This window comes from Artibeus jamaicensis, unplaced genomic scaffold, assembly GCF_021234435.1.
Source record: "Artibeus jamaicensis isolate MK-2021 breed Jamaican fruit bat unplaced genomic scaffold, CSHL_Jam_final contig_889, whole genome shotgun sequence".
Lineage (NCBI taxonomy): Eukaryota > Metazoa > Chordata > Mammalia > Chiroptera > Phyllostomidae > Artibeus > Artibeus jamaicensis.
The window spans coordinates 5,530,585-5,641,798 of NW_026522005.1; the positions used below are offsets into that span (position 1 = coordinate 5,530,585).

The following is a 111,214-nucleotide window of genomic DNA, read 5'->3' on the forward strand; positions in this document are numbered from 1 at the left end:
ACAAATTTGATAAATCTGATATTGATTTATAAATATGTATTTATTGATAAATCTGATAAATACATATTTTTTAAATCTCATGTTGGTACTCCTTTTTATATGGAAACTCATCTAAAAATAGTAAATCTGCCCTGGCTGGTGTGGTTCAGTGGATTGAACACCTGCCTGAGAACCAAAGGGTCAAGAGTTCAATTCCCAGTCGGAGCACATGCCTGGGTTTTAGGCCAGGTCCCCAGTGGGGGCGTGTGGGAGGCAACCAACATTGATGTTTCTCTCCCTCTCTTTCGCCCTCCCTTCCCCTCTCTCTAAAAATAAGAAAATAAAATCTTTATAAAAAAATATAATAGTAAATCTATGAAAGCCACTGTTACTTGTAAAATTCAACTTATTTTTTTTTAAAAAGCCCATACACAATCAAAACATTTCAAAAAATATTGGAGGAGGATTACAGTGATGACTACAAGGATACCCAAATCTTTTAAGATAAGAAGCTATTATAGATAATGATAAAAAGATAAGGTCTATCCAGTTCTGAACATATACTGACTTTCTTGTGCAAAATCAGCTCTAATGAACCAGAGCACGCTCCTAGATTCTACACAGACCTTTCTTGTGGAGCTGTTCCCTGCCTCAGTGATCAGCACCACTTTGTCCACTAGTCCGGTATGGATCTGAGAATCATTCTTGACTCCTCCCCTACTGCCCCCTCAAATTTATTCTTCCTGAGCTACCAGAGTGATTTTTATAAAATGCAAAATTTTGCATACTGCTAAATGTAAAATGCCCTTAAATTTTAAACCCTTAAACTCCTGCTAAAAATCCTTAAGTGGTTCCCCATTGGCCTGAGGATAAACTCCTAACTGCCTCATTAGATTTTAAAGGCCACCCTCCCCCCACTTTCCTCCTTAGCCCAGCCTCCTTTTACCCTCCTCACCTCTCCTGTTATATTCCGCCCTCCCAACGACACTTGTTAAATTACTCTGTTTTCCCCTAGATACTGGACTGTGTCTTTGATGGCTAGGCCTGGAATGCTCTTTGGCCCTTTCTTCCCTGGAGAGTTCCTCCTGCTCCACCAGGTCTCTGATTACATTATTTCCACCCAGGTAATATCCCAGATTCCCCTCCCACAGGCTCTCATAACACCACACTGTAAACCCAACACAGACCTTGTCACGGTATTGTAATTTCCCCACTGCACCACCAGACTAAGCTATTAACCTGTGCCCAAAAGGAAGCTGAAGCAGAAAGAGCCTGAGCTTTCTAGTCAGAGACCTGGTTTCCAAACCTCATTCCCGCATTTCTAAGTTATGTGCACTGCAGCAAGTTACTTAACCTCTCCAGGTCTCAGTTTCCCACCTCTAAGGAAAGACAGTCATGATCAAGATTGATGAGACAAGGTGTGTAAAGCATTTGCATGTCCGCAGGCACTTAGCGGATGCTCAGTAAGTAGTACTTACAAATGGTGACAGTTCCCCAAAATCTCTCTCCTAGAGCGGACACCTTATCACTACCAGATAGAGGTAGATGAAGAAAAATATTATTTTTTCCTAGACCCCAAAAGATCCTCATTAGCTGTATATACTTAAGGTTATTTAGCTGTTTGTCATGACTCAGTTTCTCAGTCTGAACATGATACATGCAATTACTCTCATTACAGGATAGGTATGAAAGTATTGACCAAATACAGCATTTTATTTTTTCTAAGACTTTATTTATTTATTTTTAGAGAAAGGGAAAGGGAAGGAAAAAGAGGGAGAAAATCATCAATGTTTAGTTGCCTCTCATGCACCCCCTATTGGGATCTGGCCTGCAACCCGGGCATGTGCCCTGACTGGGAATTGAACCAGCGACCTTTTGGTTTGCAGAATAATGCCCAACCCACTTAGCCACACCAGTCAAGGCCCACAGAGGATTTTTAGGGCAGTGAAAATACTCTATATGATATAATGATGGATACATGTCATTATATATCTGTCTAAACACATAGAATGTACAACACCGAGAGTGAGCCCTGAGCTAAACTATTGACTTTGGGTGATTATGATGTGTCAATGTAAGGTCATCCTTGATTTTTTTTTAAAAAAGCACCATTGTGGTAAGTTGTATTGATAATGAGGGAAAACAAGGTATATGGGAAATTTCTATCTCCTTCTCAATTTTGTCATAAACCTATAACTGTTCTAAAAATAGTCTTTTAAAAAGCAATCTTTAAACAAAGAATAAGATGCACTTTATACAAAGAAGCATTTAGGAAACCACATGTTCTTGAAAATTACATGTATAGTAGCAGAAATGAAAACTCATTAGAAGGGTTGGAAGAGAAAATTAAGGAAATCATCCACAAAGTAAGAGAAAAAGAGAACAGAATGCTCCCTTCAGCAGTGTATATATTAAAATGGAATGACACAGAGGTCAGCGTGGCCCCTCACAAGGACAACGCGCAAATTCAGGAAGCCTTCTGTATCTGAAGAACGAGGAGGAGGACGAGAAGGGAAAGTAACCAGGGCTGGTGAGGATGAGGGGATGTGGAGGACTTGAACCCCTGTGCACTGCTGGCAGGAATGTAGGATGGCGCAGCCACTGTGAAAGCAATCTGGCAGTTCCTCCAAAACTTAAACATAGAGTTACCACAGGGCTTAGCAATTCTACCTCTGAGTATATACTGAAAAGAATTGAAAGCTGGAATTCAAACAGATATTTTTACATCTGTATTAATAGCAGCTTATTCACAATAGCCAAAAGGTAGAAACAACCAAAATATTTATTGATAGATGAAGGAACAAACAAAATGTTGTATATACATACAGTGGAATATTATTCGGCCTTTAAAAAGGCAGATTCTGACACACACTGCAACATGAATGAAACTGGAAGATATGATGGTAAGCAGAATAGGCTGGTCACAAAAGGACACATACCGTATGATCTCACTTGTATGAAGTGCAGATGTTACCGAACAGGGGTCGGGGGGGTGGCCATATTTGGCCCACAGAGGGATGCCAAAAACTGTTACATAAAACAGGGGCCCTTCCAAAGGGCTATATACTAATACCTACTGGGCTCGTCTGTGTGCTGCCAGAGGAAAAACATCTTTCAATGCCAGAGATTTGTGAAAAGGAAAGAAAAGGTTTATTTAAAGCTGTACAGACTTAAAGTAGTGATCCAATGTCCCCATAAAAATATCAAAGTCCTTTAGGATAGCCACAGACGCCCACAGCACTTCCTTCTCCCCCTGCCCTAATTCGAGGTACCATATCTCAGGAAAAGAAGCACACGTCTGTATTTCAGGCCGCTGGCACCATCAGCTATGTCACCGTCCAGGCAGGATCTTCAATTAATCCAAAGTCATGTGGCACCTTTTCAAGACTTACTGACAAAGAGTTCTTTCACCCTTCTTCCAGGCAAAGTCTCTCCTGCTTCCCAGGCCACGCAGCCAAGGGGAGCACCCCAAAGCCTCATGGGCCTCTTCTGCCAGAACTGCAGGAGTCAGCACTCTGACCAAAAGCCTGTGGCTTTCTTCTTCACCTAGCTGCAGAGGTCCCCATTCTGGCAAAGTGCATGGTTCTCTTTCACCTGAGCAAGAGGGGGTCCTAACTTTGCCCAAACTGCATGGCTCTCTCCTCAATGGCTGCTGTGTCTGCGTTTAAATCCCCATGCCAGTCCTCCTTTGCAGCCCCATTTCTGACTCCTCCTACAATCATTTATACCTGCCAGGATTCTCATACCTTCCCAGCTTTAGTGGGCTGCCATAGTGAGTCTGGGCAGGTGTGGCCTCATAGTGTGGAGCCAATTAACTCCAAGCTCTCACACAGGTGCTGTAACTCAGGGGACCAGCCCCCCCAGTTACACCCTGGGTAGAAGCCACTCCCTTCTCCCCCACTCAAAACTTGGCCACAGCTATTTAACATATCTATGAAACCAGTTAAAGGTTATAGATATGTTAAATGACCATTCCAGAGATTAGCTGAGAAACTGTTGCTATGCAAAACAACTCTCAATGGCCCTGCTCCATTTGTCCCTTCCCCCACCTGACACCTGGGGGGGTTGGGGGTGAGGACATCTTAATATTTCCTGGACACCCTGAGCTCTGGACCCCATTCCAAATTCTTTTCTGGGTCCCCCCTCTTGGCTGCGCCCTGTTACACAGAGAGTAGTCAAACCCACAGAGACAGAAAGCAGCATAGAAGTTTCCAAGGCCTGGAGGTGGGACATAACGGGGAGCTGCTGTTTGGAGGCTAGAGAGCTCCAGTCTCGGATGATGAGGAAGCCCAGAAGTAGACAGTGGTGAGGCCTGCGCAACCCTGTGAGTACACTTCATTCCACTTGCTGTGACCGTACACTGAAATGGTTTAAATGGCAATTCTTCTTTTACGTATATTTTTCCCCAATTTTTTAAACTGGTAATTAATTTAAGCATATAACTTAGAGACAAAGAAGCAAATACAAAAAAAAAAACCCTCTAAGATTTGCAAGTATTTTCTTCTGAAAATGAGAACATGGTGGAGAGAGGAAAGCTATTTAAAACGAGCTTTGTAATGCTCTTAAAATCTTGTGTCTGTAAAACTTTCGTAATACTATGAACAAGTAACAATCAAAATAAGTTCACAATAATTTTAAGTCCCTCAATTTCATAGATAACCAAATCATGGAGAGGGTAGGACCCTTGGCCAAGATAACCCAAAGCAGGAAGCGGCAGGTTAAGGAGTCGAACCAACATGTTCTAAATCGAAGTTCAGTCAGCATGGGCACATTGCACCTGCCAGTAGCATCTTCCCGAATATCCTAAAATAAACTTCTGGGAGTCCTGCCTTAAGCCTTCTTAAATTACTTTTCTTCATGTTTTATTAAATGTCTAATAATACTACAGATTTTTCCATTTCGCCCAGCATTATTTGTTTAAAATGAGCTTTTTTTAATAATCCAAGCACATTTTTGAAGCAACTTCCTTTTCTTCTCTATCTGCATAGTTCAAACTAAACAGGATTTTTGCATCCTGCACTTAATATTGCTCCCTAAATGGTTGGAGAGTCTTCACTGTTGATGAACGAGACACTGCCCTTTATTTCTCATGTGGGGTATCTTGCAAAATCTAAAAACAACCACAGTAACCTTTATGGCAACAAACACATTTCCACTTAAACATTTTCATTTCAACTCAAGTCACAAGCTTAATATTAATTTTAATGTTAACTTTTCCATTAGAAATATGATATCATTATAAAGAGCAGCTGGACTAAGCAATGATATATAATTTACCACGTTCCAGACTTCCAACTAAAACCCCATGTGGACGCCGCTTCCAACAATGCTCCATTAGTTGTCAGTTGAACATGTGCTAATGGGCAGCTACAAAATAATTTTTTAAAGAACTGTAAGGACCTGTCATAAGTATATCCTCCGAGACTGAAAAAGTGCCTTTTCCCAGAATAACGTGCTTGATAACTCATCAGTCTCAAAACTCTACATAAGATTTATTACACATTTAAGGTATCACCCTTTATCACAATAGTGTAGATTACTGTGTATGGTTTCTAATCTTATGACTGTCTCACCCGGTTCATGCGCTGCCTGAGGACAAGGCAGCACAGGACCACACATGTAATAAATGCCCATTGTGCACTTGTAATAATGAAGTAATGAACCAGAGTAGGGAATCATGGAGTGTTAACCCAAAACACTAATCCAAAAGAACATGAGCACCCCTATGTTCACTGCAGCATTATTTACAATCACCAAGATATGGAAACGGCCCAAGTGTCCATCAGTAGATGAGTGGATAAAACAACTATGAGACATTTGCACAATGGAATTCTACTAGGAAATTTAAAAAAAGAGAGAAAATTTTACTCTTTGTGTAAAAAAAGAAAGAAAATTTTACTCTTTTACTCTTTCCTCTGCTAGGAAATTTAAAAAAGAAAGAAAATTTTTACTCATTGTGACAGTATGAATGGACCTGAAGAACATTATGCTCAGTGAAATAAAGCAGAGAAAAACAAATACCATATGATTTCACTCATATGTGGAGTCTAATGAACAAACTGGACTAACAAGGGGAATGGGGACAGACTCATGGATGGAGAGCAGGATATCAGCTAATGTGGGGACGTTAGCGGGTAGAGGAATTGAGCAAAAGGGAAAAAGGACTCATGGGCATGGACAACAGTGTGGTGCTTCTAAAAGTGGGAAAGGGTGGCTAAGGGGACTAAATGGTGATGGAAAAAATACAATAGAAATAATAAAAAAGAAAATACTATTGAATATTCAAGTGTACACTATGTCAGACACTTCATGCACATTTGCTCACAGCAGTCCCACTAGACAGATAAGGAGCAAGGAGGTTAAGTGATGTACCCAAGGTCACACGGCTGGTCAGTGTTAACACCAGGATTCTAAAAGAGGTGACTGGAGATCAGAGCTTGTGCTTTGATGAAGCCCAGAGATAAATGTTAACTGATTTACATGTGATTGCACGGCTGGCTGCTGAAAGGGTCAGGCCTAAATTCACATTGGCTGATTTCCCAGGGCAGTAGCTCATTGTCAGACCCATTAGTGCATATTTTAAGTTAAAAAATGAGTTTCTGTCTGATGATGCTCTTGACAGTAATTCCTCACTTTTTATATAGTGAAATTTGAAAGGAGTGTACATGTAAATTAATTCTACAAAATTGTCTCTCTAAAACATCTTTAGAATTTAAAAAATCAGCTTTGAATCTCTCATTTCTTAAATAAAATAACAGAGGCTCAAGATGAAGAGACTAATGCAAGACTGCCACAGCCTGGAAAAACCAGGGAGCTGAGACCTGGTCACCTGCCTCCTGGGGCAGGGCTGTCCTCTAACCAACACCCAAGTTCCTTGGGTTAAAAGAGGTCTCTGTCTCCCATGTTTTATAGACCCGTATTCCAGATATATCCTTCTGGAACTTTCTTTTTCTACAATCACTTTCATTTGTGTTTACAAATACTCCCAGTCTCTGATTTATTCAGTCCTTACCCATTACTCTCTACACCAGATCCTCACATTAGCTAGTCACCAGTCGCAACTTGCTCAGTAGAGAGCTCTGGCCCCTGCCCCCATTGTGGAAGTAACAGTGCTGAAGTTTTCCTCTTCCACCGGGAAAGGCCAGAGACTGCCATGGCCTCCATCATGCCTGCCATGGCAGCAGCCATGGCAGCTCCAATGCCAAGTCCAATCTTACAGACCCACGGAGGCTCTGTGCAGCATGGCAAATGGATTTCCCATCAGCTGCCCAAAAAAGTCAAGTGACACAATGAAAATGGGACAGACTTTGACCGATGAGAGTCATAAGGCAGGAAGAAACCAATGGATGAATCCATTCCATTATCTTTCTTCCCTACAGTGAACTGCTTTAAGGTACAGGGGTTCCAAACAGCCTATCTGGAGACATCCTGGGTGATGAAAATGCCAGCTGTGTCTTCTTCTGAAGCTGTGGCCAGTGCAATAAGGTTGCACCCTCTCTCTTCCTCACACTCCTTCCTCCCTTATTCTTGCTGTCCTAGAATTGCATTCCCCAATAAAACATTTGCATGAATGCTTTGTCTTAGGCTGTTTTCCACCCAGCTCATATGACAAAAGATTAAATTTTGGAGGAATAAGTCTCTTATCAATCAAAAATATTGTTTCACAAACTCGGCTGGCAATTGTCCTTTCCCTTTGAAAGTTAGATGTTAGCTCCCCTCTTTGATAATGTAGAAGGGAAAAGGTTTAATTTATGGAATAAAGACTCAGGAAAACAGCTGGACGACCTTGGAACTGAGAAACACCAGCCCAAATGTACTAACCATAGTTTTTATTTTCTATACATTGTGATTCTTGGACATATTGGAGGCCTTGCACACTCAGGAGTAACTGCCCCTCCCAGGGGTAGCTAATTCCTAGAGATAGCAAACAACTTGCCCATGAGCATGCCTTTATATGCAAGCCAACCAGTTGAATGCCCATGCCCACAACCGCCTTCTTTATCAAACTCTCATACACGGAGCCAATATTCTTATTGCCCTAGGTCACTCCGGAGTCAGGTACTGCATAAGCAGGGACCATCTGTATAGTCCAGAGCCTGCATAAATTATTCAAACCAGCCAATTCTAAAGTGTTTAACACGCCCTACCTTACCTTTCCTAAAGAGACCACACTTCCCCCTCCTCCCGCCACCTGACCTACCGTGGTGCTTCTGTGCAGGGTCCTGTCTGGAATACGGTGCCTCCTAGCTTTAGAGATTTGTGAGTATAAACTTTTTCCTTCATGAACTTTTCTACGTTTGCATGTTTTCCCACACCTGATTAAAACAATCCCAGGTACATTTTTCAAGACACCTTCCGAACAGCACCCTTCCTCAGAGCTGGCTTTCAGTTCTCCAGTGCTCTGCCTCTTGGTTTCTAAGTTTTAAATATTTCAACCTCTCCGTTTCCTCAGTCCTAGGGGATAGTAGGTTCTACATCCAGAGTTCTTTCACTTTTTCAAGTAAAAACTCTTTCTACCTAGTCAATAACACTTTATCTTAAATTCTCTCTGTTATACTAACTATTGTGTTTTCTGCCTCTTGACTAGACCCTGATGAATACACCATTTTATGGTCAATCCTGGCACTTGGGTTTGCATCACAGTTTAATAATTTATCAATAGCTCATGAGATATTGCCAAGGTAAGGGGGAGGTGTGTGCACAATAAACCCAGCCAGTAAAAATTCTGGGAAACCAAAGAGATTCAGATCAACTTACAAGGTGTCATTCTCAAGAAAATAATGCAAAATTTCTCACACTTTCCAACTCCTCATCTTCTGCAGCAACAACACTTAAAATCTTCACCTTTTATTACTGTACTGGAGACATAGCCAAGTATCTGTTGTCAATAAATGTCATGATACATACCTCATCTTATGAAAATCAAGAAGGTTTCGAAGCATGTGTCTGTGTCAGTTTGGGTCTCTAACAAAATACCACAAACTGGGTGGCTTACTGCCCACAGTTCTGGAGGCTAGACGTCTGCAATCAGGGTGCCAGCCTGGTGGGGTTCTGGTGAGAGCCCTGTCCTTGGTTGCAGACTGCTGACTTCTCTTGTATCTTGACAGAAAGAAAAGAGAGTGAGCTCGCCCTTTAGCCTCTTCTATGAGGACACTAATCCCATCATGAGGGCCCCACCTCCTAACACTATTCCCTTGGGGGTTAGGCTTCACCGTGTGAACTTTCAAAGGATGTAAATATTCAGTCCAAAACAACATATACAAGAGAGAATAAGATCTTGCCCTGTGAAAGACTTTTCAATGACATCCTTATCTTCCTAGCACATAAAAATCACTCACTTATGCCAGCTATTGCTGTAATGATGGGCAGTGGGACATACTCTGGAGTAGGTGGTAAAATACTTGCATTCCAATGTAGCTATAGGACTTCATACTAAATTGGTGACCTTGGAAAAAGCATTAATGTCTCTCAGCCTGTTTCTTTATCGGTCAAATGGGATTGTTAATAGTCCTTATTCTCCCTGCCTTACAGGATTACTCAATTCACTAAATATATGTAGATCAACTATAGGGAAGACCTTGTGGCGGGTACTCCAGGATACATATAAAGATATATTAACATGGTCCCTGCCCCCAAGGAGTTTGTCATCCCGCGTTTTTCTACACATTCAACAAATAGTTATGGCGCACCTCCTCTCAGGCACTGTGCTAGGAAATAAGAATACAGAGGTGTCTACAATGCAGTTATTTCCTTCAATGGTCTTACAACCTGTTAGAGGGATTAAAGAGGGGGCACGTGTAACTAGAACAAGAAATGGAGTGTGCAATGAAAGGTTGAAAGTAATCAGTGTGACAGTTAAGAAATAGCAGGCCTACACCTAGCTGAGAGGGTCAGGAGAGGCTGTGGGCTGTGGTGCTGTTTGAACTGACCACAAGCAAAACCCCCAAAATAGAAATCAGAAAGAACGAATGAATACCACATTAGGTAAGCAATGCTTGGAGATCCCTATGGGATAATTATAATAGCAACTGAGAGGGCTGATGAGGATGCACTGGTGAATAAGGCAGGTATGGCCTCTGATTTCAAGGAGACTAGTTGGGAATAGGAGAATATTTTAAAGTTTCCCTTATGGTCTCTGTTTTAATATATACTGTAGCAATAGAAAAGCAGAAGTTTGGACCACAGATACAGAAGACAGACAATAGACATTAAAAAGATGGTTTTGATATTCACAGGCCTCCGAAGGAGGTGGCCTGCCATGCCACACCGTGGAGGCCACGCAGGGAAGCACCAGGTCTGCAAGAGGCAAAGAGAGAGATGGAAGTCATGGGCAGGAGCCTCTGTTGTGGTTTCTGCGGCAAGGAAAGGTGAGGCAGGGTAGGCAGGTCCAGGATTGGCTAGTTTGAATGATTTCAGTGGGCCCTGGGCATTTAGGGGTTGTCCCTCCATGTGTAGTACCTGGCCCCAGGGTGGTTATGACAGGGGGCTGGTGGGAGTGCCTGATAAGGAAGGTGGTGGGGGTATGAGCTCCGGATTGGTGGGTTTGCATTTGAAAGATGCACTCACAGGTGAGTTTCCTAGGTCCAGGAATTAACTAACCCTGGGAGAGAAAGTCCCTCCAGAGTCAGCAAGGCCCCAGATGTCAAAGCATCAGAACACAGAAAGTAAAACTCACAGCTGATACCATCTCCTTAAGAGCAGGGGACTTTATTTAGTTTTATATCCCTGGCACACACCACAGTCCTCTGTGCATCCGAAGGAGGGACTCAGTAAGTGTTGAATGACCAGGTTAATGTATCTTCTCTTTAACTCTTCAACTCCGTAAGATTTGGGTGACTTGAACACATCCTTGTGCATCAGCTCAGTGGCCACTTTCTTAGGGTGGCCCTCTTCTGATTCCTCAGACTGAGTTGGGTAAGCGCCCCTGTGGGACAATGCAACACATCCCCCAACCCCCCTCAGTAAAGGAGGCCTGGCAGCAGCCAGCCTTCAGAGGCTGCCTGGGAGAGATTGTAAATAAGAGTTAAATAAGTGATCCTTTTAAAATTTAAAGATATTATGAAAACCCAAAATGAAAAGTGGTTACTTCTTTTGTGGCAAAGCTACTTTATTTCATAATTAGTATTCTTTCAATTTCAAGAGGCAGAAATTTAACTCAAACTAGCTTAAGAAAAAAAAGAGAATTGATTAATAGTGTGAATGGAACTGTCTTTGGGCATGGATGGTCTAAGGGGTCAAAGGATCATCAGAACTCTCTCCATCTTTATTAGATTCTCACGTCTGTTTCTCTCTGTGCATGATCTCATCTTTTTTTTTCTTTCTTTTTTTAACTGAAAATAGACCATGATTGGGAGCAATGTCCTCAAGCAGCTCCAGCTTACTTTATACTTAAAGGTCTTGACCCAGGAAGGAGAGAAACCTTTTCCCCTCCCCCTAGAATCTCTGTGAAGTTTCAAAGAGAAATTGATTAATCTTTATATCAATCAGGATCCAGTCAGAAGACAGATAACACTGGTTCAAATAACACTGGTTATTTGAACAAGGAAAATTTAACATAAACAATTATTAACTAAAACAGTAAAAGATAGTTTACTTAAAGTTAACTCTCATTTTTTTAAAAAATGGAAGTTATTAAACAAAAAAAGGGACTCTAATGGGTCCAGAAATAGCAGGTACAAAACAGCAGCTACTAAATTGAGGCTTAGGACAAATGAACAAGAAAGGACTGAGGATTAAGGAAGCTGCAAGCTGACATTCAGGCCTCTTCGAAAGGGGTGTGCCTTGCACGGAGACCAGAAGCCTGCTGGTGGTAAACTAACTTGCCATAGGGCATCATCCAGGGCTAGTTGATAGAAGCAGCTGGCCAATGTGGGAGGGTGTGGACAGGCTGTTAGTATGTGGAAGCAACCACCTGTTGCCGGAGGGGGAGGTGGGTGCCTATGGGGAGAGCACGGCCTGAGGGAAGACCTGGAATCCTCCTGTGCAGCTTCCAGGTTACCACTCTCATTAATAATAATAATGAAGAAGCAGAACCTGGAAGGGAAATATCTTCCTGAACCTATTGGCTTGCAGAGCCACACCATTGTTCTCTGTTGATGAAGTTTAACATTCCAGCTCCAAGATCACAAAGCAAGGCTAAGGAGGGTGGGTTTGGAGCTGAGAGACAGTAGGTTAGGCACCCATCCTGCATGGATCACATGCACAGCCCTGAGCCAATCACAGTGACCAGGGGAAGGAAGACTCTCTTTGGCTCGGTTGGGGCCAGGGTCCTGTGCTCCTGCCTGTGTCCCAGTGAAACAAATGGCAGGGGGGAGCAGCCCAACCCCTTCACTAGGATGGCTTTTCCAAAGAAAAAGGTGGGTTCTTCTGCCAGAATAAAGCAAAGAGTGCTAGGCAAAGAAAATGACACATAGCCTCTGCATGTTTTATATCGACCTTAAAATGTCTAGTTCCATTTGTGGGCATTTGTACAGAAAAGAAAAAATGAAGACCTTTTTTAAAGACTGATAACTACATTTTCATTCATTCAAGAGACATTTATGAAGCATCTACTACGAAAGGACATCATCCTTCCTCATCCTGAACTACTGGCATCTAAAGACACATCAGAATTGAAAGGTCTAAAAAAAGAACTGGCAATTGGGGGAAAAAAAGGTTGAGACAAGAATATGGTACCTCTATTTACAGATTAAATTTTCTAAGTAATATGCCTATGACTTTGCAGCAAAGTTTTAAAATACTACTCATGGTCAAATTGGAACAAGGCAGTACGACCCAGTGGTTCAGAGTGCAGGTGATAGAGCAAGATGCCTGCGTTCAAATCAGATCCACTATGATGTGACACAGGGCAAGTAACTAGTAACTTGTGCCAAAGTTTGCATAAATGTAAAATTCGATTAACAATAATACTTATCTTATGGGATTGTTGGGGGGACTAAATAAGCTAACATCTATGAAGCTCTTAGCCCAGTACCTGGCTCAGAGCAAGGACTATGTGACTATTAGCTTTATTATGAATTGGCTACTATTACATATCAAGTTATGAGACTTTCTCTCCATTAACTAATTTGAAGTCCCCTTATCTCCAATATAAGAAAAAACTTTTTGAAAACATCTGTCTAGCTGCTACATATATTTTAGCATGGACAAAAAAAGGCCATTCTATAGACATAATTTTATTTTCACTACCTTATTATTTGAAGTAGCCTCTTTATAAAATACTTGATGTATTCCATGAGACCAAATAGAAAAAATAAACAAAAATGTGTTTACATGTTATTCTGTAGGATACAGAAGAAAATACAAACCTTTCTTTGCCACCTATATTTAAATGTTGATAAAAATACATAAAAAGACAAAATCTTCCCTGAAAATTGATTTGTATATATAGTTTGTCAAAAGAATATTTTTTCATGGAATACTTTTAGAATTTCTTTTTCATTTTCACTTTGGAAAAGAAGTTGCCTCTGTAAATCTAATGGTTTTAAATGGTACTAGAATATTCCAAACAAGAAACACGCTCCTTCTCTGGCTGAGTCAGAGCCACCCTTCCTTAATGAGGACTCTGGCACTGACTGTGAACCACTGAAGCCTTCCTATCGGGATGCATTCTGCAATATTGGTGATAGGGTGAAGTCTGAGACATCAAGCATGGCAGTAACTCCTCATGGGTGAATGTCAGAAAGTCAAGGAGGAGTGGTCACGAAAAGAAGAAACCACTTTTCTTTTCCTTTCAGGGATAGGGCTGCATTTCCTAATAATTCTTACAACAGTCAGACTTCTGGGACTATCTGGAGTACCTAAAACCAGAAGAAAACAAGTGGAAACACGAGAAAACACCTCACAAAGTCCATCCATTTGGAATTTATCCTAAATCACCATACACACACATACACACAGTTTCTTGGTCAGTTTGGGCTGCTATAACAGTGTACCATAGACTGGGTGGCTTCCATAACAAACATTTATTTCTCACGCTTTTGGAAGCTGGCAAGACCAAGGTCAATCGAGGCACCAGCAGACTGGTACCTGGTGAAAGAAAGTTCTTGCCCTGTGTCCTCACAGGGACGACCTTCTCTGGAACCTCTTTCGTAAGGGCACTTGTTCCATTTGTGAGGGCTCCACTCTCATGATCTAGTCACCTCCCCAAAGCTCCATATGCTAATGCATCACATTGGGGGTTAGGGTTTTAACATATGAATTTGGGGGGGACACAAACATTCATTTTGCTGTACATATTCACATGCACACACGCACAAACAAAATGTCCCTAAACTGGAATTACCAAGGAAATAACTTGATTAAAGAAGTATTTCTTGGATTAAGTAAACCGTGATATGATATAGTAAGAGAATGTATGTGTGTAACAGAAATTACATATTTCGATGCCAATATAGTCCTGATTCCTACAAATAAAAGCTTAAGAAATACAACACAGAACTGGCATTTTTCAATTTACTATATAATCACACATAAAATGGCATCAAGTTCAGGATTTTATTAATGAAAAACATTCAGTGACAGTGACATTTCATTACTAAACACACATTCCCAAAGGTGCAAACAATACATGTGGGACAGAGATGCATCATCCCCTTCGTGGAGGTTTAAGATAGGTTAGCATGTTTCCGCAGATTTGGACCATTATTAGACTTAGAAATTATAGTCCACCCCTCCAGTCGTGGGTCTTTCAGAATTCAGGCTTCAGTTCCTCAGTTGACACAAATGTTAATTAATCTGAGCGTTACACACTAGGGGATCTTTTCTTCTGAGAGCTTTGCCTCCCTGTACAGTAGCTGGGCTCTGTCTACGTAGACACATGCTTCATTACCCAGGATGGTGTACTAACACCTGGATGGTGTACTAACTGGGCCTCATTAGTGAAACGGTAGGTATTAAAAATTCCTTCCCTGTAGGAAATACGTTTGGGGGATATTGGAATATTAAAAATAAGTGTTTCCAGAAAAATGCAATCTCCATTAATAATTTTATAGCATCTAAGAAAATAAATGCACAGACTAGAATAATCTTTGGCTTTGAGGAAAGAATACCAATATTTTAGTAGCTCCATTAAGTATTCAGAAGAGCACTTTCGGATCTCCTTGTTATTTTTCTATAACCTCTTCTGTGCTATATTTCTCTTAATTAACAAAGAAATCAGTGTCTCTAAAGATTTTTCCTTATTTCCACTTTTAATGAGTTGTCATTTGTACCTCTTTTAAGGCTAGGCACTTTGATTCTTTATGACTTAGATAATTTTTGAATACCAAAGAGCCCACAGTTTCTCTTTTTTTATTATAGATTCATTATAAAATTAAGCCATATGGAAATTTTACATATTTGTTGTATATTAATTGTATAAGATGTATATTTATACTACGTGTTAAATTATAATCATGTGTTATATATTTATATAATATGCATATTATATTTTATACTTAGATAATGTTTTAATAGATAATTCTTATAGAACTAATTAGAACCTTAAGAAAGACATTTATTAATGTTTTAATAGATAATTCTTATAGAACTAATTAGAACCTTAAGAAAGACATTTATTAGCATTTTAACATGACTTTCCCCCTATGAGTGTCAATAAAATTAATACTACAAGAATATTTAAACCACTGGCAAATCACTTCTGAGCACTCAAAGTTGATAGCAAACATTTTATTTTGGAACTAGAAGGCCCTGTTGTTAGTTCCTGAGCCTCTAATTTCAATGTTACTTAAGACATTACTGGAATACACAGACACTCTTTTCTTAAGAACTTCCAGAGAAAGTTGTAGTATTTCTGCAGAAGTGCATTGGAGACTCTCACAACTAAAGACCGTGCATTCCTGGCAACAGAAGCAAATGGACACTGATAAAAGGATAAATGGTTGGTAAGACTAACAACTGTACTTGAGCTGTGAGGATATATAACTGCAAAATCAGCTACACACGCAAAAAAAATTGTCATTATGAGACTCTTTGACTGACTTAGTGTTTTAGTAAATATTTATGAATAATTTGAGTGAATAAATGAATGCAAAAAATGCATATGATGTGCTAGGCACTGCACACCACACATCCTGGGTTTATGGCAAACAAGGAAATCATGGTTCTTACCTCATGAGACTTACGGTCTAGCAGAGGAGAAAAACATAAAACATAGGATCACATAAATAAACATCTAATTGAATTTTAATGAAAATATTGCTGATGAGTTGGTCTCATTATCATTCCAGTCTTTTCCCTCCCTCTCTGTGTCCCCAAATGAAGACTAAAACAACCAAGAAATAATTTTTCATGTGTAAAAGGTAGAAATAATTTCTTCTCTGGAAACCTACCTCCTGTGATATGAGCCCATTTCCTTCTTCCTTAGGTAGTAACAAAAAGTGGTTGCATTGTACCGACTCCACCTTTCACATTCAGTTAGGTCCCGTGGCTTATTGATTTTATCATGCAAATGTATCTTATATTCATCTGCTCTTCTCCATTTCCATATCCAAAAGCATGGCACTAGTTCTCTGGTCCTCTTGACCACATTGTGTGAATAGACTCCCAGAATCACAAACAGTATAGGAGAATATGAAAGTGGGGAGAGGCTCTGGAGATCATTCTTCAAATGAGGAAACTGAGGCTCAGAAAGGTCTCACTCAGGACTCCGCAGTTCTGACTAGCCACAGACATGCCACCAGTTTTTCTTTAGAGCAGCCATGGAAGTCACTGACATTTTCCTGCTCACAGTCATACCCATCCCCTTTTTCCTTGTTAGAAAGTCCCCCTTCCCATAATAGGAGCCAAAAATGACAAATACTTGGTTTCCTCAGCATGGCCAGATTATGGTCACTGAGATGTAAAGGGAAGTCTGCTGCCTGGTGTCTCAGAAATAGTTTGCTTTTGACAAAAAGAGTAGTCCAGGAGAGCCACTCCTCACCCCCAGCCACTTTCTTCCTGTCTTTGGGGCTGAAGAACAGCAGGCTGAGGATAGAAAGCCATCATCCAGGATGAAGAATCAGAAGAAAGGAAAGCCCTTGAGACCCTCTTCTATCAGCTAATCTTGGGACCAGCTTCTTGTAGACCTCTCATTATGAGAGAGTGTTTGAAATCTTCCCTGTTTATAACTTTATGTCACATATTCTGCTATTTGCCTAGTGCACGTTGAATGGACTACTGCCTTGCTTATTTCTTTACCTTCCACTAACCCCACGAAGCTCCACAACAGCAACCGATGGGTCTATGTTTTTCATTTCCCATACTCCCAATTCCTAGAATAGATTTTGGCACACGGTCAGCCCTTGAAAAATATTTGTTGAATAAATGCCCTCAAATTGTGATTGGCTCTCTACTTCTATGAAATCAAGTTGAAATTAATCAAAGGATTAATCTGGCATTCAAGGCCTTTCATGATCTGGCCCCAATTTATCTTTCCAGCCTTGTCCTCCTCCACACATGCCACAGCTTAGGAAACCGGGACTATTCCTGTCCTCCCAAACACTCCCTGTGTTCTACTGGCTTACAGTGTCCCTCCCACAGAATATACTCCTGTTCCTACAGCTCAAGACATTCTCTCATTCGTCAAGCTCCAGCTGTTCTCCCATAGAACTTTCTCTCATACTTCCCTAGTACAAATATTTTTTCTATATTCTCTTCTCTTTTGTGCCATTTATCACTTTTAAACATTTATGATGACTGAATACTCATCTCTATTAGATGACAAACTCTCCTTGAGGATAGGAAAGTCACCCTCCCAAGAAATAAATACAATGCTTTGGCCCAGTGAGTACCTAGTAAATTTTTCTTTGTAAGTAATGAAATAAATAACATTAAAGTGAGCCCATTTTAAAAATAATTTGGACCCAGGCACCAGTACTGACTCTCTGTCAAAAAAAAAAAAAAAAAAGCCAAGGTCTGAATGAGTTGCAGGAGGGGAAAGCAAGAAGGGAGAGGAGCTTGTTGGAAGTGTCAGGAGCAAATACAAGAGCTCTTTCTCTTTCTCATGATGTGCAAAGTCCTTAATGGAAGATGATCCCAATCAACAGAGCCAGGCAGCTCATTTATATAATGGGATCAAGCTGAAATAGTGGTCTTCCTCTGAGAAGTCATGGGAAAGGCTGCTACACAAGAATAACCAGGACTCCACAAGTCTATCTGCTGGTGTTCATAAACACGTTCCCCATCAACAAACCACAGGAGAGCTCTAGAGAGCAGCCTGCTTGAGCCTGGATGCTGAGGAGCGACAGTGGGGCTAGCGCTGCTGCTGCTGCTGCTGCTGCTGCTGCTGCTGCTGCTGCTGCTGCTGCTGGCCACTGAGCAGATACCGCAGCGAGGGGTCTGAAGGTGCCGAGTGCTCTGGGAGCTTGGGTCTGGGTAGGAACTCGATGTTAAGAGAGTGAGAGCTGGGAGGTGGGCAGGACTCACCAAGGAGCTGCAAACCAAAACAAGAAATCTAGGCAGCAAAAGGAAAGAAAGGGTGAGCTTGAGCCAAGATATCGAGCCAAGTGGAACTGGAGGAAATGTCATCATTGGTAAAGGAGGACTTGGAGAAGAAACTGTTTAAGCCGCTCTCGCAGAATCTGTATGAGTTTATCGAAATAGAGTTCTCGGTCCAGGACAGATATTACCTCTGTGTGTCAGGTAATATGTTCTTTCTCTTATCATTTCTAAAGGCAAATAACCCCAGTGGCTTGGGTGGTAGAGGGACATGCTTTGCATTTATTTTCCTATACGATAATAGCATGTGTATCTTCTCATGATAGAACTTTAACTACGCCAAGTTTCAGAATTTGGGTTCTACAGAATTCTTAAGTGCTAAAATGGAAGACAGAAAGGACTATTGTGTTATTTTGGCTAATTGTTCAGAAACAAAACTGGGTATGTACTTTCCCTTATTTGATTATTTTGTCTCTGATCTTTGATGTAATTCATTTGCATAACTTGCAGGTTTACTGTGAAAGAGCTCATTTGTGAAAATTCAGCAGAGAATTCTGTACATTTTTAAATACATTGGAAAATTGAGTTGTATAACTCCATTTCCAACTAGTCTGGACAACTAGGGTTCTCCTTTTGCATGCTAGGAAAGAAAAGATATCTCAGATTTTCTTCTGAGGGCTTACTTTGAATAGAGAATGATCTTTTAAAAACTCTTTTACAGGAAGTATGTTAACAGGAGTAATACTTCAGTAGGAGAATTTAGTTGATGAAGATGGAACTTTAATAGAATTTTCTCTAAACTACTTAACAAAAATTGGTTTTTCCCTCATGGTTTTAAAATGTATGAAAATTGTCCAGAGGTAGAAATAGGCTTTTACATATAATTATGATTTTCCTAACCAGTAATTTTTGTGCTGAATTTACACAGAAATACTTGTACAACTATTGAATTTAATATACAGCTTTCCATTTTTTTCCCACGCATGCCATTTAATGTTGTTGAGGGGCTTAGGAGGAAAGAGCTTAGAAACTCTAAGTGTCCACTGTGGACTTTCCTTTATAAGACACACACCTCATCATTTTTGGAAAACAACTTGTTAAAATCCCCTTCCTGGTAATTGGCTTAGAAGGACTTTCTAAAGATGTCAAAAGGAAGTACTGTAAGGGAAGTAAAACATCTTATAAAAAGTGTTAAGAATTCTTTAAAATTCTATCAACCCTAATAAGTATAATATTTACTCAATAATAAAAACAGTGGTATATATACATCTAGAATTTTACGTACCGTATTTTGCTATGTATAAATACAAAGTGTGGAGACTTGGCACTTCAGCCAGGTAAAAAGTCTAACTGGCCCAGGAAAAGAATTCAAAGTATGGAAAAATTCAAATGAAAATTTTAGAAACTATGTTGTATCCTAACCATCAAATCTTAAATTATTTTGACTTAGTACATTAGAGAAGATGCTTATTCCAACATTAACATTTAATAATTTTATACCTATTGAGATCCTACTTTATAAAGCTAATTACACATTATGTAACATTAGAATACAAGTATTTTTAAGAAAAACTTATAAGAAATGGAATAACCAGGATAATGTATATATCTAATTTACCAAATATATCTTAATGCCTCCCTCCAACTATATAATAACTAAACTTGTTCTAATAAAAAAATCTCCTAGAATTAAAAGTTTGGATATGGATGTGATTTTTTTTCTCCCCAGCATCCATGAGTTCTGAGAAAGACACTGTGAGCTGGTATCACCTGCTGTCTTTTTTCATAAATGACAGGTGTCTTTTTCAATAGGATTGGAGAGTCCAGGGGTTGGTTAGCATTGTTAACATGTATGAGGGCAACTCCAAAAAGGTTCAATGTTATCTTCTGGGAAATGACTAAGTAAAGCAAGTGATCACTGTCATTAGTAAAATTTAATGGTTCTGTCACATGAGAAGCAAGGGAAAACAAGGCTTTCTCAGATGTGAGGAAGAGAAGACAATATTGTGATATTCCTAATAAAAGTTAGGATTGTAAGTAATATTAGTTCACTAAGTTTCACAACTCTTCTCTATATCACATCCATCAATTTGAAAGCACTTTTCCCCAAATGTGATATCAACATCTCTTTATGATTATCTCAAATACATTTAGACAGAACAGTAACTTAAGATAAAATCAATGTGAAGCTCAACAGTCCTAAGCCTTTGACCATGCTTTACGGAGAAACTTTCCATTGATGGGAATGGAACAGGTCGTGTCACAATAGTTGAGGCGGGTAACTCCAGATTTGAATGTTGGCCACCTCCGGGGACTAGAGAGACACATAGTTACCATTTTCTTTTATATCCTACAACCTAGCAGTCCCCAATTTTTAAGAATCATATGTCTAGAGTAGTCAAATCCCATCGTGAATTTTTCAAATTAAAGAAGATGTTTAAATAAGTTAAACTTTCTATTTATCTGAACAGAGTCTGTTGCTTGCAGGAGTCTCATAACCAGATGATTGTGATTTGCTGTTATTTTGACACATTACCTGGTCGGGGTCAAAAATCAGATGTTATAGACTCAGTCACCCTCTCTGTAGTTTGCTAGGACTTGCCATGTGGGTTTCTTGGCATCTTAGTACCCTCCCCCCCCTCGGGGTTCACATGGTCATTTCTCCTCGGGGTCAGCTTCCCCTCAGCTAGAACATCATTACACCTGGCTGTTGAAAGCAGCAGCTTCTTATGAAGGAGGGAGGAGCTCTGTTATGTGTGGGCACTTGAAAAGGGATAAGTCGTTTGTGCAAAGACGAGAGCGTAATTGAATTAAAGAAATTCTAAAGGACTTGAAATGGCACATAAAACATTAGCCATAATTAAATGGAATGTAGCAGGACATGGTGGAGTGAATGTTGGAAGGTTTGGAATCAGAAAGAACAGGTGTGAAACCTGACTCTGCTTTGCCTCCCTACCAGCTGTGAAATTTGGGGTAAAATAATTAACCTCTATGGCCTCAGCACTGACATCTCTGAAATGGCAATAGTCACACCTGCATCACACATAGTGCTCACCTGTTAAGTCTTAAGTCACAAATGTGAGAAATTATATTCCAATAAAATAAAAGGTAGGGTTATTGTTTTAATATATAGGACAATGTACTTACTGTGAAAACATATGCTGAAATATATTTGTATAAATAGTACATTTTGTAGATGAATATTTGTAATAAAAGTCAAATATACAGTATATGTATAAAAGTACATATATTTAATATATAATAAAGAAATATATTAAATTACATATTTTTTAAATACTAATTATTATATACATGTTCAGAGAGATTATTTTAAGTATTTTCATGTATTTAGAAAGACATTTTCCATTCATAGAATTAAATTGAAAGTAAATGGCATCTGTTAGAATTATGAAAGCACTATATCTAAATTTTCCATATGTGTTGCATTTTGATGCCAGAACAAAACTACTTCTCTGTGAACCAGAGAATCTAACAATTTTGTCAAATCATTTACAATAAAAATGTTAACAATAAGACTATTTTAAAAAGAAGTTAATATGTTAATAAGAAACAAAATGCTAGAGACTGGGTAGCTTATAAACAACATTTATTCCTTACAGTTCTGAAGGCTGGGAAGTCCAAGGTCATGGCATTGGCAGATTCTGTGTCTGGTGAGGCCTTATGTCCTCATCCACAGTAGTCTTATCCTTATGACCTTGCATGGCAGAGGGTCAAGGGGTCTCTCTGAGGTCTTCTTATAAGTGCATGAACGCCATTCATGAAGGCCCTCCCTCCCAAAAGCCCCACCTCATAATACGGTACCTTGGGGTTAGGATTTCAACATACGAATTTGGCTGGGGGACACAAACATCCAATCTATGGTACCCAGTATAGCCCCAGAATTGGTTTTATAAAAATATTTCTCCTGGCTGGCGTAGCTCAGTGGATTGAGTACGGGCCTGCGAACCAGAGTATCTGCGAACGCAGAGAAATATATTGATATTTCTCTCCTACTCTTTCTTCTTCCCTTTCCCTCTCTCAAAAAATAAATAAATAAAATATTTTTTAAAAATATATATTTTTAGCCCTGGCCAGTTTGCTCAGTTGGTTGGAGTGTCCTCCCATGAACCAAAAGTTGTGGGTTTGATTCCGGTGGGGAAAGTACCTGGGCTGCAGTTCAATCCCGGTCCCCCCAGGAGCAGATGGATCTCTCTCTCTCTCTCAACCTCTTTCTCTCCCTAATAAACATAACCTTGAGTGAGGATTAAAAAACATTTCTAGAGAAACTATGATATAAAAATCATTTTTTGATGAAATCAATAATAGCATTCTCAATGACCTCAAACATCATCAATGCACTGAAACTTCTTCACGGAAGCTTCTTGTCATTGTTAACCCACAGCATTTTTCCTTATTGTTTAATTTCAATGATGAACAATACTAGGGCTGTAAACTAACAGTCATTTATTTATTGGAAGCGTTGCTGTGCAGCTTCCTCCGGAGCCACTGCTTCCTCTATTCTGCCAAATCACATTTGTTCAGTTGGCTGGCCTTCTTTCCATTTAGCCTCATAAATAACAGTGACTATTTTACCATTGTAGTAGAGACAGTTATTAATGACAGTGTTAATTCTGAAATCAAGAGTAAAAATAAATGGTGGACATGACTTAAGATTGTAATTTTGAAAGTGCTAACTAAAATATTGAAACTGGAGCAGGTTCATTTTGAATTTCCCTGAGCCTATAGATATTATTCACTAAACAATAATTATTCAGTGTCATCTGTGATGTTACTGAAACCAACTAACAGTTCGACTGTATAAACACATTTCTGTTTTAAGACGATGCGATAAGTTTCCACTTTCCCACTCCATTAATGTGGATATGGCCATTTAATTTTGGCTGGCAGCACAGCTGAAGTGTAGGAATTAGGGACTGGGGCCAGTCCAGCCTGAGCAGACTTCTCTGACTCTTGGCTAACGATGATCTCCGAGCCTCGTCGGCTCCAGAGGAGGCTATTTCGCCAAATGAAGGAGGCCAGACTGCCTCTGCGCTGCATCACTGTACCAAAAGATTAACACGTGCAGCATGCTCCAGCTTTCTTAGTTAATGTTAGTGGACGAGGACCATTAATGTAAGAAAACTTGATAACTGAGAGATCCTTCTTTCTTAACATCTCTTTCTCCATTCCCTCCCTCCAACCCATCCTTTACAAAATGGCCGAAACCACCCCCCAAAAAACAAACAAACAAACAAACAAACAAACAAAAGACCTGTCTAAAATGTAAAGCTTCTCCTATCCATTCACTTAAAGTGCTTCAGTGACAGCCCTCCTCCCAAACACTCCCACACACCCAGCTCTCAGGATGACATTGAAAGTCCTTCACCCAGCATTCCAGACCGCCTTGCCCCTTCCCTCCTCCTCCTTTGTACCACCTGGTCGCCCTCACGCTTCAAGCCAACAATACCAAACACTGTGTGACTCAAAAGTGTCAAGTATTTCATGCTTCTGTACACACGCTGTTCCAGAATTTTCACCCCTTTCTTCATTCTAACTCCCACCGCCTTTTACAACTCAGAAGACCCCCTTCAAGAAGCTGTCCCCAACCCCCATGATGTCCTTTCTCCATGTTCCTAATCACCCTGCCCTTGCCATATTCACAGTACTGTGATCGTGGTGAGGGGGTGGCGTTTAAACATAATTTTTCTTTTTGTTTTGAAATAATTCCAAACTTACTAAATAATTGCAACAATAATAGCACAAATAACTTTTTCCCACCAAATAAATAACTTTTTGGTGGAAACAGTTGAGAGTAAACTGCCAACATGATGCCCCAGTGCCAACACTGAACCTTAAGTTATAATTGCAACAGGCATTGACACTCTCCTATATAATCACAACACAACCATCAGAATGAGGAAGTTAACACTGATTCAGTACTATCAACCAATCCACTAGCCCTATTCAAGTTTTTTTAAAGTTTATATTAATTTCAGGTGTACTCCATAGGCCTATACATTTATATAATTTCTAAAGTGATGAGATCATGTGTTTTCTTCATGGAGCCCCCACTCTGTAATCTTGGTGAGAGCAGGAATGAATGGTGCCTTGTGGGAATTCTTCACTCCAATGCTTAGCACAGGCATTTATTCAAAAGGGCTCTCAAACATTTATCAAATAAATGAATCAGTGGGTCTATAATCAATCAGCTGGTTATCATAATATATAGACGAGGCAGTGGAATTTGCTTCAAATTCCGTTTCCATGCAATATTCTATTCCCTCTCCCATTCCCCTCCTCTCCCACCCCCTAACTAGTGAGGCAGCTAGGCAGAACCAGAACATCAGCCTTTGGGGCAGAGGTAGAGCCTTTGCCTGGACAGACACAACTGCCTTTTTGGTCCACAAACGAACCTTTTTTAGTGCTGGGGACATGTGCATAGGCAGAAACCCATCAATTTTTGCACACTATTTCAGAACTCTGAGCCATGTTTTTGACCTCTGGTTAAGATCTTCCGTTCTAGGTCCCCTCTGGGACATGGCTCTCGACACTCCCTTGGTCCTTAAATATGCAATCCCTCCTCTTCCAAACTCTTAGAACTTGAAATCTAAATCATAGCCTTTAGTCTCTTCTTATTTCTACACTGAATCCTACCCAACCCAGGAACTGGCGGACAGTATGCACCCAGTGTTTGTGCGTAAAGGAATCCTCTGCAAGCTGCCTTCTGCCTTTACCATTCTAGAGAAACTGCCCACAGGGAAGAAATCAGTGATCTCCCCAAAGTCAGATTCAGGGCCTGGATTGCACTCTTGCTTCACCCAGCAAAGTGGCTTCACAGGATTGTCTTCAGATCTTCAAAATTCTCGTCCTCCTGATATTCATAGCATTGCACTGTTTCTTTTCTGACAGCCTCTTCTCAGACTGCTTTGCTGGCAAGTTTTTCTTCTCTATTCTGTCTCACCTTTTTCTTCTGCTCTTTTGCCTGCTCCCCTAGTCTTGCAAACCTGTCCACACAGAAAAATACCAGGTCCATATCTCCATTCTTACACTATCAAGTTCCATCTCTTTCCCTTCTGAGATGGGTTGTTATTCCCTTCACCCAGCTTGCCCTCCTGACTTTCCTATTTTGGTTTCCGTCTAGTGTTATTTCTACCCAGTGTCATCAAGAAGTGGCTTCAGAGATTTGCCACTTCTATTTCCACAGCCCACGTCCTATGCTTAGATTACAACACTAGTCCCTTACACAAAATGAAACACTTTAACAATTCCTATAAACCAGGGACTACCCTCCACATCACTTCCCTATCCCTGTGTTTATGCTGTAACAGAATGCTTTATACAGTCTTAACTAGGAAGGCATGCCAGAGTAGCATTTTCCAGAACCAAATGGGTCTTCCCTAAAGACAGATTCCAATTTCATTCTTAGAAGACAGAACCAGCTTACATCTAAGTGACAGCATCCATCTTGAAAGAAAGTTTAAGATACCTGATTCCAGCTGCCAGCTCTCCACACCTATACATCTTTATATTTTTTATGAAACTTATGTCTGTTAGTTTTGTCTCCTCAACAAAACCATATATTTCTAGAGGATAAGGACCATGTCTAGTACTTGTACCCATTGTGGCATCCATAATAATTCTACGGGGCACATAGCAGATAATAAATACTCCTTTATCAAATCATCAATAATTTTCAATTCAGGAGTTCTAACATTAAATGTAGATTCTTCTGATGTTTTCATGTGAGGCCAAAGACAATGATTTTAATGTTAGGAAATAATTTCCTAATTTTGTTCACATAAAATAAGCAGTGATTTTCCCATACTTTTTAAAGAACAGTGCTAAAATTTTTTGTCTTGATGACACATTTTGAACACTAGAATTCTGGAGACAATCTGGAGAAGACTGAAAATCTCAAACAATACCAATCGGGTGCATCTGGGATGCAAGCTTTTCTACATCAAAAATCTCATGGTAACTTGAAAAGAAAGCCTGTTGGTGCTCACTCTGTAACACTGTGTTGCTGTGTGAGTAGAACTGTTCACTTCCCTGACCTCACTTACTTACATTGTCATAAATTAAAATTCCAAATTGTTCTGGTAAACATTTTGGCACTGACTATATGCTAACGCTAAGCCTCTTATTTTCTGCCCTGAGTTGATCCCCATTCCCCACCACAAAGCATAGCTAAAAGCACATGGCTCAGTGTTCTATCTGACAGACATTACTGTGGCTGAATGTAACCACAACTGTAGCAAAGGTAAAGACATTGAGCAAATCCAGGGGCATACTTGCGAAGGTTCAGATACATCAGGGTTCATAAAGGGGATGCAGATATAATGTAGGTTCAAACTCATTGCATGAAAAGGGTTACATAAATACTGAAAACTATGGTGCTGAATAATTTATCATCTTCTAGGAGTTTATGTAAACTGTTTTTCTATCCTACAGTGACCAAAAATGAAGAAGTAAAAATAATTATGGTGAAACACTACAGAATAGGCTTAGATGAAAAATATGAAGTAACCAAAAAGTGGTCTTTGAATGATCTGCAGATGATTGATGGAAAAGAAGCAGATACCGTAAGTGTTACACTTTGTAAGGGACACGTGGGGTCAATAGGCTGGCAATCTTTAAGCTCAATATCCTACTTCATACGTTCTTGGCATGCAATTTAAGTGTTAAAATGACACAGTGTTCTTAAGTGGTCGAGTTTAATCTACTGGGATGATGTACAGGTCGTTTTTTGTTGTTGTTCTGTTTTTATCAGTTTAAATTTGAATTTTGTCTATTAAATTTAAAGGAGTCTTTCCCAAGGCTTCTTAACAGGTTGAACACTCTCTCCTGGTCAATCTGGACACTTTAAATACATGGCACTTCCACCGCCACTCTCTCTCTCCACCCCAATTCCTCCATAAGATTTGGGGATTCCTTCCCTCAGTTTCTTCAAATTTTACTATCAGCCCCTTGATCCACCAGAAGGATCAATAATTCTTGGAAATCCTACAGCCTTAAAATGAAAAGATTGCGGGGGGAAAGGATGTCTGCTCCAGTCTCTCCACTTGACCCTGTGCCGGGTGGTTTTCCCAGTCTCCCTGACCTCTTCTGCTGCTGGAGAGCTCATTCCCACATGAGGCTGGAGGCCAGTCCATTCTGTTTTTGAAATGCCATGCTTTACTTTTTATTTTTTTAATTTTATTAAGTTTGTTGAGGTGACATTGGTTAATAAGGTGATATAGGTTTCAGCCATACTTCATTATTTTTTAAGTTTTCTACTTATGTTTAACCAAAATATCCACCCATCAGTCCTACTTTGGCCATTTGTAGCAAATTCAGAACAACTTCAATCCTTCTTTCATAGAGCAGCCTTTGCAATAGTTGAGGGTGATTGTACTGTCTCCTCAAGTTTCCTCTTTTCTAGGTTAAATGTTCCCATTTTGTTCTTTAAATAACTTTTATATGCTGATCACATAAGCTGATAGCTATGTCAGGATAATAAACACCAAGAGGCAGTAGCGTTGGTGCTGCTGTTTTTCATGACATTGCTTCAACACCCTTTACTACACTATTTTCTCTTCTGTAATCCTCCTGTTTTCTCAGAATTACGTGCAATATTTTAGACTTAGAGTGACTAATTTGTATTTCCCTTGCTCTGGATTCCTTATTTCTATTAAACACTTAACTGAAACCTCAGGTCTTTGTGTATAAATTGCCATTTAATCTCACCTGCCATACACTCTACTTACATATAATAAAACCTAAATAAAAGTCCTTGGTGATCTGGCTTCTTTACCAGTGGTCATCCCCACCTTAAACTTCACTGTGCTTAACTACTGACTCTTGAGGCTTAGAACGCCCAATCACCTCTATCTCTCACCCCATTCTGAGACTCTCCATTGGGTAAAGTCTTACTCATGTCTCCCTTCCCCAAGGCCCCCTTAAATTGTGGATATAAATGAATTACAGTCATAATCCCACACACTGCAAGTGTTGGCTTTTTCTGACTCTTCTTGGGATGGAAAGCTTCTAAAAAAAAACAACCTGGGACCTTGATTATTTCACTGTAGCCTTCAACCTGACATATATTAGACACTCAATAAATATTTGTATTATTGTTGGAAGTAGAATTTAAACTTATTTATTCTTAATCCTACTAAATACTATATTCTCAATCTGGCTTATTCTTCCACCTATCCACTCTTCTAATAGTATGATTTTTAAAATAGTCACTATAATGTGATGCAGATTTAAAAACCATAACATTTAGGACTTCATTCAAGTCAGTAATAAAAATGATGAAGCAGGCAGGGGAGGTGTATACCTCTAGGTAACGGGTAGGATATCATTACTACTACTGTTACTACTAACATTAGTACTGCTACCTGCTACCATGGCACACTCAGTAAGCTTTTATCAGGTGCCAGGAACCACAGGAAGCTTTTCCACACATAATTTCACCTAGTCATCACAAAATCCACATGATTTAAATTCCATTATTATTCCTGACTTATAGATAAGGAAAATGAGACTTAAAGACATTAACTGACTTGCCCAAGGTCACAAAGCTATTAAGTGGTAGAGCTAGACTTTACCCAGAAATCTATTAATTTGCCTTCTTTGGATTGCTTGTTTAACATCTCTGCAAATTCATATATATTCATTCATTCATTCACTGAGAATTCAAGCCTTGCCAGGTCCTGAGGCCACAGTGGAGAATTAGGCACACGTAAGCCTTTAATTCTGCATTATTTACATAATTATTTAGTCTCAACACCCAAGTGTTGTCCCTAAGTTCTTTACTGAAATCAATATATGCTATCTGCTATTTTCTTGACTTATCACCTAAGAATCCTTTTTTAAAATTTGGTGTGTTTGGCATGATACTCAGTAAACACATGCAGGATTTCATTGCTTTCTTTTTTAATGACTCATATAGCATTTTTCTAATAATACATCCTACATAACTGTTAGGAAATAATTAGGAAGTATTTCCTAAAATTTACTGCATATTAATATGCTGAAATATTATACACACACACACCATGTTTCCAAAAGAATACCTCAGAACACAATTGTTCACCATTTAGTAAGTTTTAAAGAAGCCTGACAAATACAAAACTTTTCTATAATATTCTCAGTTTGTATATTTAATCTGTCCTATTATTAAAATTGAAATCTGAACCTTAAATTTTAGTACAAAAAATACACAGAGTTATGTGTAAGTATATGTATATATGAAATAAACCAGTACTTTAAAAATAATTATCTCTGTGTGATAAGATTACACATTTTTAGATTATTATTTTCTTTATACTCTTATGTACTTACCAAATTTTCTTTGCTGCCTTAAATTTTATCAGGAATCAGTGTCAAGTTCACTTCCCTGTAGTTTCAAGAATTACCATCCCCATCTCTTTTTTTTTTGCATTCTTCATTTTTTTGAAGTTCTCAAATAGTAATGCAGTTATAAGTATTTCTTCAAGTTTGTTCAGTGTCTGGAGATGCACTCAGCAAGCCTGTCCGCTCACAGTCATTGCTAACACACAGCCCTGCTCTACTCTCTCCTCGCCGTTCTGGTCTTACCAACCGTGTTGATTCTTCTCTTTCCTCTTGGAAGATCATTATCTTTGATAGTGGACTAGATACCTCAAAAGTTGAATATTTCTATTTTGCTCATTATTTAGGACCTAAAATAATAGATCGCCAGAAGAAAACCTATAATACCCAAAGGGTAGTTTTTTTAAAGATTTCTTTTCTGTGGATGAAGTAAAAATATCCCAGTTGTTCCTTGAATTTCATTTCTACTTTCCCTTTGAATTGAATCTTCAGGAATCAGCAATTACATATATTTATATGTGTGTGTGTGTGTGTGTATATATATGTATACATAATTGAGAATATATTTGTGTGTGTGTGTGTGTGTTCTCAATAGCAGTGATGTAGTTTTAAATAGAGCAATTTCGAGCTGGAAAGCTGTCAACTTTTAAAAGGAATGGAATTGAAATTAAAATCAATTTATAAAGGAGATATCAAAATGTCTGGGGATTTGGAGATTGACATGATACAATGGGAGAGAAAATGATGCAGCAAAAAAATGGGGTTGGGTTGACTGAGATCTTGGTTCTGTCCTGGCTCTGCCAAAAATTTCCTGTGTGGCCTGGACTTCACCTCTCTGGAAACTATTATCCCAACGATAAACAAGAGATCACTGAATGATGTCTGAGATCCCCTTTTAGCTCTAGGAGTCTATCAGGACAGACAGAGGGAGGGGAAAGGGTGAGAGAGAGGAAGGGAGGGATAGAGAGAAGGAAGGAGAAAGGAATTCTGTTTTTAAAATGTGGTGTATTTGGCACCAAGCAGAAAGAAGAAATATTTTTTCCTCTGAAAGTCTGTATGTAGGTTTATTCTCTTCTTTTATCCCTACCCACTCTCTCAAATTCAGGAAGGAAGGAAGGAAGGAAGGAAGGAAGGAAGGAAGGAAGGAAGGAAGGAAGGAAGGAAGGAAGGAAGGAAGGAAGGAAGGAAGGAAGGAAGGAACTTGTATTCTATGTGCATGCCTTCTCAGGCTTCAATTATTAGGCTAAAGGAAACTATCAATCCTTTCCAAGTATCTCAGAAGGATGAAGGATATTTTCTACATGAGGAAGAGCAAATGTTTCAATGAGGGAACTATATATGGAGGGTGATTAACATTTAGTGACAGAATGGGTGTGATTTCCTTTTACTGAGATGCCCTGCAGAAGTGCCTTTCAAGCTGCAATTATGATAGCAAGGGAAAATTTTACAAGGTGTGACTAGGGGAACGCTGCACTTAAAATCACATCACCCTTATATATTTTTTTCTTTTTTAATCCTCACTTGAGAACATGCTTATTGATGAGAGAGAGAGAAACATTGATGTGAGAGAGAATCATTGAGCAGTTGCCTCTTGCATGTGCCCCAACTGGAGACCAAACCTGCAATCCAGGCGCGTGACCTGACCAAGAAGCAAACCTGTGACCTCTCAGTTTATGGGACAATGAGCCACAGCAACCAGAGCCCTTGTACATTCTTTTTAGAAGGGTTGTTTCATTTTTAAATTTTGTTAATAATATAAAGCAAGGTGGCAGTAACACTACCATCACAATTTGTGGAAGCAAATTTGGGAAAGGGAACTATCTTCATTTTTTTAACCTCCATATTACGCAGTTTCTATAATTAATCTCATGATAAACTTCATAGAAACCCTGTCAAAATAAAGAAGAGAAAAGACAGGGTCAGATCACATAAATACTTTGTCCGTGGTTATATCAGAGATTCAAAATGGTTGTTTAACCTCAAAACCCATCTTCTTTTTCTGGCCTGGTACAAGAGTTTTCCTATTTGAAAGATACCTCCATTGTTTGTGCATAATGCTTACACACCACCTGGTAACAAATTATGCACACTCCTACTTGGCCTTTCTGCCTCCGTGTCAGTTACAGGGCCATGTTTACCTCCACTTCTCTTTTTACAGAACTACTTCAGATCAGCTCAACACACACTCATTGGGAACCTAGTAGTTACCATGAACACAAAGTAAATAACTCAAACCCTCTGCCCTCAAGGAGAGTTAGGATTTGGCAGAGAATGAATGTGAAAGCATTTTGTAAACTGAAAAGCACTTTGTAAGTGCAAGGCATTGTTGTTACTGTTATTAGTAACAGTGTCAGAGATTATTTTAACATGCAAGACTTAGATCAGGTTTGATGTTTTTTTTTTCTCAAAACATCTACACCAGGAGTATAACAAAAGCCTAGAGCAGTCCAATAAGAGGCAGTCATGAATAATTTTTCAGTTTCAGTCCAATAATCTAATGGTCCTTGTTATTAACTTCAAAGGTACCTCCTTGCTGTTAACTTGATGTGTATGCAGTATGCCAAAAGCTAATTAGCCATCCTGTACTTCCCCCCCTTCTGCCTTTGAAGTAGCACAGCACCAAGTTCCCAGTAGAAAAAAAGGAGAAATCTATTCTCCCCTCCTTTACCCATCTTCTCCAATTCACTACCCTGGGAAGAGTTGATAATTGCACATTCTGAGACATGGTTTACTTGCATAATTGAAAAATTACAGATCCTATAAAAATAATTTTTATTGTTTTTTTTAGAAGCAATGTGTTTGAAGCAGGTAGCTTTTGAAAGTTCATGTGTAGGTTTTAGAAATATGTTTGGTACTAATACTTTATAATCAAAAAGCACATATAAAGGAATCTGAGAGAATCCAGAAAATCCAGTTACTTTCCTGACTACAAACAAAAGCATGTCTCTCTTTCTCTTCTAGGACAACCCATTTTTTGATCTGCACTTCAAGAAAGTGTACCGTTTGGAAGCATATAGTTGTGCTTCTAAATATGCCTTTGCTCGAACTATAAATAAGCTGAATCATGCATATCTTAAGAAGGACTTACAGATTGTGAACTTTGACTCGACTTACATTAACGATGATTCTGTGTGGTCCTCCAACAACAAGGATTGCTTGGTTCTCATGAGAATATGCTTTTATGCCTTCAATCTGCTGTGCCTGTCCCTGTGTCCCCTGCCACTGTGAAGATGCAGACCCTTTTTTTCATCAGTATCCTATAAAATGGTTCCCTAAGTAAATATTGGTAATCATGATTTTGTTTTTTCTTTCTTCATTAGTGACTGTTATTTATATGAAAATAAAACAATGCTTTGTGAATTGCAGTAAAATGTGTTTTAATAAAATCATTCGACATTTGGAACTTTTGCCTATGTGTTCCTTGGTAACTTTGGAAGGAGTCGAATGGTTTTGCTTAAATTGGTATTCTCAATGACTATCTTAAAAGGCCTAAACTTATGAAAGGACAGCCCATGTTCATGGATAAGACGATATTATTAAGATGTCAGTATGACACAAAGTCATCCACGGATTTATTGCTGTCCCCATCAAAATTCCAGTGCCTTTTTCTTTTTTGCAGAAATGGAAAAGCCAATCCTCACATTCATTTGAATTCCAAGGGTGCCCAAATAGCCAAACAATCTTGGAAAAGAGGTACAGAGTTGAAGGATTCACATCTCCAATTTCAAAACTGACTGCAAACCTACAGTAATAAGAACAGTATGGTAGTGTCATAAGGGTAGACATATGAAGCAATGGAATAGAACTAAGAGTTCAGAAATAAACCTATCATCTACAGGCAACCGATTTTTGACAAGGATGCCAATCTTATGCAAAGAGGAAAGAATAATTCTTTCTATAATGGTCCTGGCACAACCAGATATCTTTGTGCAGAAGACTACAACGGGACCCCTATCTTACAGCACACACAAAAATCAACTCAAATGAATTAAAAACTTGAATATAAAATCAGAAACTATAAAAATTCTAGAATATTTTGCCTGTGGCAATTACTATGTTGATATTTTATGGTGATTTTCTATTACTGTCATTTTCTTTTATGATTTGAGAAAGTATCACATAACTGATAAGGAGCTAACATCCAAAATATATAAAGAACTTATATGACTCAATAGCAGAAAAACAAATAATCCAATTAAAAATGGGCAGAAGATCTGAAGAGACATCTTTCCCAAGAAGACATACAGGTGGACAACAGGTACATGAAAAAATACTCAACATCATTAACCATCAGGGAAGTGCAAATCAAAACAACACTGACATATTACCTCACATTTGTTAAAATGTCCATTACCAGAAAAACAAGGGGTAACAATTTTGGGGAAAGATATGGAGGAAAGGGGTTCTTTGTACACTGGTGGTGGGAATGGAAATTGGTGCAGCTAATGTGGAACACACAGAGACTCTTCAAAGAATTAAAGATGGAATTGCCATATGATCCAGCAATTCCATTGCTGGGTATGTAACTGAAGAAAACAAAAACAGTAACTTGAAAAGATGTATGCACCCCATGTTCATTGCAGCATTATTTACAACAGCCAAAATGTGGAAACAACCTAAGTGTCCATCAGTGGATAAACAGAGAAATTATAGTATATATAGTATTCCATTTCTCACATGTATGCCACTTAATAGCAGAAAGTAAGCTATCGAATTATATATAATAAAATATTATTCATCCATAAAAAGGAATGAAATCTATTCATTTGAAACAATATAGTTGGACCTCAAGGACATTATTCTAAGGGAAGTAAGTCAGATAGAGAAAGAGAAATATTATCTGTCTTATATGTGGATTCTACAAAACAAACAAACAAACAAAAAAAGCTCATAGACATAAAGAACAGATTGGTAGTTGCCAAAGGGTAAAAAAGGTAAAAAGAAAAATAATAGGGAGACGGGGAGGAGGGGGGCTGGGAAGGGAGAAATTGACAAAAGAAAACTGTACTTGAAAAATAATTAAATAAATTTTTTAAAATGTGGGAAAAAAAGAACTTATACTAATATCTTAAGATGTGATTAAAATTGAAAAATGTAAATAAAATGAATAGATCAATAAAAAATAAATAAATAAATAAAATCTCAAAAAATAATAGGATAAATAATAAAATAAAATGAGATCAGCTTTCTAAGCCAGGCAAAGGGAAAGGAAACAAAGAAGAAAAATGTTTAGTGTGCATATTTTGTATGATTTCCTGCCTTAATCGACTTTTTTCATTTATATGACCTGAGACTCATTCTGGATAAAAGGATTTATCCTGTACCTATCTCCAGAGAATACAGTGAAATACTAAGAATATAGTGAAATACTAAGAATACAGTGAAATACTAAAAGCCAGGGCAGATACTAGGCACATATAAGTCCTATTGCGAGCATATTAACAGTGAGACAGGCAATAGCAGCTCCAAGAGTGCCCTCAGAGAGCACACAATAAATGTTAGTTCTTAAAATTAGCAGGTATAATAGTAGTCTGATTCTGTCACAAATCAGTGGAATGTCTATCTAGTCACTAAAAGAAAAAGAGTGTCAATATCATGAAAGATAAAGAAAGACTGAGTGTATTAGTTTGCTGGGGTTGCCAATCAAGTACCGATAAACTGAGAGGCTTAAGCAAAAAAATGGATTGTCTCATAGTTCTGGAGCCGGGACGTCCCAGACCAAGATATCAGCATTTGTTCCGTGAGGGCTGCGAGGGAAGAACCTGTTCCAGGCATCTCTCCTCGGCTCGTGGACGGCCGTCTTCTCCTCATCTTCCTTCTGTTATGCATCTGTGTCCAAATCTGTCTCTGTGAGGACAAGAGTCATACTGAATTAGAGCCCACTCTCCTGACCTCATTTTAACTTGATTACCTCTATAAAGACCCTAACTACAAATTAGGTCACATTCTGAAATAGTGGGGGTTAGTACTTCAAAATATAAATTTTAGGGAGCACATGTTAACCCATAACACTGAAGAACAAGTTGAAGAGGCTTAAGGGGACATAACAAATTCAATGTGGGAGCCTGGATTGGTCCCTAAAACAGAAAAAAAAGGACATTGGTGCAATAACTGAAAAAAATCTGAGTAAGATCTGTAATTTAGCTTGTGCTGTTACACTAAAGTTAATTTTTTCATGTTAACCATTGTACCATGGGAATGAAGGACATTAGTACCGGGAGAAGCTGGCCAGGAGGGTGTGGGAGCTCTCTGTGCTGCCTTTGTGCTTACTCTGTGAGACTCATTTTTCAAAATAAAAGGTTTTAAATACCTGTTTGAGTTGATTTTATGAAGTAGCTGAAAATGAGGACTATCATATACCGACAACATCCAAGTGGGGAAAGATGAGTTAGTTGTATCTCAGTCCCTGAAAGCAAGTCACTTAGCTGTCTAGGTGTGTTGAAAACGAAAATGCCCTCTAGTTGAGGACAACAAGTAAAAACATCTTTTTTTTTTTTTTTTTTTGTCAAAGCAGGTAGTTTAAATGACAGTAGGCTAGAAAAATCTTATATATCTTGTAACCTTGCACTGTCCTCTCCAACTAATAAAAACCTATCTGTATAGCTCATGTGTTTGCTTCTCAGGTAAAAAGTTCAGATTGTGCCCTGGCTGTATAGCTCAATGGATTGAGCCTGGGCCTGTGAAGCAAAGGGTTGCTGGTTCAATTCCCAGTCAGGGCACATGCCTGGGTTGCAGGCCAGGTCCCCAGTGGGGGACACATGAGAGGCAACCACACATTGATGTTTCTCTCCCACTCTTTCTCCTTCCCTTTCCCCTCTAAAAATAAATAAGATTTTTTTTAAAGTTCAGATTGTGGTTAACGAAAGTGACCATTTCCTATATTGGATTGATGTTTTCAGAGTAAGATTGAAGACAGTATCTTATTCACCTTTGAATTATACACAGGAAGCATACAAGATATGTGTATTTATTTTCTTGACCTGTAATCCTAATTAAGGAAATCTGACTTTTTAGGTACCGACTGACAACCAGAGCACATTTGCTTATTTTATGTTTCTCCTCTCTTCCCTTTGCCTTCTCTGTGTTTTCTTCCCCATTTTTTAAGTTTAATTCCTCTGCAAGAAAAATTGTCTTTATTTCTCTTTACTCTTCCCTTATATATGTTTTTCTTTTACTCCTCTCTTACCTTAACTACTGCAAGTCCTTTGAAATTCCTGAGGCCTAACTGCCAAGACTGACAGAGTAACCCATATAGGCATTCGGGGTGTATCACGCAGAGAACCACATCTAAAGGGGAAAAACTTCTTTTTTCTTAAAGATTTTATTTATGATTTACTTTTAGAGATGGGGGAGGGAGAAAGAAAGAGAGGAGAGAAACATCAATGTGTGAGAGATACATCAATCTGTTGCCTCTCACATGCTCCCAACTGGGCACCTGGCCTGCAACCCAACCAACTGCCTGACTGGGAATCAAATTGGTGACTTTTCGGTTCATAGGTCAGCACTCAATCCACTGAGCCACACCAGCCAGGGTGGAGAATAATTTCTTTATAGACATAAGTAAATTTAGATAACAATTTGTAGGTGAAATCTCTAATTTCAGGCTTCCTAGCTGCCTTCTGGGATAGTGGGGAACAGCTCCCTCCCTTATAACCCTCACCTGCACTCATGGAGAATACTGTGAACCTTCTCACTCTAGCGATTGTCCACGCTCCCTCTTAATGCTGTTCTGAGCATGTCTTTATATCATCTGGCCACATAACAAACAACCGTGAGTCTGAGTGGTTTAAAAAACAAGTATGTGGCTTTGGCTCATGCATCTTTAGGCTGACTAGAATATGGTTGAACTAAGCTGAGACTGGCTGTGCTGGGCTCCCAGCTTCAGGTTGAGTTCAGGTTTGCTTCATATCTCTCTTCCTCCTTGGACCAACAATGATCCAGACTCTTTCTTCTTATGATCAAAGATAGGAACAAAAAGGGCAAGCCCGATTGTGAAAGCACATTTCAAACTTCTCACATCATGTCCACTAGCAACCCATTGGTCAAAGCAAGTCACTGGGCTAAGTTCAAGGTCTAAGGGCAGGGAATACACTCTATGCACCACAAGGTCATGTCAAGAATGTGAATAAAAATATAGAGGAGCAATAGAAACCAATAACTCAATCTAACAAACTCCTCAGGTTGGTTCTCTTGTATACCTGCTACTCTCAGAAGCCTGAGTCATGCTGAATTTGTTTCCTCACCTATATGGGGGGTGTTGGTGAGGATGGCTGGTAGCAAAGAATGCATTTGGCAGGCTTAGGTTCTGGAAATCCCCCTTAGGGAGAGTTATTCAGGTTGTACAATAACATACTACCTGAAATTTTATTTCATTTTTTAAATAAAAAAACAAAAAGGTATGCTTCATTCAAATTCATACCAAGGCATTGCATGGCCAAGGAAACAGTAGCCCATTGGGTAGGTATGTCCAATGCTCATCAGTTCTCACTCCAAGGTCCTTAAAGTCATGATGAAAGCTGGTTTGTCTTTGGTTTCCTCGTGGCACGTATTACAGTACCTGCTCAAATAGGTATTTTATAAATATAAAAGTGAGATTTTTTTGGAAGGCTAGATTTATTTTTTGTAACAAGGAGACCTGGGGGGGGGGGGAAGAGAAAAAAATGTACTTGAAAAGTAACTAAATAAAATTTAAAAAAAAAGAAAAAAAACAAGAAAAAAAAAAACAAGGAGACCTAAAATTTAAAGGTATTTCTTTGATTAATAGTTGTCATAGTTTCCATTAGCAGATGATACTCTTTTTTTAAAAAAATGTTTAAGAAAGTAGCAAATAAGTGCACGATCTTGCAAGTCCATTGACTCATTACCCTTAAAGCTGGCTGGTTGTGGGAGAAGCTGGAATCTAATTTTTAAACATTTTATTTCTTTATTTTTAGCGAGAAGAGAAGGGAGAGAGAAAGACAGGGACAGAAACCTCAAAGTGTGGTTGCCTCTCCTGTGGCCCTTACTGAGGACCTGGCCTACAACCCAGGCACGTGCCCTGACTGGGAATCCAATCAGTGACTTTTTGGTTTGCAGGCCAGGGCTCAATCCACTGAGCCACACCAGCCAGGGCAGAAGCTGGAAACTTTTACTCCTTAGGTAAGTGGAGCCAAGTCCTGCTAAAAGAGAACTGATGGACACATTGGCCACTTGTTTCCACAACCTTTGACAGCAGCTTATTCTCGATGTGAGAGCAGCTGTTTTTCCCTTTCAGGAGAGTCTGAGACAGGAAATTATGAATTAACAGAATTATTTCCCAGATACTGTAAGGGTTCTAAAGAAGACAAACTTTTTTATCATATGTAATATTTTTAATCGTTGAATTCCCTACCCAAAAATTCTATTCAAAGAACAAAGAATCACTAAGCATAAAGGGATTGCAGGGCTGGGGAGGAGGGAGTGGGGAGTTACTGTTTCATGGGAGCGGAGTTTCAGTTTTGCAGGATGGAAAGAGTCATGGAGATGGGTGGTGGAGGTGGTTGCACAACAATGTGAATGTGCTTAGTACCCCGAACGTGCACTTAAAAGTAGGTAAGATGGTAAATTTTACATGTATTTCACAATAATAAAAAAATGAAAAAAGTAACCGAAGGTTCAAGGCATGTACGGGAGGCAACCAATTGATATTTCTGTCTCACACCAATGTTTCCTCCCAGTTTCCCCCTTTCTCCCTAAAACCAATAAAAATAGTTTTAAAATAAAGAAAATAACTGAGAATGTTTAGGAAATGAACAATCCATTGTCTTTCAAATTTTTTCTTACCCTCAAACAAATAACCAAATAAATAAAAACCATAAGCTGTCCTGAAAATTAACAATGACAAGAATATTAAGCCACATAATAATACTTGTAAGTTTCCACCACTGCCGATATTGACAAGTTGTATTTATGTTTTGATGTCAAGAGAAAAAATAAATTGTGTAGACATCAATAATTTCAGAAATAAATCTTTTATTTCACCATGTTGATGGAAATTTGTTCCAGGTAAACTAACTTTTATTGATGGGTAGTCCTAATATCACGTTTTTGTATGTTGTTCTAATATAATCATTCCAGGCTGGAAAATTTACTGCAGACTACTTCTACTGAATTTCTCCTAACAATGGTGCTTTTCTATTTCATGGTTTGACTCCATTTTGCTTACTACTGACTTTAAATATTTTGCCTGAAAGACTGAAGATGCTGTGGAAAGATAGGTAACAAACTATTACAGAAGTACCAAGTATTATATACATGCAACAGTTATGGGGACTCATTCCATTCCTCTCCTAGAAATCCCTGATCCTGCAAGGCCCTCATTAATGGCAAAAGTTAATTATCTATACTTCCTGTCACAAAGCAATAACAGCGATAAGAACAGCTCTATCTTCGTCCAGTTTAAGAGCTACTTAGCAGAAAGTTACTTAGTGACTGTTGTTTAAACACATTACTTAGTGCATGTGAAAACATATCTTCCCACTGAATTTTACTCATACAAATGGTGAAAATTGTATGACTCTTTTGGATAAAGGAAAATATACATTAAAGCAGAGTATTTACCATTAGATCTGATTTTCAGCAAAAATAAATGTGGTCAGGCCTGTGTAGTCATTTATGTTTGTCTTGATTTGTTTACACCTCTAGGTGCAGGTCTAGGCTTGTGGTGGCATTGCTTCTAAATTCCCCAAGTGCAGAGAGTAGAAAACCCTATGGCCAGTGCTTTGACCGAAGTGTACTAACAAAGTCATGCTGAGAATCATTAACCTCTACTTCAAGCCAAAATACGTAGACTTTTGTCCACAGTGGGCAATTCCCAGAAGAGATACAGAATTAGGTGAGAGGTGATCTCTGTACTTAGGAGAAAATCTCTCTGAATGTTAATAGGGAGCTTAGCACTGTACCTATTGTTGTAATATTGCCCCACAATATGTATCTGCATAAAGAAAGCTTTGAAATGCAAATGTGATTTTGCAAGGCAACCTTTGCCTTCCTTGTATCTGTACATCTTATTGCATTACTTCTCTATGTAGGATGTGCATCTATTATCTAATTAATATTTATCGAATTACTAGTGATACAGGTAATTACTACCCTCATTTAGTGGCTCCATAACCTTCCTTCTATAAACCTGAAAATAAATGAAAGCACTAAACATATTCAGCATCTGTTTCTAATAGAGCCTAAAACAATTGCTCCATGTGCGTAACAGTAGAAGCTCTTCTCTCATCTTCCCACTCTTAAAGACACTTATAAAGTAAGATTCTGGAAAGTAGGACACTGTGACACTCACTGCTCCAGAAAAAAGTACTTGGTGTCCCTTGTGTTGATACTAATGGTCTGAAAAGCTGTTCACTCTTCAGACGGGAATGTGCATAACTGATTACAAGAAAACCATGCTCAGAAGTAGAAAAGAGAAAAATCAAAGTAACTGATATAATAAAGTCCCCCAAACTAGGAATAAGGAAAAAATAAAATCATATGAACCCCAATAAGTTTCTGAAACATATTAAGAGCTCTTGCGCCATACTCAAATTAAAATCAGTCAGGCTTAAATTAGGGGACAGTTTGGACCACAGTAAAGTGGACTGTGTGAAAGCCTTCTTCTGGGAGATCTGTGGAATTTCTTGCTAAACAAAGGTCACAAAGCCAGGTGCCCGAGCTTCCCCCTGGGGCTCCATCAGGCAGGGTCCTGGACGTAGTTGTACACTCTGTCCTTCCCTCCCCAGGGCTTTCGAGCTGAGGAAGGGGGACTCGCCTTCATCCTGCAAAATGTGTGAAATGAGAGCAGGTTACTCTGAGTGCTCCGGGGTCATTAAGTCTCCCCAAGCTTCACACTCTGGTTCATCAGTGCGCAGTAGAGAGTGACTTCTCTGAGGAAACAATCAACTTCAGTGATCCTGCCAGTATTGTTAAATCGTCAGTACTCACTACCTTTGGCCATTTGGATGAGGCTTTTCTCTTGGAGACTAATAACAATGAAAAAATTATTTCAGGCTAGCCAAATATGAGATTGCCTTATATATATTAATATATGCAGCCTTCTGTTTATGAAAGGGAAGCAGGACCTCAGGGCCTGAGTGACTACTGTACATTGTTTAAGAACATAAATTTACACAATTTAATCTTCTAGACTAACCTGCATGTACTAATAGCTGCCATTTATTGAATGCTTGCTATGTGCTAAGCAGTGGCCAGGGGCTTTATAAGGAACAGCAAATTGCAGAAGGTCCCCAAAAGATGGGAACTATTATTTTGAATTTACAGAGGCTCAAAAGAGTTAAGTAACTTGCCCTGTGCTTATTGAACCAGTAAGGACCAGATTTGAACACAGGTCTGCATGACCCCAGTAACCATGTACTTTCCACAGTTTTATGTTGCTTCCCAAGTCTAATTTGGGAACATCTATGCAAATGAGTGTAACAGAAAGATATTCATTGAAATAGTACTATGTGCCGTTATGTAGCTAAATAATTAATCTGTGCCTCTGTTTTTTAGTCTTTAAAATTAGGACAATAAAGATTCCTGCCTCACAGTGTTGTTGTATTGTGAGTAATAAATAGTTAATACATGAAAGATGCTTAGACTAGTACATAGAACATATAAGGAACATATAAGTGCTTTGGAATAACTCTAGGAACTGGGAATACATTACTGAACAAAAGAGACAGAAGTCCTTGCCTTCATAAAGCTTCATTCTAGAAAAAGAGAAAGAGCACATAAATAATCCAACAAATAAACATATGTTAGGATGTAATATCATACAGTATGTCAGAATGTAATAAGAACCATGGAGAAAAACAGAGCAAAACAGGAATATAAATAATTCTACTTGGGGGTACTATTTTAAATAGGGCAATTATGGAAGACCTCACTGAAGTAACACTTGAGCAAAGGTTTAAAGGGATGCAGCTGTACACCACACAGATACTTAATAAAAAATAATTCCAAGCAGAGGGAAAAGAAAATGCAAAGATCTAGTTTGCATCTTCCTTTTCTTCCTAGATCTTCCTTTTCAAAGAATCAGAAAAGTCTAAGGAACTAGAGTAGAGTGACCAGAGCAGGTAGTAGAAGATGAAGTCCTGGTGGGTGGGATAGAGCTGACTGTATAATGTCTTGTGGGTTATTGGTAGAACATTGGTTTTTGCTCTGAAACCACTAGATGGTTTTGACCAAAGTGTAACATGATTGGACTTGGGTTTCAGAAAGTACCCCTCTGGCAGCTACGATAAAAATAGACTGTAAAAAGGGTAGCAAAACAGACTAATAGGAAGCTAAGAGAGACCATTGAGACTGCAATAATTCAGAAAAGACATAATATTGGTAGTATTCAAAGAGAGAGTAGCAATGGAGATGGTGAGAAGGGGTCAGATTCTGCACATCTGACCCCTATTGGCTCCATTTAAAGATAGAGAGGAGTCAAGGATTGGCCTGAGCGGCTAAAAAGAGATACCATCAACTCAAATATACAGAACTCAGGTAGAAATTTTTTGTGTATCCTGTTATATCCTTCCAGCCTCCTCTTTTACTCTTAGGTGTTGTGATGAGCTCTGTACAGGCATCAGCTAGCTTCTCTCAAGAGCAATATGACATCACCTTGCCTCTCTCACTCCCTGACCACTGCATGGGGTACCTGCAGAAACAAGCCTTCCACATACATGTGCAACTAGAAGCATGTAGTGAAACTTTGACCAACGGTAGACAAGAGCTAATGAATAAATGCTTTTCTCCTTTTTTCTTCACTCTGGTACAGAATTGGGAGATAAATTTCATAAGGCTCCTCAAAAGGTATCAGAGGATCAGTCAACCAATGATCCATGGCTTGGGTCAACTGAACAATGCATCCTTGTATTGGCTTTTCCTTCTTTTCTCTTTCATTTCCCCTGAGCCCCTTATTCTATTCCCTGAACTCAAATTCTCAGATAAAGTACCTTTGTCTTGAACTCTGCTTTCAAGGGAACCCTGGTCACCAAACCTGGCTCTAGAGAGCAAACCCTCAGTATGGGATTTTGAAAGCTGAGCCTACAAACCAATCACAAGACAACAGGGAGACCCTGCTCGTTTTAAATGTTTGGTGGTAAGTTGCAAGTGGTGATTATCCCTGACATACATTAGCATCACAGTTATTCAATTGTAGCAGATTGGAATGAGGGGCAGACAGAATATGATTCACTGGATTGTACTGAGAATCATGGTAGCAATGATAATTATAAGGCTGACTTTTGTTAACTGCTTTGGGGATCTTAAGAAAATGATAGTCACAGTCAGCCAACAGTGAAATCATGGCACGTCGCGAAAGAACACTTCTATGGCAATGTAGTCACTGAGAAGACTGTGCTAAAAATCAGCCCCAATATATAATCATAAGGGCGGCAGAGATGCAAAGGAGTCTGAATGCACAGCCTAGAAACATCACTCATTGTCAAAGCCAGTGCCCTACAAGGAAAATGACAGGACCTTGAGATCTACAATATGGATATTTGTGTGGGCATGCCTTAGAGCTTAATCCCCCAGGTTTTAGTCATCCTCTGTGCCAACAGTCTCCTTTGTCTGGAAATGATGCAAAGAAAATATCTGAGGCAAGTGTCTCCTTATATGACTTTATTTTCCTCAATATCCAACCCCATTACTCTCACTGACTTAAGCCAGTAAGCAGCACAACCTGTGTGGGGGATTGCAATCCCTGCTCTAGAAAGAACTAGACCAGGGTTCCTCAATCTCAGCGCTACTGACATTTTGGGCAGGATAATTCCTTGTTGTGGAGGGTTCTCCTGTGTATTATAGTTTGTCTAGCAGCATTCCTGTCATCTACCCACATGCTCGTACAATAGAACCGTCCCAGGAACGAGAATCAAAAATGTCTCCAGAGATTACCAAGTGTCCCCTTGGGGTGAAAATCACCCCCAGGTGAGAAGCACTGAATGAGACTTAAAGGACTTTCAGAACTGGCTAACATGTACCTACAGGAACTAGGGGATTATGTGTGAGAGTGCATTTTTAGAATGTGAAAACAGAGGAATCAGGTTATAAGGCTGGACAGGGGTGAATTTACGACATGGGGCCGTTTACCTGTGACTTTTGGATTGAATGTTTTGGCAAGAACATCTGGAATCAGTCCTAATACACAGCCTTGGTAGCTCCCTAAAGCTTGGATATGATGATGGCCTGTGCTAAATGAGATGTTAGAACAATTCTGAATGAACATTGATAAAGAAATCAAAAGACTCTGGGAAGCAGGAATGTCAGAATGCATTTATTATGTGAGACTAAAGAGTCACCATTAGAATATGTTTCCCCAGATAAGCTACTGCACATTGCTTTGTTTCAGCCTCTACTTGGGGGGAGGGGAGGGGAAAGAGGAGAATTTAATTTTTGGATACATAAGTTTGAGATGCTTAACAGACATCCAAGTGGAAACGTTGGGGAGGCAGTGGATACTCAAATTGGAGTCCAGGTAAGAAGTCCAGGCTTCTGAAATGCCACTCACATCCCACCTTTGAAGAGGGATATAAACATGAACTTTTTTTTTTAAAAGGAGACAAAAGCACATGCAGTTGTGACACAGAGTTTTCACAGTGTTTTGAGATCAAGCAGGAAGGACCTAAGGGGTCTTTGTAAAAATAAGATTGAATATAGATTCTGCTCTTAAAAGGGAAGTTATTCAATGAAATTAAAAAGCATTCCAAGTAGCATTGACTGAACATATTGATAACAGTACCAAACATGTCCCTATTTCTAATTTTTCCAATAAATTATATCTTTAGATAAATGCTGAAAGACGCTTTACAAGCTCATTTGTCTCTACCTAGTGAATCCACCCCTGACAGAGTGAGTTATCAATACTTACAACCTCTTTTGCATTCCCATGGAACTTAGTCTATTTTTTCTTCTACCTCGGTCGTTGGGTTTACCTCACCAGACTGTAATTTATCGACCTATTTAATTCTGTCTCTCTGATGAGAGTGTGCCCTCTTCTGAGTGGAATCTCTGTCTTTGTAGCTGCAGCACTTAACACAGTGCTTGGCACAGAAGTGGCACGGTTTGTCATGAATGGATCCCTGCAGAACCCTTGCAAAGGATTGCTTTGTGCAGGAGCGAAGAAATCGCTCCTTTTAATTCTCAGCCCACTTCTGTCCTGTGCGTAATTTTGGTCACTTACTTTGTTTTATTTTATATGTATCCGTGTGTATCTTGTTTAGCCCTACCATCTGTGAACTTCTTCAGGGTAGGATTCATGCCTGAATCACCTCTGCACCTCCCTCGGCATAAAACAGTTGCCGAGAATATAGAGTGAAAGCATCAAGTGCCTTGCAACCAGCAACATCGGTATCATCTGTGCTTCTCAAACTTAACTGTGCATAGGCGTCATTTCGTTAATACTTAATCGGATCTCTTCTTAAATAAGTTGCTTAAAATATCTGAATAAATAACTCCTGTAGAAAAAGTAATATCATACCGCACCAAATCCTCAGGTCCAAGGTCAGTCTCTGAGCCAAGGAAGTCCCGCCTCTGCCTGTCCTCGACACGCCCCTCCGGCAAGACATGGCCCCGCCTCTTCACGCTCATCACCGCCCCCTCTTTCTCTACCGGTTCGACTTCCGGCGTGGCTGTTTGTCACGTGCCCGGATATGGGAAGTCGTGGCTGAACGGCCGCTTCCCGTTCGCTGCTGTATTGTGGGCTGCTTCTTACTAGTGTTGGCACTCCCGCCCCGTCGCGTCTAGGTTTTGGAGACCTGCCTCGGCACAGCCGGGCTCGGTCCGGCCTTGCGGTAAGCCTTGGACTGCGGCTGCCCAGTAGCCCCGGCGGAGGCGGACAGTCCAGCGGACAGGCGGGCTCCAAGGTCTAAGGCCGACTCTTCAGCCCGGTGCTGGCTCGGAGCCCGGGTCCGGTACCTCTCGCTCCAGTCAGGCTTCCCTTCCTTTCCCCGCCCCTGGGTAAGGCGCAGAGTCCGTTCTGAGCACCCCCAGCTTCTTGCTGCGCTGGGGGCACGGAGAAAGCAATCCTCACACTTCTCTTAAGGGATCCGCCCATAGGAACCATATTTCATTTGGACAAACTACCCTGATCGTTAGCCCTCAGGACTGGAGGGAGTGACAATGCCTTCCCCTTTTTGTCCAATTACATCCCCCCCAATCTCTTAAGTACTTTTTCCTGGGTCCGAGCATATTTTTCTCCCCCGAAAGACAGTGCTCCTGGCGCTGAGATGTCTCCATAGCGCACGGGGCCCAATCCACGCGGACACTCACATTAACAAGCCGTTTGTCATGCATTGTAATGGTCCGGCTAGATTTAAGGAAACAAGAACCAACAGAGAGTAAGCAGTGTCTGACTGCCTCTGGAAGGCGGTCACACATGGATTCTTAAATCTGGAAAATAGCTTTAGGATCTCTAGTGATGTATTATTCACTGTCTTAACAGAAAAGGGCCTTGTAAAGACTGATCACTTGACCCTTGTAATGTAAATGCCATGGAGACCCTGGTGGTCTCTTCTTGAACGCATCTGTCATTGTCACCGCTACAGCGCCTCGAATTTAGTAGACATCAGTATTGAATGAGGGTCACAGAGTACCTTTCATGATGTCTAACTCCTTTATGAGGTATGGCCAGTCCTCTCTTTTTACCACTTACCATATACTCACTTACTGCTTTTAATCAAAGAGGAACTGTGATGTGAGCATTGGCCACTAATAATCATTCATCTGACCTGTAGCCTCTTCAGGCTACCTCAAGAGATATTTTTTGAGTACCTACTAAGAAAACACAATATCACACCAAAACGTGCCTTTCTCCCTGCTCCTCTCTCTGTCTCTTCCAAGAGATCCCCAAGCTTACCATCTCAGGAAGCAATCTGCAGCGAGTGCTTGATTGGTTAATAAATACAGTTAAGTGCTATAGCAGTTGAGAGATCAATTTGAATTAATATCCTTATTGAATTGACTTTATGTAAACTATGAAGTATAATCAGGGTTTGGATAGATGATATTCCCTGCATGGAAAAGCACCTAAGCAAAGATTCGAAGTCTAGAATGAACAACAGGGCTTGGAGTGGAAGGTTTGTATGTGGGAGCCGTAGTAAAATGTTGAACAAGGGTATGTTGTGATGAAAGCTGTGTTTTAATATGACTTGTTTGTTGAGGGTTTTGGGGGTGTGGAAACTTGCAAAAAGATAATCAGATACTGTACTGTTACATAAATATTGTTGGTATGAACCTGGTTTAGTGTGTTGATGGTGGGAACAAAACGGAAGGATAAATTATATGTAGACGAGGGGAAATCAACAGAGTGTGGTAGCAGATTTCATGTTGACAATAGAAGAGGAGAATCAAATATGACATTTTGAACCAAGTGTGAGAGTTGGAAAGGGGGAACTAAGCTTAGGGAAGTAGTTGTGCTATCATTTTGGTTAATTTATTAGATGCCTACTATGTCCTCACCAAGTTCTGTAATACAACGATGAGAGAGACACCATTCTTGTCTATCAGGAGCTACTTTCGGTGGGGCAGAGATTACAACTAGCTAGAAAATAGGTTTTAAAGTGCTGTGTTAGCAGAGTAGAGAGGAAGTATTAGAGATAGAAAGGGATTACTCTTTATGTGTGACTACTTCACAGATTTTGAGGGATAAGTTGGACTTTCCCAGAGAGACAAGCATTCCAGAAAAACGGAAATTGCATTAACAAACACAGAGATAGAAAAGTAAGCTGGCCAGTATCCCATGTGGCTTGGGGATAGGGTGGAGTAGAGCTTTTAATACAGTGTGTAGGCCCTAGAACATATTAAAGAATTGGTCACAAGGACATGCAGTAATAGGCGTAATGGAGGTTCAGATGTACAGAAATGGAAAAGAAAGCAGTTGGTGAAAGTTGTACTTCATGGCTTCTATATCCTCTGTAGAGTAGATGGAGGAGTCATTTGCTGAGAGGGAGGAGGCTGGCACTGGGGCTGGGAGTTGGAGAAGAGAAATAAGGATTTACAACCACACTGATGCGGAATAGGAAGAGGCATCATCAGAGGAAGTGTTAAAGATTGCTGAACAACATTGAAAGTCTAGATGTTTGTAAGTGGCACGTAGTAGCCCAAGAGAAGTGGACCAAAAACCACAGTTTATGGAGATTTATAAACAGGGCGAACTGGCCTGCAGAGTAAGATAATCGAAGGGGTAGTGTGGGTGTAGAGAAATGAACACTGCTTCCAGGCCAGGGTGGAAAAGAAGCTCAGAGAGGTCAGATGGACAAAGAAAACAGAAAACAGGGAGGTCAGAAGACTGGAGGCTGAGATGAGGTGAAAGGGGCAAATCTGATTTTTGTGAGAAAAGCAATTTTTTGAGTTGGAGCAAAGATACAATTTTCACAGATTGAGTAAAATAGAGGAGACACCTAGTTTACAAAAGTGTCTCTTAACAAAAATTTTGTATTGCAGAAATTCATTCTAAGTCATTTATTTAAAACTCATAATTCATTCATCTTTTCCATAGAAATGGTGTTAGAAGTTAATTTCCTAAGCAAGCTCATATATATGAAATACATTTGCATTGGAAAATAGTAATATATATAACACTATATATATTCAAAAAATAAAATTGAGATTTTAAAAATATTTAACTTAAGCTGATATTTTAGAAAGATGTTGAATTATATGCAAAAAAAGGAGATAAGTGGAAACCTATTTCTTATAACGGCCCTATTGAGATAGAATTTATATACCATAAAATTCACCCTTTTCCAGTGTATAATTCAGTGTTTTTAGTATATGCCACTACTATCTAATTCAAGGATGCTTTCATCACACAAAAAAGAAACCCATACCCATTAGCAGTCACTCCCCATTCCTCAGTGATCTAGCCCCTGGCAACCACAAATCATTCCGTCTATGGATTTGTCCACTTCACATTTTATATAAGTGGAATCATAAAGTATGTGGCCCTTTGTACCTGGCTTCCTTCACTTAGTATGTTTTTAGGATTTATCAACATTTTAGCATCTACATTGTATCATCACTACATTGATCCTTTTTATAGCTGAATAATATTACACTGTATGGATAATATATCAGTTTGTTATATCATCAGTTAATGGATATTAGAGTTGTTTCCACTTTTTGACTATTGTGATGCTGCTGTGACCATGTGCAAGTTTTTGTGTGGACATAAGTTTTCAGTTCTCTTGAGTATAAACCTAGGAGTGGAATTGCTGGATCATATGTTAACTCCATATTCAACTTTTTGAGAAATTGCTAAACTATTTTCCAAAGTGGTTAACCATTTTAAAACCACAGTATGAAAGTTCCTTTTTCTCCACATCTTTACCAACAATTGTCTTTAGTTTTAGCCATCCTAGTGGGTGTAAAGTATCTCATTGTGGGTTTGGTTTGCATTTCTGTAATGTTAGTGAGGTAGAGCATCATTCCCGTGGTTAAAATCCTTTGCTCTGCCCTGGCTGGTGTGTCTCAGTGGATTGAGTGCCAGCCTGTGAACCCAGCCAGCTGGATCACTGATTCGATTCCTAGTCAGGGCACATGCCTGGGTTGTGGGCCAGATCTCCAGTAGGAGGTGCACAAGAGGCAACCACACATTGATGTTTCTCTCCCTCTCTCCCTACCTTCCCATCTCTCTAAAAATAAATAAAATCTAGGGGCAGCGTGGGGAAAAAAATCTAAAAAAAAATTTTTTAAATCATTTGCTCAGTCTTTAATTGCGTTATTTGTCCTTTTCTTGTTAAGTTGTAATTGAGTGGTAAAAGCTCTTTATATAGAAAATGTATATTTAGGCCCTGGCTGGTGTAGCTCAGTGGATTGAGCTCGGGCTTGCAAACCAGACCATTGCGGTTCGATTCCCAGTCAGGGCACATTCCTGGGTTGTAGGCCGGTTCCCCGCAGGCCGGTTCCCCCGCAGGCCAGTTCCCAGCAGGGGACTCACAAAAGGCAACCATACATTGATGTTTCTCTCCCTCTCTCCTTCCCTTCCCCTCTAAAGATAAATAAATAAAATCTGTAAAAAAAAATGTATATTTAAACATTGAGCATGGGTTTTGAATTTTTCTTAAATCTTTTTTTGTATTGTAATATTTGATGAGCACTCCAAAGATTTTAGTTTGACGACACCACCAGCTCTCTAGTTTCTTTTCCAAATATACTGCTATTTATATTATTGATGTAAGTGTATTAATGCATGAAATCATTTTTCCTGGGATTATTAGCCATGAATAAGGTAATCTTTAATCATAAGTGGAAACATGTAAGAGAATAATTTTGAGAATGAGTTTAATATCTACAGTCCCAATCTTTTCAGCTGAGTGAAGATGACAGCAATCAAACATGCATTACAGAGAGACATTTTTACACCAAATGATGAGCGCCTGCTGAGTATTGTCAATGTCTGCAAAGCAGGAAAAAAGAAAAAGAATTGTTTTTTATGTGCCACAGGTGGGTATTTACTAAGAAAAAGTTCTTGTTTGGCATTATTTTATTCCTTAATGAACTTTTCCTCCTTGTTTTAAAACATATAATTGGAAAAACTGTTGGGCCAGCAAATACATTTTTTAATTGTTTTATATTAAATGTTGAATAGATATAAAAGAATTTCTATCTCACATATAAGGCATAATTGGGTTTTAATGTACTGTTAATATTTTCAATGTAGTAGGTGTGAAATAGTATTTTGTGGTGGTTTTAAATTGCATTTCATTAATTATGAGATTGAGCTTCATTTTACAAATAGCTGGTTAGCTTTTTTGTCTAAGAAATTTTGCCTCTTAAGACCTTTTGCTCATTTTTCTATTGTGTTGGTTGTCCTTTTACTAATTTTTAAAAAATTCTTTAGATAATCTGGATACTAATCTTTTGTTGTTTCTATGTATCCCAGTTTGTGGCTTGTGCTTTCAATTTTTATGATGTTTTAAAATGAAATTTATTATTTTTTTGTCATGATCATATTTTATATATTTATTTATATATATATTTACTGTTATTCAGTTACATTTGTCCCACCTTTTTCCCTATTGCTCTCCCCTGCCCGGTCAAATTAATCAGTCTTATATTTTATGGCTTCCCCTTTTTGTGTTTTACCTAGGATATCCTTTTCTAACCTGGATAATAAAAGTATTCACCTTTGTTATCTTCTGAAAGTTTTACAATTTTACCTTCCACATTTTAGTCTTTAATTTAGCTGTGTCCATGTTTGTAGTGATGTGAGTGTATCTGTTTCTGAGTTCTTTCTTATATCTAGTTTTTATTTTGTCTTGTTTTAGTTCTTTATTCTTTCACCTAAGCTTTAGAATCCACTTGTCAGGTTCCAGATTCTGTTGAGATTTTGACTGGAATCGTTTTGAATCTGTAGTTCGCTTTGGAGAGAACTTGCATTTTGAATTGAGTGTTGTCCATCAACATGGTGCAATTCTCCATTTATCTGGGTCCTTTTAATCTCTTTCAGTAAGGTTTACGGTTTTAAGAGCTTTGTGCATGTGTTGTATTTTTACCTAGGTATTTTGTTATTCCTAGGTTTTTTGATACTATCATAATTAATAATAACTCATCAGCAGAAATACGTTTTTTAAGACTTTATTTTTTAGAGCACGTTTAAGTTTACAACAAAATTGAGAGGGAGATAGAGATTTCCCATGTACCCCATCCTTGCCCCAGCACATACATAGCCTCTCCCTTTACTAATACCACTCACAACAGTGGTACATTTGTTACCAAGAATGAATGTTGTTACCTACATTGACTCATCACAGTCACCCAAAGTCCATAGGGTTCACACTTGGTATTGTACTTTCTATGGTTTTGGATAATGTATAATGATATGTATCCATCATTAAAGTATTATACAGAGTATTTTTGCTTCCCTAAAAGTCCTCTGTGCGTTCTGCCTGTTCATCTCTCCTTCATCCCTGGCCATCACTGGTCTTTTTACTGTCTCCAGAGTATTGCCTTTTCCAGAATGTCATAGTGGGAATCACACAGTATATTGCCTTCTCACATTGGTTTCTTTCACTTAGTAACTGGTAATTAAGGGTCCCCCGTGTCTTATTCTGGCTTGATACTTCATTTCTTTTTAGTCCGAATAACACCATTCTCTGGGTATACCACAGTTTATGCACTCACTACTGAAGGACATCTTGGTTGCTTCCAAGTTTTGGCAATTATGAATAAAGAAGCTATAAACATCTATGTACAGTATTTGGAACAGACATAGGTGTTCACCTCCTTTGAGCAGATACAAAGGAGCACAGTGGCTAGATTGTGTGGTTGGAGTATGTTCAGTTTTGTAAGAAACCTAGAAACTTTTCCAAAGTGGCTGTACCATTTGCATTTCCACCAGGAATGCATGAGCGATCCTGTTGCTTCACATCCTTGTTAGCATTTAATGGTGTCAGTGTTCAGATTTTGGCCACACTGCTAGGCGTATAGTTATCTTACTGTTGTTTTAATTCGTGGAGCTGCTTTTCATATACTTTTTTGTGATCCGTGTCTCCTCTTTGGTGAAATGTCTGTCAAGGTCTTTGGCCCATTTTTTAAGCAGATATTTTTTTCTTATTATTGAGTTTTAAGTGTTTTATTTCGCAAGGAATCTGCCACTGACCCTCTAGTATGATTTAGAATCTTTCATTAGTATTCTGAACATTCCTAACTCATAGCATTTGTTACAAAATATTGCTCCTTTTTTAGTATTGTGTACAGCCACCTGACAACTATATTTGCAATGAGTGATGAATGAATGAAAAGTGAGCAAGTGAATAATATTTCTAATGAAAGTGTGTTTCATTCAACAGTGACAACTGAACGCCCCGTGCAGGTGAAGGTGGTCAAAGTGAAGAAATCTGATAAAGGAGATTTCTACAAAAGGCAGATTGCTTGGGCCCTTCGAGACCTTGCTGTGGTAGATGCCAAGGATGCTATTAAAGTATGTTTATTTAATTTCTTTCAACCTGTGTTCAAAAGTATCTTTCATTTTATAGCATAATATTGTCTTTTTTTTAATGGAAGGTCAGCTTTTTTAAAGATTTTATTTTTATTTATATTTAGAGAGAGAGGAAGGGAAGGAGAGAAACATCAATGTGTTTGCCCCCTCTTGTGCCCCCAAGTGGGGACTTGACCTGCAACCCAGGCATGTGCCCTGACTGGGAATCGAATCAGGGACACTTTGGTTCGCAGCCCGCGCTCAATCCACTGAGCTACGCCATCCAGGGCTATAATATTGTCTTTTAAAATGACCTAAGCTTGTTGTTTTGTGACCCTCTGGTCCACCAACTAACCAAGAATTCATCTAAACTGTATCATTTAACCTTCAATCTTCCCACTCCTGATTCTTACACTACTGGAAAAAAGTACATACGTATGTTTGTTTCATTATTTTTGCTTTCTTGAGGGATAGTTATGTTTATGCACAAGCTACATAAACTACAACAAAACAATCTTGACTCTGTACATTTCTGTACTTAAGTCAGGTATATTTAGTATGAAATCTGTAAATTTGTACATATTTTAAAGTGGTATGTTGTGAGTGGCTTTTTAAAAATCATTGTTCCAGTAAAAACTAGTTTAAAGTCTCTCTTAGTCCTCACCTCACGTCGATTAACCAGCTCAGGCAACCAAGCTGGCCTTTTGACGCTGTGGTCTGATGACTGTGGTGCAGGTAAACGAAATGATAGTGACTTACACACCTTATTTTAATGAATTTAAAGAATAAGCTATAGGGATGTAAATCTTACACCTTTCATTTTAGCCATATCCAAACTCCAAGAAAGTTGACCAAAATGGTAATCATGTTGAAGGATTCCTGACAATTCAGCTCTTTTCACAGCGATACCTTTTTCAAAGAAATTAAGTAGAGCTCCTCTATTAGGTGCTTTCCCCTCCTCATCCTCTCTAGGCCCCTCCCTCATCTTCCTCCACAGCCCAAAGGCACCTCCAGAGTTCCAGGGAGTGCTGGGAACCACAGCCACTGGTACTGTTGATGAAGCTACTTGCCTCTAATATTAGAGGCTTATATTAAAGGTCATTACAGGTGCCCTTTGATTTCAGGTCTGGTGCATTTATTAAAAAGGCACAAAGACATACAAACCACCTTTGTAGAGCAATCTGATAACATAAAGTTCTGGTTTTACTCTGATTTGTGCAAACCTGTTAGAGGAACTGAAAGCTGGACAAAATGACAGGTGGCTGAGTCAGGTGCAGAATTTTTAAATGAAGCAAAAACAGCTTTAGGAGAGCCCTGTGTATCTGTAGAATTCACATTTCTTTCAAATATAGAAAATATTTTTTCTTTAAATATTTTAAGCAAACTGGGCCTTTGCTTTTATCCCTAGGGATCACCCAATTTTTAGAAAAATGTGGAACCAGTGTTTGGTACATGCTTTGAGTGTATGCGTGTGTATGTATGAAGATGTGGAAAGAAAATTAAAATGGGATTTTTAAATTTTTTAAATAAATTATTTAAAAAATAATTTCTGTTATCATGGGGGCCGATCAAGAGTATCAACCTTCTGGAAGGTTTTTGTTTAAGAGAAAATATTTGAAGGGCTTTTTAGAAACACACCTTTATTTAAAGCCTTTTTCCTTCAGTAATTTTGCACTTCATAACCCCATTGAGTTGCATAATTTGCCCACTTGGCTAAATGCTTATCTGAATGCTTTCTCACAGATGATGCCTTATTGCTGACGTGCTTAATGGATTTTTTTCCATTTTATGTAGGCACCCTGATGTGTGTATGCTATATATGGATATCAAACATAAAATTTTTATACACAGCCTGACATTAGCCATTTAGTATCACACATTGATTTGTGTGAGTGTTGCCACTAGAGCACTCAGCTTGGTTTATGGCATTATGGGAAATATTCCCAGGAAGGGACCGTTTCCCATCAAGTTTCATATTAGTTGCCAATACTCTTAGATTTTTTGGTAAGTAATAAGGCAACTACCTTTTCATTGTAAATGTAGGTTTTTAATCTTTTGCCACTCAATTTAGCTCGTTGAGCTATAAATTAAACAAATTAATAGTTCTGTGCTACTATGATATATATGATTGTACCACATACAGGTCAAATCCTGATTTATAAAGTATCCCAAGTGTTCACAGCCAAAGTCTGATATAACTTCCCCTTGCCTTTATCAAGGGAATTAGTGTCAAATCATACTTATGAATTATGATAATAATTCATTATCAAAGAAGAAATGTAATTCTAAAACCCCATAAGCAATTTAAAAAGAAAAATTAGGTCCACATCAAAACTAGAGACCACTGTCATTGCAGATCAGGAAGCTGAGACACAGCTGTAAGTAGACATCCTGTACTTTTTGTACAGGGAGTGGGAGGGAAATGGTCAAAACACTGTTTGCTTTTTTTCTTACTCTGGCTTGCTTTGGGAGGCAAATAACATTTTTGCTATAAATTGAATTTTCTGAGCCATTCTCTGTGAGTCACTTAGCTGATTTTTAATGGTGATTTGTTTTTTTCAAGAACAGCTTCAGCTTACTTTCGTTTTATCCAAATGTACATTTTAAGATAATGAAAATGGGATATGATCCAAAACCATATCTTGTGTTTTTATTTAAGGAAAATCCTGAATTTGATTTACATTTTGAAAAAATATATAAATGGGTTGCCAGCAGCACTGCTGAAAAGAATGCATTTATTTCATGCATTTGGAAATTGAATCAGCGCTATCTCCGGAAGAAAATTGATTTTGTCAATGTCAGTTCACAGCTTTTGGAAGGTAAAGTTAAGTAAAAATGTACATGTGAAATCCAGTGTGTCTGTAACTGAATACATAATTTGACACTATTCAAAGTAATTAAAACACTTTTTGTAAAGGAATTTTAAAATAATTTTATTGAAAAAGTGATGATTGTTCCTTATAAAAAATTGATACATTGTTAAATAAATAAAAATCACATATAAACTTAATGCTCAGAGATAACATTTTGCTAGAATTCTTCTAGTCTTCTCTGTGCACATTTAAATAAAGAAATTTATGTTGTTTCCTAACATACTTTTTCATATAATGTATTGAACATTTTCTATGTTATTAAATACCCAACATTGTTTTTAATAGCACCATAGTATTCTATTGTATGGATATACTGTAGTTTAGTTATCATTTGTTTTTAATTTTCCAGTCTTTGCTTAATTTTTAAAACTCTGAGATTAATGTCTCGTGGTTGTATTTTTGTGCAGAGTGTAGGTGTAGTGGTTATAAACACCACTGTGAAGGGAGACTGCCTGAGTTCAAATCCTGGCTTTGTCACTTCCTAGCTACATGACTTTGGTTATTCTGTGTTTTAGTGTTCCTTATCTCAGAAATGGAGATAATAATATCTGTCTCGGGGCATCAAGCTCATTTTCTCTGGGGGTACATCAGCCTCATGGTTGCCTTCAAAGGGCCGAATGTAATTTCAACTCCTTAACTGTTAAGGAGTAGTTACATTTATACAGTCCTAAAATTATTTTGACCCTTTGAAGGCCACTGTGGGGCTGATGTGGATGGACCCTGGTGAAAATGAGTTTGACAGCCCTGATCTACCCCACAGGATTATTACTTAACATATGAACGTGATGAGAGCAATGCCAGACATATATTAAGTATTCAATAAATATTAGTTGCTATATTATCAGGATAAAATTCTTAGACATGAAGTTAATTAGATAACTTTGATCAGTCTGTCTTCAGGAATGTTACTAAAAATTGTTTTACAAGATAAAAGCACTACTAATTATTGAAAATATATGAAGTTTTACTCTTAAAATTTCTTTTATAAGGATATAAACATGGTAAGAAAATGGTTCTGTATGCTTTGTAGATGCAGTTTACGTTGTATTCTTTACCTCAAAGAGTGCAGTTAAGAACAGAGTTGTTGCTCTTTTTAATGGATGAAAAAACCTTGGAGTAGTCTTAAATTATATATTAGAAAGAAAACTTAGATTTGTCCTAAGTTGTATATTAACACTTAAAAATAGCTTCTATTCTTTGTGGTGGAAACATCTGAAATTGCCTGTAGTTGACCAGCCCGACCTATAAAAACAGTAGTTTCAGATGCTTCAAACTATTTTCTTAGTCACTTGCCTTTGTCTTCTCTGTGTTCATTTAGTTATTTCTTTGTTTGGTCATGGATCTTTCTCTCCTTAAATTTAGTATTCTTTCTCGTTAGTTATAAACTAGTCAGCTTGATACTGGTTTCAGGCCTAATGCTTGGAACTGGCAGGGGCAAGTCCCATCTGCCGGGCCCTGCGCTCCTCCCCCAGGGAAGCTGGGCTTATGGAGGAGCCCAGGCTTATGGAGGAGCCCTCAGGGCCCAGGGTCTTGGTGATGGGGGGTGTGGAGGAAATGACCTTCAAAACATTTAAGCTAGTTTTTCATGCCTTGAATAGTGGTTTGATTTTTTAAATGACATTCATTTATTTACTTATTTATTTTACCATTTCAGGGTTGAACATTCTGTTAAGTGGATTTAAAAGCAGGCTGTCTTGTTTCAAGTGTTATGTATCTCCAGTTGTTATTTATTGCCTAAAATGTATTTTAAACCAATGTATTTTATTAAATCAACACTATGGGAAGATACATCCCCTACCTATCTTTACCTCATTAAGACATATTACCAAAACCAATGACTATTACTGCTGTTGAGATTGAAGTGTCCAACTTTAAAAAAAAGACAATTTAATTTTTCAGGGCCTAAAACAAAGGTGAAGACATTTTCATTTTTATAAATATTAAACCATATTGAGATCAATTTTAAAAATACTGAGATCTTTAAGGATGTCATTTTGAAAATTACTTTGTGTAAATCAAATAACCATTGGTTATACCTGTGTTAATGTTTTACTGGACTTGAAACTCATGGCTGTTAATTCCCATTAAAAAAAAATAGATGTCTCTAAGCTTTGGGTGATGTTAGAAAACAAATTATCACTATTTCCTTTTATTTGTTCATTGTGAATGTTAGCAGCAGTGACTTCAGTAGTTTTTATTGGTAACAGTTGAATGTTCATGCTAATAATCGGGGCTTCTCAGCAGAATATGATTTTTAAAAGAGGACTTTGTTAGCAGTTGAAGTAAAGTTTTTATTTGGCCTTTTTCTTTTTTGTAACTAAATTTTTTAAAAAATCTTTGACTTAAATAGTTCAGTGCCAGCTTGAACTGATATACTGTGTTTTCTAATTGCTTCAGTTTTGTCCTTTTTAACAGTGTTTTATGACTAATCCGTTGTGAGGGTGTGTTAGTCTGGGTAAAAGTTGTGGGGCTCTGAGTGAAAATAACTAAACTAAATGCTTAGTCACAACTGACCTAAAATAATCCCCAGGAAGTGATCTGTTTCCCAGTTTTGTCCTCCAAGTGCTAGTCAGTACTGTTACTTAAAAGATTTAGAGAAAATAGAAAGATTTGTTGTATTTTTAGTAAATGTCAGAATAAGAATAAGAAAATAAGTAAATGTCAGAATGAATAAGAAAAATGAACTCTGGAAATTTGGCTTCTCATGGATCTTTCCACTTTGTAGTTAATTCTGACATTGTCTTTTACACCTTGATTTTGCATGAAGTGTAAATGAAATATGGGTAGTATTTAAAAAATTTAAACCTGTATACTTTCCTACCCAGCTAATATTCTTTGCTTACTTTCCTCTGCTTTTTTCATACCTTTTTACTCTCCAGAACTGCCTAAAGTTACAGAAGGTGCGTAACACCTTTTCTTCTTATTCTATTCTGTATTTTTTTATTACTTGCCATTGTTATGTACTGTTGGTTGCATATTTTATGAAATTGTGTTTAGGGACAACTTTATTACTACAAAATCCATACTGTAATGAAATTAATGATATTATTAATTATTAACTTCCAAAGTATTGTTTCATGGGAGAGAAAATACTTCTTCTGAAGCTGTCTAACTTCTAAAGTTTAAAGTTACAAACAGTAAAATTTTTTGTTTATTTTAAATATCTACTTGTGTAAAGAGCTGTACTGAATGTTTTAGGTAGTCCCTACTCCCTAGTGGCTAATGAGTTGTCACACATGCAGTGGATCATTTCCACAGTGAACTGAAATGGACTCATTCCAAGGTCAAGGAGCTTGGTGATGTTGATCAAAAGAACTTAGATTTATATACTGTAATCTGCAATTGCCAAAAGTTTTAGTGTCTTTTTTTTCTTTCTTTCTTTCTGGGACATTATCTAAATCTGACTAATTACCAGTTCTTAAGAGTAAATCCTTTCTTACTTTGAAATTACTGTTTTTTGTTCTAGGACAAATTAATATATGTTAAATCACATTGAATGTAGATTCATTTTTATAGAAAATAATGAATATTTTAGAGCATCCAGAATTTGTGATTTGAATTATGTCCCATTAAATTTATGAAAATCTGTAATTTTATTTAGAGATTTATTTAGGGGATAAAAATTATTTTTTCCATTTTACTTCTTTAAACCTCAAGCTTTATATAAACTCTCACATGCTGAGTATATTCAAAAAATTGAACCGAAACATTTATCTAGAAAGTACCTCAGATTCAACCTCTGGCTCTTCTGTTATGAAGCATGAAGGCCCATGTAAATTTTTGTAATTTCAAACAGCCATGTTGTTATTGCTCTTTTTACTATAGAGTTATTGAGAAAGCTTCTGTAGCTGATCTTTAGATATTTTATCAATTCATGTGAATTTTTTAAACAAAAAAAAGAAATTCAGTTAATATTTTCAGTGCCCCAAATAAATTGTGAATTGTAGATGCATTTTTCGTTTCAATTAAACGTTACTGAAAAAATGTTACAAAGATGAACAAAAATAACAGAAGAAAAATGTTACCCAGGGGGAAAAAAGAAAGCAGATTGTTTTCATTTGTCCTGAATTAATAACTGTTGTTTTGTTAGAACAACAATCTACTCGGGTAGGAAAAAAAGGTTAGGTTTGTTCCATGTGTTTTGTTTCTGTTTCCGTATTTGTTTTTAGTTTAATTGTGCTTTGGGAAATTGTGAGTAAAGCCTACGTTAACACTTACATGTCAGTGAATTAGACTGCATGCTTTTATTATAATAAATGTGTATATTTATTATACACTTATTTATACATATATAAGAACATATGCCATTTTTATAAAAGTAGGGTTTTTTTCCCATATATTCTGAATCATTCTTTCCTATTTTTCAGCTACTAAATGTGACCCGTGCTTATAATTGACCTTACCTATAGGTACCATGTTACTGTCCTGCTTTTTCACTTTTATATGTTTAATTTTTACCCCCTTTAAGAATCGGTTCCAAGTGGAGAAAACCAGAGTGTGACAGGAGGTGACGAAGAAGTGGTAGATGAATACCAAGAGTTAAATGCAAGAGAAGAGCAGGATATTGAAATAATGATGGAAGGCTGTGAATGTGCAATTTCTAATGCTGAGGCCTTTGCAGAAAAGTTGTCCAGAGAGCTACAGGTGCTAGATGGGGTAAGACTATCTTGTGATCTATGAATAGTGATGTGTAGTGAATTGAGAAGACTGGTGATAATCATATTTTACTGCCATGTAGTACGATTCTTGCTGTCTTTCTCTACAAATGCATCAATGGCTGCCTTTAGTCTTTCACTGTTCTTCATCAAATGGAAGAAGCATTCCTATTAGGATAGTGAAGGCACTTGGCTAAGGTTCCGGATCTTGAGAGGTTTTTGATATGAAATGATGGAAGTAAAAAGTAGACCAACTTGGAAGTTGATTCCTCCGGTCTCTGAAACACCTCAGAATAGATCAGTATAAAAGAATAACATTTTTGTGCTTTGAAAAAAAACAGGTACAAATTAGAAATTGGTCTGAAGTAAGTGAGTCACTCATTGAAAGGGAGCAGAATAAACGTGAGAGGAACAGGAGAGTCAAGGGAAAAGGATGTCTGACTCCTCTGTGGAAAAGTTTTGGAATAGATCCTTTAATTTGTATGCACAGTGTGAGTATCTAAATGTACATCTTTAGAACATAAAGAGTTAGAAGTAGGCATACTGATGTAAAAAAATCTGATGTGATCAGTTGGGGTTTTTTTGTTTTATTTAGGCAAGGTAAGCATTTAAGACAAACCCTTGGAGAATAAAGAATATTTTAAGAATTAAAGAATTTTGATATTTTATGCACACGTTACAAGGTCGAACTCGGGCTCAGAGATTACATGAATAGTCCTAGCTTGTAAGTTTACAGAATCACTAGCGGTAAAGCCTGGAAGAGGCTTCGGGATGTTAAAGTGGAATCGTCCTGGACAAATTCAAGCCCCAGCTCTGCTGCCTAAAAGATATTAATGGTTCTGAGCACTCTTGACTTTATTGTCAGCCTACACTTACAGTTGAGTTATTATGAATATTATGTAAAATAACACATGTGAAATTACATCACTAGCTGTACAATAATACTCTTTTAATTCTATGTCCAAGGTTTTTCCTCATACTATGTTACCTGCCTTCTTAATGTGGTATAGTAGTTTACATTTCCTAATAATTACTGCATATATGTTCCTAGTCATCATATTGCTTGGCTGTTTAATTTTAGATATAGCAAGATCCATATTTCAGGAAACTGAGAATCAGTAGTCAGAGGCATTTAAAAAATAGTGGTAAGGGAATGGTGGTTTGTTACTGCTTTGCCTAGAAAAAAATGTAGTTGCAAATGAAAAAGAAAAGAAGATAAGACCATAAAAAGAGCTACCTTACAGCCACATGCTCTTCTACATCCTGTTAGTACAAATGTACCACGGTTATAAATTAGTCCCATGTAACCTTCAGAGATTGGTGTACCATTGCTAGTCTCTTGAGACTACGGTATTGCATAAATTATTATGCTTTGTTTTGATTTAGGGTTTTACTTAATGTTAAGAAGTACAGAAAATTGCTATAGCTAGTAGAATTGGAAGAAGTGTTGGAAATGACATTGATGCTCATGTTGGATACTCCAGTGATGCTCAGTTTACAGAAATGAGAATATACCATTACACAGTTGGGCAGAACCACACTTGTGCAGTGTGTGGAAACATAAAATACTGAGTTCTGGTCCCTAACCTCAAAGGAGAGGCAGGTGTATCTTCCTGCAATACTGTGAGAAAAGTGGAATGTAAACCTAAAGGGATAAACTGAAGTAGATGTGCAGATACACCTATGAATCTTTGTTACTCTTCTATCAAAGAGATTCGGCAGTATTTCATCTTTATAGTTCTTTTACACATTGAAATAATATGAAGTGTTACTTCTGTTTTTAACTGTAGGCTAACATCCAGTCAATCATGGCCTCTGAAAAGCAAGTGAACATCCTGATGAAGCTGTTGGATGAGGCTCTAAAGGAGGTGGATCAGATTGAATTTAAACTCAGCAGTTATGAGGAAATGCTCCAAAGTGTAAAAGAACAAATGAATCAGATCTCTGAAAGCAACCACCTAATTCATCTTAGTAACACCAATAACGTAAAACTCCTGTCCGAGATAGAGTTCCTTGTGGTAAGTATGATTTTGATTTACCAACAGCAACAAAAAAACAAAATCTCATGATAGTATGTAAAACCCATTTGTAAACATTTTCTAATTTCCTTATGAGAGGAAGATTTAAAATAATTACAAAGACCCAGTGATAGGATTGAATAGCACTTACGTGTGAATTTTTCAAAATTACATGTGAAAATGTTACATTTCTGTATTTTCCAGAACCACATGGACTTGGCCAAAGGCCATATAAAGGCCCTTCAGGAAGGCGATCTCGCTTCCTCGAGAGGCATCGAGGCCTGCACCAACGCTGCCGATGCCCTTCTGCAGTGCATGAACGTGGCTCTTCGACCGGGTGTGTTCATTGGAGATGATAAAATGTGACCGAGAACCCGAGACTAAGTCTCTAACTTAGCGTGGTGCTTTTGACAAGAAATACATGGGGCAAGTGGTTTAGGGTTACATTACTAGCTATTCAAACAAGTTTCACTTATTTCCAAACATGTTTCTTTTGGCACCAAGAATTTTTCATTTCAGTTCCTTCTGATTGGAATGACCCAAGTTAACACTGGTTTTTCTTCAGTGTAGTCCACAGAACCTAGCACAAAGTAGATACTTTGGTTAGATCTGAGAACATAAGGTTTTGGTAGGCCAGAAACTTGACTTTGCATCAGAATCACCCAGAAGGCTTGTTAAGTAAGGTATAGGTTACCAGGCCCTAACCCCAGGTTCAATGTGTCTGGGCTGAAGCCTTAGAATCCACATTCCTAACATTTCCCAGATGATGCTGTGGAACGGCCACTCTTTAAGAACTACTGTGCATACTATTTTTATCCTTACCTTTCTTTCATAAAAGCAAACAGATAAAACAGTTAAACTTTGAGTTCTTCAGAACTGAAATATGAATGCTGTGATAAATATACACATGAAACACTGGGGAAATCGTTTTTTCACCCACCAAAGCAGTCAAGACATACTCTGATTTCAGGCCATGACATGCTCCTGGCAGTGAAGCAGCAGCAGCAGCGTTTCAGTGATTTGCGAGAGCATTTTGCCCGGAGGCTGGCCAGTCACCTCAACAATGTTTTTGTTCAACAGGTAATTTTAGCATTAATACTGGCAAGTTCCTGTAGCTTGTTATGTAATGTATTACCTTAAACTTCCATTCCCACAAATATTTTAATGTATTTCATTGGGATCACAGCGTATTCACATATTTATTTGATTTTACAAATTTTAAATGTGTGTATATTTCCTCATAGATGTATTTTGGGCCTCATCCGCCTCTGTAGGTAAACCTTGTTTCTTTTCAGCTAAACTTCTCTGCTTCTAGAAATCACATAAATATGCTTTCTTAGTGCATATACTATTAAGATAATCTTATTTATAAAAATAAGTCTGAACTTTTCTACATGTTTACTATTTGGCCTGTTATATTCTTCAACATTTGAGGTGAGAATCTGGACTTGATCCAGTGTAGAAAATGTTTCTGTGCCTCCATGTACTTATATACATGAGAAAAGTGAGTTTAGCTCCATTGTAAATCCCAGTTGATTTAATCTTATGTGAATTGTTAGTCTACATTTTTATATGGAAAGAGATGGCAGTAATGTTAATATTAATAATATTAACACTACCTTAGAGGGATTTTTAATAGAAGGCATTTTAATAGCAGGTATAATAGGTTTCTTATGTTCTTCATCTCTTTTATTATGGTTTTTGGGCAAAAAAAATTGTGGGAAATATTATTCATCAAGAAATGTCTGAAACCTTGGGTTCTTAATTTTGTTTTCACTCTGCAGTATTCTAAAACAATTGTATTTACTGTATTTTATTTCTGATTAGTTTACTCAGGCCCTCCTTCAACTCTATAACAGGTCCTACTTTCTTTCGGTGCCTGTGAGTACATCAAATTTGGCTCAAGCGTCTGATTCTTTTTTTTTTCTATAAAGTTTGCTAAACTTAACAGCAGCAAAATCTATATAGATTATAACTTACTGATTTAAGCTACCTGTTAACCGTATTTGTAGCTGTTTTTAAGTGTCCCATGGTAAAAGTTTATTTTGGCCAAAAAGGCATCTAATCTCTTTCTGCTTGCCTTTCTTCCTATCATTCTTTTACTCACTCGCTCCTTCATTTATTTAGAGACATTTGCCAGTTGATTGAAATTCATACCAGACGTTTATTTGGGATAGATGAGCAGCCAGTCCTGCCTGCAAGTAGCTCCCAGCCGAGGGAAGGGAGATAGACATACCCAGGGAGCATAAATGTTATGATAGTGCTATGTGGCAGCATAAAAGAAGATGACCTAACTAAGCATGTTGGGGGCAGGGGAATCGGGAAGCATTCTGTTAACATTTCACTTGACTTGAAAAGTGTCAAGAAAAAAGTAAACCTAGAAGTCACATAGGAAATAATTCATGTTGTCCTTCATCTCCTTAGTCACTGTTGACAGTGATGTTATCCTTGTTGATGCTATTGAGAATACCATTCATAAACGATAGTCCTTTCTTCACCCTTGTTTGTTGTAACATGTAATTATTTATGATTTTGCTTCTTTGCCTTATAAACTAATGGCTTGTTTAAAATGAATGCTTCGCAGTTCTGAAAATCTAATATATATGTATTCTTACATGTGAATTATGCATGTTAAAAACCACAATGTTGCAGTACCCTGGGATGTGCTGAAGAAGGTGGAAGAGGATGTCCCAAGTACAGAAAAGAGATTTTTCTGTGGGTTGAATTCAGTGCACCAGGTCAGCTAGCAAAAGAGTTGGGAAACCTGGGTATTTCTATTCCTGGTGGTCAAACTAACTGGGAAAATCTGATTACCCTTATTATGGTACTTTGTCAGATTTTCATTGTGAGCCTATTATATACTCACTGTTGTTCATATGTAAGAATCACTCCCACCCTCAACATACTTGTAAGGAGGCTAATGTTCTTAAAGTTCTACAACAATGTGTATATTAAAGTGCTAACTGTGTAACTACATATACATAGTATACATATGTCAATATATAAGTGCTAATGAAGGTTTAAAGTGCATTTGCTGAGGCTCTGGCCAGGTGGCTCCATTGGTTGGAACGTCATTCCACATACCAAAAGGTTGTGGGTTCAGTCTCTGGGTCAGGGACCATACTTAGGTTGTAGGTTCAATCCCTGGTCAGGATACATATGGGAGGCAAACCAATTGATGCCTCTCTATCTCTTTCCCTCCCTCCGTTCCTTCTCCTCTCTCTCTAAAATCAATAAACACATATCTTGGATGAGGATTATGGAAAAAAAAAAGAGTGAGTTTATTGAGGATCCTAGCGGTAAGATATGGCATCCCAGGTAAGACTTGAACAGGGTCCCTGCAATGCGGTGTATAGCAAACGTATAGACTTTATAACATTTATAACTATTGTACAGAAGAATCCAGTGTAAGTAACCTACTGATCAAAATATTACAGTAATTTATAAACATTGATTCCTAGTCTTTAAAATTCACACATCAGTAATTAAAAGAAATAAAATTTGGAGACTGCCCAAGTCACCAATTTTCTATTTTACCAAGCAAAAACCTTAAATAAAAATACTGGCATCTACTTGCACTATCTTTATTTTAAAAATGATGTTTTGGCACTAAAATAGAAAAACATAATTTCAGACTTTTAAAATTAATATAATTATCTCTATGAGAAACTTAATCTTATCATTTAATTTTTTGAATAATATAGTTATTTAACAGAGAATAGAAAAATTTTAATTATATTATCATTAGTGGTTATCCTGGAAAGCCCAGATAAAGACATCTATAGTCCTTTTTGTTCTAAAATTCAATATACTATATATTATCTGTTTTAAATATTATAGACTCAAATGGAAATACCATGGATGTAGGCAATTTGCTTTAAAAACTTCCCTATTTGGTGTGTTTCCTAGTACAGTTTGTGCCATCATGTTTATTTGCTTAGTAAATTGTAAAATGATAGACAACCTTGATTAAAACATTCATTCTCAACTCCTTTAGAAGGTGAAACAAACAGTTGATTTGTCAAAGTGCCATTCTGAGTGTTTATGATTATTTTATGGTGGTAATATTCAGTTGTTGTACACACGATGAATAAAGAAGACAAGTAAGTCCTCAGTTTTTATTTTTCTGTTCTGTTGGCTTTGGTCACATTTGGTCATTGTTTATAATTTTCACTTACAACAATGTTTTTACTGTTGATGACACATATTTATTTATTTACTCACTCACTCACTGTAGGGTCACGATCAGAGTTCAACCCTGGCGCAACACTCTGTTGAGCTGACTTTACCCAATCATCATCCATTTCATAGAGACTTGCTCCGATATGCCAAGCTGATGGAGTGGCTAAAGAGTACAGATTACGGAAAATACGAGGGACTAACAAAGGTATGACTTTGATATCAATCTGACATCACTGAGTACAGAGCATAATCTTTTAGAATCAAGAGGCTATGTATTTAGTTCTCCAAGTGACATTTGGAATACTCTAGTACGTTCTTAGCTAATCACAAAAAATTGAGTTTCTGAGTGCTCATTAATGAGGGAGAACATTTACTTTATTTACTTGGATAAATTTTGAATTTCAGTTTAATACAGTATTAGGCCATACTGTATGTAGTCCAAGGCATCATTTAGTTTAATTAAATGCTATTTATTTCCTGAGTTTCTTTACATGTACTATAGAAAGTAGAAAGTATGAAGATATGAGTGAGGCATTCACCCTTTAAGAATTTATAATCTGTTCTATTAAACAAGTGCAGAGTACCTCTTTATTAAGCAAGCATTTCACTGTTCCAGGCACATGTGGCCTAACAAACAGGTGTCTACTTCTGAAGAGCTTTAAGTCTGACTGGGAAAGAAAAATAATCAGCAAAGTTTTTTAAATTCAAAACTGGAAATGAGTTTAAATATATGAGAAGGGAAATCTAAGTCAGTTTAGAGAAGGGAAATCTATGACCTAAAGCTGTGGGGAAAATCTTTATGGAAGATACTGGACTTCAAATGAGTTTTAAATAATGAGTGAGATTAGAAAAGCCAGAAGTAAGAGGAAGGGCATTCCAGGGGTGAGGAGCAAGATGTCTGGACAAAGCTGGGAAAATGCCCTTTTCCCAGGACAACGACGAGGCAGCCTGGCTGACCCAGAAATTTCATATTTTGGAGTAATGAGAAATTACATTGAAAAAGATGAGCCACGAGACCTAACAGCATCCTCTCCACACATCAGAAAACACTAGATGGAAGAATAAGAACCTAATGCAGTAGTTCAAAAGAAATGAAATCTTGAACCAGGAAGATGGTGGTAGGAATAGAGAGAGAACAGAAACCAAAATAGAGACTCCAGAGGCAGGAGGGACAGGATGACGCCAGATTGCTAGGCTTGGAGATTAGAACAGTGCTGTCACTGACTGAATGTCAGCTGCTGGGGAAGGTGAGAATCATTCACTCTTACCAGTCTTCATGTATTTTCTCGTCAAAGTGTCTTTACCCACTTAAAGTAAAATCTGGCTCCCTTTTCTAAACTGTGATCGTAAGAAATTGGTTATACACTTTGGTAAAAATATTTTTAGGTTGAAGTTTATAAATGCTTTAAAAAAAAACATGTTATATTCTGAGGTGTTCACATATATCTTATCTGGCTAGCCATTTTAGTTAAGATTACTGTTGTTCATCAGAATTAGCCTTTCAAGTATCATGCAACTCTACTATTGTGTTATATCTTCTTTTGTTTTGTTTTCATTCAACAGAATTCTGATTTGGAGATATCTTAAGAAAAAATACTTACATTACTGGAATTCTTTGCCTTTTGAAGTTTTAGGAGGATTAATATTTTGAATAATTAAACAATATTATATCTCCTTAAGAGTTTTGTGCCAACAAGTGCTTTGTCCCCTAGTGAATATTCAAATAAGTAATCAATAAGCTTTTTGCCTAATTGTGTTCTCAGTGAGTATTATTGCCCTACCTTTATATATAATGCAGTATTCTTGAATGTAATTTAAAGTGAAGAAACAAGACCATAGCCAATCTAGTGATGATTTATGGAGTTTTTCTCTGCTTACAATATATTTTTGATTGACAATATTAATTAGCTTTTTAAAATGAAATTAACTCATTTCTTAAGAATGTTACTTTATCCTGTGGTTTGAAGTTTTGATAGACTATGTATTTTACCTCATAATTGAATTTGTTTGCTGAAGTGTTGTCAAAAACAGGAATTGTATGAAAAAGGAAGAAGGAGGGAAGGAATGAAAAAAGAAAGAAAGAAGGAAGCACACAAACCAATGTTTCTTTACTAAGAAAAAAAACCCTCAGATACTATTTGCACTTAGTTCGGTGTACACAGCTCACATTTTTTTGATGGGAACAGGAAAAGCCTGTTTCAAATTCTTTCATGATAAGTACCACTAGGTACTAACCTGGCTCTGTTCTGGCTGCATCTAAGAAAAGCCCTGACTTCCGGTATGCGTAGTTAGAGCCTATGGAAAATAGTGCCTTGGTCATGTAATGGGCTCAACTGCCCGAGTTCCTTCCTTCCCAAAACTACGACCCTTTTCTGTGGCTCCATGTTTTGCATAAAGGGTAATTAATAGAGATGGTCCATTTGGCTTGGTAGGAAGTGAGCTTTCCTCTCCTAATAACTTTCTGAGGCTGTAGACAGTCTCGAAGATCATTCAGACTCCTTCCTTTAACCACTGGTCTCCATCTGTGGATTTGCCTTGTGTTTGAAGGAAAAGTAAACATGGAGGTCTCTGCAGTACCCTACAGTTTAGCACCAAGTAAAAATGAAAAGACTGCTTGAGATAAGATTTAAACTCATGATAGTTAAAGTTTAGGTTAGGTGCTGTATATAAAGTACTAAGAGGAAAAATACTTACAGTGAGAGAGATCTTTCAGAATTTGGTTAAGTGAATGAACTGATAGTCACACCTGTCTGTGGCCTTGACCACCAGTGAGTTCTTTTGAGTACCTGGGAAAAAGGTATCCAGTCAGCTGGGTCCCATTGAAAAGGGGTGATTTTCAATATTCTGCTCAAGTCACTGTCTTCTAGATAACAAAGTAGCTATTTTGAAACCATTTAAATTGCCGATGGTAATGTGCACTTTTCACAATGTAGGTATTGGAATATAGTCTCCTATATTGACTGATTTCAGTAGAAAACCACTTATGAAGATTTTACAAATAATGCAAAGCTGCTTTCCCATTTGTCAGTCATTTACTGATTTGCAGTGGCCAATATTTTTATGAGAATTTAAACTTGAAAAATGAGACACTGAAAAAGGGAGACAGTCCAATGAACTACAAATTAACTGTAGGGTATATTTTAATTTATATTTGCTTTTAAAGTTATGCAAAGATCATGGGAAAGAACTGCTTATTTTACTTTTCTTATAGAGAGTAATATGGCTTATAAATTGAAAAAAGAATCTGTATTATGTTTACTCCAAATACTATTTTATAAAGATATATTTATAAAATATCTAAGAACATTTGAAAGGTGCACCTGATGTTTAAAGCAAGGTAAACCTTTTCTAAAACTGACTACATTAATTTGAAATAATAAAGAAAATTGAAGCTTGATTCCACGATACAATTTAAAAGAATAGTTTTGTACAACTTTTCTAATGTGGATTTATTTAAATTTTGTCAAACTCTGCATATGGCATTTAACTTAGGACTTGGAAACATACATGGTCTTCCACTGTGGAAGAATCTTTTCTGAGGGTATATGATGATAAGCAGATATAATGAAGAAATGAGTGTGTTTGCTGAATAATAGATGTTTTCACTAAGCTAGAGTAAATCAAATTTGTTTATAAAAAATAAATTATTTACTTATGAAAACTATAAGATGTACTAATTAAATTCATATTGATAATACTGTATTTTGGGACAGTACTACAAACAGCGTACAGTGAAACTGAACGTAATCTGTCTTTGCCACTGGCACTGTCCTTTGGTATCATCATTGTTAAAGCAACATGGCAGTATGGAGGAAAAGTTATAAAGATTCCCATATTGTTGGGCCCAGTAATTCCACCCTTCGGTAATTATTCCAAGGAAACAATTCACTGGAGATGAAAAGCTTATTGTAATATTGTCTATCATAGCAAAACATTGAAACCACTTAAGTGACTTGTGTTGGGGATTGGTTTGCTACAAATAGTGGTAATCAGCAAAGCATAATACTCTGCAGTTGTTAAAGGTGTGAGCCTGGAGACACGTGACCGTTGTAACTCAAATATCCAATACAGAAGGCTGCAGCTGCACTTAAAGTATGTGAAGTTAACATATGAAGATGAAAATGTGATTGTTTTACTTCATATTTTTAAATTGTTAACGTTTAGTTTTTTTTCAAAAGACAGAAAGTAGCCTACTTTTTATTTCCTATGAAGTGCATCACAATTTTAGACCACAAAATTCAAAACAAGTATGAAGGATTTGGGGAGGTTAGAGAGTGGGAATTGTTATATTTGTTTTATTAATAAGAAGTACATGTTACTTTTATTTAAGAATTACATGGATTATTTGTCACGACTGTATGAGAGAGAAATTAAAGATTTCTTTGAAGTTGCAAAGATCAAGATGACTGGCACAACTAAAGAAAGCAAGAAGTTTGGTAAGCTTTGGCACCTCAGTTCATTGTTTTCTATTCCATTAAAATGGTTTTATTTATGACAGTTAAGTCTATGACTTTTTAAACAAGGAGGAAGATACAGTAGAATTAATGAGAGTAAGTCCAATATACTGGTTTGGTTTATAGGTATTTCATAGAAGAAATATTTATATCTGCAAAAAATGCTTTTTTATTAGAATCTGTAGTATGTGAATCTGACAGCAGTTTTATATTTCTACTATAATTAAAGGTATATATTCAGAGGAAAAGCAGTTGGCCAGAAAATTAAGTGCAGTCTGGTAGAGAGAGTATCAGACTAAGAGACACGTGTTGAGAGTTCAGTTTTACTTAACAGTTGTGGGCAAATCACTGATCGCTTTCTTAAGTCTTCACTCTCCACAGGGAAATGAAAGTGATTCCTGGCTTCTTACTTCTCACTGGCTATTTTGAGTAAAAGAAAAGTTTATAAGTGTTTTATCTTCTACCAAGGGGCTATAAGTATGTAACTAAACTTTCTTCTATAATTATACTTTATTTTTCCAAAGATGTAGTTTTGATGTTATTTTTTGCTGCTTCTAAATATGTTAAATGGACCAACCCCCCCCCCCCAAAAAAAAAAAAACAACCAATGATTTGAAAGGATAACCAGTGAAAGTATCAAGTTGTGAGGAAGGTGATTTGCCAAGGCCACATTCTGCTCTTGCATGTACCCATCAATGGAGTCCTTTTTGGATGGAGTTCTGTGCCTATCAAGTCAAAACCTGGCCTTAAGTGGCTACAATGTGTACTCCTCAGTGTGTCTGTGTAGCTCCCTTTAGAAATATGAGCTTAGCATTTGCTTGTTGAAAGGAGCCTGTGCCCTAAGCAACTTCTATATTCAGCAAACAGGATTGAAATTGATAGCTCATCTTTCCATTCTTTTCTTTAGGACAGAGAAGACTGTCTCTAGCGGGTAATTATTTTGAAATTCACTGAGTGGGTGTTTTTTTAATACAACACTAATATATTGATTATACTAGTCCAGACTTTTGAAATGGTTTGAATCTGTGTACAAATATGTTACACTTAGGTGTCAATACTGATGAGAATCTTGGGACAGTAGGCTTTTGGAAACAGAAATGCTAACTCATCCTAAAGGTTAATTGTTACAAACAGCAGTGTGTTTATATCCTTGTTAATGTTTCACTGTGAATATGTTATGCTTTTTTAGTAAACACATATTATTAATGCAGTTACATGTTCGGTGTTTTCATTTAGTATATTTGTCACCACCTGTTAGTGAATCATTTTATTTTGAGAGTACTCTTCTACAGTATATGAACACTGGAGGCAAAAGGGATATCTTTATAAAATTATCTCCTCAGGAGGTCATTAATACCAGTATAAATAGATTATCAGGCCTAAGATTCACATTGAGATAAATGACATAATAAAAATATAATTTAAATCAAGTACAAGAATATCTTAATGGTATCATTGCATTAACCTGAAACCTAAGTTTTTTTCATTTCTTACCCCTTGAAAAGTTCTTAAATTACCTTGTTGAAACTATTTCTATATTAACATAATACAAATGTAGAAGGCACTTTTATAGTCTTAAAACTTAAAAATTACATCTCTTCTAATAGATTAAAAGTAATCTATTAAATAAGGAATAGGAGGTTGATGGCACGAGAAAACTACAAAATTTCAGTTATTTTGATACCAGTTATAACAGTGGAATAAACTAAACAGGACTCAGAGGATAAACCAGTTTGGTTCATCTTTGAAGAGCTAACTTGTTACCCAACATTTAAAAATAAATTTCAAGTTAAATACAAATGCCAAGTTCTAAATAAGGTAGAATATAAAATTTTTAAAAGGTATTTTTTCAGTGATTCAAATTATGTTTAAGCCAACTTTAATAGTAATTATAATTAAAATAGAAACCTGAAATTTTAGATAGCTTTTTAATGAGTCAAAATCAGTAACAATACATAATATTTAAATGTGTTCTATTTTTTTCTTGCTCTGAAAATGATGGGTCATAAGAATGGGAAGTCAGATTGAATGTACTTTGCAGAAGTAAATTGTAGTCAGCATAGTCATAGAGATTCGGGCGAGTACTCTCTTTTTGAACCACTCTGGACTCAAATCTTTAACATCCACTTAGTTCAAACCATTCAAAATAATGTTAAAATGACAGTAAATTATCTTTTCTTTGTGAACATGGCTTTATATAGGTCATTGCCTTTTTTGATGAGTAGGTTTACTTTGATATCCTTAGAGGCATGGAATTTTCTCCCCAAGATTGATATTTTAGTGGGGTTTTTTTTCTGTTTTATATTCTACAACAGTATTTAATGAAATGACAGGCAGGAAGTTTAGTAATTATTTTATAAATCACCAGGTTTTTCTTTCTACAGCTAAGATAACACGTTATCTTAGTTCATTACCATATGCATTTACATAATTACTGTCTTTCTCACATTTATTTTAATATTAGAAAATCTTGAAAATGGTTTGCTAAAATAATTTTTTCATTTTATAAGAAATCTTATTGATTCCAAAGAAAGCCTTGAACACAAGACTGAATTCATGGCTGGCAGGAAGGTGCAATAAATATTTATTGATTATAAAGCTCCTCCCCTCATGATATTTATAGTCTATTGGGGATTATTTAAAGATATTTAAAAGTTTACCTGAAAATTGTTGCTTATTGATGATAAATAATGTGGACTTTTTATGAGCCCCAAATTATAGTTAATAAAGTCCAGTAGTAATTCTGTATTCTTTATTGGCTATTAAAAAATAGTATATGAAGTATTGGGTCTTGCTTTGGAACTGGTGACTTATATAGTGACACCTTAAGGCCATCAGAAGGTACTGTTCAGAGTGGCCGGCTAGTTGCTTCAGCATGATCCTTGCTTGCAATTTCAATGTGCAGCATTATTGTCTTATATTCTCTTGAGCTTCAGGTAGCCAGGGCTGGGGAGATAGGCATATTGCTGGTGTGACAAGTTAATAGTTTGTACTTGGGCATTTGCCTTAAAGTTGGCAGTGAAAGCTGGTACATTGGTTTTTGTTTTTAAAATATTTCTGGGTTATGCTCTTCAATTTTCTGTTTTATTCTGTAATTTCTTTCTTTGCCATTCATATCTACTTCTAATTTGAGTTTAGAGTGTTTCACAAGATGACCTCTACAACTAATCTAATAAATATTATATATACAGAAGTTTTAGAGTAAAACCAAATGGTCCTTTAAAAGCTCAAATTCCTATATTAAACCTGTACCCTCAGCTTTACTCTTCCATTCACTCATCTCCTGATAAATAGTATTTTGATATAAACCCTTCATTCTAGGTGTTCACAAAGCCAGTTACTAAGTAGAGCAGCTTGATATTTGAAATCGTTTTTAAACCCCCATTATATAAATTTTTATCAGATATAATACAAAATTATGTAGTACAGTGGAGGTTCCTTTCAGGACCTTTTAGGGAATCTGAAATTGTTGCTGCATTTAATGTCTAAACCTACAACTCCACTCTAATAAACTTCCACTGTATTAAATTACTTATTTCAACCATATTTTCTTCAGAAACCAAAACTTGCAAATACAGTCTTTTAAATTTAAGGATACTGACTTCATAAACTTAAAATAATCACTTAAAAGTATGGGGGTGATTTTACAAATATAGATATTTTTACTTGAATATTAAATACATGAAAAGACAAAGATTTTCTTTCATACAATTTTTCAGACAGTAGCTGACCAACTAAACACATGTTGCACCTCTTGTTACTTGATGCTCATGGTTCTCTGCATGTGTCTTTTAACTAGAGCTTAACTCCTCTTGTGCATGGTTTGTGCGAATTGCAGTTTATTAACTTGTCTTTGTCTTTGATGCTTGCAACCTAATCCATCACAGCTACACTTCCTCGAAAAGAAAGTGCTGTCAAACAGGAAACAGAGAGTGAGTATGCCTAGTGTATTAGTAGGTATTCTCAATGCATGTTTGTTTAATGTCTAGAAATTAGTTGTTTGTCTTGAAAAAAGTTACAAAATATTGACTGCTCTTGAGCTGCTGCCAGGTATCGGTGAAGGAAAACCAACATGGTAGTAGTGGTGTGGCTACATCAAAGAAATATCTATATGGTTAAAAATACATGCTGGGTAATAAGTTTATGAAAAGGCTTTGTTAGCCATTATACTTCGGTTTTCAGGCAGTGGTTAGAAACTATAAAATTTTTAAGTATGGTCAGATTTTACATAGTGAAACCAAAAATTGTCTGTAATTATCCTTATTGTATCTTCATTTGTCCCTTCTGACCATCAGCAAATAATATAGGTTAACTGAGAGATACTCAAAGAAGAATAAAGAAATTTATTTATATGTAATTCTGAATAAAAGTATCACATTTTCTTATAAATCTGGACTCCTTTAATTCTTTGATATATGTAAGATACTGTCCAGCCATATTGTTCTCATTTTTCTTCATGGCTATGATGGATACCTATGTTCATACCTAAACACAGATGTCCTATATTAATATAATTAATGATGTATTATATTGTAGTTGTATTTTAAATGCAAGTTGTCAGGGTGGTTTTTTCCCCCTTGTTTTGTTTTTAACGAACTGCAGTTAATCAATTCACTTAATGTAAAAGCAGAGTTTTTGGGTTCAGGATGTAATAAGTTGATCTGTATGTAATTAACTTTTTTTGTAGGGCAAGAATGATAGAGTATTGGCTGTTTCATGTGCTTCATTCAACCTAATATGTTGATTTATTTTGGGGTGGGTCTGGGATGCGGCAGTTTTCTCCAGAAGCAGAACAAAGTCATGTTAAGCTAGTATACAAGGGGGTCAGTGACCATCCCTATTCATTGTCTTTTTTCAGTGGGAAAGAAAGAAATCCTCATCTACTTTAGAGATATCATCAGGAAACTATGTATTTATGATGAGACTAAGATCCTTTTCACTCCTATTCTGTAGATCTGTGTAGTTTCCACCACTCTTTACAATATGCTCAGGAATAGGACACAAATGTTAATGAAAGAGAAGGACACTCAACAACCTGTCCCATATGGTAGACTAGTACGAGCCCTGAAGACCAAGATGGGGAGGTAGCCCTGATTTATGCTATGGATCTTTTATTCATGGAGGTCACAACTTTCAAAGTTTTATTGTTTCTTAGGTCTTCACGGAAGTTCTGGGAAATTAACTGGATCTACTTCTAGTCTAAATAAACTCAGTGTTCAGAGTTCAGGGAATCGCAGATCCCAGTCATCTTCCTTGCTGGATATGGGAAACATGTCTGCCTCTGATCTTGATGTTGCAGACAGAACCAAATTTGATAAGGTAAATAAAATGACAGGTACTTCTGAAACATTAATATTATTAGTTTTCTAACAGCAGTTTGTTGTTACTTTAAGTGGGTTCAAAGATTTGAGCTTTCTTGTAGTTAACCACTTCTTATTTTCCAATTCTGAATCTGAAAAAGTACTAGTTAAATGGCCACTAAAGTGTGAATCATCAATTAAATGACACTATAGCTTTATTAAATTTTGTAAATCATAAAGTGCTTGCTTGCATCTTAAATCTAAGGTCTTTGAACAACTACAAAGAGGAGATATAGCTTTTATGAAAGCTGAACTATTCTCTGCAGTGCATTAAATAAGCTTAAGAAGTTTGTGTTCCTCTTTCCGGGTTTCAAGTGAATAATTATTGTGAGTTTCATTTTAGGTGTGTTCTGGTCCTACTGTGCCTTGATATACCGCATTATCCTGTCAGTCTTGGAAGAGTTTGGGGATTCTAATGAGATATGGATAAAGCATTTGTGGTCCTTGCAGAGAAGTGATTTAATGTGGAATGTTATTTTAAGTATCTGGTGCAGTTCTTTTATTTTGGTTTTCTTCAGATCTTTGAACAGGTACTAAGTGAACTGGAACCCCTGTGTCTAGCAGAACAGGACTTCATAAGTAAATTTTTCAAACTACAGCAACATCCAAGTATGCCTGGAACTGTGGTATGGCTCCTGTTTATTTATTGCATAGAGTGTATGATCTGTAACATAATTAGCTCAATTAATATGTTGTCACAATTTCAGTATCAGTACAGAAAAAGAAAGGATTTATGATGTGAGAACTTTTAAGATAATTTTTGTCATACTACAAGATGATAAAAACAGTGATAGAGTTTATGCAGTTAATTTAATATTCCAGACTGTCTTAGGGCTAAACATTCTCTAAGTTATAGAGGAGGAAAATGTCTGAATTTACTTAGCAAAAAACATTATTTAAAAAGCAATTTTAGTAGTCATCAAGTAAAAAAAATGTAATTTCCCCCCCAAAAAGATGTGTGATGTTAGAGAGTATATACCATGCTCTAGAGTGTATATACCATGGTGGAAGGGAGGGAGGGAGGGAGGGAGGAAAGGTGAGGCCTCAAATCTGTTTTTTTCTATAGCTTTCTTATTAACTAACTATGAGCTTTAAACCAATTACTGAATCCCCAGTTCCCTCATCTCTCTTCTGTTCAATGGATATAATAATGCCTATAAAGTATGCTTCTCACATAGCAAAAATTTAGGAAAATAAAATATTTGCTAGAATATGAAGAACTTAAAAGTACAATGCAAATGATTTTAAACTTAAGGTCATCTTAAAAAAGAACCCACATATAAAAAGCAGTTACAAAATGAATGATTGTTATCTCACATGGGTAGGGACTTCTTGTGGGTAGGGGTAGTAGATTTGCTTACTTCTTCTCTAAGGATTTTTGATGGCATGTTTTTAAATGTCAGAGTTTCCAGAATGATTGATGGGATTTCTTTAACTTTAAAATTCTCTATCGCAATTTGTTTCTCCTAGATGTTTTCTGGTTTTTGTTGAGCTGCCCACCCATTCCCATCTCCGCCCTCCAGCCTTCTGTACCTCCTTTCTCCCCATGGTCCCCTGGTGTGCACACAAACACGACTTCCCCCCAAAATTCTCAGAAACGATGTACACACAAAGTTTCATGCATATTCTTAAATAGCATACTAAATTATAGTTTCATTGGTCATGCTACCTTTAAAAGTCATTATTTTTTATAATGTATTCTCTCCTAGGAATTTTAAGACTGAGCAGGCTTTTGCTATGTAAACTAATCAAATTGTTGGCCTTTTAATATATAAGTACCTGAATAATTTTTGCAGACTGAAGCAGATGACCTAGATGGAGGACTCTTATCCAGACAACATAATTCTGGTACAACACTGCCCGTTTCATCTGAGTATGTGTTTGTTACTATCGTTTATTTCGGAAAAAAGTAAACTCTGAACTTAGGATAGAGGTGTGCAGCTCAATGAGGCATCCAGATGGCTCTCAGTAACCTGACGGCACTCAGCTCTGAGACACACACGTGTGCCCGTGGTCTTGCTAAACATCTTGCTTACAGCTTTTTTGCAAATGACAGTTATTTTGAGTGATAAAACTTAACTTCAAAAAATTTTTATATGGAAACTGCTGTAGAATAACTAGTTCATCATATTTGGATATTTTTAATGGAAATACCATCTTTTAGTCATTTTGTATACACCCTGTTGGTTAATTTTAAAGATGAATACACCTGAAGCTTGTAATAACTTTCTGTATTTTGTATGTTTCCTGAACAGGAAAGATATGATCCGCCAAATGATGACTAAAATATTTCGCTGCATTGAGCCAGAACTGAACAACCTAATTGCATTAGGAGACAAAATCGATAGCTTTAACTCCCTTTACATGCTAGTCAAAATGAGTCATCACGTGTGGACTGCACAAAATGTGGACCCTGCTTCTTTTTTGAGTACGACATTGGGAAATGTTTTGGTGACTGTCAAAAGGAACTTTGACAAATGCATTGTAAGTTGTATTTTTTAAATAACTCAGAACTGTAGTCATTGCAACAAAAAATGGGTAAATGTATTTAAGTCAAGAGGGGATCTACAGCTCACATCCCCCAGTACCTTGAAGCAGGGTATTGCCTGCAATATATATGAACAGAGGTCGTTGGGTGATAGTGTGCCAGCGAGCTTCTCTTCTTCACTGTGAAGCGTGGCAAGTGCTGGAGTAAGTGGCATAGAAACTGTAGCTGCTTAAGAGATCCCCTGGGCAACAGAAATCTCAGTTAACCAATTAGTGACCATAGAGTTAATGAAACAATTGAAACTATTTGGATTTATTGTTGTTCTTCTAATATATTCTAATAAGAACATTAATAGTCAGGTTATTTTAATTGATTACATAAATTCCTTGGTTTTATGTTTAATAGCATTAGTTAATATCACTTTAAGAGTTGTGTTATAATAATAGCTTATTCTTATAATAGCTTCCAGAAATCATCTTTTTCCTCTAACAGGAAAGAAGAAATCATTAACAACTTTGCTACTTTTTGGTAATCTTATAGGTATGAATTGGGCTGAGTCACATGCTAAAAAAAGTTTTTTTTTTTTAAATTAATGTACTTGGTTTGTAAAAATAGATATGTATCATGAATATTCTCCTATATAATCTTTAGGTTATATACAGCTCCTGAATAGTCATATAATAATAGGAGATAAAAATAATAAGGGCAATTAAAATTCATATAATTTTTCATACCTTAAAAAAATAAAATTTGTTGAGTTTTTTAATGTATAAAAAGCAATCTATGTCCACCGTGAAATGTGTTGCCTCAGTAAGCTTGTTAATCCTCCTTCCCTGGAAAAGAATTTCACTTAGTGTTTGAAATTTGACCCTTTAAGACTTACCCTCTTCCCAGTGTCACCTTCTCCAGAGGTGATGATGAACCTGGCAAGTCTGATTGCAAGCTGAGAGCCAAAAGGGAAAGGAAGAGCCACTAAAGGCTAAGATGATAATCACGTGACACAGCTGGAACACTAAATCATGTGGACACTGCATTTCCAGAATAGGAAAGCCTTGTTGGTTTTATCAGTAAAATATAACTTTATAGAATACCTTTCAACCCAGTAGACATGATTATTAAAAGCATAGGATGTCACATCAGGGACCTGTCATTGTGGATCCCAATGAAGTGCTTAGCACACTGCCTGGCCCAGAATAAGAGCTTACCAACTAACTAATAGCTTGTAATGATGGTGGTGGTGGTGATAGTAATAGTCATATAATAGGAGCAGAAACTACTAATGATTTCTGCTACTAATAGTAGCAGAAACTACTAATGATTTCTTAAAGAATCTTCATGTTACCCTCAAGGCAGGACAGTGGAGAAACAAAGTAAAATTAATCTAGACAATGGTATATAAACTCATGTTTTCTCCTAAATTTCATTTATTTTTAAAGGATCTACATTTTGTTGATAAAGGAGGATTGGCTCCTTCTGTTGCCTGTCATCTCTGTCTCTTCTCTTGTTTTAACTCACATCTTCTCACTGTCTGGCAGATTGTGTGTGCTCTGTATTACATGTTTTGGTATTTGGGACAAGATCAGGACCTAGGACATACCTTGGAAAAGTAATGAATGGGTCTGTGTGTATTGAGCTGAAAACATGAATGCCAGACAGCTGTACAAGGTGGAAGAGATAGCACCTGAGTGGCCTGTCAGTTGGTGGCCATGCCCAAAGTATCTGGTGTTCTTCAGAGAACGGGACTAAGAAAGCTAGCCTGGCCTGAACTAGAATCAAAATAAAAAAGCAAATCATACATCAAGGACTGCCAAGCTGGACTCTGCAGTCTGGTACATGTCTTAACTGCATTTAATTTGCTTTTCAGGATTCCTCACACTGTAATGACATGGATGTGCACTCTCAAACCTTTGAGAATGATGTGACTTGGTTAAACTGCCATGGACAGAGAATGAACAAGCAATAGAGTGATATATGGCTAGCATCAAAGTTGTAGCCTAGATACTGAATAACTTCTAAGTCCTTCTAGTGATGGCAGTATGATTGGGCAGTCAGCTGGGAGTTTTGCATATCTTTAGCTTGAGACAAGTATTATTTTCATGAGATTTAGTTCATTAATGGCTCTTTTCTTAAATGAATGCACTGTTTCTCTCCTACTAGTTACAAAGCCAGAGAAGACCACTGTGATTTAGAACACTGCCTATTAATGTTCAAGTATATTCACGCTATAATTATATTCTGTGCCTTTAAATGCCACACAGAACAAAAATCTCCGTGTAGCTTAGTAACAGCAGAGAGCAGCATTCACAAGTTAGTATTTAATATGTACCAGGCACTTTTCTAATACTTTGTATACATTATCTCATCTAATCCTCACAACTGCCTCCCTCCCACATAATTTAGTTGTCCCTAGAGGTTATGTTACTTTCCCAAGGTCAACAGTTAAAGTGATGGAGTTGTTATTCATCCCCTATGGTCTACTTTCAGTACCTGGAATCATATATGCATTCTTTACTGCATCTATTTTTATTCTTCACACTTATGTATACTGCCGAAGTGCAATAGTAGTAAAGATAATATGAAACAGTTGATAGTCATAACAGGGTTTTCTTACACTAATGCCCATAGCCTAAATCATTATCTTTCTAATCCACATGTCTATGGTTTTTAAGTAATACCATCAAAATCTCAACACAGTGAAATTTTAGGTAGAAGCTGAAAATGGTCCAACAGTGTTTGGCAGTGTGATTCTGCCTGTGAATAGATCCTACATCCCCTGAGGACTACCCAGAACCATAGTTGAATCTGTGGATCTTCATGAACCCAAATGTCTAGATTCTGTCTACATGAAACATCCCTTTTGTACTTTGTCACCGTCATCCACAAGCACTTTCTTGAACTAATTTAGAATAAGTAACAAATACATATATGGGAAACTAACTATATAATCTAAATCCATAGGAAAAATGCCTGTTCTCCCTTTGTTTTCACACCCCCAAAATACAGAATTTGTCCAAACAGAAATTTTGGGCTGATGAGAACTGAGAATGGCTGTGGTTCTCAGACTTGGCCACCTGGGCACCAAAGAGAAGAAACCAGGGGACACCCTGTGTGTGCTCTGGTACTGGCTATTTCTCAAAGTGGGCGATTGCCTGTACTTGTCTTTCTTAAATGGTAAAAAATGGTTATTGGTTGTTTTTACTTAGAATCAAGGCCTATGAACTTCATAGGCCTTGATTACATCTTGCTTTAAATAATTTGGATTTTTTTCTTGACTTTATTTTCTTAAATAAAATATATGTACTTTTTAATTTATAGAAATAGAAATAGTTTTATTAGTTATCTATTAGTTATAGAAAGTTTTATTAGTTATCCCTATTTCAATATTAATCTTTAATTAGTGAGCATCCAGATAGTTCTATGGACTAAATTATGTCCTTCTTCTGTGATGCATAGATTTGGTTATAATTTTCTGTTGTTTTTAAGTTGCTTGGCTATTTCTCTCCATTGCTTTCTGCCTAACATTAGAGCAACCAAATAAGGCAAATGGAAGAAGTCAAGATCTCAAAGAAGAGTAAAGTAGGAATTCTTCCATTTGTTGCTGAATTTGAAGAATTTGCTGGACTTGCAGAATCAATCTTTAAAAATGCCGAGCGTCGTGGAGATCTAGATAAAGCATACACTAAACTTATCAGAGGGGTATTTGTTAACGGTAAGCTTTTGTTATGTTCTAAAGAATTTTTGGTCGGTTTTTATTATTTCTGGTAACTTGGAAGCTGCAGGGAAGATATGTCTGTTATTTTTCACATTCTATAGTCTTTTTAAAGTTTTCTGAAATTAAAGATTTCTTAAATTTGAAAAATGGTAGTATGTAAAATCCATTCGTATTTGTCAGGAATCTCAGAGTTCACTGTTCACATGGCCATATTATTACGCACAGTGGAACTTTTAAAGTCATGACCTGCCAGATTACATTTGCATGTTAGTGAGATGGTAGACAGTCACACCGTGATGTCTGTGTGACCTGAAGTAAATCAGTTCACTTCGGGAGGCAGCAGTTCGTGTCAGTGAAGTAGATTAGTGCTAAACTTCTATAGTTCACTGTCTTCCTGTGGCAGATTCCACAAGTGAGTTATGGAGAAACAGCATGGACGTGTCCTTTAATTTGAAATAAATGATCTGACTGCACATATTTAGGAATTTTAAATGCTAAAACAATTGACAAGAAGTAGGATCATCTCATTTATTACATGTAACATAAATTACATTATTCAATGTATGGTTGCTATTTCTTTTAAAATTTAAAGTAGCTTTGTTTTGTCTGATTTTTAAAGTAGCATATGTTCATTACACAACCCCCAAAATCAGAAGACAAATTTTAAAAATCAGATAATTTGTAATTATTATAAATAAATAGGCATTTTATATCCAGTTTCTTGCATAGATTTTTGTATACTTGTCCAGTAATTTCCATAGGTAAATTATTAGAAATGTAATTATTGGATCAAAAGGATTGTAAATATCTCAAGGCTTTTACCAAATTGTGGTGCCAGAGAAGTTACACCAGTGTAGTGCTTTGAGCAGTTGGTTAGAGTTTCTATCGCATCTGCACCAGTGAGGAACATTACTAGTAAAATATTATTATGTGTTTTCATCTTTGTCTAATGAACAGGCTGCAAATTTATTTTGCTTATGGTGGTTTTTACCATGCAAGAGCTTTCAAATTTTATGTCAAATTTATCCACCTTTCCCATTATAACTTCTAGGTTCGAGAGGCAGTCTTAGAAAGGAAGTACTATCACAAAATTATTTTTTAGTCAGCTTTGTTTTTTCTTAGTTTTATGATTTTTATATTTGTTTTTTACATTTTAAGTGCTTCAGTAATTTAGGATTTATTTGGCTGACAGATGTGAAATAGTAATCAAATGTATTCAAAAGGAGCAGCTGATTGCCTCAGCATGTTCTGAATAATTCATCATTTCCCCACAGATTAGAAAAGCCACCTTTACTATATACTAATATGTATAGGACTGTTTTAGAATGATTTTTTAAATTAGTTTTAGGTGGCTGTGAAGATCCTTCAATGCAGTGTATTTTATTCAGTCCAGAAATGTGCCTTCTTCTTAAACATACAAACGAAAAATCATGTAAATATTTTTATAGATAAATATGGTCATATTCATATCAGTATGGGTTTTTCTTCCTGTTTTTATTTAGTGGAGAAAGTAGCAAACGAAAGCCAGAAGACCCCCAGGGATGTAGTTATGATGGAAAACTTTCATCATATTTTTGCAACACTCTCTCGTTTGAAAATCTCATGTCTAGAAGCTGAGAAAAAGGAAGCCAAACAAAAATACACAGACCACCTTCAGTCTTACGTTATTTACTCTTTAGGACAACCTCTTGAAAAACTAAATGTAAGTATATTTTCACTTAGTATACTTTTTCTGGTTTTGAACACATACACGTATGTTTATATATGAAAAGCATGACAGACACTTATCCTCAATGTGCTCTTGTGTGGATGCAGGAGGCTAAGGAAGGAAGGACTCAGTTACTGAAGCTGCCAAGACAGTGCTAGATGTTCATACTCTTATGCATTCCTTCTTGTAATTCTGATAGACAGTGATGTGAGGTAAGGTAGTTTATCCCTATTGTAAAATGAAGAAACTGAAAGTAAATAAATTGGCTTGAAGTTATGACCAGCAAGTAGCAAAATGGAAGGATGAACCCTAGATGTAAGAATTTTTCACTTACCAGACGTTGCCATTTCTTGCATTATAAATGGTTAATCTTTATCACTAGTTCAGATGAAGATTTTGAAACTTCATTAAGGTAAAAGAAAAACCAAAAAGTGTTTTCTTTGTTGCCTTTTCCTTTCCTGACTGGAATCATTCCCCAGAGCAAGTTCAATCATTAAAATTAAGAAATGATGGTTTTAGAAAACTTTGTAACATAGTACAGCAGGTCCTCCACTAACGTCATTTCTTTCAATGTTGTTCCTTTATAATGTTGATGAGATGCCAGGAACTTAATTCTTGTTTCTATTAATTAGCCTATGGTAAAATTAGTTTTGTTATGCATGGTTTTGCTCAGCAGATACATTGTTTCATTTAGTCATAGAACTTATCAACACCATTAAGACTTACTGTATAAGCTGAAATGGATCCTTCTAACTTTGTCCACAGCGTGATTAGTAATCTCCTATACATTTTAACTTGAAATTAGAGGCAAATAAAAAATATGCATCTGTTGTCAACAATTCAAAGAAATACTTCAGAGATATTTAACCAAATACAAAGTCAATACCTTATACAAGTTAAGCACATATACACAGTGGAATTCTAGGCAGGAGAAAGAAGGAGCTCCTATCCTTTGCAACAGCTTGGATGGAACTGGAAAGCATTATGCTGAGTGAAATAAGCCAGGTATTGAAAGACAAATACCGTATGATCTCACCTTTAACAGGAAGCTAAACAACAAAACAAACAAGCAAGCAAAATAAAAACAAAGACACTGAAATAGAGAACAGGGGGACAGCGACCAGAGGGGAGAGGGGAGGGAATTTCAGGGGAAAAAGGGGAAGGTTTTACAGGAACTAGTATAAAGGACACATGGACAACAACAGGGGGCTGGAAATGGGAGGGAGGTGGGGGGCATGGGGGGTGGGCTGGGATGGCAGTAAAAGACAGAATACTGTAGTTGAAAAATAATTAAATTTAAAAAAAAGTCAAGCACAGATATTCCTTTAGGGGAAAAGGTCTGTCTCAGAGTTAAAGTTTCATGATACATAACTGTAACTTCAGAAGCATTCCCTTAGAAATCAAATTTAAAGCAGAAACATTGTTAGATCCTTTATGCTTTAACATTGTTATAGAAGCTCTAGCCAATGCAATAAGACATGAAATAAATAAAAGATAAAGAAAAGACAGTTAAGCCCTGACTGGTGTGGCTCAGAGGATTGAGTGCTGGCCTGTGAACCTAAGGGTTGCCAGTTTCATTCCCAGTCAGGACACATACCTGGGTTGCAGGCCAGGTCCCCAGTAGGAGGCACATGAGAGGCAAGTGCACATTGCTGTTTATCTCCTTCTCTTTCCCCCTGCCTTCCCCTCTGTCTAAATATAAATAAATAAAATCTTTAAAACAAAGACAAGACAGTCAAGATTATAATTACCTGTATATAATATGCTGAAATGATTGGTCTCTGGTAAAGTGGTCTCTGGTAGGATTCAAACTTAAGTATATTGAAAAACAGCTTTTTTTTTATGTTATAATAACCAATTAAAAGTTTACATAGAAACAAAATTTAAAATTTTAAAAGCACCAGGATTAGACTGGCCAAAAAATTATTATCAAAAAATCACTTCATAAAAATAAACAGTAATTGCTAAAAAAATTTTAGAGCAAAGTAATGAGAGTGGATTTGGCCTTATCAGTATTAAATCATAAAATAATGCTCAAATAGAGGTGTGCCAACCAATAAAATTACATATTTAGAAAACAATATATAAATTACATATTTAAAAAAGCAAAGTCAACCTGAAACGTATATCAATACAATAGTCAATATATTTAATATAGAATATCTTTTTAAAATAAGAAAAATACTAAGACCCTAATATATAAATGGGCAAGCATTCTGAATGTAACTACTAAACATAGGAAAGCAAGGTAACAAGAAATTATGAAGTAAAACAAACATTTTTCACTCACCAAATGGAAATGACTTTTTTAATTGTGCTAATACTCATGGTATTATGGTAAGATAGCAGTCTCATATACTGTTGACAGAAATATAAATCGATTGAACTTTCCTTAGAAGCAGTTTGTGTATTTGAAGAATCTCCAGAATACTTTTACAAGTATACTCTTCAACTGAGGAATTAGAGTGCTAGAAATTAATGCTGGGAAGTAATCAGTAATGTGATTGCTTACATGTTTAAAATGCTTACATACAAAAGGTATTTATGACAGTTGTATTTATATAGATTGTTTTAAATCTGAGTTGATATTGCCAACTCTGGAAAAAAAGTAAAAATTATTAAATATCCAATACCAGAGGAATGAATATATAAATTTTTAGTTCAGTCATTGCATGGAATATAAGACAGCCATTAAAATATATATTTAGGGGAAAATATAAAATATTAAATGGAAAATACAACATAAACAATTATAATCCCTTTTATATACCCACACACCAGAAGACTAGTAGGAAATGTAAAATGTTAGCAGTGGTTATCTCTGAGTGGTGGCATAATTGGTGATTGTTATTTTATCATTTATGCTTTTACATATTGCCTGTTTTTTACATAGTAAATATATAGTACTTATTTTATAATTGGGTTTTTTAAGTGAAAATACAAGCAGTTCTTAAGCCATTACTTTTCATTTCCTTCAAGCATTTCTTTGAAGGCGTGGAAGCTCGAGTGGCACAGGGTGTAAGAGAGGAGGAAGTGAGCTATCAGCTTGCATTTAACAAACAGGAACTTCGCAAAGTCATTAAAGAGTATCCTGGAAAGGAAGTGAAAAAAGGTCTAGATAACCTCTACAAGAAGGTTGATAAACATTTATGTGAAGAGGAGAACTTACTTCAGGTACGCTTAGTTCTTTTAACCATCCTAGATTGCATGTCCTCACATATGTTGCTTTTCTCTAAAACATCCCTCTGGAAATGCTATAGGTTATCTAATTTTAGGAAGAAAGTTCCATAAAGTATAGACCGGGTTAAAGAATTCTGAGGAAGAAAGGCATGATATTTATATAAGTTTATATGTCTTTTCTTCTTTATTTTATATTTATGTTTTATTGTTTTGAGCCACTAAGTTTTTATTTTGTTTGGAGATGGACTTTTTTGTGGGTTTGGGGGGATTTTTTTATACTTGGGAGGAGTAAGTAAATGGAATATATAGATCAGTGGAGTGATTCTGATCATGGGGATAGAGCTAGAAATGAGTTCATAATCTGGGTCCAGAGTAAGCTACATGTCTTTGGGCAAATTTGGTAACCTCTTTGAGCCTCAGTTTCCTTATTTAAAGAGTGGAAGACATAGTAGACATTACTACAATGAATGCTTACTGTGCCAACACTTTTCTAAGGACTTTACATACATTCACTCATTTAATCCTCACAAGAAATTTATGAGGAAGGTATTATTATTATCCCAGTTTACAGATGAAGAACTTGAGGTACAGAGTGATGGTGTAACATACTCGAGGTCACATATAAGTAGAAGGAGCTAGGATGCATATTTTTAACTATTACACTCTGCTTAATTCTTAGAATATGAGGGGGGACCCAAAAAAACCTCAGAATTTATTCTGGTAAGAAATTGTGTGTATATTCTTTATGTTTAAACTTTAGTCACCTTGAAAGCACTCTCCACCTCATGCAGTACACCTGTCAAGATGTTTCTTCCACTGCTCAAAACAGTTTTTGAACTTGTCAATTTTAATGCCTTTTATTTTTTTATTTTTTGTGAAATAACTTATTTTTTTAAGATTTTATTTATTTTTAGAGAGAGGGAAAGGAAGGGACAAAGAGAGGGAGAAAAACATCGATTGGTTGCCTCTCACATGCCCCCAGCCGGGGATGTGGTCCGCAGCCCAGGCATGTGCCCTGACTGGGAGTCGGATCAGTGACCTTTCGGTTCTCAGGCCAGCACTCAGTCCACTGAGCCACACAAGCCAGGGCCAATTCTGATGCCTTTTAGAGCTTCTGTTGTTTTTTGTTTTACCTCATCCACATTGACAAAATGTTTTCCTCTAAGGAATTTTTTTATCCAGGGAAACAAAAACCATCTCTCAGGGCAAGATTGGGTGAATGAAGGGGAGCAGTAGGGGTCATGTCATTTTTGGTCAAAAATTGCTGAACACTCAGCATGGTGTGGGCAGGTGCGCTTGTAAATCACCCATCATCAAATGGGCAAATGGGCAAATGAAATGGGCAAATGGGGAAAGAGTCTTAAGAAAAAAATTCACTGAAGCTGAACTCAGTCTGTCACACCACCAGCTGGTACACTGATGCAGATGGGTTCCTAGAACACTCACCTAGCAGGGAAAGCCTGTACTGCAGGGGGCCTGCCCTCTAGAAGTTAATTCTGGAGTTTTTTTGGGTCCCCACCTCATATGTCTTGAGATTTTTGCATATTTGATTATATATTATTTCCATTTATAGTTTAATGGCTTTTATTTTCATTTTTAAAATAGGTAGTATGGCACTCCATGCAAGATGAATTTATACGCCAGTACAAGCACTTTGAAGGTTTGATAGCTCGCTGTTACCCTGGATCTGGTGTTACAATGGAATTCACTATTCAGGACATTCTGGATTATTGCTCCAGCATTGCGCAGTCCCACTGAACCTTATGAAGGAGAGGGGATACAGGAAGAAAACACTGAGTACACTAGACACTATAAAAAAATATCAGCAACTGTTTTGAGATCCCAGACTTGAAATTTTATGCAGTATTAAAAGTCACATAAATGATAATACCATGCTACAAATATTCAAGAGTAAAAGTACCAACTTATATAAGTTTTATTTGGTCAGCAGGTTGTGTACTAATGTAAAACATTTATCTTATAAAATGCCTTTAGCGTTTTTCTATGACTAAATAGGAAATTACCCTTTATTGCCTAGCTGCTTGTATTTGTGAGTGTTTATTCTATGAGTAATGCATTGGGAGTTTTTCAGCTTCCACTAATTTACTATTGTTTATGAATCATGTAACTACTAAATATTGTACAGACTTTTTTCCCCTCTGTCTAATGTGTATATGGATAAGGGATCCTGTAATGATCAGTTGTAAATGTGGATTTTGAGGATCATGTGATTATGTAGCAATGATTCTGAAATAAAATTTTCAAAAAAGTTGAAAATTAGATCTGTTATATGTTGAAGAGATCAGTACACAAAAAAGCTCTTACAAAATCAATACACAAAAATACATGTCCATTTACTATAAAACACTTAATAATAATAAGTCCTGGCCAGTGGTTCATTTGGCTGGAGTCATCATCCCCCACACGAAAGGCTGTAGGTTTGATTTCTGCTTAGGGCACATACCGAGGTTGCAGGTTCAATCCGTGGTTGGAGCACGTACAGGAGGCAACCAGTTGATGTTTCTCTCTCACAGCAATGTCTCTCTCTCCCCCTCTTTCTCCAAAATCAGTAAACATATCCTCAAGTGAGCATTTATTTTAAAGTGTAAGAAAAAATAATAATAGCATAAAATATTTAGTATTTAGGACTCTAGATTGTTTTGTCTCTCCCTGAGATTCCTATATGGAAGTCCCCCCACACGACTGTATTACCAATAGGGCCTTTAAGGAGGTGGCTAGGGTTACATGAGGTCGGAAGAGTAGTGCTCTGACCCAGTAGTACTGATGCCTTTGGGAGAAGAGACACCGGAGCTCTCTTTCTGATGCTTGAGGAGGTGGTAAGAAGGCAGCCATCTGCAAGCCAGAAGGAGTTCTCAGCAGAACCCAGGATGCTGGCACCTAATCTCAACATTTCAGCCTCAAAAACAAAATAAATTTTGGGTTTTGAAGCCACCTAGTCTATGCTATTTTGTTATGGAAGCCTGAGCAGACTAATACAAGAGGCATAAGACCTTTTTGAGAACATTGTAAAACTAATGAAAGATATTAAGGAAGGCCAAAATAAGTGGAGGAATATTTCTTGTTTCTGGATAAGAACACACAACACAGTAGATATGGTGGTTATTCTCAAATTTTAAGATTCAGTGCAGATTTCCAGTTTCCAGTCCAGCAAATAAGAAGCTAGGACGTCACTTCATCCTAACAAAAATCTGAATAAACCACTCTGGCTGGTGTGGCTCAGTGGATTGGGTGATGGCCTTGAACCCAAGGATTGCTGGTTCAATTTCCAGTCAGGATATATGCCTGGGTTGTGGACCAGGTCCCCAGCATGGGGTATGCAAGAGGCAACCACACATTGATGTTTGTTTCTCTCCCTCTCTTTCTCCCTTCCCCTCTGTCTAAAGCTAAATAAATAAACTCTTCAACAAACGTTGCCTCTTTAAAAAGAAAACATGAATAAACTGAAAAATCAGTTTAGATCTGCAAGAGAAGTGAGGTCACAAGGCAAACCACTGCCACAACTGGACAGGCTAGCAGGAGAATACAGAGAAACACAATTTAACAGGGCAGAAACATGCAAGCTGAAACACCCACAGGAACCAGTGCTGAGGCAGGGAAAGCTGAGAAACTGTAATTGTCTAATTGCTGGAGGCTGTGTGTGGATAAGTCTGAGAAAAAATCCAGGGGGACCCAGTCATTGGGAGCCCTGCACACAGTTTGAGTTTCACCTCCTGTAGTTCTACCAGGTCTCACGGTGAGTATCAAGGAAAATCTGTGCTCTGGCAGGGGAGGGAAAGGAACCATTTTTTAAATATGCCAGAGCATTCTGGTTTGAACAAGTTCTATCCTCAGGAGAAACTATTTAACCAGAGCCTAACTGACCTTGGAGAAGGGAAATCCTCAACTCTAGCTGGCTGAGGACTTCCACATGGAAGATGGGAAATACCAAAACTCAACCCCCTCTACTTATCCTTCCCATCTAAAGGGGGAAAGGGGACTGAAAAGCACTGCTGATGTTCACAGTCCAGAGGTGCAGCATCACTGAAAGATAGACATATATTCACAGGACTACAGAACACCTACCTCTCGCAACAACTTTAGCAATGCATTACTAAAGGTCAACTTACAGCACTTCATTTTACCCAGCATCATGTCTGACTATCAAGAAAAAATTGCAAGACATACTAAAAGGAAAAAAAGTTTGAAGAGACAGAGCAAGCATTAGAACAAGACTCAGACATGGCAAGGATGTTGGAATTATCAGACCATGAATTTACAATAACTAGGATTAATATTCTAAACACTAATGCATAAAGAGCATGTAAGAACAGATTGGCAATGTTAGTAGAGAGAAATTCTTAAAAAGCACCAGAAGAAAATGCTAAAGTACCAAAACACTAACAGAAATAAAGAATGCCTTTGATGGACTCAGTACACCAGTCATGGCTGAGGGAAAAAATCTCTGACGGACAGCATATATGTGTCAATAAAAACCGTCAAAATAAAAAAGCAAAAGAACAAAGACCAAAGAACCCCAGAATATCCAAGGACTGTGAGACAACTACAAAAGGAGTAACATGCATGTAATGAGAATACAGGAGAAGAAAGGGACAGAAGAAACGTTTGAGACAATGACTGAGAATTTTGCCAAGTTAATGTCCGACACCAAACCACAGATCTCAGAAGCTTAGAGAACAACAAACAGAATGAGTGCCTGAAAAACTACATCTATGCATATCATTTTCCAGCTACAGAAAATCAAAGATAAATTAAAAATCCTAAAGAAGCCGGAGTTTAAAAAAGCTCTTATCTATAGAGGAACACAGATGAGAATAAGACCTGACTTCTCAGAAACCATGCAAGTGAGAAGAGAGTGGAGTGAACTGTTTATAGTATTAAGACTAGAAAACAGCCAACCTAGAATTCTGTACCCTGTGAAATTATCCTTCAGAAGCGAATGAGAGATATTTTCTCGGAAAAACAAAAACCAAGAGACTCTCTGTTGCCAGTAGACCTGCCTTGCAAGAAGTGTTAAGAGAACTTCTTTAGGGAGAAGGAAAATGATATAGGTCAGAAACTCAGAGATACATGAAGAAAGGAAGAGTATTGAAGAAGTAAGTGAAGGTAAAATAAAAACTTCATTCTTACTTGATCTAACAGATACAGTTTGCTCAAAATAGTAATAGCAACAACAATGTATTAAATTATTTATGCACATGTACTCATGCTTATGTAGAAGTGAAATGAATGACAGCAGTGATAATGAAATAAAAGCAAAGGTTAGGATTATTTTGTTTTGTTTTTATAAGCATGCTGACTTTTCGTGAAGCAGTAAGACATTTGAAAGACTTGGATTAGTTGTAAGTGTATATTGTAAACTCTAGGGCAACCACTTTAAAAACTTTTTAAAGAAGTATAATTGATATGCTAAAAAATGAGAGAAAATAGAATCATAAAATTAGTTAAAACCATGACAAGCAAAAACAATGGGAGACATATAGGGACAAAAAACAAGGGCAACAAATAGAAAATAGTAACCAATATTGTAGCTATTAATCCAAGTATATCAAAAATTAATTTTAACTATACAATATAGTATAGGCAAATGCCAGGAAAGTAATGTCAGATGAAAAAAATCAATAGAAGAATAAATACAATGTGAGCCTATTAATGTAAAAGTTCAAAAACCTTCAAAATTAAACAATATGTTGTTTAGAGTTTCAAATATGCAAAAAAAAAAGCAAGGAAACTGGCAAAATTCCAGAAGGGTGAGCGGGGGGCTGGAAGGGCCGGGTTGGTACCTGGCAGGGACACATGGGGTTTTAATGGTATGTAAGTAATGTTTCTAAACTGGGCAGTGGTTATCAGTATCATGATACTTTAAGCCCTTACACATGCCTTATAAATTTTATTTTATATCAGTTCAATATTTAATTTAAAAGCCTTAAATTATATTTGTGTGTATATCTTTATTGCTATATAATAAACCTGAACATCTAAGATGACAATCGGGCCAAAGGAAGCCAGCGGCCTGATCAGGGTCCAAGCCAAGTATTAGCAGAACTGAGGTTCCACACAGCACCGAACTCCTCTCAAAGAGCCAGCCTTTCCCTCTTGTCACAGCAGAAATGATGCAGATAGAAATATATATCACATCTAAGGACCAAACACTGTCTAACATCTGCACTCACATAACTGAGGTCGTGTGGCTCTTACTTAAATGGTAAAATGACTCTCACCAGCTATAGTTTTCTAGACCTTAAAGATCTATCCCATTGTTTGCTAGAAGGGATAGGCAAACAGGAACATAAAAGATTTGAGCAACTATTGAAGATAATTTAGAGAATAACTGTAGATGAAAAAGTACTAAGAAAGTAAAAAGAATGGCTATACCAGTAAAATTAAATATGTAATATCAGAGTGATGTCAAAGATTGCTAATTCTCATAACCATCCACTTTGGGACCCTTCCATCTGTGCTTCTCAAACTTTATTTATTAGTGTACATATGAAACAAATGGGAATTTTGTTGGAATGCAGATTCTGATTCAACAGGTTTTGGTGTGGTCCAAGATACTGCATTTCTAACAAGATCCCAACTGATACCAGGGCTGCTATCTGTCTATATCCCACAGTTGGAAATGCACAGCTCTACAAGTAGAGTTGTATCACTCATACCCACAAACAAATCAGGACTATTTATTTTTCAATCCCAAGACATGGCTGACATTAGTACTTGTGATTTAAAGATTCTCAGGTTGTTAAACTTGGTGGCACTCTCATGTAATGCTCACTTACCCAAACTCCTAAACACATATTGCCCCAAGTGCATTAGGAGTGATTCATATTTTCAAAAGAGGATTGAGGAGTGGTCAAAAGGCAGTGGGGAAGATGAGAAGAAGGAGAGAAATATTTTTAAAAGGTGGGGCAAGCAGGTGCTAAGAAGCAATGGGGAATATAGGAAGAGAAAGTGACATCCATCTGTGAGCAGTACAAGCCAATTTCTTGCCCGGCAATCTTGAGAAAGCAGCTTCTCTGAGACCAGCATCTCAATCAATTTAAATTGTCTGTGCAAGATCGTGGGCCTTTCTAGAAATTAAATATTTTGTATAGTTGGCCAGAGGACAGGATAGTAAAGAAGAAATTGAGAAACTGAAGGAATGTGCTTTAATATAGATTTTATGCTTGTCTCCTTAAATTTTTAAAAATTCTCATTCCGGATGTAAAGCTCTTTTTAAAAGTATAGTTGATATATAATATTATGTTAGTTTCAGGTATATAACAGTGAGATTTCATATTTACACACATTACAAAGTGATCACCACAAAATTTCCACTACCCATCTGCCACCATACAAAGTAATTTAATATTATTGACTGTATTCCCCAGGCTGTCCCTTATATTCCCATGACTGGCTTATAGTTACAAGTTTGTACCTTTTAGTCTCCTTCACCTTTTTTATTCATATTCCCACCACCCAACCCTCTGGCAAGTATCAGTTTTTCTGCATTTATGAGCCCATTTGTTTTGTTCACTTGTTTAGTTTTTTGGATTCCACACATAAGTGAAATGATGTGGTATTTGTCTTTTTCTGACTTATTTCACTTAGCATAATACCCTCTAGGTCTATCCATGTTGTCACAAATGGAGACATTTCATTGTTTTTTCTGGCTGAGTAATATTCCAGGGTGTGTGTGTGTGTGTGTGTGTGTGTCCACTTCTTTTTTATCCACTAATCTATTGAGGAACACCTAGGTTGCTTCCATATCTTGGCAATTGTAAGTAACGATGCAGTAAACATAGGGATGCATCTTTTTGAGTCAGTGTTTTGTTCAGATAAGCACCTAAAGTGGAATAGCTGGGTACTTCTTTATATCTTGTTATATAGCCTTTGTTTTAAAGTCTATTTTGTCTGATATAAGTATTGCTATCCCAGACCCTTTTTTATCATTTCCATTTTCATGAAGCATCTTTTCCACGTTTTCACTTTCAGTCTATTTGTCTTTCGATCTGGAGTCTTACACAGGCAGCATGTGTAAAGGTCTTATTTTTTTTATCCATTCAGTCACCCCATTTTTTCAATGGAGCACTTAGTCAATTTACATTTAAAGTAATTACTGATAGGTAATGTACTTATTGCCAATTTACTTGTTTGCATACTGAATTTATAAGTGATTGGTCTACTGTCTTTACTATATGTTTGCTTTTAATAATGAGTTGTCTTTTTTCTTTCATATATTTTCTTATTTCTAGTTTTGGTCTTTCTTTTCCACTTAAAGAATTCCCTTTAACATTCCTTGTTTGGTGATGATAAACTCCTTTGGCTTTTGCTTGTCTGGGAAAATTTTGATCTCTCCTTCAATTCTGAATGATAACCTTACTGAGTAGAGTGTACTTGGTTGTAGGTTTTTCTCCTTGCATTATGTTGAATATATCATGCCACTCTTTTCTGGCCTGCAAAATTTCTGTTGAAAAGTCAGAAGACAGTCTGACTTTTGTATGTAACTAGTTGTCTTTCATTTGCTGCATTTAAGATTCTTTATCTTTAACTTTTAACAATTTAATTAAAATATGTTTTGATGTGGGTCTCTTTGGGTTCATCTTGTTTGGGACTCTCTGTGCTTCCTGTACTTGGTTGTCTGTTCCCTTCACCAAGTTTGGGGAAGTTTTCAGCCATTATTTCTTCAAATAGGTTTTCCAACCCCTTCTCTCTCTGGGAGCCCTCTGATTTGAATATTAGTATACTTGATGTTGTCCCAAAGGCCCCTCATGCTATACTCATTCTTCTTCTTTTTCCTCATTGATCTTCCAATTGGCTGATTTACACTATCCTGTCTTCCTGATTGCTAATCCAGTTTTCTGTGTCATCTGATCTGATGTTAATTCCCTCCAGTGTATTTATCATTTCAGTTGTTATATTCTTCAGTTCTGATGGGCCCTTTTAAAATATTTATTTATTTGTTTTTTTGTTTATTTATTTTTAATCCTCATCCAAGAACATATGCTGATTTTAGAGTGGAAGGGGGGGGAGAAGAAAGAGAAACATTGATGTGAGATGGAAACACTGATTGGCTGCTTCCCATATGCAGCCTGACTGGGGACTGAACTTGTAACTTAGGTGTGTGCCCTGACCAGGGATCAAACCTAAACCTATCAGTGCATGGGACAATCCTCCAACCAACTGAGCCACCCAGCCAGGGCAGGTCCTCTTCATAATTCTTGTCTCTTTGTTTAAATTCTCACTGAGCTTATCCATTTGTCTACAGGTTTGATGAGCATCCTTATGACTACTACTTTGAACCCTTTTTCTAGTAGATAACTTACTTAAGTTTCATTTAGCTCTTTTTCTGGGTTTTGTCCCATTTTTTTTGTTTGGAACACATTCTTTCCTATCCTCATTTTGCCTGTTTGTGTCTATGTATTTGGTAAGTCAGCTAAAGCTCTTGGTTTTGAAGAAGTGGCCTTATTTAGAAGGTGTCCTGTGGAGCCCAGTGGGGGAACCCCCCTTGTCACCAGAGCCAGGTGCTCCAGAGGTGCTCCAGAGTTAATCCCTGGGTAGACTAGTGTGGCCTCCTGTTATGCCAGGGCTACAACTTCAATGGACACATTGACAGCAAGTGAGAGGCTGGACCCTCGCCTGCTGACCGTGAGGCCTTCCCACGACTGCTGCAGGCTCACTGGCACACAGGGCAACCCCTCGGTGTGACTGGCTACGAGGCCCAGCCATGCTGTTGTAGACACTGCTGTGTGCTGGTGCCAACTGAGGCCACACACTTGCTGTGGCAGATCAGGAGCTGCTTTCAGAGGGGTGCTAGCCCGGTGGGTCCTCAAGAAAATGCCAGGGTGGGGTGAACAGCATAGCAAGGTTAATGGAGAGTGTCAGATATGGCACCTGCTAGTGTCAGACCAGCTAGATTACAGAAAGGGTGGGGTGGGGGGATGGTGCCCACCAGCCCCTCTGACTCTAGAGAAAGTTCCAACTTTCTCTCTGTTCCTTCCCTGTTCCTTCAGCACACACCTTAAAATAGTCAATATATCACCTTCACTTACGACCTACATGTTGTTCAAACTGTTGTGTCTATGCCGGGACTCAGAAAGAGCATAACCTGGGTTTCCTATAGCTGATTGGCCCTCTCAGACATAAGCTCCATTGGTTTTCAAAGCCAAATGCCATGGGGGCTTCTCTTCCTGGTGCAGGTTCCCTAGGCTAGGACTTAGGTCCCCGATTCTTTGGGGGTGACCTCTGTGGTTGTGATATCCCTCCCAGTTTTGAATCACCACCTAGGGAGTGGGGGGTAGGGTAGGTCCTGACTAGACTTAGTCTCTACCCCTCCTACCCATTTCAATGTGGCTTTTTCTTTATACTGTAGTTATAGAAAATCTGTTCTGCTAGTCTTCAGGTCATTCTCAGAGAGAGCTGTTCTATATGTAGTTGTAGTTTTGGTGTCAACGAGAGGAGGTGAGCTCAGGATCTTCCTACTCCTCCATCTTGAACTGAAGCCAGAGCCTTGCTTTTGAGTGCCAATTTAGCTTGTCCGTGAAATGTTATTCCTTACGGTTGGTGCACCACTCCTGCAACAAACACATTTCCAGATAGGATCTTCAAGTCGCTGCCCCCATTTAATTTTAAACCTTTCCTGGTCTCCTGTAATTTACAGTACATTGCCTTGTATTTCTCTCAGAAGAGACTGTTCTTGTTCTTCATGGCACTTACCATAATTTGAAATATATCTATTTGTCTTTTTACTTCCTAGGTATCTTGTCTCCCCCATTTAGAATGCAAGTTTTATGGCTAGGATAAAGACCATTCTGTTTACCACTGTGTATCAGCACATTGTACTCAATAAATGTTGACCTTAAAAAATGAACAGGTAAAACCTGAATTGTTAATTCATGGAAGGAGGAAACTATCACTCATATTTCTTTACTATTCCCTTCAATGTCCAGAGCATGACCATCCTCCTGAACATAAGTTCCATTAGGTACGAGGCTCTGCCTGCTTTGTTCGCAGCTTGAGCCCAGTACCTAATCTACAGCCTTGCTTTAAGTGATCAGTAACTGGATATTAAAGACTAATACTCCTAGGTGCCAAATGCAGGAATTGCTATAAGGAAATTAACCCAGAGGCTAAATAAAAATTGTGCTCTGCTGCCAGTTTTTAGTATATACACATATACAGTCTTGCACATTTAAGTAGTGTAAGTTCAACAAATGCTTGATGAATTAAATTCACGGAACAATGTCTTCTATAGAATTCAGACATGCTCTCTTTGGGAGGAGGGTTCTCTAGACCTACTTCTGTAAGTTCCTCTGGTCGGCATTGTGGGATCTGGGGTCTGCCTACTCTTCTTTGCTAACAGCTCACTTTTGTAGAATAGTAACATGCTTAGACTAATGTGAAAAATCAATATTGGCATAAACCATTGGAACTCAACCTGCTGTATATTCAGATCACTGGGGAAACATTTAAATCCCTCTAACATACAGAGGTTACTATGATTCACAGTAACATATAGAGGTTTTATGTTTAACTTTCATTGCATAGTGGATTAAATATATGCTGAAAAATTTTTTTCCCAAACTTTTACACTAATTTACTGAGTAACTTTAAGCAAGTGATTTAACAATTTTGGAGTCTTAAGAAGCACAATCATGATCTTTCTGGGTTGTGTAGATGATTTAAATAAAATATACAGGGAGGTTGAAAAAATGTGGAAGAAATTTTGTATTGTTTCATTAGAGTCTAACATATCATGCACCTGTATACCTTTAAAAAGAGCTTTTTATCTTTAGATGGTTTTTCTGGTCCAATAGCTCTTCTTAGTTTACCTTCTTGGCTTCACCAAGCTGTAACTAAGCCAATATCGATTTTCTACAACTACTTTGAGCTCATTATTGACCAGTCAATATTATAGCACTTAGAGAAAGAGAACTTTCTAAAAGAACTTCTAAGTAATGGAATACAACATTTAATCCTAATACCACATACTCTCATAAGAAAGTTTGTAGGTCCTAAAATTTAATAGGAGAAAAAAAATTCTTGAACTGGTTTTTATTAAATTTACTATTATCGCAATGAGATACCACTTCACACTGGTCAGAATGGCCATAATAAACAAATCAATAAACAATAAGTGCTGGTGAGGTTGTGGAGAAAAGGGAACCCTAGTGCACTGTTGGTGGGAATGCAGACTGGTGCAGCCACTGTGAAAACAGTATGGACTTTCCTCAGAAAACTAAAAATGGAACTGCCTTTTTACCTGGCAATTCCACTGCTGGAATTATACTCTAAGAATCCTGAATCACCACTTCAAAAGAATCTCTACACCCCAATGTTCATAGCAGCACAATTTACAATAGCCAAATGCTGGAAGCAATTTCAGTGCCTATCAGTAAATGAGTGAATCAAAAAACTGTGGTACATTTACACAATGGAATACTATGCAACAGAAAGAAAGAAGGAACTCTTACCCTTTGCAACAGCATGGATGGAACTGGAGAGCATTATGCTAAGTGAAATAAGCCAGGCTATAAAAGACAAATACCATATGATCTCACCTATTAAGTGGAATCTAATCAACAAAACAAGCAAGCAAAATATAACCAGAGACATTGAAATAAAGAACAAACTGACAGTGACCAGAGGGAAAGGGGGGAGAGGGATAAAGAGGGAAAGAAGGGGAAGGGTTGCCAAGGAATATAAATAAAGGACCCATGGACAAAGCCAAAGGCAGGTAGAGTTGAGGGCAGGAGGAGGGGATGGGTGGGGTTGGAGGGGCATGGTAGGGGGAAAATGGAGACAACTGTACTTGCACAACAATTTTAAAAAATAAATAGAAAATGTAAAAGTAATACAAGAAATAATTTTTTTAATAAAATAAAATTTACTATTATAACTTTATTTGAAATTTGGAAAACAAGTTTAACTATAGTTACAAACATACTATTTGTAAGCTATGCTCATAAAATTCATTTCCATCTTTGTTTATTGAAATGGCATAATCTGCTGTAAGATTAACCAAACCATAAAATTTATCATGGTTAACAGAAGGACTAGGGATATTTAATGAGGACTATACATAGAGTACTTTGACTTCTACTGATGAAGCCTGAAGTGCTGTGCTTCTCCCTAGCACATCATCCTAAGAATTGTGACATCTATGTTTATTGTCAGGGTCCCTTGTCTATAAAGAATTTCCTGCCTCTTAGCTGTTTCTTTGGACCACAGTTTCTTTTTTCTGCCTGAAAAATTATATTGTTCTTCATCAGGGGCTACAAAATTTATCAATTCTCCAGAAATGAATTGAACTACTGCTCATTCTGGATCACAGTGAACTCATTATGGGTCCTGGTGACCATCCATCACAGTCCCCATGCTCTACAAGTATCAAGCAGGCGACTCCACTGGCTGACCCATCAGACTCTCTCCACTGCCAGAAACCTGCATCCTGATCCGAGTAACACTGGGTAGAATAAAGACACTTGGAGTTAAATCATTCTGCTGGTCATACCAAGAGCCACTGTCTGTAAACATATTCTATAAAGATCTCCTAATTCATTCTCTCATACAGCTGGCGGTGAGAGCTTCAGCACCTCTCCCTCCACAGGGACCCTTCAGGTAATCTCTCTATGAAGACTAGTTTGGACTCTGTCACAGCGTGGCATCTGGGTTCCATGGAAAAGTACTGAGAGAGAGAGAGAAATAGGGGCAAACTTTTTTTGTTATGACATACTTATAATTCACATAGCTCCACTTCCGCCATGCTCCATTTGTCAGAGAAGTGGCAAGCCTCATGCTTAGACTCGCACCGAGGAACCAGAGTCCCCACCTCTCAACAGCACAGTTTCAGTCACTCTTCTAAGAAGAGCATGGGGGGCATTATAGATTGGTGTATCTATCTTTAGAAAATCCCATCTGCCATGCCTTTCAATGGCTCCTCATTGCTCTTAGAAAAACTCAAACTCCTTATCATGGCCCTAAGGGCCCTGTGCAGCCTGGATATCACCACCGAACCCTCTGAATTCATCTCCTACCTCTCACCGTCATTTGCTGTCACACTTGCCTTTTTTTCTGCTCCATGGACTCACTAAACTAAGTTCATTTCTTTTCCCTGAAATACTCTGACACCAGATGTCTGTAAGTCTGCTTACTTGTCATTCAAATCTTAGCTCAGATGCCGATCCTCGGAGAAGCCTTTCCTGACCACCCAATCGAAAGCTGCTCTCCTTCTCCCAACATTGTTTTTATGTTGTTACATCTCATTTCTTCAGATCACCTGTCATAATCTTATGGTCAGCTACTCTTTTATTTTTACTCATTTATTTTCTATCTCCCACACTCCCCACTGGAAGGTAAGCTCTTTGAAAGCAGGGATCTTGCCTCTGATTCACCTCTCTATCTCCAGAGCCTAGAAAAGTAAGGCCTCTTAATTGAATCTCGGTTCTATTTTAATCAGATGTAATCCTACCAAGAAAACTCAAAATTAAGCAACATCTTAACAAGTTTATATAACAGTGAATTTTTTCTTAAAGCTATTTCATTTGCTCTCTATTAGTTGAGTATTCATTATTCACTCAGTTATTCACCATCAAATATTTATTGATGGCCTGTGGGACTATGGAGACCAGCTCAAAAAGCTCACAGTATAATGGGGAAGATGAATAAGTAAAGAGATCCAACCGAAACGCTGACGGTCATTACCTTCAGGGAAAAGAGTAGAATCGGGGGCCAGGACAGGAAAATATTACAAGTTAAATGGGACTTTCACTCAGTAATTTTGATAATTCCATATTGTTTGAATCCCTCCACAAGTATATACTCATTGAAAGATTTGAAATATGGTAAAATGTGAATGTTAATAAAGTTAATATCTTAGAAATTAACATAATCTTTCTCTTCTGCTTTTCCTAGCACATATTTTTTTTTTCTATTTGGCCCAAGACACCAACCAGTCTCAGAGGGAGAATAAGAGATTTGATACAGAAAGAGAACATTGATTGTTTACTGGGTGCCAGGCACTGTTCTAAGCAATTTAGTTGTAATGTAAGAAAAATAGAATTAATATTCAGCTTCTGACCTTCAAAATAGGGTTGTAAGGCCAATCAATAGTTTCAGAAACCTTCAGAAACCAGACTATTGAATTGAGAGGGGATTTTCTAAATTCTTTCATTCACTTTCATCCTCTATCCATTAGAATGAAGCCTGGACGAGAGTTCTCTGCTGGGGTGGAGAAGACACTCCACAGAGGGGGTGTCACTATGCCACAGTACAACGAAGGTGTGTTACTGAGTGTCCTGACTGTGTCCAGGTGAGCGGGGGGCACCGTGGCAGAAGAGGGTTCTTCTCCCTGACTCCCCATCTGAGACTCTGAGCAGAGGCCTCACTGCAGGCTGCCTTGTATCAGAGGGGCCAGCATGCCCAGGGGGAGGAAGGTCATGAGGTTTTTAACTGTAGAGTCACCTATATCTACCACATGGGGCCCCTGTGACCAAGAATATCTTGAAAATATTGCCGGGGATCTACAGTGCCGGTGAGGTGGTAAGGAACTGCAAGATGGGCCAGGATGAAATGAGAGTCACAGCCAGAAGTCAAAAGAGTGTATAACACTGAGAGGAGCCCAGGGGAGGGCAGGGGAAGAGAGAGAGATCATGTACCATACCAGACATAAGCTTCTGCTGCAATGCCAGCACCACCAAGAGCAACCAGGCAGACAAGGGTAGAAGAGGTTCCCAAGGACCACAGTCTTCCCCTTGGCCATATGGCCAGGCAACCTCGCACCTCCCCATAGGCATAGATGCAGTTAACATCTTGGAGCTGAAAGGGTAAGAAATCTGACAAACAAGGCTTTTGTTTTCCTAGACAGAGTAACATCACCTAAAAAGACTGTTTAAAGTAGTAGATCAGATTAAGTTTGAATAAGGAAGGATTTAAACATTAATTATTTTTCTTCCTCAGCAGAAGGTGAGGACTGAGGAAGAAGGCTGGAGGAGTTAACAAACGGACTACAATCTCTCTATAATTCTGAGATGTGGCGTGAGTTAAATCCCGTTCATGATCCCGCTAAACAAATTTAAAAATCAATTACAATACAGAGTATTAAATGCTATAAAAGAAGCCTAGGGTGCTGTGGGAGCTCTGTGCAGCAAAAGTAATTGCTGTGTTGGATCAGACCCACAGAGAGTCCAGCCCAGGATCTGGTCTTCCCAGTGACACCAGGGCACGTCTGCAGAGGGTTGGAGTGAGGGAGCATGGCTGATTTTGACTTTGCATTTTGTCAACTGGCAAATTGAGAGTATTCATTGAAATATCACCAGTTTCCCATGATATCCCATTACATATGTGGAATCCATTGATTTCTCCAACTCTGCTTGAACATTTTTATACACCTGCACCATCTCCTGGGGATTTGAAGTCTCTGCAGGGGACATTTCTGAACGTTCTGGTTGTTATCATCCACTTTTGATGAGTTAGGAAGAGTGAAGTGAAGCAGGTTCTATTTGTTTATCAGAATCTTTCTCTTAGGTGTTTTTCCCTGCTTTAAGGGGCAGAGAAAGGCCAAAGTATATTTATGTTCAAGGATTACATAGTGAGTATAGTTTGCTCAGAATAGCTCAAAATATACATTTTCCTCCTCACATCCATTTCTTCTCCTTGCCCTGCATGATAATTCAGGCAGAACCCCTGACTTTTCTGGTCTCTGAAATAGAATAAGTCTTTGGTCAGTAATTAAAATGTCTAGATCACTGTCATAACCAAAACTTTAAATTCACTAAATGGTCAGCGCTCTCACCGTTCCCTAGCTGGGCCTGCGGCATGTGTAGAGAAAAGGGAAGTTGTTACCGCTCTCCTCTTTTCCAGTTCCCAACTCCCATTCCTCTTCCACCCAGAGTACGAAGGGAGGGAGAGGAGGGAAAGGGGCAGGAGAGGGCTCACTCCAACAGCACTGCAGTGAACCAGCTTCTGCTCTCCTGCCCTCTAGATGGTTAAACCTGACTTTGTTTTTTGTGGTGGGAGCTTTGGGAATGCCCCTCCCTTCTCTGAGGGTCTATTACTAGCAGCTCACTTGCCAAGAGTAAATGTATTTCCCTTTCCAGGGATCTCATACCACTTCCTCCATCCCTGCAACTGGCACTATCTCCTGCTTCTCTCCAGAAAGCTCCTTGCCCTCCCTGGAGGCCTTCCTAGCTAGGATCCTTTTCTGTTAGGTTTCCGTTGCAGACCACAGAGTCCCCTCTAGATAGCTTAAACAAGAGACTGAACTAGGCCATAGGAGGCTTACAAAACTGCTTGGAAGGGCTAGAAGAACAGGCTCTAGGCAAAGCATCTGGAAACAGCTCCCGCTCCCACGGTCACAGCTCCTTTGTGGTCAGAGCTTCCACTCGTGTGCAGGAAGCTCCTGATGCCACTGCCTCTGCCACTACCCACTCCGGCCGAAAGGATGCCTCATATCTCGCTGCTGTCCTTCCTTCATCCAGCTCCTAATGCAAGTCTTACATGAGTGCACATGAAGCAGAACTTCAGCTTAAGGGAGCCCGAGAAACACATGGATTCAGGTTAGTTCTCCAGTCTTGCACAGGAAGACACGCCAGGAGCCTGAAGTGAAAGCGAAGGGACCCAAGCCCCGGGGTGTGGCACAGGAACCGCCATCTTCTCTCACATGAGGCTCATACCTGGTTGTGGAAAAGACACCACCAACTCTGACGGCATGAACTCAGGATTTTCTTCTTCACTCAAAGGATACATATTAAGTGGTCTCTTTAAATCCCCTCTCAATTTGAGATGAAGAGAGAGGCTCTCCAGGAATTCCTGAATCCACTTGAAAATTTACACTTTTAGAACCCTAAGTTGGTCTGGAAATAAATTATAACTGGCTGAAGTCTTCTTTGCCAGTACCTGCTCTAGAGCTGAGCACAGAACCCAGCTGTGGCCCCTACAGGGAACGCTACTAAGGGATTCTGGGAGACATTTTTATCCCTGAGGGAAAAGCAGCTTGCGAGGCAAAAGCTTGTGTGTTTTTTTTTTCCTTGTCATGAAATCCTGTTCCCTGCCCTCACTTCTCGTTTTGGGTGCTGCTGAAGACGGACCTGTTTCTTAGACTTGTGACAGCTATTCTGTGACCACAGATCGAAAGGTCCCAGGATAAAAGCCTCCCACTGGGGAGAGAGTGTGGAAGGATGAAAAGGGGTCAGAGCAGATCCTTGGTGGTACCACTGACCTGCAAACCAAACTAGGACCTGCTACTGCCAGCTATTTTGTCAAGGGAGACCACAAAATGCTTTTATTACTTAACCGGTTGTTACTCAGGCATTCCGATCCTTGCAGGCCAACGCGTACGGACAGATACTCAGGCTGAGTACCCCAGAACCTGATAAAACAGAAACAAAAGTAGGGACCCAGAAAAACTGAGGAGAGACTGTGCCTGTGGAAGAGATCTGGATCAAGCCCATGCCCAGTGAGTATTTTCCTGTGTCTGCAGTTAGGACCCTCTGCAAGTTTTATCAGAACCTGGGTTAAAGTACAAGCCGGGGAAGTTAAATTTTGACTGTGGCTGGATAGTGAGAACTCTAGAGACAGCCACCTCCTTGGAGTGTGTTTACATTTCAAAGTGGGGGCATAACCTGGAACCCGGGTGAAATTCCAGGAACAGCTGGCTTCTCTTTTCTTTCTCCTGCAGGCATTTATTTACATTCCAAAAGGTAGGAACTCAGGACCTTTCCCTTCTCTTCCCTGGGACAAGGAGTATGCCCTGGGCAGCAAAGGTTTCTCCCCCTATCTCAGGCAGAGAAGGGAGGGAGCTGTCCTTCTCATATAAACTCTCAGATTCTTAACTTGCAGGAGCAGGGGCGGTGGTGGTGGGGGGTGGGGCTGTGGCAGGGGAAACTTCCTCCGCGCAGTACAGAACCCAGGACATATAGGTGCCATCTGGTTCTCCTCATGTCACCCTGGGGTGTTGGGCAAGGGAACCCATAGTTATTGACGTAAGTAATAACTTTGATCTCTGCTCTAGATGTCTCATATTTGCATTTAGGATACTATACATAAAAATAGATATTAGAAACGTAGCAGAGAAAGAGGCTTTTGTTTGTTTCTTCACTGAAGAATATGTGACTCAGTTGGTAAAATGACTAATATGAGACTACACTATGTTGATACACATTGAATGTGCTGTGCAGATATAGCAAAGGAAATAAATAGAGCTCAGTGCTCACCCCTAATCTGATGCAATCACTTCTGGGTATCACTTTCAGTAAGAAGACAGAAACTAGAATGTTCCTGCTCCAGAGGAGGAAGCCAGGTAAGGGATGGGCTTGGAGACCATGTCACATGGGCAAAGACTAAAGGATCTGGGGCATCACCACATATGTGAGAAAAAAAGGTTCGCATTCTTTTGATTGCTCAGAGCAATTTGCTCACACGGAGAGGCAGATTTTAGCTTTTCCCATTTAAAAATTATTTTCCTAATATATTCTATTATTTGTTATTCACCTCACTGTCAGTTTACAGGAGCTCTTTGCATGTGTGGGCTACCATAATAGTCATAAACACTCTTTCTTTGTTCACAAGCTTTTCTCTTTTAACCACAGAACTTTTGACATGTAGAAGGTTTTTTTTTAAAAAAATACATTACTGTTTATCAATCTTTTAATTCATACAAACTTCCTACTCTTCTCTCTACTCCTACTGACTGCAAAAGGTGATTAAAAGGTATAATTCCAATGGCACTACCATTATGAAATGAAAATTTCTGATTTTCATCTCATAATCAGGTTGCCAGCCAAACCAACCCGTGGCAACAGAGAGTTGAGTCCCTGGTGCTTAAATAAAACGACTTGCATTAGCCAGCAATAATACCGACATTTTAGCCTATCTCTGGGCTACTCACTGAAGGAAGGCAACTTTGCCATACTACCTAGTTTTGGTGTGAAAAGGCCTCCTTCATTCAGTTCAGTTCAATTCAACTTGATTCAATTCACATTGTTTTTGCTCTTTCATTACACTCCAGACACTCTGCTTGGGTTATGGGTATAGAGAAGAACACATTAATCTTTTGTGTACTGTAAAGGGTTCACAGTCTAAAGACAGAAATGGGCCCTGGCCTGCGTGGCTCAGTTGGAGTGTTGATCCATAGGCCAAAAGGTTTGATTCCTGGTCAGGGCACATGCTCAGGTTGTGGGTTTGATCCCCAGTCAGGGAGTGTACAAGAAGGCGACCAACTGATGTTTCTCTCACATCAATGTTTCTTTCTCTTTTTCTCTCTCTCTCTGCCCCCCAACAAAAGCAATGAAAAGATGTCCTCAGATGAGGATAAAAGTAAATAAATAAAGACAAACTGGATAATCAATGAATACAATAGAGTTAACATCCAGACACAGAACACAGAGAAGACACCCAGATGTATCTCTGCTAAGTTTCTCTTACACGTTTCCTGCATAAATACCCGGGTATTTCCTGGTGAGTTATTTAGATGACACAGGTTAAGGGCTCAGTCTCACAGGACTACCTCCCACTTCAGATGCCAGTCACAGCCCCAGGCCTCCTGTACTTCTGACTGGCTACGGATCGGGGGTTCCCATGACCCTTTTCAGGTTAGATAATTTCCTAGGATGGCTCACAGAACTCAGGAAGACACTATTTCCTGTGTACCATACAAAGGATACAAGCCAGGTGGCAGAGATGCGCAGAGCAAGGTACGGGGAAAGAACATGGGGTTTCCACCCTCCCAGCTCCTCGGTGTGTTCACCAACCAAGATTCATCAAATCCTGTCATTTAGGATTTTTATGGAGGTTCCATTACATAGGTGCGATTGATTAAATCACTGGAAATTGGTGATTATCTCAATCTCCCTGTCCCCTGTCTAGAGGTTGGGGAGTGAGGCTGAAAGTTCCAAGCTTCTGATGAAAGCTTGGTCTTTCTAACCCCCATCCTGAAGCTATCCAGGGCCCTGCTGAGAATCAGCTAACTAGAACAAAATACCTTCCTATTACCCTTGTCACAAGAAAATTCCAAGGACTTAGAAGCTTGGTGCCAGGAACCAGGGATAAGGACCAAACATCTTTCTTATCATGCTGCACCTGCACATTTTTGTGACACCACCTCAAGCCCTTGAAGTCACAGACCGAACTTACTATCTACCCCTTGTCCTTTCCTCCTCCAGCACACCCTGCATGCGTTTCTAACAACACCATTTCATGGAACCAGACTGTTCGGTCTCTGAAGCTCAAAGGCTCGACAGTCGCCTGGATTCCTTCCGCTCCTTCACTCGGCGTCTGGTCCCTCGCTATGCCCTGCCCATTCTTCCTTTGTAATAGTTCTCACATCTCCCTCAGACCTTTATCTCATTATTAAAATAATCTTCTAACTCTTGTTCTACATAATAACATTTACTACACCATTCACCACTCCATCCTTCTACCACCCAGAATAATTTTCCCCAAACTAGTTTCATTGTGTGATTTTCCTGTTTTAAAATGTTTGCTAATTCTCCGTCACACAGTGGATAAAATCCAAGCGCTGAAATCTAACATTTGCTGAGTCCCTTGGTCATGTCACGTCCCTTTCCACTTCCAGGCACCACCTGTGCCGCTCTGCCCATCAGACTGCTGCCTTTGCTGTCGCCTGAGCAATCGTGCCTCCCATCAGTATCTTGCTCATCATATCACCTCCTCTCCTTTCTCCCTCGCCCAGACCTCTCTCCCCCTCTTCCTTACGCATCCAAGTTATGGTTGCTTCCAGGTTCAACTCCAAGTCCCATCTGCTCTGTGAAAACTTGAGTGGTGGTTCTTGTCCTCAGAGGATTTTTTTTCTTTTATGAATTCCTGTGCCATTTACTCTGTGCCATCAAGTGGCATCTAAACATATATGTACTCGCTTATTAGGGCTGCTGGAACAAAGTACAACAGATTGGGTACTTTAAACAAAATAAATGTACTGTTTCACCTTTCTGGAGGCTAGAAGTCCAAGATGAGTCCAAGAAGGTGTCATCAGGGCTGGCTCCTCCTGAGGGCTATGAATCAGAGAATCTGTTCCATGTTGCTCTCCTGACTTCCGGGGGCCTGCTGGGAATATTTATCGGACTTTCCTTACAGATGGGGCTCTCCCCATGTCTCCACACTGTCTTCCCTCTCTTTGTGCCCCTTTACCCTCACATGCCATCCTTTTTATAAGGACAACAGGGATATCGGATTAGGGGCCCACCCCACTCCACTATGACTTTATCTTAAACAATTTTATCTCCAATGACCCTATTCCCAAAGAAGGTGACATTCTGAGGTATTAGGGGTCAAAATGTCAACATATGAATTGAGGAGAAGACACAATTCAACCCAGAACAATATATAAAGGAGTTTCATCACAAGTATTTACTAACACAAATTTAAGAAAATGTGCTTAGTCAAGAAAGAACACAAGAGGAAAGTCACAAGTGAATAATGGAAAATGCTGTTGTGCTGTTCACCAGTCAGTCGCAATTTCCTCCTCAGAATGTAATCTAGTAAAAATGTGAATTTAATAATATGCGACAGTTGCCTTATAGGCTGGCTATATAATCTAACTTCCAATAAGATGCTATTTCGTATGCTGCTGTGCTGCTTTTACATGTCACTGAATTCTTTCACTTTTACGTGGAGCCTTCCCATCCCTCTCCTACCCCAGCCACAACTAGACAAATAAAGAAAGATGGAGCCCTGGCTGGCATAGCTCAGTGGATTGAGCGCGGGCCTGTGAACCAAAGGATCACGTTTCCATTCCCAGTCAGGGCACATGCCTGGGTTGCAGGCCAGTTCCTAGCAGGGGCTGCATGAGAGACAACCCTACATTGATGTTTCTCTCCCTCTCTCCTTCCCTTCCCCTCTAAAGATAAATAAGTAAAATCTTTAAAAAAAAAAGATGGGAAATTCTTGGCTTTTAACTGAAATGAAGGAGGAAGGGTGGAAGGAAGAAA

The 111,214-nt window shown here is 37.9% G+C and overlaps 2 protein-coding genes and 1 long non-coding RNA gene across 11 annotated transcripts; 2 read left to right on the forward strand and 1 right to left on the reverse strand.

Moving 5' to 3' along the window:
* The first annotated feature begins 18,279 nt into the window (after positions 1 to 18,279).
* On the forward strand, positions 18,280 to 33,194 carry EXOC1L (exocyst complex component 1 like). Of its 2 annotated transcripts, XM_037162283.2 has the most exons (4): positions 18,532 to 18,600; positions 18,723 to 18,837; positions 26,848 to 26,978; positions 32,695 to 33,193. In XM_037162283.2, the coding sequence occupies exons 2-4, from the start codon at positions 18,780 to 18,782 to the stop codon at positions 32,959 to 32,961; spliced, it is 456 nt and encodes a 151-aa protein (XP_037018178.1). In that variant the 5' UTR covers positions 18,532 to 18,600; positions 18,723 to 18,779; the 3' UTR covers positions 32,962 to 33,193. The 2 variants fall into 2 exon arrangements, with proteins under 2 accessions (XP_037018177.1, XP_037018178.1); XM_037162282.2 differs by lacking the exon at positions 18,723 to 18,837 and having other exon boundaries at positions 18,280 to 18,600; positions 32,695 to 33,194.
* A 14-nt stretch (positions 33,195 to 33,208) lies between these two features.
* LOC128625801 (uncharacterized) lies at positions 33,209 to 46,377 on the reverse strand. The gene is made up of 3 exons (XR_008389624.1): positions 46,205 to 46,377; positions 38,153 to 38,290; positions 33,209 to 35,580 (listed from the first exon to the last, which is right to left on the reverse strand). It is a non-coding gene; the product is annotated as an uncharacterized LOC128625801 (long non-coding RNA).
* A 49-nt stretch (positions 46,378 to 46,426) lies between these two features.
* EXOC1 (exocyst complex component 1) lies at positions 46,427 to 90,532 on the forward strand. Of its 8 annotated transcripts, none has more exons than XM_053654914.1 (20): positions 46,427 to 46,517; positions 51,020 to 51,168; positions 53,517 to 53,647; positions 56,304 to 56,463; positions 60,986 to 61,173; positions 62,963 to 63,190; positions 63,395 to 63,527; positions 64,161 to 64,270; positions 65,018 to 65,071; positions 67,428 to 67,577; positions 71,703 to 71,808; positions 75,714 to 75,758; positions 76,982 to 77,145; positions 77,705 to 77,812; positions 78,983 to 79,059; positions 79,442 to 79,670; positions 83,200 to 83,383; positions 84,889 to 85,088; positions 88,074 to 88,268; positions 89,880 to 90,532. In XM_053654914.1, the coding sequence occupies exons 2-20, from the start codon at positions 51,045 to 51,047 to the stop codon at positions 90,030 to 90,032; spliced, it is 2,739 nt and encodes a 912-aa protein (XP_053510889.1). In that variant the 5' UTR covers positions 46,427 to 46,517; positions 51,020 to 51,044; the 3' UTR covers positions 90,033 to 90,532. The 8 variants fall into 8 exon arrangements, with proteins under 8 accessions (XP_053510889.1, XP_037018138.1, XP_053510890.1 ...); XM_037162243.2 differs by having other exon boundaries at positions 51,035 to 51,168; XM_053654915.1 differs by lacking the exons at positions 46,427 to 46,517; positions 75,714 to 75,758 and adding exons at positions 46,592 to 46,683; positions 72,734 to 72,757 and having other exon boundaries at positions 51,035 to 51,168.
* The last annotated feature ends 20,682 nt before the right edge of the window (positions 90,533 to 111,214 follow it).

Bases quoted from the DNA above. Each gene is read 5' to 3' on its own strand.
- EXOC1L (XM_037162282.2), top strand. From the start codon at position 18,480: ATGTCATCATTGGTAAAGGAGGACTTGGAGAAGAAACTGTTTAAGCCG. The intron at 18,601-26,847 runs GTAATATGTTCT...TCTATCCTACAG, and splicing joins ATATTACCTCTGTGTGTCAG to TGACCAAAAATGAAGAAGTA. The intron at 26,979-32,694 runs GTAAGTGTTACA...TTTCTCTTCTAG, and splicing joins ATGGAAAAGAAGCAGATACC to GACAACCCATTTTTTGATCT.
- EXOC1 (XM_053654914.1), top strand. From the start codon at position 51,045: ATGACAGCAATCAAACATGCATTACAGAGAGACATTTTTACACCAAAT. The intron at 51,169-53,516 runs GTGGGTATTTAC...TTCATTCAACAG, and splicing joins TTGTTTTTTATGTGCCACAG to TGACAACTGAACGCCCCGTG. The intron at 63,528-64,160 runs GTGTGTTCATTG...CTCTGATTTCAG, and splicing joins GAACGTGGCTCTTCGACCGG to GCCATGACATGCTCCTGGCA.